This window comes from Aquarana catesbeiana, linkage group LG13, assembly GCF_042186555.1.
Source record: "Aquarana catesbeiana isolate 2022-GZ linkage group LG13, ASM4218655v1, whole genome shotgun sequence".
Lineage (NCBI taxonomy): Eukaryota > Metazoa > Chordata > Amphibia > Anura > Ranidae > Aquarana > Aquarana catesbeiana.
The window spans coordinates 236,595,187-236,739,365 of NC_133336.1; the positions used below are offsets into that span (position 1 = coordinate 236,595,187).

The 144,179-nt window shown below is 44.8% G+C and overlaps 1 protein-coding gene across 2 annotated transcripts; it reads right to left on the minus strand.

Moving 5' to 3' along the window:
- Positions 1–602: 602 nt before the first annotated feature.
- Positions 603–68,091, minus strand: TNFAIP8L2 (TNF alpha induced protein 8 like 2). Of its 2 annotated transcripts, XM_073609575.1 has the most exons (3): positions 67,492–68,091; positions 47,559–47,638; positions 603–8,471 (listed from the first exon to the last, which is right to left on the minus strand). In XM_073609575.1, exon 3 carries the CDS (start codon positions 8,463–8,465, stop codon positions 7,905–7,907), a length of 561 nt encoding a protein of 186 aa, XP_073465676.1. In that variant the 5' UTR covers positions 8,466–8,471; positions 47,559–47,638; positions 67,492–68,091; the 3' UTR covers positions 603–7,904. The 2 variants fall into 2 exon arrangements, with proteins under 2 accessions (XP_073465676.1, XP_073465675.1); XM_073609574.1 differs by lacking the exons at positions 47,559–47,638; positions 67,492–68,091 and adding an exon at positions 33,270–33,424.
- Between the last annotated feature and the right edge of the window lie 76,088 nt (positions 68,092–144,179).

The window sequence follows — 144,179 nt, forward strand, 5'->3', positions numbered from 1 at the left end:
GGTTTTGATGGAAGAATGATTGGGTGGGTGGATAAATGTGTGGATGGAATGAGTGAATGAATGGATGCATTGTTTGGATGAATGAATGATTGGAAAGATGGGCAGATGGATGGAAAGGATGAATTAAATGAATGGAAGTATGGGTGCATGGATGGATAAGTGAATGATTGGATGGATGTTTTTATCATGAATGAATGGATGAGTAAATGATTGGATGGATACAAGAATGGATGGATGTACTGTGCGGATTGTTTGGATAGATGAATGAAGGATTGGATGGATGAATGCAGGGATGGCTTGGATGAATGAGAGAAAATAATTTGTTTCCTCCCTCTAGGCTAACATTATGACTGGAGGAATCTCCACTGCCGGCTATTCATCCATCTATCTCTCCATCCACTGTAAGACCAATCATTTTCTACCCAGCTCAGTTGACTTTTAAATCTAATTAGTGGAGCCGGGTGGTGCTTGCAGGGCCGTCTACAGCTCAAATTTCAGCCAGTTCAGCGGGAATCAGCCAAAATCCAAGCCTTTCTGAGGCCAACGTTATAAAGAGAAATGCTTAAACAGATAAAAAAAATATATAATTAAAGAAATAAATATCACATCACATCCAGATATTTATTGTAAAACAGACAATACAACATATACAGTATCTGCGTCTCACATGAACGGACGCCCGCAGTCCTTTTGAAATTTGTACGTCATTATTTCTAACCATGGCCTTAGAGGTCAGTTACAGAAAATTGTAAAAACAGAAAGGACCCTGGACTGTTCTCCTGTAATCCTGTAGCCCTTTGTGGAAACACACTATCTTTTCTGGCTTTTACTGCAGTCAGTGTCCTCACTGGGGAGATTTGACTTCAGTTCCTATGTGGTCACCAGCACAGGATGTGAGACACAATCCACAATCCAAACCCGACAAAAATTAAAACACTCCTGTAATCCTGTAGCCCTTTGTGGAAACATACTATCTTTTCTGGCTTTTACTGCAGTCAGTGTCCCCACTGGGGAGATTTAACTTCAGTTCCTATGTGGTCACCAGCACAGGATGTGAGACACAATCCACAATCCAAACCCGACAAAAATTAAAACAGTCCTTTTGTCTAGACTGCCACCACTCTGCTACAAAAATGGCTGGAGTACCATTTGAGGTTCAGTCATATAGGATTTCACCCATTAAAAGATCTGTAGCTTTTTATTTTCTTGAACGCTGTGCTTTCTAAAAAGCAAATATATATATATTAAAAAAAAAAAAAAATGAAATAAAAATAAACCTCTGCATAATTTAAAACCAATATCCTCAACAGTCCAAGTCCACCCTTAATTTGTGCCAACCCTGCCCAAGTATGACCATATTAAGGTAAACCAATCCACTTACACTATCCTGCTCCTCGGGGGTGGGTCCAGCAAACTGATGTGGGACTGACTGGAAAGCTAGTTTAAGTCCACCCCTGAATTGCACCATCCCTGCCTCTGTATGACTATATTAAAGTAAACCAATCCACTTACACTATTCTGCTCATTGGAGGAGGATCCAGCAAACTGATTTGGGACTGGCTGGGAAGCCAGTTTAAGTTCACCCCTGATTTTCACCAACCCCATCCTGGTATAACCATATTTAGGTTAACCAATCCACTGATGCTATTCTGCTCCTTGGGGGTGTGTCCAGCAAATTTATTTGGGACTGGCCAGAGAGCCAGTTAAAATCCATCCCTGAGTTGCACCAACCCCATCTCATCGTGACCATATTAATGTAAACCCTTATACTATTAATCTCCTTGGGGGTGGGTCCAGCAAACTGATTTGGGACTAGCTGGGAAGCCGGTTTAACCCCCCCCCCCCCCTGATTTGCTCTAACCCTGTCCCGGTATGAGCGTTTTTAGGTAAAACAATCCACTTATGCTATCCTGCTCTTTGGGGGTAGGTCCAGCAAATTTATTTAGGACTGGCCAGAGAGCCAGTTAAAAATCCATCCCTGAGTTGCACCAACCCTGTCTCAGTATGACCATATTAGTGTAAACCAATCCACTTACACTATCCTGCTCATTGGAAATGGATCCAGCAAAATGATTTGGGACTGTCTGGGAAACTGGATAAGGTAAACCAATCCACTTACACCGTGCTGCTCATCTTAGGTGGGTCTAGCAAACTGATTTGGGATTGGATGGGAAGCCAGTTTAAGTCCACCCCCAATATGCACCAACCCACCCCCAGTATGACCATATTAGGGTAAACCCTATTTAACACTATCTTGCTCCTCAGAGGCGTGTCCAGCAAACTGATTTTGGACTGGCTGGAGTGATTGAAGGTTTGTAAATATATTTTTTTTATTGTAATTGACCTCAGCAACAGCATAAGATGCAAAGTAAAATCTTTCGGGCAGAACCCAGGATTTTTAATTTTTTTTTATTGTCAAACAAAGAGACAAAATATTTGTCATAAATATTTGGTATCTATTTACAATATTTCTGTCTAGGATAAAAAAAAGGCTAGATGGACAAAGGCCGATGTACAAGACAGATCTGATTTTCTGAAAAAAATTGCATTATTATCTTTTACAAAGTTAGACTTATTACATCACATTCCCTGTTCAATGATTTGTTCTGTGTTTGCAAAAGGGGACAACAAGGCAGAACTTAGTCACTTCAAGTCAACTGTCCGCCCTTACATGCTATCTCCTAATTGCTGAGTGTGCATAACACCATCAAATTACAGAGCCACAGAGCTAGGAAGACTGTAAACAAGAAGAGGCTCTGTGATTTGTTCTTGTCGTGCACACTCTGAGGTTGTGAGATAGCATTTTAGGCCAGGCAGTTGACTGCCCAGCAACTGTCAGACTTCAAGTGGTCACTGACCTCCAAACTAAAGTGTGGTTGAGCCAATAGGAGCGCGTACGAAAAAAAAAAAGCCTTCGGGTTCCAAAGGTTTTCACAAAAGCAAAAGGTGTCCAATGCATTTCGGCACACAAAAATCCCCCTTCGTCTGGGCTTGTACTGTGTAATGTATCAATGTGTCTAATGCAAGGGTATCAAACTGCAGCCCTCCAGTTGTTGCAGAACTACAAATCCCATCATGCTTCTGCCTTTGGGAGTCATACTAGCAAGATCACTCGCTGACATTCTCTTGCCAAAGATTTACATATTCTGCAAGATTGGCTTTGGTTCCATTAGACACACAGATACATTGTACAAGCCCTGACGAAACGCGTTGGTCACCTTTTGCTTTCTGGTTGTCACTTGTGATCATAATGATGGCCTTTGGACTCCTTAGATATTCTTTTGGCACTCTTGTTGGCTTCATTACATGTGGACTTCTCACTTTGGTGGATGACCCCTACCTTCTTGAGGGCCCCCCGTTTTCTGGAGATCTGCCAAACCCCAATCCCTTAAGTTCAATTAATGACTTTTTCTATTGGCTAAAATCTGTGGCAGCACCTCCTAACTTTCCTTGTAGTAGCTGGATACAAGTAAAAATGAGTTAAAAAGGTATTGATCACTTCAGGTGACCTCTGGCCCCGACGCTAAAAATGGGGTGACACGCACAGGCTAAATAAGGGGGTGCATATTTTTAAAGGAAATCTGCCTAATTGTAATAATCTATTGTAATAATCTATAGGAAGCCTGTACCTATATAGGTTATTATTCAGCTGCTTCCTAAAATGCTAGTTGCCTTGCTGTCTCTGAATAAGCATGTAGCCAGTGAAGTCAAAGCACAGTGAGAGCCCCTGATCTGACAGCAACTCATAACGTATCGAAGTTCTCACCTCAACAACCAGGCAAGCAGCATTTTCAAAAGAATATTAGGCATTTTTTTTAATGCAGGTTTCCTTTAAAGCTTTCAGATAAGCCCGATGGTGACTGGTCCTCTTTATAGAAATAGGGGAAATCTCAACATGGCTCAAGAAGCTGCCATTGAGCAATAAACTCAGACTCTGAAACTAAACAGTTTCTCCAGAATTAGAGCAGAATAGAAACTGGCAGACGCAACACTCGGCGTAAACATGAGTTTAACCCTTAAAATGGGTGCTAGCCGCAAGCGTGAAGACCAATGGCTCAACAAATTGGGGACACAGGACTCCTGACACCATGGGGGTCATGCTGTAACCGATAAGGCTCTGCGAAATTTGATTGTTTGGCTTAATTAGGAATCAGATTAAGGAAAAGCAGGAAAAGAGGCCCTCATCTCGTTTTGTAGCTGTAATTCAGCCATGTCTCTAAAATTAACGTAAATCTAAACCCAGCGACAAAAATGTGATATTTGGTAGCTTTTTCGGTTAGTGGTGGTTGCACTAGTTTTCCCTTTTTCTTTACACCTGGTGATTCTGCCAGTTACACCTACAGTGACAACACTCACTTCACTGTATCTGTCTTTGTGATGTAGGAGCGCCAAACCGTATGGAAATGCATTATAATGCAATGGGTGGTTTACAGTCGTAGAGGCTGCTCACCAGCAACTGTGGGGTCTTGCTGGACCCCCATAGGAGTTTACTCAATTTTTAAAAGGATAGGAACTCCACACCAGCTTGTATAGCCCTTTAAAAGATTATTTTGCAACAGCCAACGCTGGTGTGGCGCTCCCATCCTTTCAAAACTTTAGTCCACTGTATCTATGAAGGAGCAATGTTGTTAGTGTAGGCTGCCTCCCCCTCTCGTCTTCTCTAGGAGGCATTGCTTTTCAGTTCACAGAAGACAGATAGGAAGATTTATTATCTGATATCTCATTTCAATACACAGGAACTTACAAGGACTCCTTGGATTTCCTTCAAGAGCAACAGGTATTTTTCTGTATTTGCAGAAAAAGTACTCAAATTATTGAAACAAGAGAGTCAACCAGCCAACTGGAGAGGTCATCTATAGCGGCCACCATAGTTCCCTCATGAGGGGCTTCCATTAAAAAACAAAAACAAATGCAGCCATCATATCTACTACTAGCTACAGAGCCATACATTTTTGTTCTTGGGTTAGGAAATTTATAACCTCTGCCCTTTATGAAAGCGTAAGGCAGAAGCACCACCATTTATTAGCTTGGCCATGAATGGGCTTCCTGGTCAGGTAATCACTGTAATTGGCTGTCATGGTGTTTATGGGATTGTAAGCCCGTCCTATGGGCTTTGTTGATTGGGATCTTTCGGTTACAGTCCAGTCACGGTGTCGGGGAGGTGCCCAATCGAGCACCCATCACAAAGTAGGTACGCATGTATGTGGTAGCCAGGAATGAGGCCCACCTCAATGCTACCACATGTATAAGTACAGCCAGTGGGAACGGGTCAAAGAGTAATTGCACTTTAAAATGACCGTAACCCTATCAAGCAAACTAGGAAATACCCTTACATTTTCCCCCTTTCTCTTGCTGTCATTGGAGATCTAATGTGGCATTCAGGGTCCTGCCAGATCAGATTTTCTTTTATATACCACAAAAAAGACAGACAGAAGCAGCAAGAACTGAGCAAGAGAACCTAAGGATTTTAAATGGGCATTTGGGGCCTGCAAATTTTTTTAATGGAAGCCCCTCATGGGGAAACTATGGTGGCTGCCATAGATGACCTCTCCAATCGGCTGGTTGACTCTCTTGTTTTTATAATTTGAGTTAGCCTGGAACAAATGTGCATAAGGCCCTACAAGTTTGTTCTAACTGATTCCTATACTTGTACCTTGCCAGCCAGCAACTAGGATTTTTAGAAGGTCGACAGTAGCCTTCCCCCCCTCCTAGGTTGACTTTAAAGTGGACTAGTTGTCAAGATTATTGTAACCGTTATACATTTTTTAAGTATTTATTACACTATTGGAGATAACATGGCCTGTATACCAGTCCTGGTTTGGCTTTCGGTAACAGGCCTCAAAAATATCTTGCTTATTCACTATTTTTGTTACGTAAGGTGCCTCTATTTTCCATTGCACCCAACAGCGAGATTCAAGCCCTTTTGTATCTGTACCAAGTTGAACACCATCTAGTTTTTAAACATGCCACATACAGGCAACAAAATGTGTAAACAAAACCTCAAACTGGGTGGCATAGTTACAAAAGTAAGTATTCCCTAAGTTATTTGCAGTCACGTAGGGAGTAAATTGGTGATCATAAAAAAAAAATGTAGCTACACAGCAACCATAAAATCTACAAGTTCATGAGATTCTACGACCATTAATTAACTCTTTGTATTGAAGACTCAGAGCCTGAAACAACGCAATGTTCCTCAAGGTAGGAAGAGATGCTTCTATCTTGGTTTTCCAAAAGTGATTTCTCATTTTCGGTCTTGTAAAAAGACCTGTGCAGAAGAAACTCCAAAAGTCACTTGATACTGGTGATTTTGACTATAAAATCTACAAGTTTATGAGATTTTACAATCATGAAGGGACTGCTTGTATTGAAGATTCAGAGCCTGAAACACCATAGTGTTTCTGAAGGTAAAAAAAGGTGCAAACCCCCTCTTGGTTTTTTAAAGGTGACTTCTCATTTTTGGCCAAGATGGCTTTTCGTTTTTAGTCAAGGTGGCCTCTCATAAGAAAGCTTGTGCAGAAGAAACACAAAACTGTCAAGTGAAACTGGTGGTTTTCTTGACCATAAAATTTACAAGTTCATGAGATTTTCCGACCAATAATAAACTATTCGTGTTAAAGGTTAGGAGCCTAAAAAGAGCTGTGTTCATTAAGGCAGAAAAAATTGCATCTCCCTTTTTGGTTTTTCAAAGTTTTTGGTATTTTAAAAGGTTTTGACCATAAAATTTACAAGTTAAAGAGATTTTACAACCATAAAGGGACCCTTTGTATTGAAGATTCAGAGCCTGAAACACCATAGTGTTTCTGAAAGAAGGAAAAGATGCCAATCCACCTCCTGGTTTTCCACAGGTGGCTTCTCATTTTTGGTCTTTTAAGAAAGCCTGTGCAGAAGAAACACAAAAAACAGTCATGTGACACTGGTGTTCTTGACCACAAAATCTACAAGTTCATTAGATATCACAACCATTAAACAACTCTTCGATTTGAAGATTAGGAGCCTGAAACACCAGTGTTCCTCAAGCTAGAAAAAGATGGATTTCCCTTTTAGGTTTTTCAAAGGTGGCTTCTCGTTTTTGTTCTTTAAGAAGGTCAGTGCAGAAGAAACACAAAACTGTCACTGAATACAGGTGGTTTTGACCATAAAATGTACAAGTTCATAATATTTTACAACCAGGGACTCTTTGTATTGAAGAGTCAGAGCCTAAAACACCATGGTGTTCCTGAAGTTAAGAAAAGATGTAAACCCCTTCTTGGTTTTCCAAAGGTGGCTTCTCTTTTTGGTTAAGGTGGCTTCTCATTTTTGGTCTTTTAAGAAAGCCTGTGCAGAAGAATCTCAAAAATGTTGTGCGACACTGGTGGCCTTGTCCATGAAATCTCATTAGATATTACCATCATTAAAGAACTCTTCATATTGAAGATTAGGTGCCTGAAACACCACAGTGTTCCTTAAGGTGGGAAAAGATGGATCTCCCTTTTTGTTTTTTCAAAGCTCATTCTCATTTCTGGTCATTCAATGCAGAAGAAACACAAAACTGTCACATAACACTGGTGGTTTTGACCATAAAATCCAGTTCATGAGATTTTACGACCATTAAAGAATATTTCGTAATGAAGAACTGGAGACTCAAACACCAGTGTCTTGCTTGCTCAACCTCCAATAAGTAATGTCCTCAAGGTAGGAAGAGATGCATCTCCCTTTATTGTTTTCCAAAGGTGGCTTCTCGTTTTTGGTCTTTAAGAAGGCATGTGCAAAAAGAACACAAAATGTTCATGTGACACTGGTGGTTTCAATTAGGAGAACCTCCTGTCCCAAAAAAAGGGAACCTTTTTAGTTCAGCAGTAAAAACCGAGTCAAGAAACTTGACATTCCAGTCAATCTGGAATCGTGATATGTGACCATGCTTTCTATCATAATTTGCCCTCATCAATCAGTTTGTTAATTCCATGGCAAATCTTCTGCAAGTGGGGCCTCATAGACCCTTGGGGATCATATAGTTGGCCAAGCATCTCCTTGTTCGCAAAGTGGTTGAAGACATGTTGGATGCGGCCATGGGATTTGGGAGTCAAGTGTTTGTCAACGAGGCGGAGGAGCAAGTTTTTACAGTCCGTGAGGATCTCTGGTAACACATCCTTTTCGTACGTAAAGTCTACTTCGTAGAAACTAATGGCTGTCATTGCCCCTGTATGCAGCTTGTTCTTAAAGTCCGCAGCCAGCATCAGTTCCTCTGGGCTGAAGCGGTTGTGGCGGTACAAAACGCCGATCTTCACGGCGATCTTTATCAAGTTCTTGATGACCTTCTGGGACTCAGTTTTGTTTTTGGTGTACTCTTTCGAGACGCGGTACAGCTCATCCAGGACCTCGCTGCTGGTCTCGTCGATGAACATGTTCACGACGGACTTGCTGGCCATGCGACTCAGGATCTTCTTTTGCGCCTGTAGGGCGAGGTCTTTAGAACTGAACGTCTCCATGGCCTCCTGGGGAAAGACAGAGATACAGATATGAAATACAAGCTGGAGATAAAAATTGACAAAACACTTTTTTAGTAGACCAAGAACTAATATGGTTGAACCTTGTACCATACATCCATTATTAAAAACATAAAATATACTTTTTTGGTTTTTGATACACTTCTAAAGCCCAAACTTTTTCCCCTTTAAATCGAGACAGACACAGGTGTATTCTGATTGGTTCTCTGCAATTTGTACATATGTCTGACTCTGCAGTGGTCAGCAGCTGTGGCACTTCGGGAGTTAAGTAGACACTTCCTATGGCTAATCTATCATTCTCCTCTTATCTTTTTGGCTCAGGACCAGGGACCCTCCCCAGCACTGCAGACCCTCCAGGATGGCCATGATGGGGGGGGGGGGGAGGGGGGATTCTGGAATATAACCTCCAGGATGGTCAAACCAGTTTTTCTAAATCTGATATAAAAATACCCACAAAGAATTTTGCGCACCTGAGAGTACAATGGGAGGAATTTTTTTCTTTTGTCCTTTCTTCTTTCCCTTCTGTGCTGCGTTGTGTCAGACATAATAGGAGTTTGTTTGAACAGCGATTGAAACAGGAAGCCTTTCCTGCATCCTGCGTGTCAGGCGCAACGCGTCTTATCTGGGCAACGCTTTTCAATACACAACACAGGCATTTCAGAGGCGGCAAGACGGGACATGAAGTCTTTAAAGACGAAGCCTAATCTGCTTATATTTTGCCTTCCCTGGTTCCCCTCTTCCCCACCTCATCAACGTGCCATTTTCTATTTGCATTACATACCTGACTTTAGCCTCTGTGACATCATCACTGGGTTTCTCTGCTTCTCTAGGCAATGCAGGCAGATCATGACTGGCGGGAGGGGTGTCCATGTGGCACATGTAGCGGTAGGATGACCCACAACAAAAATGACAGGTACCGCTAAAGGCTCCACTAGGTCCTCTAGCATGACAAACCGCTAGGAGTGCCGACAGAGCTCGTCCCAGCTCAAAACATCATGTAGGGAAAGGAAGTCCTAAAAGTCGCATATCACAGTAAATCCCTGTAAGGAGGCCATGCCCCTCCCCCCCCCCCCATCGCATTTCGGCTATGATTAACCACTTCCCGACCACGCTATAACCGAATGACGGCTACAGTGCGGTTGGCCAGTTCTAGGAAGGGAGTCATATGACCTTCTTCTAGGACCAGGACCTTTGGACTTGTGTCCTTAGGACACAGCTGATCACAGATTGGGGTGAAGGGCCAATCACAGCGGCCCTTTACCATGTGATCAGCTGTGTCCAATGACAGCTGATCACGAAGTAAACTCAAGCTGGTTATTAGCATTCCTTTCCTCATGCTGACAGTGTGAGGAGAGGGGAGGAGAGCCGGTAACTGGCTTTTGTGTCCTGAATCAGTGTCCTGATTATCAGTGCAGTCCCAACAGTGCCCACCAGTGCTCTAAATCAGTGCCAACCAGTGCTCTAAATCAGTGCCAACCAGTGCTCTAAATCAGTGCCAATCAGTGCTGCCAATCAGTGCCTCCTCATCAGTGTCACATATCAGTGCCGCCTACCTGTGCCCATCAGTGCCGCCTATCAGTGCCCATCGGTGCTGCCTATGAGTGCCCATCGGTGCTGCCTATCAGTGCTGCCTATCAGTGCCCACTAGTGCTGCCAATCAGTGCCTCCTCATCAGTGTCACATATCAGTGCTGTCTATCAGTGCTGCCTATCAGTGCCCACTAGTGCTGCCAATCAGTGCCTCCTCATCAGTGTCACATATCAGTGCTGTCTATCAGTGCCACCTACCAGTACCCATCAGTGCTGCCTATCAGTGCCCATCGGTGCTGCCTATCAGTGCCCATCGGTGCTGCCTATCAGTGCCCATCGGTGCTGCCTATCAGTGCTGCCTATCAGTGCCCATTAGTGCTGCCAATCAGTGCCTCTTCATCAGTGTCACATATCAGTCCTGTCTATCAGTGCTGCCTATCAGTGCCCATCGGTGCTGCCTATCAGTGCTGCCTATCAGTGCCCACTAGTGCTGCCAATCAGTGCCTCCTCATCAGTGTCACATATCAGTGCTGTCTATCAGTGCTGCCTATCAGTGCTGCCTATCAGTGCCCACCAGTGCTGCCAATCAGTGCCTCCTCATCAGTGTCACATATCAGTGCTGTCTATCAGTGCCGCCTACCAGTGCCCATCGGTGCTGCCTATCAGTGCCCACCGGTGCTGCCACTCAGTGCCTCCTCATCAGTGTCACATATCAGTGCTGTCTATCAGTGCCGCCTATCAGTGCCCATCGGTGCTGCCTCATCAGCGCCCATCAGTGAAAGAGAAAAATGACCTGTTTGCAAAATGTTATAACAAACTATGAAAGACTTTTTTTAGTGGATGGAAGGGGGTAAAAGTACACAGTAGACAAGAAGGTCTTTTCTAGGGGTGGTGGCCTGGTTGCAGCACAGGCAGAAGGGAGGGGCCAGGAGTGCCGACGTGGGGACCCGAGAAGAGGAGGATCGGGGCTGCTTTGTGCAAAATCGCTGCACAGAGCAGGTAAGTAAAGAAAAAGGAGCCCCTGACCCATGCTGCAGCGCCATGCTGTTTGAAGCACACGCGTGTTTGAAGATATACGGAAGTTCCATTAACAATTAATGGCACTGTCTAGCACCCCCTTAATGTCAATGCATTTCCCGACAGGCATAGATATGAACATAGCCTGACTCTTTTCAAAGAACACTCTGCAGTGCACTGCTTGCGGCACCATGCGGTTTGGCACATACGAAAATGTACGTGTTAGCATATGTGTAAAAATTAAAAATAAATTAAAAATAAACAGTGAAAAAAATAATAATAATAAAAAAAAAAAAATCAAAGTGCCTCTATACCTCCATGCTCGCACGCGCCACCATGTGATTTGGCACATACGAAAATGTACGCGTTAGCATATGTGTAAAAATTTAAAATTAAAAATAAATTAAAAATAAAAAGTGAAAATAATAATAATAATAAAAAATTAAAGTGCCTCCATACCTCCGTGCTCGCGCGCGCCACCATGCGCTTTGGCACATACAAAAATGTATGTGTTAGCATATGTTGGCGGGAGACATTGACCATCAATGGCGCCACCCAGCGTCTGCTAAAGGGACAACACGCTTTGAATGCCTCTATGGCCTTGGAGGACCAGAGCGACTTCATGACGTCACTTCCTGTCTAGGCTGGAAGAAATTTTTTTTTTTTTTTTTTTAAGTGAAAGATCACTATTTATTTATTTATTTATTTATTTAAAAGTGAAAGATCACTATTTATTTATTTATTTATTTATTTATTTAAAGTGAAAGATCACTATTTATTTATTTATTTATTTATTTAAAAGTGAAAGATCACTATTTATTTATTTATTTATTTATTTAAAGTGAAAGATCACTATTTATTTATTTATTTATTTTTTTAAAGTGAAAGATCACTATTTTTTTTATTTTCTTGATCTTTTACTTTTTGGGGCCTTTTTGACCCCAGATCTCTCCTTAAAGAGGACCTGTCATCACTTATTTCTATACAAGGGATTTCTTGTAATAGGAATAAAAGTGATAAGAAAAAAAAAAAAATAGACAGTGTAAAGATTTAAAATAAAAAGTGAAAATAATAATAATAAATAATAAAAATTAAAGTGCCCCCATACCTCCGTGCTCACGCGCCACCATGCGGTTTGGCACATACGAAAATGTACGTGTTAGCATATGTTGGCGAGTGACATTGACCATCAATGGCGCCACCCAGCGTCTGCTAAAGGGACAACACGCTTTGATTGCCTCTATGGCCTTGGAGGACCAGAGCGATGTCATGACGTCACTTCCTGTCTAGGCTGGAAGAATTTTTTTTTTTTTTTTTTTTAAGTGAAATATCACAATTTTTTTCTTTTTTTGATCTTTTGCTTTTAAAAAGGTAAAGAGGAAATTTGGGGTCTTTTTGACCCCAGATCTCTCCCTAAAGAGGACCTGTCATCACTTATTTCTATTACAAGGGATTTCTTGTAATAGGAATAAAAGTGATAAGAAAAAAAAATAAACACAGTGTAAAAAGTAAAAATAAAAAGTGAAAAGAATAATAATAATAATAAAAAAAATAAATTAAAGTACCCCCATACCTCCATGTTTGTGAACGCATATGTAAGTTGCGCGCATATGTAAACGGTATTCGAACCACACAGGTATCACCATGAACATTAGAATGAGAGCAATAATTCTAGCACTAGACCCCCTCTGTAACTCTAAACAGGTAACCTGTAAAGGCATTTAAAGTGTCGCCTGTGGATATTTTTAAGTACCATAGTTTGTCGCCATTCCACAAGTGTTCGCAATTTTAAAGCGCGATATGTTAGGTATCTATTTACTCGGCGTAACATCATCTTTTCACATTATACAAAAAAATTGGGGTAACTATTGCGGGGTTTTTTTGTGTTTGCAAAACCGCTGCGCAAATACCGTGTGACATAAAAAATTGCCATTTGTATCCCTAGGGTCTCTGATAAAAAAAATAAATAAATAAATAAAAAAATAAAAAAAAATAAAGTAAAATAAAAAAAAAGTATAATGTCTAGCAAAAAATACTGATTTAAACTTGTAAACAAAAAGTGCCAGAATAAAGCCTGGTTAACACGCATAGATGTGCCTAACATAGGCATGAGATTTCAGATACTTTACCCCCCTTAGATGCTCCAAGATATTTATTGGTGCAGTTGCACGTATCATAACAGATAGAATCTAGAAAGTTGTATAAAAAGACGCCACTTAGATAGTGTTATGCAAGAATAAAAAAAAAAAAAAAAAAAAAAAAAAAAAAAAGCAGAAGTGGCCAGACTCCTCCGACTGATCCCCTCTGAGGGATGTCACAAGTTTACAAACCACACTGATTCCTAAGAAAACCGGATCGGTTCCGTAAAACGACCACTTCCTTAAAGGAACAGAAACTGCAAGACAGCGACCGACCTGCAAACTATGCTAAGAGAACTTTCTAAAGAACAAATAAAAAAAAAAATGCGCAATCACTGCAGATACAGTGCCTTGAAAAAGTATTCATACCCCTCGAAAATTTTCCCACATTTTGTTATGTTGCAACCAAAAACGTTTTATTATTGGGTTTTTATTATGATAGACCAACACAAAGTGGCACATAATTGTGAAGTGGAAAGAAAATGATAAATGGTTTTCAATTTTTTTTACAAATAAATATGTGAAATGTGTGGGGGGGCATTTTCTATTCTAGTCTTGTTTCCAAATTCAAATTCGATTTGAATTTCGGCCGAAATTCGTTTTGTTATTTTGGATTCATTTAAATTCTTTACTATTGTATTTCGGAAATTTGTGTTTTTTTCTATTCTATGCTTTTATTTTTTATGCTATTCTTTTCTATTCTATTCTTTATTTTTCTATTCTGTTTTACGCTATTCTAGTCTTCTCTATTCTATTCTTTATTTTTCTATTCTATTTTACGCTATTCTAGTCATTTCTATTCTATTCTATTCCATTCCTCCATTTTCTATTCTATTCTTGCTTCCAAATTCAAATTGAATTAGAATTTCAGTCGAATCTTGTTTTGTTATTTCGGATTTATTTAAAATTTGTTACTATTGTAATTTGGAAATTTGTGTTTTTTTCTATTCTATGCTTTTATTTTTTAACTATTCTTTTCTATTCTATTCTTTATTTTTCTATTCTGTTTTACGCTATTCTATTCTTTATTTTTCTATTCTATTCTGTTTTACACTATTCTAGTCTTTTCTATTCTATTCTATTCCTCCATTTTCTATTTTATTCTTGTTTCCAAATTCAAATTCGATTAGAATTTTGGGCGAAATTTGTTTTATTTGGGATTCATTTAAAATTTGTTATTATTGTAATTCGGAAATTCGTGTTTTCTTCCATTCTATGCTTTTATTTTTTATGCTATTCTTTTCTATTCTATTCTTTATTTTTCTATTCTGTTTTACATTATTCTAGTCTTCTCTATTCTATTCCTCGATTTTCTATTCTATTCTTTATTTTTCTATTCTGTTTTACGCTATTCTAGTCTTCTCTATTCTATTCTATTCCTCGATTTTCTATTCTATTCTTGTTTCCAAATTCAAATTAGATTTGAATTTCGGTCAAAATTAGTTTTGTTATTTCGGATTTATTTAAAATTCGTTACTACTGTAATTCGGAAATTCGTGCTTTTTTCTATTCTATGTTTTTATTTTTTATGCTATTTTTTATTTTTCTATTCTGTTTTATGCTATTCTAGTCTTCTCTATTCTATTCTATTCTATTCCTCCATTTTCTATGTTATTCTTGTTTCCAAATTCAAATTCGATTGGAATTTAGGTCAAAATTCGTTTTGTTATTTCAGATTCATTTAAAAATTAATTAATTACTGTTGTAATTTGGAAATTCATTCATTTTTTTTTCTATTCTATTTTTTTTATGCTATTCTTTTCTATTCTATGCTTTATTTTTCTATTCTGTTATTATGTTTTACGCTATTCTAGTCTTTTCTATTCTATTCTATTCCTCCATTTTCTATTCTATTCTTGTTTCCAAATTCGATTAGAACTTCGGTCGAAATTCATTTTGTTATTTCGGATTCATTTAAAATTCGTTGCTATTGTAATTCGGAAATTCGGATACATCTGAATTTACCGAACAAAAAAAAAAAAAAAGAAGTCCGAATTCAGATTAAAAACAAAACGAAGCACACACGTCTCTGTTGTGGCACATCATTTAAAATGAACGGCATTGCAGCACGTAGCGCATTTTGCGGTGATACCGTAACGCAAAGATAAAAATGAGCCATTTATTTGCCACTTCCACCGTTTTTCCCCGCAATCCCCGGTTGCTGAAAACACGCAGCCCGCGTTACATTGTTGCCACCGCATGAAGCATCAGAGCCCCGCCCTCTTTTTTTTTTTTTTTTGCTTCATCCGTGGCGGTGAGAACGGCGGCAGGCGAGATTCATGTCACACTTCCATACACTTTGTTGTTATAAGCCGGGTGGAGTCGGGAACTGTCAATAAAGCCACCGAGGTTGGCGGAGTTACCGAGTCACCTGACCTTCTCGCCTCCGACAGCCAAGAACAGAATCTGGATGGCGACCAATTCCCGATGGAAGAGGATAGATGGGAGGGGTGTTTTTTTTCTTTTTTTTATTGCGAAGGATAATCGTAAAAACAAACAGACAGATAATTCACAGAGAATATTAAATCTTCTTTAAGCCAAACATACAGTACGTGGTACAACCGGATTGCCCGGGTCTTCTGTAGGCTCCCCGCACATCTTACAATCTAACCGTACAATCTCTGTACAACCGACCTTGGATCTAACTAATCCATGCAAATCGATTTGTATCCAATCAGGCAGGACCTTGCACACTACATAGTTGAGAGTAGATCTAAAGGATCAGATTGTATAGTGTATGGTCAAATTTTAGTGGTCGATCGGGCGAAACTGAGCTCCTAAAAAACGGAAAATTATTTGCATAAAAATTCTGGATGACGGAGGGTTAAATAATAATTGGTGTCGCACCGCGCTCAGTCACAAATTGGCGGCGCACGCATTAAGCGTGGAGCCAACAACCCGTCGCCGCATACATAGAAAATTCCCACTTAAATCTCCATTAGCCATCCATTACTGTGATCGGGGATTAATTGACTTGTAAGGCGGTGAGGCGGTGAGGCATCGCCTGCCGAACACCTAAAAAAACACCGACACCCTGAACCCCTTTCGCTGTCGCCATACCGGTCAGCTCCACAGCTGGGCGACACTAATTAATATCTCTACATGCCTGTGTTGTTTTCTCTCCCAGTGTGGGTTTCCCGAGTCCGTGTAGACACCGCCCCCCCCCCCCCTCGTTGTATACATTCGCGCGCCCCTAGGCGAAAAAAGCGGCAGCCAACCGCCTCCCCTCCACGCTCTTTGTTTATTCCAAGAAAGGACGCGGCTTCTGGATCTGTGTAAACATGTCCTAAATTAGAAAGTGAAGTGTTGGTGGAGTGCCGGAACCCGAAGGCCGGTGCTCTCTATCATACGGGGGGGGGGCGTCCCTATTGGTCCCCCGGAGTCAGTGTAATGGATGAGAGCGTCACACGGGTGTCACCAGCACAGTATAGGTTAATCAGTCTTCAGAAAAGATCAGAAGGTAAAGCCAACGCATTTCGGGGAGCTCAACTCCCAGAGACAAGATAACACAACCAATACAAATAATATTATTTGTACTGAAAATGAATAGCACATAGAAGAACACATAATTATGTGTTATCTCATTTATATATACTATATTATTTCTGTTATTTTTATTTGATCTATTCTTTTTATGATTCATTATATGCATAACACATAACAAATCGCATCGCTTTTTACATGAATGAATAATAAAAATAAAGAATTTGTAAAAAATAATAAATATAATAATATTTATATAAATAATAAATAATAAAGTATAGTAATATGCTACAGTATTATTATTTATTTTTATTATGTGTTATGTTTATATGTGCACTATATATATATATATATATATATATATATATATATATATATATATATTTTTTTTTTTTTCTTACTACTACTGTGCTGTCACATATTATTAGTGTTTCTGAGCCCGGATGAAGGAGGTGTTGAGCCCCTGAAATGTGTTTTATAATATATATATATATATATATATATATATATATATATATATATATATATATATATATATATATATACATACACACACACACTAATTCTTATATTATATTAATAACACACACACACTAATTCTTATATTATATTAATATATATATATATATATATATATATATATATATATATATATATATATATATATATATATATATATTTTTTATTTTTTTTCTTTTGTCATACTGTTTGTACTGAAAAGAAATAGCACATACAGTGTAATCCTAATACATAATAATACATAATATTTGTCATAATGACATTTGTACTTACAATTTACAAAATGTACTTAAAGAGGAATTCCCCCCCCAGCAAAAAATTAAAAGTCAGCAGCCACACATACTGTAGCTGCTGATTCGGCTCTTGGGTGCTGCCGCTGCCATTCGTAGTAAGCAAGCTCGGCAGCGAAGCCTTTCAGCTTCACAGCCGGTATCCTACTGCGCATGCGCGAAGCGCACTGCGCTTTCTAAATGGCCCGGCAGCAGGGGAAGGAGGGGGGGGGGCGCTTCCTAATGATCACGCTGTGGCCCCCGAAAGGTGCCATATGTGGCAACGGATGGGGAGGGGACTGCTGGGTGGAGCTTCAACTTTTGGGTGGAACTCCGCTTTAAAAAGGAAAATGACTTAAAAAAAACAAAACAAACAAACAACACCCATCTAAAGTTGGTATAAAAAGTAACCTTTGTAATATGTATGAAATATAAAATAAAAAAGGAAGATACAAGAAGAATGTGCGTTTTTTTATTTTTAGGTTACATACTGTATATGGATTCCCCATCATGTAAATGAATGGGCCGGGTGACATCGGTGGTTGGTGAGGATGCAGCAGGCACAAGCAGCGGATACAAGCAGCAGGTACAAGCAGCGGATACAAGCAGCAGATACAAGCAGGAGGTACAAGCAGGAGGTACAAGCAGCAGGTACAAGCAGGAGATACAAGCAGCAGGTACAAGCAGCAGGTACAAGCAGCAGGTACAAGCAGCAGATACAAGCAGGAGGTACAAGCAGGAGGTACAAGCAGCAGGTACAAGCAGGAGATACAAGCAGCAGGTACAAGCAGCAGGTACAAGCAGCAGGTACAAGCAGCAGATACAAGCAGCGGGTACAAGCAGCAGATACAAGCAGTGGGTACAAGCAGCCACTCCTTCCTTAGTAACCATTGATAGCCGGAAGTTTTCACGTTCATCTACACTGAATGCCCTAAACATTCAGCATTCGGATGAACATCCAAACAGTCAGCACTCGATCGGAACTGATGACTGGGCTGAATGCTAAGGTCATCTCTACCATAGAGAGCTGAATGAGAGAAATCTATGACTGTATGCCAGGAAGGCTGTATGGCGAAACGCGTAAGAATTTTTGATCTTGACGTCATGTAGCAAATAAAGATTTTCAATGGGATTCTGGAGTTGCCGGCGTCATCTCCCTTGGAGCTGTATGGCCAGCATTACATTACTGAGGTTCTATGGGATTGTAGTGATTGGGGTTACATGTACTGTCATGTCAGGCCGGTTTGGTGAGTTTCCATCCCGTGTCCTGGCAGGACGCCGATCTCGCCACCTCTCTGCAGGTTTTGGCACACATCGATAACCGCTTTGCTTGCATGGCGCAACCACTTCCAAAAACTGCTAGCTGCAGGGCATTGGCTCCCGACTATCCGCAGAACCCGACTTTCCACCAGAATCAGAAGGACCTGCTAACCTCCCACCCTTCACAACCACCGCTGCCGAGTCCTCTACATCAGAGCAACTAGAATGTGTTTCCAATAAGTAACAAGAGTTTTACTATTTGCAACATTGTAGCTACAACTGTAACATGAACCTCCATGGGATCTCTGCTGTGACTTTCATACTTTTATTGCTGTTCCGTATTTTCATTACTGCATTTACCATACAAATCTGTAGATCCTCCTACTAGTGAATGTCTATCCCAGTGGTATCCAAACTGCAGCCCGAGGGGGGGGGGGGATGCGGATGCGACCCCTTGCTTGCTTCTACCCGGTCTCTGTGGCACTATTTCATTCACTGACACCCATGAAGGGGCACAATTCCTACCAATGACAACAACGATGGGGCATAATTTCTCCCAGTGACAAAAAGTTATGAGGCACAAGTCCCCCCCAGTGACACCAACAATAGGCCTAATTCCTCTCAATGACACAAACGATGGGGCACATTCCCTTCCAGTGACACAAACAATGGGCACAATTCCTACCAATGACACAATGATGAGGCTCAATGACACCACTGATGGGGCATAATTCCTCCCACTGACACCAACGATGGAGCACATTCCCTTCCAGTGACACAAACAATGGGGCACAATTCCTCCCAGTGACACCAGTGATGGGGCACAATTCCTCCCAGTGACACCAACAATGGGGCACAATTCCTCCCAGTGACCCCAATGATGGGGCACGATTCCTACCAATGACACAACGATGGGCCCAATGAGCCAATGATGGGGCACAACTCCTTACAAAGACATAAATGATGGGGCACAATTCCTACCAATGACACAATGATGGGGCCCAATGACACCACTGATGGGGCACAATTGCTACCAATGACTCAACAATGGAGCCCAATGACACCAATGATGGGGCACAACTCCTTAAAAAGACATAAATGATAGGGCACAATTCCTACCAATGACCCAATGATGGGGCCCAATGACACCAATGATGGAGCACAATTCCTACCAATGACGCAACAATGGGGCCGAATGACACCAATGATGGGGCACAAATCTTACCAATGACACAAATGATGGGGTACAATTCCTGCCAATGACTCAACCATGGGGCCCAATGATACCAATGATGGGGCACAATTCCTCCCAATGACACAACGATGGGGCCTGATGAAACCAATGATGGGGAATAACTCCTTTCAATGACACAATGATGGGGCATTGTTTATTCCAAATGATGCTGGGACATTTTTTTACTCCTGATGGCCATAGTCTAACCCATCTAAAATCTGAAGGACAGTAAACTGGCCCTTTGTTTAGAAAGTTTGGAGACCCCTGGTCTATCCAGACATATTTTCTTAATAAATAAGCCAGTTCTGCTCCCTGCTTTGCACTACAGCCCATTGGTTGTGCTTCCCTGCTCCTTCTCACAATGCACGTCTGTGGGACAGCCGGTTCACTGAAAACAATGCACTCCCTATGTGGCTGATATCTGATCTCAGCAGCTGTAAGCAGGGAGGTTGAGTCAAATGCAGAGCTCCCTCTGGTGGTCAATCTTCAAATCTCTCTCTCTTTATATAAATATATATACAATTTTCAATCGTTATGTCCTAGCTGATTTGGCAGACTGCAGTATGGAATGACGGGGGAAACGTTGCAGCTCATCGATGACATCGGGGGTTACAACTTTTATTTCATAACTCTTCTTTAGGTTGTCAGCACCTAGACCCCGCCTGTGCACATATCTGGGAAGGCGTTGGCGGAGCGGTGCGGAGTGATTGGGCCGTGACCGCACTGTAACTGAACTCTGTAAATAAAAAGTACGGTCAGAGATCAAACACGTGTAACCGATGACAGATGGAACCGAACCCAGAACTACACAGCTCCATTCAGTTGTCACAATTTCCTACATGTCCTATGGATTTTGGGCTGGACCCCCAAGTGTCAGTGTGTCATTGTTCTGGGACCCCCAAGTGTCAGTGTGTCATTGTTCTGGGACCCCCAAGTGTCAGTGTGTCATTGTTCTGGATCCCCAAGTGTCAGTGTGTCATTGTTCTGGACCCCCAAGTGTCAGTGTGTCATTGTTCTGGACCCCCAAGTGTCAGTGTGTCATTGTTCTGGGACCCCCAAGTGTCAGTGTGTCATTGTTCTGGATCCCCAAGTGTCAGTGTGTCATTGTTCTGGACCCCCAAGTGTCAGTGTGTCATTGTTCTGGATCCCCAAGTGTCAGTGTGTCATTGTTCTGGACCCCCAAGTGTCAGTGTGTCATTGTTCTGGACCCCCAAGTGTCAGTGTGTCATTGTTCTGTACCCCCAAGTGTCAGTGTGTCATTGTTCTGTACCCCCAAGTGTCAGTGTGTCATTGTTCTGGACCCCCCAAGTGTCAGAGTGTCATTGTTCTGGGACCCCCAAGTGTCAGTGTGTCATTGTTCTGGACCCCCAAGTGTCAGTGTGTCATTGTTCTGGACCCCCAAGTATCAGTGTGTCATTGTTATGGGACATCAGAGGTAATGGAGGGACGGTTATGGAGGGGAGAGGACTTGTTCTGTATAATTGGGACTCTTAGAAACTATTTATAAAAACAGTTGACAGTTGATCGTCTGTCACGGTGAAGCGGCAGGAAGGAGAAGTGGTATTCATCATCAGCCATCAGAGAAGTTGTTGCATCATCACCACCACTCGGCTTCCTGTTCTTCTTCTCCTGGTGATGAGTGATGGGGTCCTGTTACCCCCCCCCCCCCCCCCCCCCATCCCCCAACCAGAGCCCAGAGCTATGTATAATGCAGGATACCAATTAGCAGCCTCCCCTTCCAGTACATCATGCAGGAGCAGAGCTGGGAAGGCCGCCATGACATCTGGAAAGTTGGGAATTATTTCTATGTTCAGATTTACCTTGGAGGCACTGGTGACCCCACCATCCGCTGGGTGGGAGGGGCTACAGGGGTTATCAGTTTACTTGGCAGCCACTCCCACTGTAAGGCTGATTTCTGAAAACTCAGAAAAGACCAATCAGAGCAGATGACAGCAAGTGAACCGAAAAATGGATTTCCAGCTATTTAAAAAGGAACATCGGAAGCCCAATCGCTAATCTCATGTAACCTTTAACATGTCATTTTCAAAGGTCACTTTATATTTAACCCCTTCAATACCGGGCAACTTCACCCCCTTCCTGCCCAGGACAATTTTCAGCATTCAGCGCTGTAACATTTTGAAGAATTGCACGGTCATACAACACTGTACACAAATGACATTTTATAATCTTTTTTCACACAAATAGAGCTTTCTTTTGGTGATATTTAATCACCTCTGGGGGGTTTTATTTTTTGCTAAACAAACGAAAAAAAGACTAAAGATTTTGAATATAATACCCTTTTCTTAGTTTGTTATAAATTTTAGCAAACAGGTAATGTTTCTTCTTCACTGATGGGCACTGATAGGCTGCACCGGGCACTGAAGAAGCAGCACTGATGGGCACTGATGAGGAGTCTGCACTGATAGGTGGATGATGAGGCTGCACTGATAGACAACACTGATGGGCACTAATAGGCAAAAATGATAGGCGGCACTAATGGGCACTGATGAGGAGACTGCACTGATAGGCGGATGATGAGGCTGCACTGATAGGCGGCGCTGATGGGCACTGACAACCGGCACTGAAGGGCACTAATAGGTGGCAATGATTGGCTGCACCGATGGGCACTTATGAGGGGGCACTTATGAGGAGTCTGCACTGATAGGTGGATGATGAGGCTGCACTGATAGGTGGATGATGAGGCTGCACTGATAGGTGGCGCTGATGGGCACTGATAGACAGCACTCACTGATAGGCAGCAATGATAGGCTGCACTGATGGGTACTCAAGAGGCGGCACTGATGAGTCTGCACTGATAGGTGGCACTGATGAGCACTGATGGACACTAATAGGCAAAGATAGGCACTGATTGGCATCACTAATGGGCACTGATGAGGAATCACTTATGAGGCTGCACTGATGGGTACTTATGAGGAGTCTGCACTGATAGGTGGCACTGATGGGCATTGATAGGCAGCAATGATAGGCTGCACTGATGGGTACTTATGAGGGGGCAATGAGGAGGAGGTGGATGATAGGTGGATGATGAGGCTGCACTGATAGGTGGCGCTGATGGGCACTGATAGACAGCACTCACTGATAGGCAGCAATGATAGGCTGCACTGATGGGTACTCAAGAGGCGGCACTGATGAGTCTGCACTGATGGACACTAATAGGCAATGATAGGCACTGATTGGCATCACTAATGGGCACTGATGAGGAATCTCTCATGAGGCTGCACTGATGGGTATTTATGAGGAGTCTGCACTGATAGATGGATAATGAGGCTGCACTGATAGGTGGCGCTGATGGGCACTGATAGACAGCACTGATAGGCAGCAATGATAGGCTGCCCTGATGGGTACTCAAGAGGCGGCACTGGTGGGCACTGATGAGGAGCCTGCACTGATGGGCAGATGATGAGGCTGCACGGATAGGTGGCGCTGATGGGCACTAATAAGTGGCACTGATGGGCACTAATAGGCAGCAATGATAGGCGGCACTGAGTGGCATCACTAATGGGCACTGATAGGCAGCACTGGTGGGCACTGATGAGGAATGACTTATGAGGCTGCACTGATGGGCACTAATAGGCAGCAATGATAGGCAGCACTGATGGGGCTGCCGTGATCATCAGGACACAGATGTCCCCTTTCATACTAGCCGGTTACCGGCTCTGCCCCTCCTCACGCTGATAACTGGTAAGTGTGTTTACCTCGTGATCAGCTGTGATTGGCTCTTTACCCCGATCTGTGATCAGCTGTGCCCAATCATAGCTGATCACGAGGTAAACACACTTACCAGTTATTACCATGAGGAGAAGCGCAGGGGGCGGGGTTCAGGGAGGACATCAATAGATGCCCTCCCAGAACTGGACGATCGTGCTGTAGTCGTCATTCGGCTATTACGCGGTCGGGAAGCAGTTGATTCTGCAGCTTTCATTCAAATAATGATCCTGCCATGAAGGTTCTTGCTCAGGCTCTGTCCCTGTATCCCAGTTGTGCCCCTGTGTTGTCACCCTGTCCAATGGAGACACATATTGCACAGGAGTGGTCAACAGTTGTCACCATCCTGAAGCCTGCCCGGAGAAATGCCATGCAGCCATCACTGGAGTGCATGTAAACATGAAGTGGCAACAAAGGGGTTGCAGGAGATCTGCAGCACTGCGAGGCAACAAGGGATGAAAAAAGCTAAAATCAAGTATTGTTCTAAAAAAAAACAACAAAAAAAAATGGTGATTGTTTATGAAATTTAATTTGTGTTTACAACCACTTTGCATTAAACTTTTTACTGAAGGGTGCCCCAAGCAACCTTCCATAGGGATCTTAGAGCCGCTTGTGCCTCCCAAGCTACTGGATGACGGGCAGAGAGCTGCAACCCAACGCCAGGCTGCAAATCTGGTTGACAAACAAGCAGGAGATTTGTTAGAGCGCAGGAAGGAAGTGCTGAAGAGAAGGAGGATGTGGGCTGGTTGTAAAGTCTCTTCGCACCCAGCGAGGTGAACACTGCGAAGATCGATGGAGGAGACGGCCCCGAGAATGACAGACTGGGGTCCCCAGATCCATGGAAGACTGATGGAGACAGGAAATGATGGCAAATCCCTTCACTGGGGACACTGACAAAGCCTCAGTCATAGTATAATGGCAAAAGGCTAAATCAGTGATGGTCAACCTCCTTGATATGGGGGGGGGGGGGGGGGGGGAGGCTCAAGTGTGGCCCTGACATCACTAAAGGGCCACACTAAATTCAGTGAATATCTGTGATCAGAGACAGCAGACACAACAGGGTAGTCAAAGAGTTTTGGTAGGATATAAGAGATGGTCAGAGACTGCAGACATATCACAGGAAATGATCAGAGACTACAGACATGATACAGGAGATGGTCAGAGACTGCAGACATGATACAGGAGATGGTCAGAGACTGCAGACATGATACAGGAGATGGTCAGAGACTGCAGACATAATACAGGAGACGGTAAGAGACTGCAGACATGTTACAGGAGATGGTCAGAAACTGTGAACATAATACAAGAGATGGTCAGAGACTGCAGACATAATACAAGAGATGGTCAGAGACTGCAGACATGATACAGGAGATGATCAGAGACTGCAGACATAATACAAGAGATGGTCAGAGACTGCAGACATACTACAGGAGATGATCAGAGACTGCAGACATAATACAAGAGATGGTCAGAGACTGCAGACATGGTACAGGAGATGATCAGAGACTGCAGACATAATACAAGAGATGATCAGAGACTGCAGACTTACTACAGGAGATGGTCAGAGACTGCAGACATAATACAAGAGATGGTCAGAGACTGCAGACATAATACAAGAGATGGTCAGAGACTGCAGACATAGTACAGGAGATGATCAGAGACTGCAGACATACTGCAGGAGATGGTCAGAGACTGCAGACTTACTACAGGAGATGGTCAGAGACTGCAGACATAATACAAGAGATGATCAGAGACTGCAGACATAATACAGGAGATGGTCAGAGACTGCAGACTTACTACAGGAGATGGTCAGAGACTGCAGACATAATACAAGAGATGGTCAGAGACTGCAGACATAATACAGGAGATAATCAGAGACTGCAGACATGATACAGGAGATGGTCAGAGACTGCATACATACTACAGGAGATGGTCAGAGACTGCAGACATAGTACAGGAGATGGTATTAAAAAAACTGTTGTCAACGAAACAGGATAAGAGAGGAAATCTTCCAGTGGGGACATTGGTTTCAACTTTCAAAGAGGTGATATCCCCTTTGTAGAGATCTCATCTCAACTTCCTGTTGTGTCACCTGGACAGGAAGTGAAGAGAATGTCCCCAATGGGATGCAGACAGCTAAAAATACAATGACAGGGCTCTGATTTTTTCCTCACTGTATCCAAAAAAATGAAAATAAACCTTTTATGGAGAACGGGATCTCATGGTAGCAGCCAAGGCACTCAGATCCACGGACACAGAGATCTGACCAGCAGGGAGAGCGAGTAAAAGTCGGCTGTGACGTTTTTTGCTCTTTGCCCCGATCAGGTTGACTGAGTTCACTGGCGGTGGGGGAGGGGCAGCACGGGGCGGACTATAATCTTATCTTCAGGGAAATTCAAATCCGTTGGCGCCTTCAGGTGACTCTGATGTGTTTGGAACTCGGAGAATTCTGGGAGAGGCGACTTTTTCTTTTTTCTCTGCGGGAAAGCGAGATTCAAAGATTCCTGAGTGCGTGTCCGTACACGACCAAAGGAATGAAGGGAGAGCTTGCCTCGGGATGAAACAGAAAAATATTCAATCGCTTTGTCACTCAAAGTAAGGAGAAAAAAAAAATGTACTTGTACGCTCGGACGCGCGGCAAATCACCGTACATTCGTCTGACGCAAAACCTACGGCATCTGCTTAATAAAGCAAACGTTCATTCTAGACATGAGTAGACGATTGTTGGTAACAGCAGGAGCCAGGACATTACCAGTAACCCCAACGATCAGGTGCAGAAGGTTTCCAGCATGCTGGCAATTTTCTCAGCCCGAGCATTTGGAGTCAGAGAAGGTTCTCTTTTCATTTTTTATCATTTAATGGTATCAAATATAAAAAAAACGCAAAAGGTCAGGGGGGTCACGGTTGGGGGCTTTGTGATCAGTCACCTTTTTTTGCCGCAGGAATTACGGCAAGCTCGTGTACAAGGCCACAATGCAAACCGATCAGGACCAACCCTGCCATCATTGACCTCCTGTGCCGGACTACCTCCAGCTTCACCGCTTTCCCAGCCACTGACTTGAAGCAAAGCATGCAGCCAGTGAAGTCACAACTCCTGATCCGTGTGCCCTAAGTCAGTCAATGAAATACGGAAGCGGTGATCTGTGAAAGGAGAGGTACACTCCGGGAGTTTATGACCATTTCTGTTAAGGACAGTGTTTAACTCCAGTCCTCAAGGCGCCCCAACAGGTCATGTTTTCAGGATTTCCCTCAGATGAAACAGCTGTGGTAATTACTAAGGCAGCAAAACTGATAATATCACTGGTGCAAAATAATGGGAAGCCTAGTAACATGACCTGTTGGGGCGCCTTGAGGACTGGAGTTGAGAAACACTGGTTTAGAAGAATGAATACAACCGGCCTAATATCAACTCAATCTGACCCAACAAAATCCCACCTCCGAGGAACGTTACGGGCCGAGCGGATAATTCATCATGTATTGTAGGTTTCCTTCCCTCACAGCCGGAAAACTTTCCGGCATGCTGGAACTTTCTCTGTAAGATGAAGATTAAAAGAAAAAACGGGTGGCCTCTAGAGATAGTAGATATAGAAATTGAAAACAACAGTTTGTACCATCATCCAAAATTTGAAGAAATAGGGGTTTCGGAACCTTTACCCCTGGTGAACCTTGGTTGGGGACCAGGTTCCCAAACCCCTATTCCCTCTGTAAGATGAAGGTTGATGGCCGCTTGATGTTTTCTGAGTTTTTACCAAGTTGTGCTCCAGAGACCTTGTTTTTCCGGGATTGCCATGTGTCCCTTATGAATCTCTTACAGTGAGGGGAATAATTATTTGATCCCCTGCAGATTTTGCCCACTTACAAAGAAATGAAGTCTATCATTTTTATCATAGGTGTATTTTAAATGATAGAGACAGAATATCAACCAAAAATTGAGAAAAAAAAAAACACATAAAACAAATGTTATAAAAGGAGTTGCAGTTTAGTGAGTAAAATAAGTATTTGATCCCCAAGCAAAACATGACTTAGTAGTTGGTGGAGAAACCCTTGTTGGCAAGCACAGACGTCAGACGTTTCTTGTAGATGGTGACCACATCTCAGGAGGGATTTTGGTCCACTCTTCTTTACAGATCTTCTCTAAATCCTGAAGGTCTCTTGGCAACTCGAAGTTTCAGCTCCCTCCATCAATTTTCTATAGGATTAAGGTCTGGAGACTGGCTAGGCCACTCCATGACCTTAATGTGCTTCTTCTTCGGCCACTCCTTTGTTGCCTTGGCGGGATGTTTTGGGTCATTGTCATGCTAAAAGACCCGTCCACAACCCATTTTCAGTGTTCTGGCTGAGGGAAGAAGGTTGTCATCCAAGATTTTACAAAACATGGTCCCGTCCATTGACCCCTCAATGAAGAAAAATTGGCCTTTAGCAGAAAAACTGTTAATAAGGCTTACCTGTAGGTAAAATGAATATCTCCTAAACCTGTACAGTTTAGGAGATATTCACCTTGCATGCACGTCAGCGGTGCATGCGCTCTGAAGGTCCGGCTGATGCTGCCGGAAAATCAGAGCTCCTAGCCGGAAAGAATGACGTCATCGTGACTCCGGCCACTCGCAGCACCTGAGCCGAATACCCAGAAGAAACGCAGAGGGAACATGTCAGCTCCTTCAGCGGTGACCGGTAGGCGGTACGGGCGCTTCATTCTAAGGTAAGTATTTCATAATGAGCTAGTATGTGGTGCATACTAACTCAGTATGCCTTTGCCTTATAGGTTTTTTTTTTTCCCAGGGCATACAACCACTTTAATGTCTAACATTTGTATCATGTGTTTTTTCTGGATTTTTGGTTGATATTCTGTCTCTATCATATAAAATACACATATGATAAAAATTATAGACTCTTCATTTCTCTGTAAGTGGGCAAACTTACACAATCTACAGGGGAGCAAATAATTATTGTCCCCACTGTATGTATCTCTTATGAATCTCTTATATACAGTATGTCTTATGTGTCATCTAAGTTTCTCTTATGTAACTCCTATATGTATGCCCTATGATTCTCCTATGTTTCTCTAAAGTATCTCCTATGTATCTCTTACATATCTCCTAGGTTACCCTTATGCATCTCTGACATATTTCTTATGAGTCTCCTATATATCACGTAGAAAGGAATCTCCTGTGTGTCTCTTAGATACATATGTATTATGTATGTTTTATGTTTCTCTTTTGTATCTCTTGTAAATCTCCTCTGCAGTTCCTATGTGTTTCTTACATTCTGCATGTCTTATATGTCATCTATGTATCTCTTATGTATCTCCTAGATGTATCTCCTATGAATCTCATCTCCTACGTATATCTTATGACTCTTCTATGTAACACTTATGAATCTATTATGAATCTCCTAGGTATTTCTTATGAATCCCATATGTATCTCCTACGTTTCTGTTATGTAGTGTGTCTCCTATGTATCTCTTATGAATCTCCTATGTATCTCTTATGAATCTCCTATGTGTCTCATATATGTCTTATGTATGTTTTATGTTTCTCTTTTGTATCTCCTATGAATCTCTTACACACTGTAAGTCTTATGTGCCTCGCCCACTTATACTGTATATCTTCTTTGTATCTCTTATGAATGCTGCACAAGTCTCTTATGTATCTTTTATGTATTTATTATATACTGTATGTCTTATGCATCTCCTATATATGTTTTATGTATCTCTTAACAATCCCCTTAGTATCTCTTATGAAACTCTTATGTACCGCCTAGTTATCTCTCATGAGTTACCTATGAACCTCCTATGTGTCCCTTATACGAGGGGTCTTCAAAAAGTTTCTGCACTTTTTTAGAGTTTGGAAGTGCAGAAACTTTTTGAAGAACCCTCATATATTATGTCATCTCTTATGAATTTTAAAGCTATATCTTATCAATCTCTTATGGGTCTTCTAGGCATCTCTCATGAGTTACCTATGTATCTCCGATGAATCTCCTACGTGTCCCTTATATGAGGGGTCTGTAAAAAGTTTTTGCACTTTTTTATATTTAATAAAGTTAGGAAGTGCAGAAACTTTTTGAAGAACCCTCGTATATGTCTTATGTATCTCCTATGAATCTTATATCTAATTAATCTCTTATGTATCTCCTAGGTATCTCTCATGGGTTACCTATGCATCACCTATGAATCTCCTATGTGTCCCTTATACAAGGGGTCTTCAAAATGTTTCTGCACTTTTTTTATATTTAATAGAGTTCAAAGGTGAGGAATATTTTCGAAGAACCCTCATATATGTCTTGTGTGTCTCTTATGAATCTTATATCTATATCTTTAGCTAATGAATCTCTTATGTATCCCCTAGGTAGCTCTCATGAGTTACCTATGTATCTCCTATGAATCTCTGATGTGTCCCTTATATGTGGGGTCTTCAAAAAGTTTCCGCACTTTTTTATGTTTAATAGAGTTCGGAAGTGCAGAAACTTTTTGAAGAACCCTTGTATATGTCTTATATTTCTCTTATGAATCGTATATCTATAATGTATCTCCTAGGTATTTCTCATGAGTTACCTATGAATCTCCCAAGTGTCCCTTTACGAGGGGTCTTCAAAAAGTTTCTGCACTTTTTTATATTTAATAGAGTTCGGAAGTGCAAACTTTTTGAAGAACCCTCGTATATATGTCTTATGTATCTCTTATGAATCTTATATCTATATCTTATGAATCTCTTATGTATCTCCTAGGTATCTCTCATGAGTTACCTATGTATCTCCTATGAATCTCTGATGTGTCCCTTATACGAGGGGTCTTCAAAAAGCTTCTGCCCTTTTTTATATTTAATAGAGTTTAGAGATGCGGAAACTTTTTGAAGAACCCTTGTATATGTCTTATGTATCTCTTATGAATCTTATATCTATAATGCATCTCCTAGGTATCTCTCATGAGTTACCTATGAATCTCCGATGTGTCCCTTTATGAGGGGTCTTCAAAAAGTTTCCACACTTTTTTATATTTAATAGAGCTCGGAATGGCAGAAACTTTTTGAAGAACCCTTGTATATATGTCTTATTTATCTCTTATGAATCTTATATCTAATGAATCTCCTAGGTATCTCTCATGAGTTACCAATGTATCTCCTATGAACCCCCTATGTGTCCCTTATACGAGGGGTCTTCAAAAAGTTTCTGCACTTTTTTATATTTAATAGAGTTCAAAGGTGCGGAACCTTTTTGAAGAACCCTCATATATGTCTTATGCATCTCTTATGAATCTTATAGCTAATGAATCTCTTATGTATCTCCTAGGTATCTCTCATAAGTTACCTATGAATCTCCTATGTGTCCCTTATACGAGGGGTCTTCAAAAAGCTTCTGCACTTTTTTATATTCAATAGAGTTCGGAAGGGAAGAAACTTTTTGAAGAACCCTCGTATATGTCTTATATATCTCCTATGAATCTTATATCCAATGAATCTCTTATGTATCTCCTAGGTATCTCTCATGGGTTACCTATGAATCTCCTATGTCTCCCTTATACGAGGGGTCTTCAAAAAGCTTCTGCACTTTTTTATATTTAATAGAGTTTAGAGGTGCGGAAACTTTTTGAAGAACCCTCGTATATGTCTTATGTATCTCTTATGAATCTTATATCTATAATGTATCTCCTAGGTATCTCTCATGAGTTACCTATGAATCTCCGATGTGTCCCTTTACGAGGGGTCTTCAAAAAATTTCCACACTTTTTTATATTTAATAGAGTTCGGAAGGGCAGAAACTTTTTGAAGAACCCTCGTATATATGTCTTATTTATCTCCTATGAATCTTATAGCTAATTAATCTCCTAGGTATCGCTCATGAGTTAACAATGTATCTCCTATGAACCCCCTATGTGTCCCTTATACGAGGGGTCTTCAAAAAGTTTCTGCACTTTTTTATATTTAATAGAGTTCAAAGGTGCGGAACCTTTTTGAAGAACCCTCATGTATGTCTTATGCTTCTCTTATGAATCTTATAGTTAATGAATCTCTTATGTATCTCCTAGGTATCTCTCATAAGTTACCTATGAATCTCCTACGTGTCCCTTATATGAGGGGTCTTCAAAAAGCTTCTGCACTTTTTTTAATATTCAATAGAGTTTAGAAGTGCGGAAATTTTTTGAAGAACCCTCGTATATGTCTTATATATCTCCTATGAATCTTATAGCTAATGAATCTCTTATGCATCTCCTAGGTATCTCTCATGGGTTACCTATGAATCTCCTACGTGTCCCTTATACAAGGGGTCTTCAAAAAGTTTCCGCACCTTTTAATATTTAATAGAGTTCGAAAGGGAGGAAACCTTTTGAAGAACCCTCGTATATGTCTTATATATCTCTTATGAATCTTATATCTATAAGGTATCTTCTAGGTATCTCTCATGAGTTACCTATGAATCTCCTACGTGTCCCTTATACGAGGGGTCTTCAAAACGTTTCTGCACCTTTTATATATTTAATAGGGTTCGGAAGGTAAGAAACTTTTTGAAGAACCCTCGTATATGTCTTATATATCTCTTATGAATCTTATATCTATAAGGTATCTTCTAGGTATCTCTCATGAGTTACCTATGAATCTCCTACGTGTCCCTTATACGAGGGGTCTTCAAAAAGTTTCCGCACCTTTTTATATTTAATAGAGTTTGGAAGGTAAGAAACTTTTTGAAGAACCCTTGTATATGTCTTATATATCTCCTATAAATCTTATATCTATAAAAGTATCTTCTAGGTATCTCTCATGAGTTACCTATGAATCTCCTATGTGTCCCTTATACGAGGGGTCTTGAAAAAGCTTCTGCACTTTTTTTATATTCAATAGAGTTTAGAAGTGTGGAAACTTTTTGAAGAACCCTCGTATATGTCTTATGAATCTTATATCTATAAGGTATCTTCTAGGTATCTCTCATGAGTTACCTATGAATCTCCTACGTGTCCCTTATACAAGGGGTGTTCAAAAAGTTTCCGCACCTTTTTATATTTAATAGAGTTCGGAAGGTAAGAAACTTTTTGAAGAACCCTCGTATATGTCTTATATATCTCTTATGAATCTTATATATCGAATGAATCTCTTATGTATCTCATAAAATCTTGTCTTGAAAAAAACCCAAAACCCTGCTCCTCCACGCTTCTCAGACACGAGGTGAAGCTCTGCCTGTCCCATACTAACACATTGCACTGCTGAACCAGCCCAGGTATGTGTGACCCAGAATTCAAACAATCCCCCCCCCCCCGAAAATCGGAAGTCAGATTGCACCAATCTCACTGATATGTGGTCACAGCACACCAAAGAAAAAAAAAAGTCTCCCAGCCGTCAGACCGGCTCTCGTGTGAAATGTCAGCTCTACCTCTGAAGCAAAAAAATAAATTCAAAAAATGCAAAACATAAAATAAAAATATAATCCAAAAGACAAATGAAGCGATTGGCCGCCCCGGCCGTACGGTTTGGTGGAAAGAGAAGAGGCAGCTGCTTGCTTAAACTTGCCCGTGAAACAAAGAGAGAGGTGTTAGCTTAGCGCATCAAGCCTGAAACATCTGCCCCCCCCCGGTTTCCATTTTTCGTGTGTCACCCCCCCCCCCCACCTACCCCCAAACTTACTTGTGGCTCTCCTGTCCCGAGTCCGGTTCCTCGACACCCTTTCGTAGATGGACTCCCGCCTGTGACAGAAGCACAAACTTCTCTGATAAGTTTTCAAGTTTTCAGGCACTTCCTTGAGGAACTTGAGACCCGTCCCGCCCCCAACCGGCCGGGGAGGGGGGGGGGGGAGAGGGCTGTGCACAGTCTTATGAGACGTAGTCGGGTAGAACCTGAGCTCGTTTGTCACCAAAAGAAAGAAAAAAAAAAAAGATGGACCTACCTGGGCGGACGCGGGACGGGGGATGCTGTGGGGCGCAGAGGTCTCCACCGTACGGAAACCTGAACCCTCGGCTTAGTTCCTTGTGAACCGGCTCCCTATAAAGACCATGGCCACCAAGTTCATCCTTTTAAAAGTCAAAAGGGCCCCCACAATGCTCAGGGGCCCCCCATTAAAAAAAATGTCTTCTGCTCCCCCAAAAAGTAGCCGGATTGGTTTTCTACATCCAAATATTCTCATTCCATCCTTTATTATACCCGTGGCTACTATGGGGTGTAAGAAAAGTTGCCCGATTTGGTGAAATGTCAAACTCAATACCGTCATTGGGGGGAGGGGCAAAGCTTGTCAACCAGCATAGCAAATCACTGGCTGATGACTTCTCTACTCAGTACTGTATAGGTCAGTTATGTATGGACAACGGATGATTTTATCATTGGTATAGGAAGGGATTCTTTACTGTTAAGTTGTAAAAATGTCCTTCGTCATGTAATGTAAAACAGAATATCCTCAATGGGCAAATCTTCAACATGTCTGCTTCCCTCACTGATGACTCTTCTGCTACGCACTACGTAGGTCAGTTATGTATAGTGGAAGGATGATTTTATCGTTGGTATAGGAAGGGATTCTTTACTGTTAAGCTGTGGAATGCCTTGCGGCATGCAATGTCAAACTCAATACAGTCATTGGGGGGCCGGGGCAAAGCTCGTCAACCAGTGTAGCAAATCTTCAACATGTCGCTGATGACTCTCCTGCTAAGCACTGTACAGGTCAGTTATGTAGGGAGGAAGGACGGTTTTGTCATCTGTATAGGGAGGGATTCTTTACGGTTTAGCTGTGGAATTCCCGGCGTCATGCAATTCCAAACTCAATACCATCATTGGGGGGCCGGGGAAAAGCTTGTCAACCAGTGTAGCAAATCTTCAACATGTCTGTTTCCCTCACTGATGACTCTTCAGTTATATATTTGGAAGTATGATTTTATCATTGGTATAGGAAGGGATTCTTTACTGTTAAGCTGTGGAATGCCCTGCAGTATGCAATGTCAAATTCAATACCCTCATTGGGCAAATCTTTAACATGTCTGCTTCCCTCACTGATGACTCTTCTGCTACGCACAATACATAGGTCGTTATGTATGGTGGAAGGATGATTTTATCGTTGGTATAGGAAGGGATTCTTTACTGTTAAGCTGTGGAATGCCTTGCGGCATGCAATGTCAAACTCAATACCGTCTTTGGGGCCGGGGCAAAGCTTGTCAACCAGTGAAGCAAATCTTCAACATGTCTGTTTCCCTCACTGATGACTCTTCAGTTATACATGAAGGAAGTATGATTTTATCATTGGTATAGGAAGGGATTCTTTACTGTTAAGCTGTGGAATGCCCTGCGGCATGCAATGTCAAATTCAATACCCTCACTGGGCAAATCTTCAACATGTCTGTTTCCCTCACTGATGACTCTTCTGCTACGCACTACATAGGTCGTTATGTATGGTGGAAGGATGATTTTATCGTTGGTATAGGAAGGGATTCTTTACTGTTAAGCTGTGGAATGCCTTGCGGCATGCAATGTCAAACTCAATACCGTCATTGGAGGGCCGGGGCAAAGCTTGTCAACTAGTGTAGCAAATCTTCAACATGTCTGTTTCCCTCACTGATGACTCTTCAGTTATACATGAAGGAAGTATGATTTTATCATTGGTATAGGAAGGGATTCTTTACTGTTAAGCTGTGGAATGCCCTACGGCATGCAATGTCAAACTCAATACCCTCATTGGGCAAATCTTCAACATAACTGAAAAATCACCAGTGGGGGAAACAGATATGTATGAGGGACGGATGAATTTATCATTGATATAGGAAAGGATTCTTTACGGTTAAGCTGTGGAATGCCCTACGGCATGCAGTGTCAGCTTTGCCCCAGCCCAGCTTAAAGTCTGAAGTTGAATGTGGCAGGGCATGGCACAGCTTTACCATAAAGAATCCCTTCCTATGTCAAAGATAAATTCATCTTTCCTCCATATAACTGAAAAATCACCAGTGGGGGAAAAACAGACACGTTGAAGATTTGCCCAATGAGGGTATTGAGTTTGACATTGCATGCCATAGGGCAATCCACAGCTTAACAGTAAAGAATCCCTTCATATATCAACGGTAAATTCATCCTTCCTCCATACATAACTGAAAAATCACCAGTGGGGGGAAACAGACATGTTGAAGTTTTGCTACACTGGTTGACAAGCTTTGCTCCGGCCCCTAATGAGGGTATTGAGTTTGACGTTCAATGCCACAAGGCATTCCACAGCTTAGCAGTAAAGAATCCCTTCCTAAACTAACAATAAACGTATCCGTTGTCCATACATACCTGACCTATTTAGTGCTAAGCAGAAGAGTCATCAGCGCGTGAAACAGACACGTTGAAGATTTGCTACACTGGTTGACAAGCTTTGCCCCGGCCCCTAATGACGGTATTGAGTTTGACATTTCACGGCTTAACAGTAAAGAATCCCTTCCTATACCAACGATAAACTCATCCGTTGTCCATACATAACTGACCTATACAGTGCTTAGCAGAAGAGTCATCAGTGAGGGAAACAGACGTGGAAGATTTGCTACACTGGTTGAAAAGCTTTGTTCCGACCCCCAATGACAGTATTGAGTTGGACATTTCACAGCTTAACAGTAAAGAATCCCTTCCTATACCAATGATAAAATCATCCTGCCACTATACATGACTGACCTACGTAGAGCTTAGCAGAAGAGTCATCAGTGAGGGAAACAGACATGTTGAGTGAAGATCTGCCCAATGAGGGTATTCGGTTTCACATTGCATGCCGTAGGGCATTCCACAGCTTAACAGTAAAGAATCCCTTCCTATACCAATGATAAAATCATACTTCCTCCGTATATAACTGAAGAGTCATCAGAGAGGGAAACAGACATGTTGAAGATTTGCTACGCTGGTTGACATGCTTTTCCCTAGCCCCCAATGATGGTATTGAGTTTGGAATTGCATGCCGCAGGGAATTCCACAGCTAAACAGTAAAGAATACCTCCCTATACAGATGACAAAACCGTCCTACCTCTGTACATAACTGACCTGTACAGTGCTTGAGAAGAGTCATCAGCGAGTGAAACAGACATGTTGAAGATTTGCTACACTGGTTGACGAGCTTTGCCCCGGCCCCCCAATGACGGTATTGAGTTTGACATTGCATGCCGCAAGGCATTCCACAGCTTAACAGTAAAGAATCCCTTCCTATACCAACGATAAAATCATCCTTCTACTATACATGACTGACCTACGTAGTGCGTAGCAGAAGAGTCATCATTGAGGGAAGCAGACATCTTGAAGATTTGCCCATTGAGGGTATTCTGTTTTATATTACATGACAAAGGACATTTTTACAGCTTAACAGTAAAGAATCCCTTCCTATACCAATGATAAAATCATCCGTCGTCCATACATAACGGACCTACATAGTGCTAAGCAGAAGAGTCATCAGCGAGTGAAACTGACATGTGGAATATTTGCCACACTGGTTGACAAGCTTTGCACACCCAATGACGGTATTGAGTTTGACATTTCATGGCTTAAAAGTAAAGAATCCTTTCCTATACCAAAGATAAAATCATCCTTCCACTATACATAACTGACCTACGTAGTGCTAAGCAGAAAAGTCATCAGTGAGGGAAACAGACATGTTGAAGATTTGCTACACTGGTTGACAAGCTTTGCCCCGGCCCTCCAATGATGGTATTGAGTTTGACATTGCATGCCACAAGGCATTCCACAGCTTAACAGTAAAGAATCCCTTCCTATACAACAATAAAATCATCCTTCCACCATACATAACTGACCTACGTAGTGCTAAGCAGAAGAGTCATCAGTGAGGGAAACAGACATGTTGAAGATTTGCTACACTGGTTGACAAGCTTTGCCCCAACCCCCAATGATGGTATTGAGTTTGACATTTCACAGCTTAACAGTAAAGAATCCCTTCCTATACCAAAGATAAATCATCCTTCCTCAATACATAACTGACCTATACAGTGCTTAGCAGAAGAGTCATCAGTGAGGGAAACAGACATGTTGAAGATTTGTTACACTAGTTAACAAGCTTTGCCCCGGCCCTCCAATGACGGTATTGAGTTTGACGTTGCATGACACAGGGCATGTCACAGCTTAACAGTAAAGAATCCCTTCCTATACAACAATAAAATCATCCTTCCACCATACATAACTGACCTATGTAGTGCTTAGCAGAAGAGTCATCAGTGAGGGAAACAGACATGTTGAAGATTTGCCCAATGAGGGTATTCGATTTCACATTGCATGCCGAAGGGCATTTCACAGCTTAACAGTAAAGAATCCCTTCCTATACCAACAATAAACTCATCCATCATCCATACATAACTGACCTATGTAGTGCTAAGCAGAAGAGGCATCAGCGAGTGAAACAAACATATTGAAGATTTGCTACACTGGTTGACAAGCTTTGCCCCGACCCCCAATGACGGTATTGAGTTTGACGTTGCATGACACAGGGCATGTCACAGCTTAACAGTAAAGAATCCCTTCCTATACCAACGATAAAATCATCCTTCCACCATACATAACTGAGGAGTCATCAGTGGGGGGAAACAGACATGTTGAAGATTTGCTACACTGGTTGACAAGCTTTGCCCCAACCCCCAATGATGGTATTGAGTTTGACATTTCACAGCTTAACAGTAAAGAATCCCTTCCTATACCAAAGATAAAATCATCCTTCCTCAATACATAACTGACCTATACAGTGCTTAGCAGAAGAGTCATCAGTGAGGGAAACAGACATGTTGAAGATTTGTTACACTAGTTAACAAGCTTTGCCCCGGCCCTCCAATGACGGTATTGAGTTTGACGTTGCATGACACAGGGCATGTCACAGCTTAACAGTAAAGACTCCCTTCCTATACCAATGATAAAATCATCCTTCTACTATACATAACTGAGGAGTCATCAGTGAGGGAAGCGGACATGTGGAAGATCCTGACCCCCAGCAAAGGGATTGAGTTTGGCACTGCATGTGGTGGAGCATTTCACAGCTTAACAGTAAAGAATTCTTTCAAATACCCGGTAAAATCATCCTTCCTCCATACATAACTGATCTATAGTAGCCAGATCAGTTCCCTGGAAATAAATATTCACAAACAGTCCTTTAGTAGAGCCAGAGCTACCAGGATTTTTCTTTTTCAAATCATGCACAGCTTAACCATAAAGAATGCCTTCCTATACCAATGACAAAATTAGCCTTAAGCCAGATCAGTTCCTTAGATTTAAATATTCACATACCGTCCTTTCTTATACCTATGGCTACTATGAGCTTGAAGAAAAGTTTTCAGCCTTTTTAGAAAACTATGGCCAGGCATGGTACAGCTGAACTGTAAAGAATCCTGCCATAATCAATTACGTATACAATGCTTAGATGTAGAGGTGAGGGAAGCAGACATGTGGAAGATTTGCTATACTGATTGACAAGCCTCGAACAGACTTTGTCCTGGCCCCCAGTGAAGGTATTCAGTTTGGCATTTCACTGCTTAACAGTAAAGAATCCCTTCCTATACCAATATATATTCCTTCATACATAACTATACAGCTCTTAGCAGAAGAGTAATCAGTAAGGGAAGAAGACGTGGAAGAAATAGCGAGTTTAAACAGATGGCTGATAAAACGCAAGCCAAGCAAGATTTCGACCTGATAAACTCCAATCAGAAGGGAAGGTTCCTATTGTGGGCGGAGCCACATTTTCCTAGCTCGGGGCTCTGAGCACGGTCCGTTTCTCCGCTCTCCCCCCCCCCCCCCTCGCCGCCTTGTGAAATATCCTGAAACTCGATACAGACACAGGAAATGTCGCCATCGGCTTTGCGGTTGCCTTTAATTTTAGGCCGAGCACCAATCAGACGATGGCGAGGAATTTCAAGGCCAAGGAAGTCTGCGACTTCTGCAGAGAGAGCGCAGGATTGCGATACATCCGATTCCGACCGCTGCGTAGAAAACCCGCCATGTCAGCGAGTGTGCAATAAAATCACAGTAGGGCTTATTCACATGAACAGTTTGGGAGGGGGCGGTAACAGCGGCAAATCACCGATACCAACGCAGAATCCGCGACACGCAAAAATGTAAGGCGTGGACGGGTGCCACGGAGCGTGCGCTTGTCTCTACGCGTTTCCTGTGCGATTCCTGCATGGAAAAGCCCATTTATTTTAATGGGCTGTCCTAAGCGCAAGAACCGCACGGTGCCACAGCATGTGCGAAAATGCGCGTTAGCAGATGTGGAGGCGCCATTGCCAGTTAAAGGCACTGCCAAATGTCTGCTAAAGGACATCGCATGTCTGTGCGATTTTGGAAGTTCCTGAACCCTTTTGCAAAATTGCGCCACAGTGGTTTGGCGCACGTGAAAAAACACGTGTGTTAGCAGATTCATGGGGGGGGAGGGGGGGTGCCATTATCAATTAAAGGCACCACTGCAAATCTGCTAAAGGACAGCGTGCTTCAGTGCGTGCCAGGAAAGAGCGCGATTTTGCGCGCATTTTCCCATGCTTTCCTGCGCGTTGCGTGTAGGGCTGCTCATTCATTTCAATGGGGTGCTCTACGCGCAAGAAATCCGTATAAGAAGTTCCCCTTTGCAAAAAAAAAAAAAAAAAATCGCACCGCACTGGTTTGGCAAGCGTAAAAAACGCACGTGTTGGCAGATGCATGGTGGGGGGTGCCATCAACAATTAAAAGGCACCGCCGAACGTCTGTTAAGGGCAGCGAGATTCTGTGCACGTCAGTAACCCCAGGTTCACACTGCTGCGGGATTGAAATCGGGGCGAGTTCGGCTGAACCCGCCCGATTTCATTCCCCGCATGTCAGTCCGATGATTTGTGCGTTTTTCCTGCACAGATGTCTATTGGAGTTGCACCTGAAATCGCCAAAAGCAGTACAAAAATGACTTTCGAGAAGCACTGCGGGGCGCCACAAATTCGGATGGTTCCATTGCGGGCAATAGCCGCCGTTTTGGCATGTCAAATCGCACGCCAAATCGCACGCCATGTGAACCAGGGCTAAAGAGCTTGTTTTTGCACGCGTTCCCCAAACACATGTTTATATAGGTGCGAAGGAGCGTGCACACGCGCGTCTCTCTCTCTGCGTTTCCCAATGCATTTCTGTGCGTTGCGTGTGGGGCAGCCCATTAATTTCAATAGGCTGCCCTACGTACAAGATTTTTTGCAGGTTCCCTCTAGCGTTCTCTAGGATTAGTACGTTGTAGCTCTTGTTACAAAGACCTATTTCCTATGCTCCTCAGCTCCATCTAGTGGCCAGAATGCAGTATTTTAGGAATGCCCATAATAAAAAAAAGCAGCATTCGTTTTCTTTTTTAGGTTTTTTTTTTTTCTTTATTCCCACCTGGTGATCCTGCCAATAACAGACTTCTTGTCCTAGAGTGACAACGTTCGCTGTACTGTATCTAAGGAGGAGCAGCGTTGTCACATACATGACTACATAACTGCTTCCTCTTCTCCATAACATCAGGTGGAGGGGTCATGTGGTCCTAACTTCCATAGACCAACAGCCAACTGGAAATGATCCCATAGACCAACAGCCAACTGGAGATGATCCCATAGACTAACAGCCAACTGGAAATGATCCCATAGACCAACAGCCAACTGGAAATGATCCCATAGACCAACAGCCAACTGGAAATGATCCCATAGACCAACAGCCAACTGGAAATGATCCCATAGACCAACAGCCAACTGGAGATGATCCCATAGACCAACAGCCAACTGGAGATGATCCCATAGACCAACAGCCAACTGGAAATTATCCCATAGACCAACAGCCAACTGGAGATGATCCCATAGACCAACAGCCAACTGGAGATGATCCCATAGACCAACAGCCAACTGGAGATGATCCCATAGACCAACAGCCAACTGGAGATGATCCCATAGACCAACAGCCAACTGGAAATGATCTCATAGACCAACAGCCAACTGGAGATGATCCCATAGACCAACAGCCAACTGGAGATGATCCCATAGACCAGTGATGGCGAACCTTGGCACCCCAGATGTTTTGGAACTACATTTTCCATGATGCCCATGCATTCTGCAGTGTAGGTAAGCATCATGGGAAATGTAGTTCCAAAACATCTGGGGTGCCAAGGTTCGCCATCACTGCCATAGACCAACAGCCAACTGGAGATGATCCCATAGACCACCAGCCAACTGGAGATGATCCCATAGACCACCAGCCAACTGGAAATGATCCCATAGACCACCAGCCAACTGGAGATGATCCCATAGACCACCAGCCAACTGGAGATGATCCCATAGACCACCAGCCAACTGGAGATGATCCCATAGATGTCTATGTGGCCGTAACGCGCGGGACAGTGAAAACTTGTAAACAAGTATGTAAACAAAACTGCGGAATCCCGGCCACCAAATGGAGGCAAGTACGCCTCTGTGGAGAGGGAGGGTAGGTCGGGTCAGGAGACAAGAGGGATAAGTGCACTTTATTATAACACGTACTTACCCTTTAAGCGTTACAGGATTTTTGCAGTCGGCTAGTTCTGGAAATTACTTTCCAACCGCCTAATTAGGTGAAAATTCTGCAAGCCGCGATAATCCGATTCCCCAAACCAATTACTAGATATCAAATACACAAAATCAATTACTGAGCGTGTAAACGGTTTATTTTTTTTACATCGTTAGGAAGTGTTAACCCTCGGAGTGCTGCTGTATGCGCTCAATCCGGTGCACTCAGTTCCTTTGCACGGGACTAACGCAGAGTCATATGGTCCCTCATCAGTCTGACTCTCCGCTACGTCTGAATTTCATGGGTCACGAACCTTTCGAGCACTATGACTTGGAGGTATCGGGGGGGGGGGGGGGGGTCACTCCACCCATAACCAATAGTACAGAAATGCCCGAAACTTCCACTGCCTCTTGCGTGATGTTGCCACTCAATTTTCTGATTCTGCAGCCAATTTTATCTCCAGCCCCCCCCCCCAATGGGCATTGAATAGACACCTGCACCAAGGCTGCCATTGCTGATCTCCTTGATGCAGAATTGCCCCAAGATGTCCATGTGGACGGAAATAAATTTCACAAACTTCAAAGTGGACAGAAACGTCCCCCCTAAATAGGGAGAGCACCTGAATGTGGACAGGAGTGGAACTCCCCTATTCCAAAGTGGGCAGGAACATCCCAAGATGGGCAGAAACACCCCACATGGACAGAAATAGAAATCCCCTATTTCAAAGTGGGCAGGGGTACCCCACGATGGGGAGAAACATTCCACGTGGACAGGAACAAAACTAATTTGTCAAAGTGGAGAGGAATACCCTGCTTGTCATTGAGTTGTCACAACCATGCAGTAAATGAAGGTGGTGTAACACTTGCTTTAGATCAGTGGTCTTCAAACTGTGGCCTTGGGGCCAAATGCAACCCTTCACTTTTATCCGGCCCTTGGGGCACTATTTAATTAACTGATACTGACAATGGGGCATAATTTCCTTCACTGACACCAATGAAAGGGCAAAATTCCTCCTAATGACACCAACGATAGTGCACAATTCCAATCACTGACACCAATGGTGGGGCACAATTCCTCCCACTGACATCAGCGATGGGGCATTATTTTTTCCCACTGCCATTGGGACCTTTTGTACTCCCAGTGGCCACAGTATGGTCCCCCCCCCTATAGATTGAAGGACTGTAAACTAGTCCTTTATTTAGAAAACTTGGAGACCCCTGCTCTAGATTATTGACCTAGAAAATACTGAAGCCAATGGATTGGTTTGAGAGAAGGTGGGTATGTATTCTCTAAGATAGGCTGGAACATCCCATGTGGACAAAAATGGAACTCCCCAAACTCTAATATGGACAGGAACACCCCAGGATGGGCAGGAACACTCCTTGCAGACACAAACGGAACTCATCTACTCCAAAGTTGATAGAAACGCCCCAAGATAGGCAGAATCACTCCATGTGGAGAGAAATAAACTCTCCAAACTTCATAGTGGACAGGAACACCCCAAGATGAGGAGAACACCTCAATGTGGACAGGAGTGGAACTCCGCTTCTCCAAAGTGGACAGGAACACCCCAAGAAGGGGCAGGAATACTCTGCGTGGACAGGAATGGAACTCATGTCCACGCAAATGTTTAGATCTGTGGTCTCCAGACTGCAGGCCTTTGCAGTTATGCTGTTATACGGCCCTTGGGGCACTATTTCATCCACTGACACCAACGAAGGGGCACAATTTCTCCCAATGACATCAACAATGGGGAACAGTTCCTCCCAATGACATCAACGATGGGGAACAGTTCCTCCCAATGACATCAACGATGGGGAACAGTTCCTCCCAATGACACCAATGATGAGGTACAATTCCTCCTAATATCACCATTAATGGGGCACAATTCCTCTCACTAACACCAAATACGGGCCACTGTTTACTTCCTCTGTTCCAGGACATTTTCTACTCCTGATGACCATGGTCTGGCCCCCCTAAAGTCTGAAAGACAGTAAACTGGCCCTTTGTTTAGAAAGTTTGGAGACCCCTGGACTAGATCATTGACCCGGAAAGTACTAAAGGCATAGGACTGGCATTACTGCCAGGCAAATATCATTTTCAGAAGAACCTGTTGGCAGTGGCAGTCTACACATTTATTGTGGCACAGCTTTCCTCCAGTATAAAATGGGAAATGGGAAGGGATACTCTAAGATGGTACAAAATACCCAATCAGGACAGAAATGGAACTCCCCAAACTCCAAAATGGACAGGAACACCCCAGGATGGGCAAGAATACTCCTTGCAGACATGAACGGAACTCTTCTACTCTGAACTTGATAGAAACACCCCAAGATAGGCATAAACAGTCCATGTGGACAGAAATAAAGTCCACAGACTTCAGCGTGGACAGGAACAAGACAAGATGGGTGGGAACACCTCAGTGTGGACAGGAGTGGAACTCCCATACTCCAAAGTGGACAGGAACACCCCAAAATGGGCAGAAACACCTCATGTGGACAGGAATGGAACTCTCCTTCTTCAAAGTGGACAGGAACATCCCAGGATGAGTATGAACTCTCCATGTGGACAAGAATGAAACTCCTCTACTTCAAAGTTGATAGAAACACCCCAAGATGGGCAGATACACTCTATATGGACAGAAACAAACTTCAGAGTGGACAGCAACACCCCAAGATGGAGAGAAACACACCATATAGAGAGGAATGGAATACCCCTACTCCACGGTAGAACACCCCAAGATGGACAGGAACACTCCATTTGGACAAGAAATAAACTCATCTACGTCAAAGTAGACAGGAACATCCCATGATGTTCCATTATGGAAAGAAAACAATGTCCAAGATGGAGGGGGGCACTTTAATGTGGAAAAGAGTGGATCTCCCCAATTTCAAAGTGTATAGAAGCACCCTGAGATGGATGGGGACACCTAATGTAGACAGGAATGGATCTCCACAACTCAAAAGTGAACAGGAATAACCCAAAATGAGTGGGAACACCCCAAATGAGGATGGGAAAGGAAATCCCCAAACTTTGGTGTGGACAGAAACACCCAAAGATGGGGGTAACATCCAATTTGAAGAGAAGTAAACCTCCCCAACTCCAAAGTGGAGAGGAACACCCCAAGATGAATGGGAACACCCCAATGAAGACAGAAAATGAACTCCCCAAACTCCAATGTGGACAGAAACAACCAAAGATAGGGGTAACACCCAATGTGGAGAGAAGTGAAACTCCTCTACTCCAAAGTGGACAGGAACAACTCAAGATGAGAAGGTACACCCCAATGAGGACAGAAATGGATAGCCCAAAATTTAGGTTCAATAAGTTTTATTGTCTATTCAACACAAAATAAACAAAATAAACAAGGACGCGATCAGGTGCAAGTCAGAAGGCATTCTGGTTAGATAAGTTCAGATTGTACAGAAATTACAGTGCATTCTAGGTTTTATACATGGGTATTCTGACAATTCAATACCGTATGGTCCAAGACATTATACATATATCAGTTCAAGTGCGATTCCTGACTGCCCGGACACCCCATCGGGAACACACTGTATCCTTGGGCAGTTGGAACCTATATATCTAAGCTAATCATCAGGTATTTCCAGTACAATGCTGTCGGTGTACATTCAAATCAATTAGAGTGGCATTGGGTAGCACCTATGCTCAGGGTAAAGAGCTAGAATACGGGTGATCCCATATTACGATTATGTACAACCAAAATGGAGGTGTAGATAAGAGAGGGTAAAACAGGAAAGAGGAAGGCGAGTCATGAGAGGGGAGAGAAGAGTGTATAGGTAAGAGGGGGGTGAGGAGACAGCGAGCTCCGGTCAAGGGGGGTTTCAAACCTGGGGTGTGAGAGCGGGGTATTGTGGTTAGGCTCTCAGGAATTACTCATTGCCGAGAGTCTATGCTTCAATTTCTCGAGTGTGGAGTAATGCCTCCAGATATTTCAGGTAATGGAGAATTTCTCATATTTATCCAAGGCTTTGGCTTGCATCTCCTCCATAAGCATGATATAAATGATCTCCCTTACTAAAGCCCAAAATTTAAATGTGGACAGAAACGCCTCAAGATGGGGTTCCCATCCAAAGTGGAATAGAATTACTGTACTCCAAAGTAGAGGGGAACACCACAGGATGAGAGGGAACACCCCAATGAGAACAGAACAGAAACTCCTCAAACTTCCATGTAAACAGAAGCACCCAAAGATGGGGAGTAACAACCAGTATGGACAGGAGTAGAACTCCTCTACTATATAGTAGACAAGAACACCCCAAGATTAGGGGAAACACCCCAATGAGGACAGAAAAGGAACTCCCCAAGCTTCAATGTGGTCAGAAACACCTTAAGATGGGAGTAACTGTACTTTAAAGTGGAACACCCCAAGATGAGAGGGAACACCTCAATGAGGACAGAAGTGGAACTCTCCAAACTTCAATGTGGGCAGAGACACCCAAAAATGAAGAGCAACAACCAATATGGACAGGAGTAGAATTCCCCTACTTCATAGTGGACAAGAACACCGCAAGATGGGTGGAAAAACCCCAATAAGGATAGAAATAGAACCCCCCCCCCCAAACTTTAATGTGGACATAAACACCCCAGGGTGTGCAGCAACACCCCATGTGAACAGAAATGGGACTCCCCAGACTCCAAAGTAGACAGGAGCAACCCAAGATGGGGCGAGAACATTTCAGGATGGGTAAAAAGAAACCCCAAAACAGCCAGGAACTATAGTGGGCACATCTTATTATAAGGCTTTCCAAGAGATGTAACAAAGGAACAGATGGTGGAGCCAAGAAAACCCCACCTATACCTAAGATATCCCAGATGGATGGCATGGTCTATGGAACAAATACGTACCCCAGAAACACAAATTACAATTGATAGTTACTGATACATATCAGCTTAGAGGACACTTGTACTGAGGTGTAGGCCACCATCGTTGATGTCTCCTAAAAAATGCCAAGTGCCTGGCTACTGTGCCAATTCTACAGGAACTGTACCTTTTCCTGTCCAGAGAGGAAATTATGGGACATCCCTCCAACAAAGACAATAGCACATTTTTAGAAGAGCGGGGAAGGTCTCGAACTTTGGAGGCAATGAGGTCTGTTCCTTCCTGTCCCAGTGACAAGCGACCACTCATTTCTTATACAGGTGTCACACGGACAGGAAGTGAAAGAGATTCCCTCCAATGAGGTCACAGGTGGAATTAAAATCCTGATAGAAATTGTAACTCTGACTCTCCAGACTATCCAAAAAAAAAAAAAGGAAAATATGTAACAGCGCGGTGCCCTCAGAAGCGCAGTACTTTCGGTGAGCCTTACCTGTTCGCCTCGGCGCCCGGCACACAGCAGCTGCAGAACGTTGGAGCTGATCCTGCACCGAGGAGTCACCCGCACTTCCTCCAGACACACAGCGCTGGCAAGGCGTAAATAAGTCATGAGAGGGTCAGCTTACCTGATATCAATACCCGCGTCTCATTTCTTGCTGGGAACGCCTGGCTGTCCTCGATTTGCGCACGTCATCATGAGACTCAGCTGTGGGAGATATTCAGATAGAGGACAATCCTTAGATCTTTTAGTACATTGTAGAGAAATGACTAATTCATCTGTATGTACAATGTCTGCATTGCCTAATTCCATTATTAGTTTAAAAACACGCAACCACTGCTGAACAAAAAGGCACTTCACGCCCTGAAAGTGGACCTGTCATCTGATATATTCCTTCGTGGTAGGTGCAGCATATTGTTGAGTAATGTGTCAATGTAACACTTCCAGTGTTTATTACCTCTCACGGAGATCCAGGACTCCCTCTGACAAAGCCTTCATCTGCTTTTCTCTCCAGGAGGACGGCACCATTGGCATCATCCAAGGGTCACCATCTACTTCCTGGACTGAGATGCCAGCTCAAATGTCTGACACAGATCAGCCCCATGCTGCAGCCTCTCACATTGTGACTTTCTATAAAGTTACAATGTACAGTTTGAGTGATCACTGGAGAGAGGAGACTGAGAAAATGCTGATTCCAGCCTACAGCAGACTGATCATCTCAGCCTAGGCAACGTCACTGGCTAGAGATCAAGGGAGGCATTTCAACTCATATTTCAGTTTTTGGTTGAGTGCTAAACCCTCTGATTGTCTTAACTATCTCTCAAGGACACTATTGGTGAGATCCCTGTGCGGAGTTCCTGGGTCTGTACGCCTGCTGTGCCCATTATGAGGGGTTCCCACCATCCCTGTGCTGAGTTCCCGGGTCTGTACACCTGCTGAGCCCATCATGAGAGGTTACCACCATCCCTGTGCTGAGTTCCCCAGTCTGTAACCCTGCTGTGTCCATTATGAGTGGTTCCCACCATCCCTGTGCTGAGTTCCTAGGTCTGTACACCTGCTGTGCCCATTATGAGGGGTTCCCACCATCCCTGTGCTGAGTTCCCGGGTCTGTACACCTGCTGAGCCCATTATGAGAGGTTCCCACCATCCCTGTGCTGAATTCCTGGGTCTGCACACCTGCTGTGCCCATTATGAGGGGTTCCCACCATCCCTGGGCTGAGTTCCCGGGTCTGTACACCTGCTGAGCCCATTATGAGAGGTTCCCACCATCCCTGTGCTGAATTCCTGGGTCTGTACACCTGCTGAGCCCATTATGAGGGGTTCCCACCATCCCTGTGCTGAGTTCCTGGGTCTGTACACCTGCTGAGCCCATCATGAGAGGTTACCACCATCCCTGTACTGAGTTTCCGGGTCTGTACACCTGCTGAGCCCATCATGAGAGGTTACCACCATCCCTGTACTGAGTTTCCGGGTCTGTACACCTGCTGTACCCATTATGAGGGGTTCCCACCATCCCTGTGCTGAGTTCCCCAGTCTGTAACCCTGCTGTGTCCATTATGAGAGGTTCCCACCATCCCTGTGCTGAGTTCCCGGGTCTGTACACCTGCTGTACCCATTATGAGGGGTTCCCACCATCCCTGCTGGATTGTATGTATTCTATATTATGGAGACTGTAGAAGTAGATGCTGGGACACTGGATCAGCCTAATGAGTTTCATCCAGAACTCAAATATAACTGTCTTTTTTTTTTTTATCAAACCACGTTCATGCACTCAACCGTCATCTAATGTCTAGTTGGGAAGAGCATGCTGGGACTTGTAGTCCTGCTTGGTAAACCAAGCGCACTAGGTAAACACACAATGCAGGGACTGTTTGCAGGCTGCAGCCTGGGACTGACCTGACAAGGGGAGGTCAGATAACATTATCTACAGGCTGCCATACAGACCTATCCTACACACTGCCTGAGTACACAGGAGTGACTCCCACACACTGCCAGGAAGGAAGGAGACAAAGACACCAAGTACACACCAAATAGAACTCCATAAAGTGGACCTGTCATTAAAATAGACATCATATAAGTCAATAGGCCCCACCTACAACTGTCTATGAATGGTGGTGAGACTCTACAATGTTCTCGTCAGAAGAACAAAGAGCACATTGGGCGCCCCCTCTGGGTGTGTGTGTGTGTGGGGATTGGAGTGTAAGCTCCTTTGGTGCAGAGACTGATGTGACTGGCTCAGTGTTCTCTGTACAGCACTGCGGTATATGTCAGAGCTATATAAAGGTATAAAAATAATAATAGTGTGTGACTGGGGGGGGGGCATTAGAGTGTAAGCTTCTCTGACAACTGGAATAATGTTCTCTGTACAGCACTGCGGTATGCGTCAGAGCTATATAAATGTATAATAATAGTGTGTGACTGGGGGGTGGGGGGGTATTAGATCGTAAGCTTCTCTGGTACAGAAACTGATGTGACTGTCTCAGTGTTCTCTGTACAGCACTGCAGTATATGTCTGAGCTATATACAGTAAATGTATAACAATAATAGTGTGTGACTGTGGGAGGACATTAGAGTGTAAGCTCCTCTGGTGCAGAGACTGATGTGACTGGCTCAGTGTTCTCTGTACAGCGCTGCGGTATATGTCAGAGCTATATAAATGTATAATAATAATAGTGTGTGACTGTGGTGGGGACATTAGAGTGTAAGCTCTTCTGGTACAGAAACCGATGTGACTTCCTCAGTGTTCTCTGTAGAGCACTGCGGTATATGTCTGAGATATATACTATAAATGTATAATAATAATCATGTATGACTGTGGGGGGACATTAGAGTGTAAGCTTCTCTGACAAATTAATTAGTGCTCTCGGTACAGCACTGCGATATATGCCAGATCTATATAAATGTATAATAATAACAGTGTGTGACTGTGGGGGGGCATTAGAGTGTAAGCTCCTCTGACAAATCGATTAGTGTTCTCTGTATGACACAGTGGTATATGTCAGAGCTATATACAGTAAAATGTATAACAATAGTAGTGTGTGACTGGGGGGGGGGCATTACAGTGTTAGCTCCTCTTACAAATCGATTAGTGTTCTCTGTATGACACTGCGGTATATGTCTGAGCTATATACAGTAAATGTATAACAATAATAGTGTGTGACTGTGGGGGGGGGGGGGGCATTAGAGTGTAAGCTCCTCTGACAAATTGATTAGTGTTCTCTGTACGACACAGTGGTATATGTCTGAGCTATATACAGTAAATGTATAACAATAATAGTGTGTGACTGTGGGGGGACATTAGAGTGTAAGCTCCTCTGGTGCAGAGACTGATGTGACTGGCTCAGTGTTCTCTGTACAGCGCTGCGGTATATGTCAGAGCTATATAAATGTATAATAATAATAGTGTGTGACTGTGGTGGGGACATTAGAGTGTAAGCTCTTCTGGTACAGAAACCGATGTGACTTCCTCAGTGTTCTCTGTAGAGCACTGCGGTATATGTCTGAGATATATACTATAAATGTATAATAATAATCATGTATGACTGTGGGGGGACATTAGAGTGTAAGCTTCTCTGACAAATTAATTAGTGTTCTCGGTACAGCACTGCGATATATGCCAGATCTATATAAATGTATAATAATAACAGTGTGTGACTGGGGGGGGGGGGCATTAGAGTGTAAGCTCCTCTGACAAATCGATTAGTGTTCTCTGTACGACACTGCGGTATATGTCTGAGCTATATACAGTAAATGTATAACAATAATAGTGTGTGACTGTGGGGGGGGGGGGCATTAGAGTGTAAGCTCCTCTGACAAATAGATTAGTGTTCTCTGTACGGCACTGCGGTATATGTCAGAGCTATATACAGTAAATGTATAACAATAATAGTGTGTGACATTAGACTGTAAGCTCCTCTGGTGCAATGATCATGTAATGTGAGAATATCCCTGCGTTGTTGGTAGATCTAAAGGAAATTGTGCAATCAGACTGTAAGGTGTGTGGCCAGTTATAAATAATGACATGTTGCAGTACACATACAATACTGATACATTGTTACAATGACAATAGGCTGCTACAACATTGTTACATATTCTTCAATGGAATCTGATTGCAGACATAATTGTTCCTGTCTGTAGAGTAATGTAGGTTGCAACCCTCACCTGAATACATTAACCGTTTCTCTGCTGTCTGCACACACCCTTTACTTCCTGGAAGGGAATCCGGCAGTCTGTGGCTTTAACCCCTCCCTTCCTTACACCCAAACTGACAGCCTTAACCCTTTGCTCCCCTCCCTACTGAGATGACTGGGCCGCTGGCAAGCTGAGCGGTTAACCCTTTCTGACCCGAGACGGTGCATGATATCCTACACTCTGGAATGGACAGAACTCTCTCCTTCCTATTGGATCCCAAGTGCTGGTCATTAACCACTTCAGCCCCGGAAGGATTTACCCCCTTCCTGACCAGAGCACTTTTTGCGATTCGGCACTGCGTCACTTTAACTGACAATTGCGCAGCCGTGCAACGTTGTACCCAAACAAAATTGACGTCCTTTTTTCCCCACAAATAGAGCTTTCTTTTGGTGGTATTTGATCGCTTCTGCGGTTTTTATTTTTTTCGCTATAAACAAAAAAAGAGCGACAATTTTGAAAAAAAAAACGCATTATTTTTTAGTTTTTGCTATAATAAATATCCCCCAAAAAATATATAAAAAAACAATTTTTTCCCTCAGTTTAGGCCGATATGTATTCTTCTACATATTTTTGGTAAAAAAAAATTGCATTAAGCGTATATTTATTGGTTTGCGCAAAAGTTATAACATCTACAAAATAGGGGATAGTTTTATGGCATTTTTATTATTAATTTTTTTTTTTTTTAGTAATGGCAGAGATCTGCGATTTTTATCGGGACTGCGACATTATGGCGGACACGTCGGACATTTTTTACACTATTTTGGGACCATTGGCATTTATACAGCGATCAAGGCTATAAAAATGCATTGATTACTGTGTAAATGACACTGGCAGTGAAGGGGTTAACCACTAGGGGGTGATGAAGGGGTTAAGTGTGTCCTAGGGAGTGATTCTAACTGTGGGGGGGAGGGGCCACAACACACATGACAGAGATCACTGCTCCTGATGAGAGAGCTGTGATCTCTGTCCTGTCACTAGGCAGAATGGGGAAATGCTTTGTTTACATAGGCATCTCCCCGTTCTTCCTCTTCGTGACACGATCGCAGGCACCCGGCGGACATCACGTCCGCGCGGTCACAGTCACAGAGAATGCGGCGCGCGCGCCCGCCGCAATGCTTCTTAAAGGGGACGTACGTATATGCCCTTTTGCCCACCAGTGCCATCCTGCCAACGTATATCGGCGTGCACTGGTCGGGAAGCGGTTAATAATTCTCCCGCCGATCATGTCCATCTATTGGCTTGGATGCCATCCCCGACTTCATTCACAAGGGTAACATTGAGAAGGGCGATACGTCCGTGACCATACACATGCTTCATTTTTACCGCATGTACGCACGCTTCCCCGCTGACAGCTGAATGTAAAAACAAGAATTGCCAGCAATAAAAAAAAATCAGTAGAAAAACGGCGTGAGGTCCCCCCAAAATCCATACCAGACCCTTATCCGAGCGTGCAGGTCAGGAAAGGGAAGACGAGCAAGCGCCCCCCCCCCCCCATCCTGAACCAAACCAGGCCACATGCCCTCCACATAGGGGGGTGCTTTGGGGTGGGAGAGGCCCAAAGCACCTTGTCCCCATGTTGATGTTGAGCCTGGATCTGGGGGCCCCCTTATTAAAGGGGGCTTCCAGATTCTGATAAGCCCCCTGCTGCAGACCCCCAAAACCACCGGCCAGGGTTGCAGGGAAGAGGCCCTTGTCCACGTGTTGATGGGGACAAGGGCCTCTTCCCCGCAACCCTGGCCGGTGGTTTTGGGGGTCTGCAGCAGGGGGCTTATCGGAATCTGGAAGCCCCCTTTAATAGGGGGGCCCCCATAGCCCGGCTCCCCCCCCCCCCCCCATGTGAATGAGTATGGGGCGCATAGTACCCCTACTCATTCACCAAGAAAGTGTAAAAAGTGACAAAAACAAATTCATGATGCACTCGGCCCAAAACTGAAACCTAAAATTAATATTATTATTATTATACGTGATTTATATAGCGACAACAGTTTACGCAGCGCTTTACAATGTATAGGGGGGGAGAAAACACAATTACAGTACAGTTCAATACAAAAAGGTACAGGAGGGCCCTGCTCATAGAGCTTACATTCTAAAGGGAGGGGGTGGTGGTACAAAAGGTAATAGATGCGGGGAATGATTTGATGGGGGTGGACAGTTTAAAAAAAAAAAAAAAATTAAATTTAATTAATGTGGCTGGCGTTTTTTTTGGCATTGAAGTCAATGGAACGTAATTTAGCATTAAAGTCAATAGGAAGCGATTTTGCATTCAAGCCAATGGGACACAGTTTAGCATTCAAGTCAATGGGAAGCAATTTTGCATTCAAGTCAAAGGGACGTGATTTTGCATTAAAGTCAATAGGAAGTGATTTTGCATTCAAGTCAATGGGAAGCAATTTTGCATTCAAGTCAAAGGGACGTGATTTTGCATTAAAGTCAATAGGAAGTGATTTTGCATTCAAGCCAATGGGACGCAATTTAGCCTTAAAGTCAATGGGAAGCAATTTTGCATTCAAGTCAAAGGGACGTGATTTCACGTTGAAGTCAATGGGACGCAATTTAGCATTAAAGTCAATGGGAAGCGGTTTTTTTTTTTTTTTTTGCATTGAAGCCAATGGGACGTGATTTTGTGTTGAAGGCAATGGGACGTAATTTTACATTGAAGTCAATAGGGGGCATTTTTGCATTAAATTCAATGGGACGCAATCTTGTATTGAAGTCAACAGGACACAGCATGCCATTATCGGCACGTTTTTTTTTTTTTTTTTTCTACAGGCAAAATGCAGATAATCCTATTTTACCCGATAATTTTCAGCGGCCGAAATATTGGTGCATCCCTACTAGGGTAACTAACAACACATATTGTATCAATGGAGGAACAAACTTGCCACCATAAGGCTCTATTCACACCAATGCGTTTTTCATGCTTTTTTCGCTTTTTGTAGAAATGCAGGACATTTTTTTTTTTAACATGGGTTCCTATGGAACACGTTCACATAAATGCATTTTCGTGCCTCTGCGTTTTAGGAAAGGGTCAGGGACTTTTTTTAAATGCTTTTTTGGTTTAATAGACTTCAATAGAGAAGCTGCAGAAAAGCATGTAGTGCGTTTTTACTGCGTTTTTACCATGATATTGCTGCAATTTGCGTTTTTAAATCTGTCTTAAAAAAAAAAAAATGCATAGAAACTGCAAAACGCAAGTCATGGCAAAATCGCAGTAAAAAAACATGGAAAGCACAGCAAAAAAAAAAGGAATAACTCAAAAGCATTATGCATTGATGTGAATGGGGCCTAAAGCTTCATTCACACCATGGCGTTCTGTTTTTGCGGGCAAAATCGACGCTATTCTTGCCCGCGATTCCGTATTGCCGCAAATCTCAGGACGCCCTTGCGATCCCTGTTATTTTCAATGGCACCCAAATCGCAACTCGGTTTTTACGATTTTAGCGATTTTACCGCGGTTCATCGGGCGACAATCGCGGCAAAATCACGCAAACAGAATCGCCTGTCGCCCAAAAGAGATTTGAGTGCCATTGAAAATAACGGGATCGCAAGGGCTTTCCTGCGATTTGCAGCGATTCAGTATTGCAGCCGATTCTGCCCGCAACACGGAACGCCATGGTGTGAAGGGAGCCTTAGTCCCCGTTCACATTGAACATGGCTTTCATCTGAAGCCGCACGATTTCAAAGCAGCATGTCCATGCGACTTCAGGGGCGACTTGAAAGACATCTGTGTGGCTTCATGCACAGGTGTCTATTGAAGTCGCACCCGAAATCGGCAAAAGTAGCGCAGGAACTACTTTTGCAAAGGCGGCGTCGCACCGATTGGAAGGGTGCCATTGCCGGCAAAAAAAAAGGCATGGGACTTGTCATGCGATTTGTCCTGTCAAATCACATGACCAGTCGCTTCAACGTGAACGAGGGCTTTGACAGGAAGTGTAGTAGGACTACAGAACACCTCCCCTCTTTCCTAATTTTTATAACATAGGGCAGTGATGGCGAACCTTGGCACCCCAGATGTTTTGGAACTACATTTCCCATGATGCTCCACTACACTGCAGAGTGCCAGAGCATCATGGGAAATGTAGTTCCAAAACATCTGGGGTGCCAAGGTTCGACATCACTGCTCTATGTTATAAAAATGAGGAAAGGGGGGAGGTGTTCTGTAGTCCTACTACACTACCTGCCAAAGCCCTCGTCAGACCTGAGAACAAAGTCAACTGTTAACAGACAGAGAGCACAGAGAACTCTCAGCTCACAGGATTTCTGGCAGGATCAACAAATATGTATTGCACTTATCAAACAGATATAACAAACCACTTTCAGTTGTAAATTTACCGGACTAAATAGGAGAAGTTCAGTGTTCAGGTTCACATGTCAAAAGTGAAATATCACTATCATTTTGGGTGGACTGTCCCTTTAAACAAGGCCCACAAGCACATAGAAGTGCACCATTTTAGCCAATTATGGTGTAGTCGGTGGACTTTTCCTGGATTGTGATTGGCTGGAGTTCATTGTCAGGGTTTACATACACTTTAAGGACAGCGGAAGCATGAGAGGTTCTCTTTATTGCAGAAATCGCATTGAGATGGCCTGTGCTCCGGGGCCTCGGGCGTGGTCTATGCTGCAGTTTGGGGAGTGACAGGTTCTCTTTAATCAGAGCCATGGGTTATGTCATGAAATAAACGCGGGCGCTGCGGGCGAGGTCGCGCGGATAAGGTGGAGCGCTGAGCGAGGAGCTTGTTGTGGTTTCACACTTTTCTCTTTGTTTCCTGCAGAAGCGGTATGGCCAGATACGTAGGGTGTCACCTGTGTCACTTATATAGAGTGTCATGTTCTTCAGCGGCAAGGAGGAGGAGAGGTGTGCTCAGCTCTGGACTCCCTAACTCAGCAATGTCCTGACAGGTCCTCTTTAAATCTCACCTATCATCAGATTTAGTGTATATGGTAAGTGCTGCATGCTCAGTAATGATGCCCGAATAAAGATGGTGCCGTCTTTCTGGAGAGAAAAGCAGACCGTGCCGGGGGGGGAGTACCCAGACAATGTAACTTTTCTCTCACAGAGATCTCCCCTGACAACGTCTTCATCTGTCTTTCCTCCAGAAGGAGGGCCCAACTTTGTTCAGGAATAATCCAGGCTCGCCATCTACTTTCTGGACTGAGATGCCGGCTTGGAGATGATACAGTCAGGTAAATCCTGGTGTCTGTGCCGTTCTTAGCTGCGATCACAAGTGTTTGACACAGATCAGCCCCCTACTCTCATCGCTACAAAGTTTCAGTGTGTAGTCTGAGTGATCTCTGAGGGTGAGACTGTGAAATTTGTGGGTGTGGCCAAATTACATTACCAGTGGGAGGATCTTAAAGGGGCAATACATACCAGGGGTGCGTTATGTGCGGAGTTCAGGGATGCACTATGTACAGAGTGCAGAGTACAGGGGTGTGCTAAATACAGAATACAGAGTTCAGGGGTGCGCTATGCACAGAGTGCAGAGTTCAGGGGTGCGCTATGCACAGAGTGCAGAGTTCAGGGGCGCGCTATGTACATAGTGCAGAGTACAGGGGTGCGCTAAATACAGAATACAGTGTTCAGGGGTGCGCTATGCACAGGGTGCAGAGTTCAGGGGTGCGCTATGCACAGAGTGCAGAGTTCAGGGGTGCGCATTGTACAGAATGCAGAGTTCAGGGGTGCGATATGCACAGAGTGCAGAGTTCAGGGGTGCACTATGCACAGAGTGCAGAGTTCAGGGGTGCGTTATGTACAGAATGCAGAGTTCAGGGGTGCGCTATTTACAGAGTGCAGAGTTCAGGGGTGCGCTATGTACAGAATACAGAGTTCGGGGGTGCGCTATGCACAGAGTGCAGAATTCAGGGGTGCGCTATGCACAGAGTGCAGAGTTCAGGTGTGTGCTATATACAGAGTTGAGGGTGTGTGCTATGTGCAGAGTTGAGGGGTGCGCTATGTACAGTGTGCAGAGTTGAGGGGTGTGCTATGTACAGAGTGCAGAGTTCAGGGGTGTGCTATGCACAGAGTGCAGAGTTCAGGGGTGCGCTATGCACAGAGTGCAGAGTTGAGGGGTGCGCTATGTGCAGAGTTGAGGGGTGCGCTATGTACAGAGTTGAGGGGTGCGCTATGTACAGAGTTGAGGGGTGCGCTATGTACAGAGTTGAGGGGTGCACTATGTACAGAGTGCAGAGTTGAGGGGTGCGCTGTGTACAGAGTGCAGAGTTGAGGGGTGCGCTGTGTACAGAGTGCAGAGTTGAGGGGTGCGCTATGTACAGAGTGCAGAGTTGAGGGGTGCGCTATGTACAGAGTTGAGGGGTGCGCTATGTACAGAGTTGAGGGGAGCGCTATGTACAGAGTTGAGGGGTGCACTATGTACAGAGTTGAGGGGTGCGCTATATACAGAGTGCAGAGTTGAGAGATGCACTATGTACAGTGTGCAGAGTTTAGGGGTGCGCTATGTACAGAGTTGAGGGGTGCGCTATGTACAGAGTGCAGAGATCAGGGGTGCACTATGTACAGAGATCAGGGGTGCGCTATGTACAGAGTGCAGAGTTGAGGGGTGCGCTATGTACAGAGTTGAGGGGTGCGCTATGTACAGAGTGCAGAGTTGAGGGGTGAGCTATGTACAGAGTGCAGCGTTGAGGGGTGCACTATGTACACAGTTGAGGGGTGCACTATGTACAGAATGCAGAGTTCAGGGGTGCGCTATGTACAGAGTTCAGGGGTGCGCTATGTACAGAGTTCAGGGGTGCGCTATGCACAGAGTGAAGAGTTCAGGGGTGCGCTATGTACTGAGTTGAGGGGTGCGCTATGTACAGAGTGCAGAGTTCAGGGGTGCGCTATGTACAGAGTTGAGGAGTGCGCTATGTACAGAGTTGAGGGGTGCGCTACGTACAGAGTTGAGGGATGCGCTATGTACAGAGTGCAGAGTTCAGGGGTGCGCTATGTACAGAGTTGAGGGATGCGCTATGTACAGAGTGTAAAGTTCAGGGGTGCGCTATGTACAGAGTGCAGAGTTGAGGGGTGAGCTATGTACAGAGTGCAGCGTTGAGGGGTGCGCTATGTACAGAATTGAGGTGTGCGCTATGTCCAGAGTTCAGGGGTGCGCTATTTACAGAGTTTTAGGGGTGCTCTATGTACAGAGTTTTAGGGGTGCTCTATGTACAGAGTTGAGGGGTGCTCTATGTACAGAGTTCAGGGGTGAGCTATGTACAGAGTTGAGGGGTGCGCTATGTACTGAGTGAAGAGTTCAGGGGTGCGCTAGGTACAGAGTTCATGGGTGGGCTATGTACAGAGTGCAGAGTTCAGGGGTGCGCTATGTACAGAGTTGAGGGGTGCGCTATGTACAGAGTGCAGAGTTGAGGGGTGCGCTATGTACAGAGTGCAGAGTTCAGGGGTGCACTATGTACAGAGTTCAGGGGTGCGCTATGTACAGAGTGCAGAGTTCAGGGGTGCGCTATGTACAGAATTGAGGTGTGCGCTATGTACAGAGTTTTAGGGGTGCTCTATGTACAGAGTTGAGGGGTGCTCTATGTACAGAGTTCAGGGGTGCGGTATGTACAGAGTTGAGGGGTGCGCTATGTACTGAGTGAAGAGTTCAGGGGTGCGCTAGGTACAGAGTTCATGGGTGGGCTATGTACAGAGTGCAGAGTTCAGGGGTGCGCTATGTAGAGTTGAGGGGTGCGCTATGTACAGAGTGCAGAGTTGAGGGGTGCGCTATGTACAGAGTGCAGAGTTCAGGGGTGCACTATGTACAGAGTTCAGGGGTGCGCTATGTACAGAGTGCAGAGTTCAGGGGTGCGCTATGTACAGAGTGCAGAGTTCAGGGGTACGCTATGTACAGAGTGCAGAGTTCAGGGGTGCGCTATGTACAGAGTGCAGAGTTCAGGGGTGCACTATGTACAGAGTTCAGGGTTGCACTATGTACAGAGTGCAGAGTTCAGGGGTGCGCTATGTACAGAGTGCAGAGTTCAGGGGTGCACTATGTACAGAGTTCAGGGGTGCGCTATGTACAGAGTGCAGAGTTCAGGGGTGCGCTATGTACAGAGTGCAGAGTTCAGGGGTGCGCTATGTACAGAGTGCAGAGTTCAGGGGTGAGTTATGTACAGAGTGCAGAATTCAGGGGTGCACTATGTACAGAGTTCAGGGGTGTGCTATGCACAGAGTGCAGAGTTCAGGGGTGCGCTATGTACAGAGTGTAGTGTTCAGGGGTGCGCTATGTACAGAGTGCAGAGTTCAGGGGTGCGCTATGTACAGAGTGCAGAGTTCAGGGGTGAGCTATGTACAGAGTGCAGAGTTCAGGGGTGCCCTATGTACAGACTGCAGAGTTCAGGGGTGCCCTATGTACAGAGTGCAGAGTTCAGGGGTGCTCTATGTACAGAGTTGAGGGGTGCTCTATGTACAGAGTTCAGGGGTGCGCTATGTACAGAGTTGAGGGGTGCGCTATGTACTGAGTAAAGAGTTCAGGGGTGCGCTAGGTACAGAGTTCATGGGTGGGCTATGTACAGAGTGCAGAGTTGAGGGGTGCGCTATGTACAGAGTGCAGAGTTCAGGGGTGCACTATGTACAGAGTTCAGGGGTGCGCTATGTACAGAGTGCAGAGTTCAGGGGTGCGCTATGTACAGAGTGCAGAGTTCAGGGGTACGCTATGTACAGAGTGCAGAGTTCAGGGGTGCGCTATGTACAGAGTGCAGAGTTCAGGGGTGCACTATGTACAGAGTTCAGGGGTGCACTATGTACAGAATGCAGAGTTCAGGGGTGCGCTATGTACAGAGTGCAGAGTTCAGGGGTGCACTATGTACAGAGTTCAGGGGTGCGCTATGTACAGAGTGCAGAGTTCAGGGGTGCGCTTTGTACAGAGTTCAGGGGTGCACTATGTACAGAGTGCAGAGTTCAGGGGTGCGCTATGTACAGAGTGCAGAGTTCAGGGGTGAGCTATGTACAGAGTGCAGAATTCAGGGGTGCACTATGTACAGAGTTCAGGGGTGTGCTATGCACAGAGTGCAGAGTTCAGGGGTACGCTATGTACAGAGTGCAGAGTTCAGGGGTGCGCTATGTACAGAGTGCAGAGTTCAGGGGTGCACTATGTACAGAGTTCAGGGGTGCACTATGTACAAAATGCAGAGTTCAGGGGTGCGCTATGTACAGAGTGCAGAGTTCAGGGGTGCACTATGTACAGAGTTCAGGGGTGCGCTATGTACAGAGTGCAGAGTTCAGGGGTGCGCTATGTACAGAGTTCAGGGGTGCACTATGTACAGAGTGCAGAGTTCAGGGGTGCGCTATGTACAGAGTGCAGAGTTCAGGGGTGAGCTATATACAGAGTGCAGAATTCAGGGGTGCACTATGAACAGAGTTCAGGGGTGTGCTATGCACAGAGTGCAGAGTTCAGGGGTGCGCTATGTACAGAGTGTAGAGTTCAGGGGTGCGCTATGTACAGAGTGCAGAGTTCAGGGGTGCGCTATGTACAGAGTGCAGAGTTCAGGGGTGAGCTATGTACAGAGTGCAGAGTTCAGGGGTGCCCTATGTACAGACTGCAGAGTTCAGGGGTGCCCTATGTACAGAGTGCAGAGTTCAGGGGTGCGCTATGTACAGAGTGCAGAGTTCAGGGGTGCGCTATGTACAGAGTGCAGAGTTCAGGGGTGCGCTATGTACAGAGTGCAGAGTTCAGGGGTGCGCTATGTACAGAGTGCAGAGTTCAGGGGTGCGCTATGTACAGAGTGCAGAGTTCAGGGGTGCGCTATGTACAGAGTGTAGAGTTCAGGGGTGCGCTATGTACAGAGTGCAGAGTTCAGGCCTTGGGTGCGATGGCCACATGAAATGGCCTGGTGGGCCACATTCGGCCCGCAGGGCATTATATCTGACACATGTGCTCTAGAGGTCGCCAGTCCTGGCTTCCTCTTCTGATTTTTGCCTGGCTGCCTTCACTTTCTAAATCATTCACCTATGACAAGCACAAAGCCAGTTCAACCGCAGCAAAGTCAGGACTCGTGATTTGCATGCGGGCTCCGAGCACTGAAACCATCAGAGTGACAGCCAGCTAATGAGAGTTTCAGAATCAATCATCTATGTGTGTAGCTCTCAGGTGACCTTTAACAGAAACCTGATTAAAGCTGAACTCTGGGCACACAAGTTGAATTTAATTATATTCCTTTAAAGCCACAAGGGATATCCATCCACTTTGTACACCAAAAATGTTTGCAAACTCAGATATTACTTTGTAAAAGTAGCTGTGACATCATCACTGTGCTAAACATAGCCTGTGCAGAGAGCAGCAGGCTCCACCCACTACAGAAAACTACAGGAGGGGGGCGGATATAGGACCAGTCACCCTGCACAAGGAGAGAGAGAGCAGAGCTGTGGGAGGGGCCCATCAGGCTCCACCCACTACAGAAAACAACAGGAGGGGGGCGGAGACAAGACCAGTCACCCTGCACAAGGAGAGAGAGAGCAGAGCTGTGGGAGGGGCCCATCAGGCTCCACCCACTACAGAAAACTACAGGAGGGGGGCGGAGACAAGACCAGTCACCCTGCACAAGGAGAGAGAGCAGAGCTGTGGGAGGGGCCGTCAGGCTCCACCCACTACAGAAAACTACAGGAGGGGGCGGAGACAAGACCAGTCACCCTGCACAAGGAGAGAGAGAGAGCAGAGTTGTGGGAGGGGCCCATCAGGCTCCACCCACTACAGAAAACTACAGGAGGGGGCGGAGACAAGACCAGTCACCCTGCACAAGGAGAGAGAGAGCAGAGCTGTGGGAGGGGCCGTCAGGCTCCACCCACTACAGAAAACTACAGGAGGGGGGGCGGAGACAAGACCAGTCACCCTGCACAAGGAGAGAGAGAGAGCAGAGCTGTGGGAGGGGCCCATCAGGCTCCACCCACTACAGAAAACGACAGGAGGGGGCGGAGACAAGACCAGTCACCCTGCACAAGGAGAGAGAGCAGAGCTGTGGGAGGGGTTCATCAGACTCCACCCACTACAGGAGGGGGAGGAGACAAGACCAGTCACCCTGCACAAGGAGAGAGAGCGGAGCTGTGGGAGGGGTCCAGCAAGCTCCACCCACTACAGAAAAATACAGGAGGGGGGCGAGACAAGACCAGTCACCCTGCACAAGGAGAGAGAGCAGAGCCATGGGAGGGGCCCAGCAGGCTCCACCCACTACAGAAAAATACAGGAGGGGCGGAGACGAGACCAGTCACCCTGCACAAGGAGAGAGAGCAGAGTTGTGGGAGGGGCCCATCAGGCTCCACCTACTACAGAAAAGTACAGGAGGGGCGGAGACGAGACCAGTCACCCTGCACAAGGAGAGAGAGCAGAGTTGTGGGAGGGGCCCATCAGGCTCCACCTACTACAGAAAAGTACAGGAGGGGTTTAGATGAGACCAGTCACCCTGCACAAGGAGAGAGAGCAGCAGTGGGCGGTCTTTATTACAGGAAGTCTTACACTGGATTCCTGCACAGATCTAGAAGAAATACACAAAGCACACCGAGATTCCAGGAAGAATACACATGATGAATGGATTTATTATTTAGAGTTCAGTTTTAAGTAAATTATAGTAATATAAAGTTTATCTAAACTCGAAAAATATATTATATTGCAGTATACCAGTCCTCAGATGTGGTGACTGCATTCGATTTATTTTTTTCAGCCGTATTTCAATTCACCGTCACAAATAATCACTACATTATGTATAATATATTTATTTCCTGTGGTCATCAGCTCCATCTAGTGGCCATAATGTGGTATTTATCCGATGGAGACATTTCAGGTAAATACCACATTATGGCCACTAGATGGAGCTGATGATTACAGAAAACAAATATAGTATACATAATACAAAGATTATTTGTGGTGGTCGTGTGAATGTTAGGATGGATTGTCCCTGCAATTAAAAGCCCACAGATATATCCCATCGTAACCAACATTGGCATAGCCTGTAGATGTTTCCTGGATTCTGATTGGCTGCGGATTTGGCAATTTTTTTTTTTTTTTTCTTTTCCTAGAGACTGTCTGGTCAGAAGACGCAACACACAGACCAAAGATCCCTCTTTGTGTATTGTCCCCGCCACCTATTGTCTGTGACCATCGGAAGAACTGCGGTCCCCCCCCCCCCCCCCCCCACATCAGTCCGAAGCACAGCTTGTGAACAGCGCTGCGTTCACCATCACATCCTCCCCGAAGTGGAAGAGAAACAGGAAGAGGCCAGGAAACCAAACCACACAGCTCTGCTTCCTCCTGGGCCCGTCCTTCCCGCCGCCGAGGCCCTCCATGAATGGTGGGATGTGTGCGCCGCACGCGCCATTGTTACTGCCCCCCCCCAGACATTTATCCAAACAGTCACAGCTGCCTCATTGTTATTATTGCTCTTTATTAATAAGTTATATTTGGATCTTCGACGGCTTATTTAACACTTCCGTGAGGAAAGAAATAGAAGGCTTTGTTCTGTGTGCCCCCCCCCCCCCATCAACGAGGTGCCCTGCGGAAGTCTGATAGGAACTGCGGCTGGTGGGCAAGACTGATGGCAATATAAAGAAGGATTGGAGATTATTACATGGAACTTTGAGATTGTTTAGAAAGATTTTTTTTTTACTGTAATTCATTTATTGTTTAAGTTTTTTCTGCTGGTATTGTTCTAGGATAGAATATTATTATATTATAAAAAGGCAGCAAGAAGATTCTGAATAGAGAAAGATAGATAGATAGATAGATAGATAGATAGATAGATAGATAGATAGATAGATAGATAGATAGATAGATAGATAGATAGATAGATAGATAGAGGTAAACAGACTGATGATAGATGGATGGATAGATAAATAGTAGCTAGATAGATAATTGATAGATACACAATACACAATATTACCAAAAGTATTGGGACGCCTGCCTTTACACACAACATGAACCTTAATGACATTCCAGTCTTAGTCCGTAGGGTTCAATATTGAGTTGGCCCACCCTTTGCAGCTATAACAGCTTCAACTCTTCTGGGAAGGCTGTCCACAAGGTTTAGGAGTGTGTCTATGGGAATGTTTGACCATTCTTCCAGAAGAGCATTTGTGAGGTCAGACACTGATGTTGGATGAGAAGGCCTGGCTCGCAGTTTCCACTCTAATTCATCCCAAAAGGTGTTCTATCAGGTTGAGGTCAGGACTCAGGCCAGTCAAGTTCCTCCACCCCAAACTCGCTCATCCATGTCTTTATGGACCTTGCTTTGTACACTGGTGCGCAGTCATGTTGGAACAGGAAGGGGCCATCCCCAAACTGTTCTCAAAACGTTGGGATCATGAAATTGTCTAAAATGTCTTGGTATGCTGACGCCTTAAGAGTTCCCTTCACTGGAACTAAGGGGCCAAGCCCAACCCTTGAAAAACAACCCCACACCATAATCCCCCCTCCACCAAATGATTTGGACGAATGCACAAAGCAAGGTCCATAAAGACATGGATGAGCGAGTTTGAGGTGGAGGAACTTGACAGGCCTGCACAGAGTCCTGACCACAACCTGATAGAACACCTTTGGGATGAATTAGAGTGGACACTGTGAGCCAGGCCTTCTCATCCAACATCGGTGCCAGACCTCACAAATGCGCTTCTGGAAGAATGGTCAAACATTCCCATAGAAACACTCCTGAACCTTGTGGAAGCCTTCCCAGAAGAGTTGAAGCTGTTATAGCTGCAAAGGGTGGGCCAACTCAATATTGAACCCTACGGACTAAGACTGGGATGCCATTAAAGTCCATGTGAGTGTAAAGGCAGGCGTCCCAATACTTTTGGCAATATAGGATAGATAGATAGATAGATAGATAGATAGATAGATAGATAGATAGATAGATAGATAGATAGATAGATAGATAGATAGATAGATAGATAGATAGATAGATAGATAGATAATGGATAGACTAAAAGACAGATCAATAGATAAGATATAGATAGGAAAAAAGTATTTGATCCCCTGCTGATTTTGTACGTTTGCCCACTGACAAAGAAATGATCAGTCTATAATTTTATTGGTTGGTTTATTTTAACAGTAAGAGACAGAATAACAGCCAAAATATCCAGAAAAACGCATTTCAAAAAAAGTTATAAACTGATTTGCATTTTAATGAGTGAAATAAGTATTTGACCCCTTTGCAAAACATAACTTAGTACTTGGTGGCAAAACCCTTGTTGGCAATCACAGAGGTCAGACGTTTCTTGTAGTTGGCCACCAGGTTTGCAGACATCTCAGGAGGGATTTTGTCCCACTCCTCTTTGCAGATCCTCTCCAAGTCATTAAGGTTTTCAGGCTGACGTTTGGTAACTCGAACCTTCAGCTCCCTCCACATATTTTCTATGGGATTGAGGTCTGGAGACTGGTGAGGCCACTCCAGGACCAAATGTGCTTCTTCTTGAGCCACACCTCTGTTGCCTTGGCCGTGTGTTTTGGGTCATTGTCATGCTGGAATACCCATCCATGACCCATTTTCAATGCTCTGGCTGAGGGAAGGAGGTTCTCACCCAAGATTTGACAGGACATGGCCCCGTCCATCGTCCCTTTGATGCGGTGAAGTTGTCCTGTCCCCTTAGCAGAAAAACACCCCAAAGTATAATGTTTCCCCCTCCATGTTTGGTGGTGGGGATGGTGTTCTTGGGGTCATAGGCAGCATTTCTCCTCCTAAAAAAACACAGCGAGTTGAATTGATGCCAAAGATCTCCATTTTGGTCTCATCTGACCACAACACTTTCACCCAGTTCTCCTCTGAATCATTCAGATGTTCAATAGCAAACTTCAGACGGACCTGTACATGTGCTTTCTTGAGCAGGAGGACCTTGCGGGCGCTGCAGGATTTCAGTCCTTCACAGTGTAGTGTGTTACCAATTGTTTTCTTGGTGACTATGGTCCCAGCTGCCTGGAGATCATTTACAAGATTCCCCCGTGTAGTTCTGGGCTGATTCCTCACCATTCTCATGATCATTGAAACTCCACAAGGTGAGATCTTACATGGAGCCCCAGACCGAGGGAGATTGATCGTTATTTTGTGTTTCTTCCATTTGTGAATAATCCCACCAACTGTTGTCACCCTCTCACCAAGCTGCTTGGCGATGGTCTTGTAGCCCATTCCAGCCTTGTGTAGGTCTACAATCTTGTCCCTGACATCCTTGGACAGCTCTTTGGTCTTGCCCATGGTGGAGAGATTGGAATCTGATTGATTGCTTCTGTGGACAGGTGTCTTCTATACAGGTAACAAGCTGAGATTAGGAGCACTCCCTTTAAGGGAGTGCTCCTAATCTCAGCTTGTTACCTGTATAGAAGACACCTGGGAGCCAGAAATCTTGCTGATTGATAGGGGATCAAATACTTATTTCACTCATTAAAATGCAAATCCATGTATAACTTTTTTGAAATGCATTTTTCTGGATATTTGTGTTGTTATTCTGTCTCTCACTGTTAAAATAAACCGACCATTAAAATGACAAACTGATCATTTCTTTTTTCAGTGGGAAACGTACAAAATCAGCAGGGGAGCAAATACTTTTTCCCCTCACTGTAAATAGATGAATAAATAGATACAGGTTTTATAGACAGATCGATATTTTATAGATAGATAAGTAAACAGACAGATAGACAGATGGACAGATGGACAAACAGACCAATATGGGATAGATGGATGTTTGGCTAGAGAGATAGATAGATAGATAGATAGATAGATAGATAGATAGATAGATAGATAGATAGATAGATAGATAGATAGATAGATAGATAGATAGATAGATAGATAGATAGATAGATAATGGATAGAGTGAAAGACAGATCAATAGATAAAATATAGATTGCTCGAGTGACATGAGTTTCATTAAAAATATAAAGATGATGAGGATTCGGGAAGGTTCTCACCTCTTCCAGGGGATGAGTATTTTGGGGGCTGGTCCAGGATGAGGATTTTAGGGTCTAGTCCTGGATGTTGGTCAGTTCTGGTGACCAGGAAGTCCTCTTTGGTCCTCAATGTTATCTTGTGTTTGCAGTGAGTTGCTGGTCTCATTCATGAGGCTCTGGAGGTCTCTTCTTCTCTCTTCTATCTTTCCTTCTTCTTCTCTCTCCTTCAGTCTTCTTTCCTGTAATCTTGCACAGAATTCTGGCTGGATTTGCTGTCCCGGGACTCTGGGCCTTCCAGGCTGCAACAAGCTGGGAACTTCCCCTCCCCATTGACAGGAAGCCTCTCGGCTGACCCCGGGATCCTAAAACTTTCACAACAGCTCAGCAAACTTATCTCTGAGAAATGATTCACTCAGCGGCCATCGCTCTGGGCGGACATTCCGCCAGGCTACGCTCAGTCATCTCTTTCAGGGATTAGGCCTTTAAAAGTACAGTCCACCCAAAAGTCATATTCCAAAGGTTTCGGATAGAGGGGGGGAGGGTTTGAACCTTTGTCAGGTTTTTATTGTTATTTGTTTCTTAGCTGGGGAACTATCACTGCACTTGTCAAGAGAAGAAGGAAATCTCTCCAACAAGGACACAAAACTGCCGACATTGTTTTTATTTTGTTGTCTGTACCTGTCCAAGGGACATCCACTTCCTCCATGTCTTGTACGGTTGTCACAGGAACAGGAAGTGATGGAAAATCTACCCATCGGGGATATCAAAACTTGACATTTGTGGAGGAGTGAAAGGAATGGACGATTTGGGTCCTGAAGATGGAAAGTTGTTCAGAAGGATAGAGTGATTTGGGTCTAAAAGAGAGATAGTTGAACAGATAGGGATGGAGGGACTCATGTCTAGGAGAAGAACAGTTGTGGAAGACAGAGGGATGGAGGGATTTGGGTATAGAAGAGGGACAGTTGAGAAGAGGGATGGAGGGGTTTGGGTGTAGAAGAGAGACAGTTGAGGAGAGGGATTTGGGTCTAGAAGAGGGACAGTTGAAGAGAGAGGGATGGAGGAATCTGGATCTAGGAGAGGCACAGTTGGGGAGGAGAGAGGGATGGAGGGACTTGGGTCTAGCAGAGGGACAGTTGAGAAGAAAGGGATGGAGGGACTCAGGTCTAGGAGAGGAACAGTTGTGGAAGACAGAGGGATGGAGGGATTTGGGTATAGAAGAGGGACAGTTGAGAAGAGGGATGGAGGGGTTTGGGTGTAGAAGAGGGACAGTTGAGGAGAGGGATTTGGGTCTAGAAGAGGGACAGTTGAAGAGAGAGGGATGGAGGAATCTGGATCTAGGAGAGGCACAGTTGGGGAGGAGAGAGAAATGGAGATGACTTGGGCCTAGAAGAGGGACAGTTGAGGAAAGAGGTATGGAAGGATCTGGATCTAGGAGAGGGACATTTGTGGAGGAGAAAGGGGTAGAGGGGTTTGGGTCTAGAAGAGGGACAGCTGCAGAGGAGAGAGGGATGGAGGGACTTGGTTCTAGAAGAGGGACAGTTGAGGAGAAAGGGGTGGAGGGATTTGGGTATAGAAGAGGGTCAATTGAGGAGAGAGGGATGGAGGGGTTTTGGGCCTAGAAGAGGGACAATTGAGGAAAGAGGTATGGAGGGATCTGGATCTAGGAGAGGGACAGTTGTGGAGGAGAGAGGGATAGAGGGGTTTGGGTCTAGAAGAGGGACAGTTGAGGAAAGAGGGATGGAGGAATCTGGATCTAGGAGAGGGACAGTTGCGGAGGAGAGAGGGATGGAGGGACTTGGGTCTAGAAGAGGGTCAGTTTCAGAGGAGAGAGGGATGGAGGGACTTGGGTCTAGAAGAGGGACAGTTGAGGAGAAAGGGGCGGAGGGACTTGGATATAGAAGAGGGTCAATTGATGAGAGAGGGATGGAGGGGACTTGGGCCTAGAAGAGGGACAGTTGAGGAAAGAGGTATGGAGGTATCTGGATCTAGGAGAGTGACAGTTGTGGAGGAGAGAGGGATTGAGGGGTTTGGGTCTAGAAGAGGGACAGTTGAGGAGAGAGGGATGGAGGGATCTGGATCTAGGAGAGTGACAGTTGTGGAGGAGAGAGGGATTGAGGGGTTTGGGTCTAGAAGAGGGACAGTTGAGGAGAGAGGGATGGAGGTATCTGGGTCTAGAATAGGGACAGTTGTGGAGGAGAGAGGGATGGAGGTATTTGGGTCTAGAATAGGGACAGTTGTGGAGGACAGAGTGATGGAGGGATCTGAATGAAATTGTGATACTCTCATGCTGTCAAATGAGACCAGGTGCAATAAAAAACAACCAACTGCTGCACACACCGTTCAGCTAATCCATGGCAGATAAAATGAAAAAATAACAATGGTGGCGCTGCGCTATTGAATAATGGTGATATATAGTAAATGAAAATCTTCCACTTAAAGTGCAAGTGCATGAAACATCAATGAATCAAATCCATATATATATAAATAATTCCACAAAGAACTTGTGCAAACAAAGTAAAAAATATGATTCATGGTGGCAAACACGATAAATATGTGCAAGAAACAGAGACAAATACGTGAATGAATAAAGTGCAAAAAAACAAGGGTGAAGGTCCCATGTGCTGTTCAAGGCACAAATTAGCAATCAAACAAATAAAGGATTCATAAGTCAATCAAACGATGATACGTAAGTGATAAGTTCCTTCACCAGGGCAGTGAAAAAATGGCTGACGCCTGGCCACTCCAGTGTGATGACACCTCTATGTGCACTAGCCTCTCACCTTACTCCTGTAAGGTAACAGCATGAAAAATAAACGTCAAATGCTTCAGTCTCCTGGGGTCCTCTAGGGGTCCACCTCTGGTGGGCCTGGCTGATAGTTCCTTATGGTGAATGGTGCCTCCTCTCAGGTATCCTCGGTGTCAGTGGTTAATGTGGAAGAAAGGTTCCAGATAGTGTAGTAATGTTTGGTAAAAATGTATTGAAATAAAAATGTAGCTGGTACACTCACTTGTAAAAGTAATTGACAAACAAACAATTCACGAGCGGCAAGCTCGTACTCCTGCGTCACTTCCGGTTTTGCCAATCGCACAATCCCTAGGGATGGAGGTTTTTGGGTCTAGAAGAGGGACAGTTGTGGAGGAGAGAGGGATGGAGGGATCTGAATCTAGGATGGAGACAGTTGTGGACGAGAGAGGGATGGGGGGATTTGGGTCTAGAATAGGGACAGTTGAGGAGGAGAGAGGGATGAAGGGACTTGGGTCCAGAAGAGGCAAAGTTAAGGAGAGGGATGGAGGGATTTGGGTCTAGAAGTGGTACAGTTGAGGAGAGGGATTGAGATTTTTGGGTCTAGAAGGGGGACAGTTGTGGAGGAGAGAGGGATGGAGGGATTTTGGTCTAGAAGTGGGACAGTTGTAGAGAGAGGGATCAGGGATGAAGGGATCTGGATTTAGGAGAGGGACATTTGTGGAGGAGAGAGGGATGGAGGGACTTGGGCCTAGAAGAGGGACAGTTAAAGAGAGAGGGATGAAGGGATCTGGATCTAGGAGAGGGACAGTTGAGGAGAACAGAGGGGTGGAGGGAGAGAGGGAGGGAGGTATCTAGGTCTAGAAGAGGGGCATTTGTGGAGGAGAGAGGATGGAGGTTCTTGAGTCTAGAAGAGGGACAGTTGAGGAGGAGAAAGGGATAGAGGGATTTTGGTCGAGAAGATGGACAGTTGTAAAGGGGAGAGGGATGGGGGATTTGGGTTAAGAAGAGGGACAGTTCTCAAGAGGAGAGGGTTGGAGGGATTTAGGTCTAGAAGAGGGACAGTTCTGAAGAGGAGAGGGCTGGAGGGATTTGGGTCTAGAATAGGGACAGTTGAGGAGGGGAGAGGGTTGGATGGATTTGGGTCTAGAAGAGAGAAAGTTGTTAGGGATGACAGGACAAGGAGATTCAGATTTTAGTAAGGGACTAGTGAGATTTATACACCATTCCTCTGGGCTGTCACACAAAATGCTCCCCAAATGTCCATCACTGTTTTTATGACACCCCAAAATTATTCAGACCCAGTAAGAAAACAATTATATTGTTGGAGTTCAGTCCTCCCAAAAGGGATTCAGATGGGCCATCCAGAATACACAAGGAAGTGAGAAATACATAGATTTCTGTAAATAAAGCCTTGATTTATAGCTCAGATGACCTCATAGTTGCCTATTTTATTTCTACATTTGAAATACACTAGAATAAATGATCTCTTGCAAAGATTTACCCCTTAAAAGGCGAGTACATAATTTGGTTATAGGTGGAACTTGTTGGGCTGAGTCAGATTTTTATATGCCTGGGATACTCCAACAACAAGATCTCCCCCCCATCATTCTTGGCTCTGTTCCCAGGGAGTGTTTTCACACACCTTTATGTGTCCCAGCTCCTTCTATTACATTTTCCATGTTATAAAATAAATAAATTCTTGCAGGAATAGTGGGAACCCCTTATAACGGGCACAGCAGGTGTACAGACCCGGGAACTCAGCAAAGGGATGGTGGGAACCTCTCATAATGAGTCCATACCACAAGGGGGTTTATCTGTATGGTTAAGGAGGTATGGAGACGTCCTGAGCCCCCTAAAAAAGATTTTGGACGATCGGGGAATATGGACGGAGGGATGGTCTGTGCAGCTAAAATTAAAGGTTGTTGACAATGTCGTCCAGCATCTGCCATCCTCAGCTTTCCTAGGGAGGGACATGCTGACCATCTTTTATTAAAGCGCTGCAAAAAGATCTCTGTGGAGATAAAGGACATCTCGCATCCTCCTGTCCAGTGATGAAGTGCTCTCTGTGTCGGGTTATAGGACATTTGGCAAAGGACTGTAATATCATCAGGTGCAATCTGTGCAATGTGGTGAGACATCCTTACAGTCAGTGTCCTGAGGCAATGCACAACAAGCCTGAGCTCATGAGAGAGTTCTTCTGCCTGGACATGGAGGATGCTCAGAGCTCAGCAGCTGGAGTGCCTGTGATTCCCTCTGAGTTTGTGCCAATACCCAATGTGTCTGTGTCTCCCCAATCTGTGGTGCCCCAGTCTGTGCCAATACCCAATGTGTCTGTGTCTTCCCAGTCTGTGGTGCACCAGTCTGCGATAATACCCAATGTGTGTGTGTCTTCCCTGTCTGTGCATGTGCCTATGTCTTCCCAGTCTGTGCATTTACCTAGTGTGCCCGTGTCTTCCCAGTCTGTAGATAAGGTATCAGTTGCAGAGAATGTGTCCAATCCTTCTGTATCTATGTCTTCTAAAATTGCAGAGGCAGCAAAAGTTGCTGAGGCAGGTGCATCAAGTGCAGTGCCAGTTCCCCTCCCCCGACACTGCAGGGTTTCTATTGAGGATCATGGGGTGCAGGGGAGTGGGGAAAATGGTGAAGAGGCTGGCCTGGTGGTAGATACGGGAAGGGAGATGGGGGGAAGGGGGGTGAAGGGGAGGATAGGTGTGGGGAGGCTGTTGATTCTGGTTTGTCTACTGATGATATGGATTGGTTGGAGGATAGGAGGAGGGCAAAAGAAGGAAAAAAAGGGGTTCAGTTATCTTAAATCCTAAAGTTTTGCCTTTAGAAAATAAGTTTGGGGTCCTGTCAGATGATGACGATGAATGGGACTCATTCAGTTCTGCATCCTCTATGGATGATGAATGCCAGGGTGCAACAAAACGCGCTGGTTCTCCAGGGAGAGGGAGTAGTCAGGCTAAGAAACGGCTGCCTCAACTACCCTGATGGCAGTTCCCACTCTGTTAAAAGTGGCAACCATGAATGTTGCCAGCTTAAGATCAGTAAGTGCTCGTCATATGGCCTTATTTTTTCTCAGCGAGTTTGATGCTGACATTTTGTTTTTGCAAGAAACCCATCTGAGTAGTCTGACCGATATACATCTGGCAAAGAAGGAGTGGAGACGTGGTCTCTCATTTTGCTCTCTTGTGGCCGAGCATTACAGCGGGGTTGCGGTCCTTTTTTCTGGTATGGTAACGTGCCAGCGGGTAGCTAAGGTAAAGATAGGGAGATGCATGGTCTTAGACGTCTCTGTGAAGGGGCAGGACTTGCGCCTGATTAACATCTGTGGTCCCCAGACGAAGTGGGACAGGAAATGCCTCTTTACAAAGATAATGGGGTTTATTTACTAAAGGCAAATAGACTGTGCACTTTGCAAAGGGCAGTTGCCCTTTGCAAGTGCAGTTGCTCCAGAGCTTAGTAAATGAGGTAAGGCTTCACTTTGTAATGTGTACCCAATCACGTGCAAGGAAAATAAAAAAAAACAGCATTTTTGCTTGCACATGTATGGATGGTGGAAATCAGCAGAGCTTTTGCTTATTTACTAAGCTCTGGAGCAACTGCACTTTTCAAAGTGCACAGTCTATTTTCCATTTGTAAATCAACCCCTAAGCCTTTTATTTTAAGGGCCCAGCAGGTTATCTTTGGAGGTGATTTCAACATCATTACTAGGTTTAAAGACAGGAGAGGTTTTAGAGATAAGCTGGGCTATGACACCCTTTTTCTCAATACGATAGTCAGGGAAGCAGGTCTGGTAGATGCGCACATTAAGCGCTGCCCAGACAGCACGGGGTTCACTTTTCAGCGAGGTAATAGTCAGAGTAGGATAGGTTTTTTAAAGGGAGACTCTGCTTTTTCGGCACCTGTATGTCGGGCAGTGGAGTTTTTGGATCACTGTATTCTATCTGTGACTCTGAATGCCCCAGACATGCCGCCTAGGGGGAGGGGTATCTGGAGATTGAATTTGGCCCTTCTGGTAGACGAGAGAGTAAGACAATCCTTTGAGGATTTTTTTCAAGCACAGGTAACGATCCTAGACTTTTGCAGCAGCAAGTCAGAATGGTGGAAGCTTGTAAAACAGCGGACTGTTGGGCTTTTCAAGGCCATAGGAAGAAAGAAGCAGGAAGATAAGTATATCACCTAATAGCGTTTGCGGAGGAAACTTGATCTCTGAGGTGAAGCTCCTCCTTAGGAGCCATCATTTTGACCGGCACGCTTCTTTGGTTCAGGAGAGGGATTACGGGAAATACCATTCGTCTGACCCTTACCAGAACTGTAAATAGAGTGTAGCAGTTAAGACGGTCAATAGCCTGAGGGACAGTACGGGCTCTCTGACGAAGTCTAGGTCAGGGATCCTGGAGGTTGTCAGGTCCTACTATGCCAATCTCCTGGGAGGAAGGAACCTTGATCTGACAAGGATGTTGAGTTTTTTGGACTCTACACCAGGACTGGAAAGTAATGTTCCTTGAATTTGACAGATAAAATCACTGCAGATGAGGTAATCCAGGCTATTGTTAAAGTAGCCATCAAGAAAACTCCAGGGCCAGATGGTTTGACAGCCGAATTTTATAAATGTTTTTAAACGATCCTGGCTCCCTACCTTGCGGAGGTTTTTAATGGCTGTTTGAATGAGGGTTCTCTCCCTCCCTCCATGAGGCAATCTGCAGTGATCCTTCTGTCAAAGGGTAAAGATCCTTCCATGATTGGGAATTGGCGCCCCATTAGCCTTCTTAATGTCAATAGAAAGATACTGACAAAGATTTTTTCTAGCGATTATCACCAGTGGCAGGCAGTTTGTTATCCCACTACCAGCACTGTTCGGTCCAAGGTAGAAGCACTTTCTCAGCGGTGTTAGCTGTCCGGGAGGCCTTGGAGCATTGTAGGGCTGCTGGTTGGGATAACTTTTTGCTGACATTGGGTCAGGCTAAGGCCTTTGATCGGGTTAATCATGAGTACTTGTGGCTCCTTCTTGACAAATATGGCCTGGAGGGGGGTTTCATTGATTGGCTCAAGATTTTGTACAAAGGGGCTGAAAGCTTTCCTCTGGTTAATGGTTGGGTCGGGCAGCCCTTTGTGGTCCACTCGGGTGTGCGTCAGGGGTGTCCATTGAGTCCTCTGCTATATGTGTTTGCAATCGACCCCTTCATTAGAAGGCTAGAGAGTGGACCATTGTGTGGGGTACCTTTGGGCATCGCTGGTGAGCCTCCTTTGAAGGTTGTGGCCTATGCTATTGATGTTTCTGTTTTTGTCTCTGGGACTGGGGAGACACAGGAGGTGGTCTCATTGAAAAGGCAGTATGCAGAGGCATCAGGTTCAAAGGTCAACCAGGACAAGTGTGAAGCTTTCTGGATGGGTGTGGAAGGTGAGAACCCCAACAAAAAATTTGAGTTCTAGACATTGAATTTGGCCCAGGTGACTATGGCCATGCAAACTGGGTAAACAGGCTGGAGAATGCCGATGCCAAGATGGCAAGCTGGAAAGGTTGGCGGCTCTCCTTGAGGGAAAAGGTTGATCTGATTAAGACTTACCTGATTCCGATTTTTCTGTATGTCAGTTTTGTTTGCGTTTTGCCAGTTTCTCTCTATACCAGGGTCTATAGTTGTTTCTTCCAGCTGTTATGGGGGAACAGAATAAACCTCGTCAAAAGGAATGTGACTTACCTTCCTAGGCGGGAGGGTGGTCTAGGGATGATCAACCCTGTAGTCTTTTTCTCTCTGATGTTTGTGAAGTACAATCTTGGTAACATGTTGGCAGAGAGACCGCCTGGGTGGGTTGGTATTTTCCAGTCCTGGTTTAGGCCCTTTCTGCGAGACTGGGAAAATGGTGGGCCAGTGAAAAGCATGAGGGTCAAGCATGATAAGCTCCCGGCTTATGTTGCCCCGTGTTTGAAAATGCTTCGGCAGTGGCAAGTAACAGGAGAAGTCAGATCTCTTCCAAGGAAACTTCTTGAGAAGTGGATCATGTACTCTGTGTGCCACTGGCCTTGAGGGATTGCCCAAGCCTGGTTTTGGGGGTGGGTTTGCGATTGATTAATTTAGAGAGAATCCCGATGAAGTTTAGGGATCAGGCTTGGCTTGCCTTTCATGGAAAACTATATGTGAAGGGCAACTTGAAGTTTCTTTCCATGAGCGATCGGGGAGTGTGGAGGAGTGGTGGAGTCCATGGATCACTTTCTACTTCAGTGCCCTTTTAATATAGAGCTGTACAAGAGGGTGGGGAGGACTCTGAGTATACCCTTCCTCCCCCATATGAGTTATGCAGAGTGGGTGTATGGGGCATTCCAGACTCGTCGGGATTATGATTTGGAAACACTTTTTTAAGTTAGTCTAGTAGTCCGTTATTTCACGTGGAGTGCACGATGTCAGGTATCCTCCCTGTCGAAGTGGTGGTGTAGGACATTCTGGGTGAGGTTGGCAAGATTCAGGGTCTTGGGAAAGACAGGTGGCGGCAGGAGGTCTGGATAAGGGCATGGAGGAATATCAGGACTCTGTAGCTGCTGCCTGTTGATCTCGGGGTGTGCGGCTTTTCTTTGTATTCTTGATTCACTCCCCTAGATTTTCAGATCAAATATATTTTTGATAAAAGGCTACATGCATGGTGACGGTGATGTTCCTTAGTCTGGCTCTCTCATAGGGATTATGTTGTGCAATTTGGTTTGCACCGTTTATTTTGTTCTTGTTCTTTCTGTTTTGTATAGTCATATTCAATTATTTTGTAAATATGTTTTATTTATTTATTATGGTTTTATTGTATATAAGTTGTTGTTTGTAAGATTTTTTCAATAAACTAAATTAACCCCTCCAGAGCTTTTTTTCAGCGGGAACGCGGGGGAACGCAGTTCCGGCACCTCTTGGACGGACTGTATGTAATGGCAAGGGGTGCTGGGGTGTGCTGCAGGGTAATAACGCTCACTGCTGGGGATCTATTTTTGCAAGGGGGGTCTATTGTTGCTGCTGGTGGGGGACCTATTGTTGCTGGGGGGGGTGAGTTGTTGCTGGGGGGTCAGTTGTTGCTGAAAGAGATCTACTGTTGGGGGAGGGGTCTATTGTTGATGGCAGCCAGACAATTAATGCTGGCTGTGCGGAGATCTGTTGATGCTGCTGGGAGTCTACTGTTGCTGGCGGGGATATTTTGTTGTGGTTGGTCCATTGTTGTTAGGAGGATCTATTGTTGCTGGCTGCAGGGCATCTATTTTACTGCTTTTCTTGATATCATTACCAAATTCCATACAAATTACTTAGCACCTCAAAATGATACTTGGTTCTATATTGTCTAAAAGGGACGGTACTGGGAGGTGAGTAGGGGCGGAGAAAAAGGGTGACTCGGAAAGGGGGAGTTCCTGCACCTATTGTCTGAGAAAAAAAGCCCTGAACCCCTCATAATAGGCACAGCAGGTGTACAGACCCGGGAACTCAGCACAGGGATGGTGGGAACCCCTCATAATGGGCACAGCAGGTGTACAGACCTGGGAACTCAGCACAGGGATGGTGGGAACCCCTCATAATGGGCACAGCAGGTGTACAGACCCGGGAATTCAGCACAGGGATGGTGGGAACCCCTCATAATGGGCACAGTAGGTGTACAGACCAGGGAAATCAGCACAGGGATGGTGGGAACCCCTCATAATTAGCTCAGCAGGTGTACAGACCCAGGAACTCAGCACAGGGATGGTGGGAACCCTTCGTAATGGGCACAGCAGGTGTACAGACCTGGGAACTCAGCACAAGGATGATGGGAACCCTTCGTAATGGGCACAGCAGGTGTACAGACCTGGGAACTCAGCACAGGGATGGTGGGAACCCCTCGTAACGGGCACAGCAGGTTTACAGACCCGGGAACTCAACACAAGGATGGTAAGAGTCCCTCATATAGGATACAGAAGGTCAATAGACCTGGGATCTCAGCACAGGGATGGTGGGAACCCCTTATAATGGGCACAGCAGGTGTACAGACCCGGGAACTCAGCACAGGGATGGTGGGAACCCTTCGTAATGGGCACAGCAGGTGTACAGACCTGGGAACTCAGCACAAGGATGATGGGAACCCTTCGTAATGGGCACAGCAGGTGTACAGACCTGGGAACTCAGCACAGGGATGGTGGGAACCCCTCGTAATGGGCACAGCAGGTTTACAGACCCGGGAACTCAGCACAAGGATGGTAAGAGTCCCTCATATAGGATACAGAAGGTCAATAGACCTGGGATCTCAGCACAGGGATGGTGGGAGCCCCTCATAATGGGCACAGCAGGTGTACAGACCCGGGAACTCAGTACATGGATCTTACAATAGAGTCCCTAAGAAAAAGAAACCATGGGGGGGATTTATGCATGTGATCCGCATGCTGGGATCATGTAGCCGAGTATGAACACTTATCTCTTGTCATAATATTTGCCAAAGAAATAAACAAAAAAGACAGGTTTTGACAAACGTTGGGGCTTTAATAGATGTTTAGTTTGGAGAAGCTGAGAATTTGAGGAAGTTGAGGCTGAGAACATGCTGGGGAGGTGAATTCCGTACACGCCGGAGTCACGCAGGCCGGATGGGGTTAAGCGGTGAGGTGACAGAAGCTGGGAAAGGGTTACAGAATTCAGGGGGGGTGGGGGGGTGTCGCAGTAAATGCAATCTTGGAGACACGGCTTTGGCAGTGGACAGCGGCGGTGCGATATTAAGTTATAAATAAAGTAATCCCTTATACAAACTTCTATCTGGAGTGGACGCGGCCAAGATAAACATCCCGCTCTACAGCCTGCGGTCCCCTGATGTTGGGGTCCACGTCTCCGAGGTCACTTTATAAATATAGAGATTTTTAAGTGGCCTCTCAAAGGGTGACCACACGAATGCATTAAACTCCTCGCACTTGCATCCATTAGAGTCATTCAGCGATTTAGAAACAAAGGGCTGTTTAATATCAGAACCTTTTTCTGAAATCAGATCATTTAGGAACGTGATCATCAAGGAACGTGATCATCAAGGAACGTGATCATCAAGGAAGGTGATCATCAAGGAAGCCACCACAGAAGCCTACCCAGTTCTATAAGGAAGTTAGGCCAGGAACGTGTTCAACTCTTTGTAGTTATTTGCATCGTTGGGAAAGAGGCAACTCATGGATTTAGAGTCAAGGGCTTTGTATGATGGAACCCTTATCTGAAATCAGATCTTAAGGAAGGGAACTGCAGAGGAACCTATTCGGTACTATGAGTAGGTTACATAGTTACATAGTAGGTGAGGTCGAAAAAAAGACACAAGTCCATCAAGTCCAACCTATGTGTGTGATAAGGTTATGCCAGGAACATGTTAAACTCCTTGCAGTTACTTGCCTTGCTGGAAAAGAAGCCACTAAGGACTCAGGAATGTAGAATCAAGAGCTTTGTAATCTTTGAAACCTTATCTAAATAACAGATCATCATCTCAAGAAAAGTGTGCCTTCAGAAACCTATGAAGTTCTATGAGGAGTTATTACCTAGGAACACAGACTCCTCGCATTTACAGGCACTGGTGGAGGAAGGGCCAGTTAAGCGATTTAGAGGCAAGGGCTTTGTAATGTTGGAACCCTTATCTGAAATCAGATCTTAAAAAGGGGAACCCCAGAGGAACCTGTTTGGTTCTATGAGTAGGTTTTGCCAGGAACGTGTTAAATTCCTTGTGCTTACTTACCTTGCTGGGAAAGAAGCAACTCAGTGATTTAGAGGCAAGGCCTTTGTAATGTTGAAACCCTTATCTGAAATCAGATCTCAAGAACAAGTGCTTCCACAGAAACCTATGAAGTTCTATGAGGAGTTATTACCTAGGAACACATTAGACCTCCTCGCATTTACAGGCACTGGTGGAAGAAGGGTCAGTTAAGCAATTTACAGTTAAGGGCTTTGTAATGTTGGAACCCTTATCTGAAATCAGATCTAAAAAAAAGTGCTTCCACAGAAACCTATGAAGTTCTATGAGGAGTTATTACCTTTAAACACATTAGACCTCCTCACATTTACAGGCACTGGTAGAAGAAGGGCCAGTTAAGCGATTTAGAGGCAAGGCCTTTGTAATGTTGAAACCCTTATCTGAAATCAGATCTCAAGAACAAGTGCTTCCACAGAAACCTATGAAGTTCTATGAGGAGTTATTACCTAGGAACACATTAGACCTCCTCACATTTACAGGCACTGGTAGAAGAAGGGCCAGTTAAGCGATTTAGAGTTAAGGGCTTTGTAATGTTGGAACCCTTATCTGAAATCAGATTTTAAGGAAGGGAAACCCAGATAATCCTATTCTATGGGTAGGTTAAGCCAGGAACATGTTAAACTCTTTGTGCTTAATTGCATTGCTGGGAAAGCGGCCACTCAAAGGATTAAGGCCTTTGTAATGTAGGAACCCTTATCTGAAATCAGATCTTAAAAAAAAGTGCTCTCACAGAAACCTATGAAGTTCTATGAGGAGTTATTACCTAGGATCACATTCGGCTCCTCGTTATTACAGGCATCAGTGGAAGAGGGGTCGGTTAAGGGATTTAGAGGCAAGGGCTTTGTAATATTAAAACCCTTATCTGGAATCAGATCTTAAGAAAAGGAACCGCAGAGGAACCTGTTAGGTTCTATGAGTAGGTTTTGCCGGGAACATGTTAAACTCCTTGCGCTTACTTACCTTGCTGGGAAAGAAGCAACTCAGGGATTTAGATGCAAGGGCTTTGTAATGTTGAAACCCTTATCTGAAATTTTAAGAAAAGTGCTTTCAGAGAAAACCTATGAAGTTCTATGGGGAATTATTACCGAGGAACACATTCGACTCCTCGCATTTACCGGCACTGGTGGAAGAAGGGCCGGTTAAGCGATTTAGAGTTAGGGGTTTGTAATGTTGGAACCCTTATCTGAAATCAGATCTTAAGAAACTGAACCCCAGAGGAACCTATTTGGGTCTATGAGTACTAGGTTACGCCTGGAACATGGTAAACTCTTTGTGCTCTTTATGCTTACTTGCCTTTCTGGGAAAGCGGCCATTCAAGGATTTAGGGCTTTGTAATGTAGGGACCCTTATCTGAAATCAAACCTCAAGAAAAATGCTCCCACAGAAGCCTATGAAGTTCTATGAGGAGTTATCATCTAGGAACACATTAGAGTCTTCATGATCACAGGCATTGGTGGAAGAAGGGCCAGTTAAGCGATTTAGAGTTAAGGGCTTTTTAATGTTGGTCCCCTTATCTGAAATCAGATCTTAAAGAAGGTAAACCCAGATAATCCTATTCAGTTCTATGAGTAGGTTACGCCGAGAACATGTTAAAATCTTTGCGCTTAATTGCATTGCTGGGAAAGCGGCCACTCTGGGATTTAGAGGCAAGGGCTTTGTAACGTTGGAACCCTTATCTGGAATCAGATCTTACAGAAACCTATGAAGTTCTATGAGGAGTTCTTACATAGGAACCCATTAGACTCCTCGCTATTACAGGCACTGGTGGAAGAGGGGAAAGGTAAGCAATTAAGAGGCAAGGGCTTTGTAATGCTGAAACCTGCATCGGAAAGCAGATCTCAGGGAAGGAAACCCCCAATTATAGAGTTAAATCAGGCAGAGGGGAGGCCTCATCACCACCTGTCAAACACCTCTGTAAAGCGATCCGAGTGTGGATTGCTTTCCCAAGGAGCGGCAGTTCCTGCCACACATGCAAACGAGCCCTAATGGCAAAACTTTTTAAAACGTTTTCTTATAGACTGGAGAGGGATTGGAACCCCTGTCAGGTTTTTATTACAGTCTATGTCCCCATTTGGGAGATCCTCAGCCCTGGTGACTGTTATCACCGAGAGTGAAAATGAAATAAAATCCCACGTTTTTTTGGTTGTCACCAGAACAGGAATAGAGGGGAAATCTTCCAATGGGGACACTAATTTTGGTGACAACCAGGGATTCCATCACCTTGGAGGGATTTCCTCTCACTTCCTATTGTGGCTATGGGACAGGAAGTGAAGAGAAATATTCCAATTAGGACACTAGTTATGGTGACAACCAGGGATTTCCTCACATTGCAGGGATTTTCTCTCACTTCCTGTTGTGGCTATGAGACAGGAAGTGAGAAGAAATCTTCCAATGGGGACACTAGTTACAGTGACAACCAGGGATTTCCTCACTTCGGAGGGATTTCCTCTCACTTTCTGTTGTGGCTATGGGACAGGAAGTGAGAAGAAATCTTCCAATGGGGACACTAGTTCTGGTGACTATCAGGGATTCCCTCACTTCCTGTTATGGCTATGGTATGGGAAGTGAAAATAAATCTTCAACTGGGGACAATAGTTATGGTGACTACCAGGGATTCCTCTCACTTTAGAGGGATTTCTGCTTACTTCCTGTTGTGGCTATGGGGCAGGAAGTGAAGAGAAACCTTCCAATGGGGACACTAGTTATGGTAATGACCAGGGATCCCTCACTTTGGAGGGATTTCCACTCACTTCCTGTTGTGGCTGTGGGACAGGAAATGAAGAGAAATCTTCCAGTGAGGACACTAGTTATGGTGACTACCAGGGATTCCCTCACTTTGGAGGGATTTCTGCTCACCTCCTGTTGTGGCTATGGGACAGGAAGTGAGAAGAAATCTTCCAATGGGGACGCTAGTTACAGTGACAACCAGGGATTTCCTCACTTCGGAGGGATTTGCGCTCACTTCCTGTTGTGGCTATGAGACAGGAAGTGAGAAGAAATCTTCCAATAGGGACACTAGTTCTGATGACTATCAGGGACTCCCTCACTTCCTGTTATGGCTATGGTATGGGAAGTGAAAATAAATCTTCAAGTGGGGACACTAGTTATGGTGACTACCAGGGATTCCCTGACTTTGGAGGGATTTCCACTCACTTCCTGTTATGGCTATGGGACAGGAAGTAAGGAGAAACCTCCCTATGGGAACACTAGTTCTGGTGACTATCAGGGATTCCCTCACTTTGTAGGGATCTCCACTCACTTCCTGTTGTGGCTATGGGCCAGGAAGTGAAGAGAAATCTTCCAATAGGGACACTAGTTATGGCGACTACCAGGGATTACATCACTTTGCAGGGACTTCCTTTTACTTCCTGTTGTAGCTATGAGATAGGAAATAAGGAGAAATCTTCCAAAGGGGGACACTAGTTCTGGTGACAACTTGGGGTTCCCTCACTTTGTAAGGATTTCTTCTCCCTTCCTGTTGTAGCTATGAGACAGGAAGTGAAGAGAAATCTTCGAATGGGGACCCTAGTTACAGTGACAACCAGGGAGTTCCTCACTTTGGAGGGATTTCTGCTCACTTCCTGTTGTGGCTATGGGCCAGGAAGTGAAGAGAAATCTTCCAATAGGGACACTAGTTATGGTGACTACCAGGGATTACATCACTTTGCAGGGACTTCCTTTTACTTCCTGTTGTAGCTATGAGATAGGAAATAAGGAGAAATCTTCCAAAGGGGGACACTAGTTCTGGTGACAACTTGGGGTTCCCTCACTTTGTAAGGATTTCTTCTCCCTTCCTGTTGTAGCTATGAGACAGGAAGTGAAGAGAAATCTTCGAATGGGGACCCTAGTTACAGTGACAACCAGGGAGTTCCTCACTTTGGAGGGATTTCTGCTCACTTCCTGTTGTGGCTATGGGACAGGAAGTGAAGAGAAATCTTCCAATGGGGATGCTAGTTATGGCGACTACCAGGGATTACATAACTTTGCAGGGATTTCCTTTCACTTCCTGTTGTAGCTATGAGATAGGAAATAAGGAGAAATCTTCCAAAGGGGACACTAGCTCTGGTGACAACTTGGGATTCCCTCACTTTGTAAGTATTTCTTCTCCCTTCCTGTTGTAGCTATGAGACAGGAAGTGAGGAGAAATCTTCCAGTGGGGACCAGGGATTACCTCACTTTGGAAAGTTTTCCTCAAACTTCCTGTTGTAGCTATAGGACAGGAAGTTAGGGAAACATAAATGGCAAAAAAATATCTACTTCCCGAAGTTTCTTTGTATGTGTTCCCTTTGGGGAGATTCCCTTTTTACTTCCAATTCTGGTGACACAACAAGAAGTAAGAGAAAATCTTTTCAGAGGAAGGAGAAAACAATCTTGCAGACAGATTTTTTTTTTTTCCTGTCACCTCACTTCCTGTCTCGGTGACAGCGGTCACCCAGGATTGCTAGAGAGGGTGAATCTCCACAGCCAGCAATATAAACATGACAGAGGTTCTGACCCCTTCCATACTCCACCCAAAACAATCAATAAAAGTTTTGGCTACATAAAAATGACACAAAATCCACGTGTTTTACTTGTTCCCACCAGCAGATGGCAGTATAACACAGGGCACAATGTGGTGCAATTCAATACTGCAAGAAGGTCTCAAAAAAGACAAGTTCACAAAGGGCCCCAAAAACCAGAGAGGGGCAGTTGTGGCTGGATTTATCCGCCCTGGGCCCCGGCATGTTACCCCCCCCCCCCCCCCCGTGTTATAATAGTATCAGCTAAGGGGGACATAAATAACACAGCATGTAAGCATCTACTACATGGGGGGTGTTTATGGCCTCAAACATAGAGGCTGCTTCTATTTAAAGTCATTGGGTAACATGATGCGGGGTGTTTCTTCAGCCTCTGGTTCCTGTTAAAGTGACACATTTCTTGCAGAACACCAACTGTGACAATTGAAACTTTGTAGCAATGCAGCGGAGCTGTGAGACAAGGGCGCCCTCTGCAGTCAGCATTGGAGAAATGATGGCAACTGTCCTTCTGAAAGTGTCAGTTGCCTGGCTGTCATATTCAATTTGCAGCAACCTGTAGCTTTTGAAAAAAAAAAAAAAAGATCAAGGCAGCCTGTAAGAGAAGAAGTTGTATACTTACCCCGGTGAGAGGGGAGCAGGTAAAATCTTTATTTTCCTTAGGAGATGCTGATGACGGTACTCCCCTAAACTTCAAAGTGTAACCGGTTTCTCTGTTTCATTGGTTAGATTTTCCGTAGGAGGAGAAACGTCTCCAAAGTGACAGCAAATCCCCTTTTAAGCCGCAAACACGCGATCGGACTTTCCAACGGGAAATGTTCGATGACAGGCTGTTTGGCGGTAAATCCGACCGCGTGTACGCTCCATTGGACAATTGTTGTCGGATTTTCCGCAGACAAATGTTGGATGGCAGGCTTTAAAATTTTCCACGGACAGATGTCTGTTGTCGGATTTTTCCGAGCGTGTGTACACAAGTCCATCGGACAAAAGTCCAAAGTACAAACACGCATACTCGGAAGCAAGGACGAGCCGGAAGCGGTCGGTCTTGTAAACTAGCGTTCGTAATGCAGAATTAACATTCGTGACGCGGCAAATTATGAAATCTGGAAATGCAGCGCACAATTCTCTTCTTCTTTAATGGGATAATAATGAAGCTGCTTTGCTGGTGATAATGATGGAATTATTGCAAATGAATTTTCAAAGGCTTTTTTTTTTCTAGTGATATCAAGAATAATATTATTATGTTTTTTTTTTTTTTATTTGGGCAAGTTACCACAACACCATTATCCTGTAGTTTTTAAGATCAAAGATACAACTATGTTGGTGTCCCTTGTTAATTTTACATTGTATTTTTTTAAATGTAACTGTCGACTCCCAAACTGTCATTTGAAGTAAAACACATAGCCAAGTATTATTCTCCACAATTTTTTTATTGTGCGTTAAAAAAAGAAAACAAATAAAATTAGACATGCTATCTGCCAATAGAACTTAACCAAAAAGTGCATTCTATGCATCCAAAAATATAGAAAATATAACAAATCAAATCATTATTATTCAACCAAAAAATAAAATAAAAGCCTCATGCATGTGTCCTGCTTCTTAATTGAGGGGGTCACCAATGCCAAGAGTTGGTGAAAGCAGGGGCCCGTCATCCGGAGATAATTCTGAAAATCATCCGGATTATTCTCCTGGAGCTACCGCAGCAAAGGCATATGACATAATTGGCCACCATTAATAAAGCAAACAATTTTTGGTCCAAGAACTCCTCCTCCTCCTGTTCCTGGACTGGACTTGGGTCAAAGCAATAACTCCAAGGCCAATAATAAATAACACGTTATCTCCTCCAATTCCGCAACATGTCTGATTGACGAACGGCCGTTCAGAAACGAACTGCAAAGTGCGAAATGAAAAACGCAAAAACACGAAATTAGCAGAAGGAGCCCAAAGGGTGGCGCTAAAGAGCTGAAAACCCACGTAGTACGTCGTGACCGCCAGCCACTCGCATCGGCTCTGGGGGAGAGCAGCGGGCACGCGTGTGCCCCTAGTGGCCACAGGACGAAGCGACGTAACATAACGTCGTTTCGCCCAGCCGTGCCATTCTGCCGCAGTAAAACTGCGGCGGCTGGTCGGCAAGTGGTTAAAGCGGAGTTCCACCCAAAAATGGAACTTCCGTTTTTCAGATCCCCCCCCCCCCCGGTGTCACATTTGGCACCTTTCGGTGGGGTGGGGGGAGCAGATACCTGTCTAATCCAGGCATTTGCTCCAACTTCCGGCCATAGATCACCGCAGGCTCTGCGGTGATCTACGCCATGTCTAGCTCGTCCTCCCCCGCTGTCTTCTGGGAAACATACAGGTCCCAGAAGACAGCAGGGACCAGTGAGGACGCGTAGCACGACTTGCGCATGCGCAGTAGGGAACCAGGCTGTGAAGCCGCAAGGCTTCACTTCCTGATTCCCTTACCGAAGATGGCGGCGGCCGAGGGACGGGTCGGCTTCGGGTGAGGACATCGCGGGCGCCCTGGACAGGTAAGTGTCCTTATTTTAAAAGTTAGCAGCTGCAGTATTTGTAGCTGCTGACTTAAAAAAAACCTCTACTTTAACTTCATATGATTAGAAATGTTATTTATTAGCAAAATATATGTATAGTTTATACTATAAAAAGAAATTGCCGCGCGCCGCTAAAGTGGCGCCCCTACCTTAAGACTAATATGACTGAGGCAATTCCTTCCATTTGAGGAAGGATGGAAGGAAGGAACAAGGGGAAGGATGCTGGTAGGTTAATTGGCTCCTGTCTAAATTGTCCTGGGTACTGTATGTATGAATGTGCGCTTGGGACTTTAGATTGTAAGCTCCTTGAGGGCAATGACTGATAAATAAATATGAATGGAAGTGAAGGAAGGAGTAAGAAAAGGATAGAAAAACAAAGAAAAAAGAGGGTGGAATAGAGAAAGAACTATAAAGAGCAGTACTGAGGAGAGATAAGAGAAGACAGAGGTGTAAAACACTTTAGTATTGGGTAGATCAGGGAAGGGTTAGACCCTCTGCCAAACGTTTACTGCTGCTTGTGTCCCCAATGGGGAGATTTTCCTTCATTTCCTATGCAGGGTGTCACCTGGACAGAAAGTGAAGGTTTATTGGGGACACGGACATGTATAAAACACCCACCAGCACTGAAAGAGAAAGTTTTGCTGGAGTTATGGGTTGCTCCTCAGATGACCCGTGTAGAGGTGGTAGTCGGTCCCCAGAGTCTCACCACATCTATATAACTGAGTTCATTCCCAGAATAACACCTAAAAAAAAAGAAAGAAAATCTCTGCAAGTTCTAATTTACTTTCTGTGTTGTGAGAAGTAAACATATTCCCTCTGTCAGTTCTGGGGCTGCAGAATTAATTAGTTTTCTGGGAATTAATTGTTTTGCTCAACGGTTTTAAAAATCAAATCACGGGAACGAAATTGCCCCGAGCTGTGTCTGCTGTGTGAAATACATACAGGAGAAGGGAAGACTGCACGCCATATAATGTTATATACCCAACACCCCACACCGTGGATTAAAGGGTCACTCCACCCACAAATGATATGACAGTTTCCCTGACTACATCCCTGTGCTGAGTTCCTGGGTCTGTACACCTGCTGTGCCCATTATGAGGGGTTCCCACCATCCCTGAGCTGAGTTCCTGGGTCTGTACACCTGCTGTGCCCATTATAAGGAGTTCCCACCATCCCTGAGCTGAGTTCCTGGGTCTGTACACCTGCTGTGCCCATTATGAGGGGTTCCCACCATTCCTGAGCTGAGTTCCTGGGTCTGTACACCTGCTTTGCCCATTATGAGGGGTTCTCACCATCCCTGTACTGAGTTCCCAGGTCTGTACACCTACTGTGCCCATTATGAAGAGTTCCCACCATCCCTGTGCTGAGTTCCCGGGTCTGTACACCTGTTGTGCCCATTTTGAGGGGTTCTCACCATCCCTATACTGAGTTCCCGGGTCTGTACACCTGCTGTGCCCATTATAAGGAGTTCCCACCATCCCTGTGCTGAGTTTCTGGGTCTGTACACCTGCTTTGCCCATTATGAGGGGTTCTCACCATCCCTGTACTGAGTTCCCAGGTCTGTACACCTGCTGTGCCCATTGAGGGGTTTCCACCATCCCTGTGCTGAGCTTGAGGGTCTGTACACCTGTTGTGCCCATTATGAGGGGTTCTCACCATCCCTGTACTGAGTTCCCAGGTCTGTACACCTGTTGTGCCCATTATGAGGGCTTCTCGCCATCCCTGCCATATGCTAACCAAATCATCCATACATAGTTGCAGCAGTGAATTTTTGTGGGTGGTTTAAGTGGACCTTTCAAGTCCAGGAAGTGGATGATCACTCTGGATGATGCCTGAACAAAGATGGTGCCGTCCTTCTGGAGAGAAAAGCAGGTGATAGCATTTTCAGGGGAAGACGATGACATAATGACAGGTTCACTTTAAGATATAAGACAGCTATCCTTTAATAATCCTGTTGGTCTATATTTGTTCAGGTATGTGTCTTCGTACCCTGAGGATGCGTTTAGTTTTTAGCGCACTCCCCTCCCTCCCCTCCTCCTCGGAGTGGAAATATAAACACCTCTCCGTCTCGGCTCCTGGGAAGATGGACACAAACGTCGTTATTTTTTAATGTCCTGAGATTGAAAGGGAAGTTTCTCCGGGGGCACCGAGGCTTCTGCTTTTATAATATGTCAGTATTTCCATGGCCTCCCAGGGGAAATCTGCGATCTGCCTTCTGCACAGCGCCGGGTCACACTCCTGTATTATTCATAGCACAATAAAAGGCGGTTTGCGGGGCCTTGGGGCGACGCGCTGAATTTGGATTCCGGTCAGGAGACGCTGTCCACCTCCACGCTGTGGGTGACGGTAAACTGAGACGACGGGCCGGGGCAGCGGCCGGATGAAGACAATCAATATGACAGTAAATGACAAGTCCTGGAAAATTCAGAGCGATCATTTTTTGTTAGGCGATCGAGAAAAAAAAACCCTGAATTTTATATTAACCAAAGATGGAGTGGGCATGGTGCGATTCCAATGCCGCTTGTACTAAAAATGGAAAATTGTGTCAAATACTTACCGTAATTTTCCTTTCCTGCCACCAATCTGGTAGCATGCTGCCATGTTTGCGCCAGAAAAATGAAACGTTATATCAAATACTTACCACAATTTTCCTTTCTTGGAGCCAATCTATGATAACATACATGTGATAGTATTCTGCCATGTTGGCGTCAAGAAAACAGTAAATTGTATCAAATACTTACCTTAATTTTCCTTTCTTGGCACCAATCCGATGCAACATACATATATAGTAGTATGCTGCCATGTTGGCACTAGGAAAACAGGAGATTGTATCAAATCCTTACCAAAATTTTCCTTTTCTGGAGCCAATCTATGATAACATACATGTAGTAGTATGTTGCTGTGTTGGTGCCAGAAAAAAAATGAAAATTGTATCAAATGCTTACCGTAATTTTCCTTTCTTGAAGCCAATCTATGGTAACATACATGTGATAGTAGTAATACTTACCTTAATTTTCCTTTCTTGGCACCAATCCGATGCAACATACATATATATAGTATGCTGCCATGTTGGCACCAGGAAAACAGGAAATTGTATCAAATACTTAGCATAATTTTCCTTTTCTGGAGCCAAACCATGGCAGCATACATGAGATTTTATGCTGCTGTGTGGGCGCTGGAAAAACAATAAATTGTATTAAGTACTTACCTTAATTTTCCTTTCTTGGAGCCAGTCTATGATAACATACATGTGATAGTATCCCACCATGTTGGCGTCAAGAAAACAGTAAATTGTATTAAATACTTACCTTAATTTTCCTTTCTTGGCACCAATCCGATGTACCATACATATAGTAGTATGCTGCCATGTTGGCACCAGGAAAACAGGAAATTGTATCAAATACTTATCATAATTTTCCTTTTCTGGAGCCAATCCATGGCAGCATACATGAGATTTTATGCTGCTGTGTGGGCGCTGGAAAAACAATAAATTGTATTAGGTATTTACCTTCATTTTCCTTTCCCAGCAACAATCCATGGAAGCATATATATATTATGCTGCCGTGTTGGCATCATAAAAAACGGAAAATTGTATCAAATACTTACCATAATTTTCCTTTCCTGCCACCAATCTGGTAGCATGCTGCCATGTTTGCACGAGAAAAATGAAACGTTGTATAAAATCCTTACCATAATTTTCCTTTTCTGGAGCCAATCTATGATAACATACATGTAGTAGTATGTTGCCGTGTTGGTGCCAGAAAAAAAATGAAAATTGTATCAAATCCTTACCATAATTTTCCTTTCTTGGAGCCAATCTATGGTAAAATACATGTGATAGTATCCCAGCATGTTGGCATCAAGAAAACAGTAAATTGCATCAAATACTTACCTTAATTTTCCTTTCTTAGCACCAATCCAATGCAACAAACATATATAGTAGTATGCTGCCATGTTGGCACCAGGAAAACAGGAAATTGTATCAAATACTTACTATAATTTTTCTTTTCTGGAGCCAATCCATGGCAGCATACATGAGATTTTATGCTGCTGTGTAGGCGTCAGAAAAACAGTAAATTGTATTAAGTACTTACCTTAATTTTCCTTTCCCAGCAACAATCCATGGACATATATATATTATATATAGTAACATGCTGCCATGTTGGTGTCATAAAAACAGAAAATTGTATCAAATACTTACCATAATTTTCCTTTCCTGCCACCAATCTGGTAGCATGCTGCCATGTTTGCGCCAGAAAAATGAAAAGTTGTATCAAATACTCACATAATTTTCCTTTCTTGGAGCCAATCTATGATAACATACATGTAGTAGTATGTTGCCGTATTGGTGCCAGAAAAAAAACAGAAAATTGTATCAAATGTTTACTGGAATTTTCCTTTCTTGGCACCAATTCAATGCAACATACATGTGGTAGGGATGGGCCGAACACCCCCCTCCCTCCCATTCACCAGAACATGCGAACAGGCAAAAAATTTGTTCGAACACGCGAACACCGTTAAAGTCTATGGGACACGAACATGAAAAATCAAAAGTGCTAATTTTAAAGGCTTATATGCATGGTATTGTCTTAAAAAGTGTTTGGGGACCTGGGTCCTGCCCCAGGGGAGATGGATCAATGCAAAAAAAAAATGTTAAAAACAACCGTTTTTTTGGGAGCAGTGATTTTAATAATGCTTAAAATGAAACAATAGAAGTGTAATATTCCCTTAATTTTCGTACCTGGGGGTGTCTATAGTATGCCTGTAAAGCAGCACATGTTTCCCGTGTTTAGAACAGTCTGACAGCAAAATGACATTTCTAAAGGAAAAAAAGTCATTTAAAACTACTCGCGGCTGTAATGAATTGTCGGTCCAGCAATACACATAGAAGTTAATTGATAAAAACGGCATGGGATTCACCCACAGGGGAATCCCGAACCAGAATTTTAAGAAAAAATGCGTGGGGGTCCCCCCAAATTCCATACCAGGCCATTCAGGTCTGGTATGGGTTTTAAGGGGAACCCCGTGCCAAAATTTAAAAAAAAAAAATGGCGTGGGGGTCCCCCTAAAAATCCATACCCTTCAGGTCTGGTATGGATTTTAAGGAGAACCCCGTGAAAAAATAAATTAAAACATGGCGTGGGGTCCCCTCAAAAATCCATACCAGACCCTTATCCGAGCACGCAACCTGGCAGGCCGCAGGAAAAGACGGGGGGGGATGAGAGAGTGCCCCCCCCCCCCCCAAAGCACCTTTTCCCCATGTTGATAGGGAAAAGGGCCTCATCCCCACAACCCTTGCCCGGTGGTTGTGAGGGTCTGCGTAAATGGGTGACCCCGCCCCCCTCTGACAACACGGGGAAAGCCATAGGGAAGTCCCCATGCGTCAGAGGGGGCGGGGTCACCGGGTGGTCCTGCCCTTCTTTATATAAGAGCTGTTACCTGAACAGAAGCGTCACACAGCAGGAGACTCCCATTGAGGCGGATTGGAGGACGAAGCAGAGAAGAAGAAGCCGGAGCAAGATGCCGGACAAGAAGACCAGAAGAAGAAGCGGAGGAAGATAGAGGAAGAAGCGGGGGAAGAACAAGATGGAGGAAGAAGAAGAACACCGAAGGAAGACCAGAAGAAGATGGAAGAAGAAGCGGGGAAAGAAGAAGACATTAATAAAGGAATTGTCAAAAACCGTCTATTTTCTTTTTTTAACATTTTTGACACTTTTTTTGTGAAATGGTAGAGGTACATTTGTACCCCATTACCAATTCACACGGGGGGGCCGGGATCTGGGGGTCCCCTTGTTAATGGGGGTTTCTAGATTCTGATAAGCCCCCTGCCCTCAGACCCCCACAACCACCGGGCAAAGGTTGTGGAGATAAGGCCCTTCTCCCCATCAACATGGGGACAAGGTGCTTTGTGGGGGCTATCCCAAACCACCCTCCCAATGTTGAGGGCATGGTGCCTGGTACGGTTCGGGGGGGCGCTCTCTTGTCCCACGCTCTTTTCCTGTAGCCTGCCAGGTTGCGTGCTCAGATAAGGGTCTGAAATGGATTTTTGGGGGGACCCCACGCCATTTTTTTTATTTCGGCGCGGGGTTCCCCTTAAAATCCATACCAGACCTAAAGGGTCTGGTATGGATTTTGAGGGGGACCCCCGTGCCATTTAAAAAAAAAAAATTGGCGCGGGGTTCCCCTTAATATCCATACCAGACCTGAAGGGCCTGGTATGGAATTTGGGGGGACCCCCACGCATTTTTAAAAAAATTTTGGTTCAGGGTTCCCCTGTGGGGGAATCCCGTGCCGTTTTTATCAATTAACTTTTATGTGTATTACCGGACCGACAATTTATTATAGCCGCGAGTAGTTTTAAATAACTTTTTTTCCTTTTGCTGTCAGACTGTTCTAAACACGGGAAACACGCGCCATTTTACCCCCAAGGTACAAAATTTAAATGAATATTACACTTTTATTGTTTCACTTTAAGTATTATTAAAATCACTGCTCCTGAAAAAACGGCCGTTTTTTTAAACTTTTTTTTGCACTGATACATGTTCCCTGGGGGAGGACCCGGGTCCCCAAACACTTTTTATGACAATAACTTGCATATTAACCTTTAAAATGAGCACTTTTGATTTCTCCCATAGACTTTTAAAGGGTGTTCCGCGGCTTTCGAATTTGCAGCGTACACCCCAAATTGTTCGCTATTTGGCGAACGGGCGAACAGCCAATGTTCGAGTCAAACTCATGTTCGACCCGAACATAAAGCCCATCCCTAACATATAGTAATATGCTGCCATGTTGGCACCAGGAATACAGGAAATTGTATCAAATACTTACCATAATTTTCCTTTTCTGGAGCCAATCCATGGCGGCATACATGAGATTTTATGCTGCCGTGTTGGCGCTGGAAAAATTGTAAATTGTATTAAGTACTTACCTTAATTTTCCTTTCCCAGCAACAATCCATGGACATATATATATTATATATAGTAATATGCTGCCATGTTGGTGTCATAAAAACAGAAAATTGTATCAAATACTTACCATAATTTTCCTTTCCTGCCACCAATCTGGTAGCATGCTGCCATGTTTGCGCCAGAAAAATGAAAAGTTGTATCAAATACTCACATAATTTTCCTTTCTTGGAGCCAATCTATGATAACATACATATAGTGGTATGTTGCCGTATTGGTGCCAGAAAAAAAACAGAAAATTGTATCAAATGTTTACTGGAATTTTCCTTTCTTGGCACCAATTCAATGCAACATACATGTGGTAGTATGCTGCCATGTTTGCACCTGGAAAAAAGGAAATTGTATCAAATACCTACCATAATTTTCCTTTCTTGGGAGGGTTAATGTTGGGATTACAGGGAGGGCTAGTGTAAGGGTTACATGGACGATTAGTTTTAGGGTTACAGGGAGGATTAGAGTTAGGTTACAGGATTAGTGTTAGGGTTGCATGGAGGGTTAGGGTTGCAGGGACGATTAGTGTTAGGGTTGCAGGGAGGGTTAGTATTAGGGTTGCAGGGACAATTAGTGTTATGGTTACATGGAGGATTAGTGTTAGGGTTACAGGGAGGGTTAGTGTAATGCCCCGTACACACGGTCGGATTTTCCGATGGAAAATGTCCGATCGCGGCGTGTTGTCAGAAATTCCAACCGTGTGTGGGCTCCATCGGACATTTTCCATCGGATTTTTCGACACACAAAGTTGGAGAGCAGGAGATAAAATTTTCCTACAACAAAATCCGTTGTCGGAAATTCCGATCGTGTGTACACAAATCCGACGCACAAAGTGCCACGCACGCTCAGAATAAATAAAGAGATGAAAGCTATTGGCCACTGCCCCGTTTATAGTCCCGACTTACGTGTTTTACGTCACCGCGTTTAGAATGATCGGATTTTCCGACAACTTTGTGCGACCGTGTGTATGCAAGACAAGTTTGAGCCAACATCCGTCAGAAAAAATCCTAGGATTTTGTTGTCGGAATGTCCGATCAATGTCCGACCGTGTGTACGCCCTATTAGGGTTAAAGGGAGGGTTAGTGTTAAGGTTACAGGGAGGGTTAGTCTTAGGGTTACAGGGAGGGTTGGCATTAGGGTTACAGGAAGTGTTAGGGTCACAGGGAGGGTTAGTGTTGGGGTCACAGGGAGGGTTAGTGTTAGGGTTATAGGGAGGGTTAGTGTTGGGGTTATAGGGAGGGTTAGTGTTGGAGTCACAGGGAGGGTTAGTGTTAGGGTTATAGGGAGGGTTAGTGTTGGGGTTATAGGGAGGGTTAGTGTTGGAGTCACAGGGAGGGTTAGTGTTAGGGTTATAGGGAGGGTTAATTTTGGGTTTCAGATATTGAGTGATCTAGGGTTAGAGTTACAGGGATGATAGCGTCATGGATGCATTATGAAGTGGACTTCTAGTTTAAAGACATCGACCCTCCACCTGGCTTTGCCACTCCCAATATACTTACACACAGAAAAAGAGCGTCTTTACTATGTACACTCTCTGCAATGTATAACAATAAAAATCAAGATAGATTCCCAATTGAAAATGAAGATTTTTTTTCAAATGAAAGTAAATAAGAGGGAAAAACTATTTAAAAATGGCTTTTCTGGGTACTTTAAGCCGATGAGAGCGAGGTATTACACTCTGACACTGCGTTCTACTGGCGCCATGTTCCTGGATTCAGGGCGGGAGGAAAACAACGGAACACGCCGATCGGATTAGCTCACCATATAAATCAGCAATGACTAGACCGGTTAAAAAAAGAAAAAGCTAATTACCTTTAAAAGAGATGTACTGTCGCCTGCGGCCATTGTTTCTTCCCGTGAACGCTTTCAGTCTTTCCAATGATTATTAACGCAATGTCTTTGATAAGCCCCAGGGTGCGCCGCCATATTCAGCAATGGCGGCATCAATCAGCCTATCTTGTTAATTGTAAAATATTGACTTGCAGGGAGCTAATTGATATAACGGATGTCTCTGCGGTCATGAATTAAAATAAGCTGTAAAAGCAGAAAAAAGTCTACTTAAGGTGGAACTCCAGCCAAACTAAATACACAATTCTAATACATATGATGAGAAAATCTGTAAATCAGTTCAGTCAGTCTTGTGATTCAGGGGACAGGTCTATAGCTTCATGAGAAGTGTCAGCTTTTCCCTCCTACTCATTGGAATGTGATAGAACATCATCACCTTACTTGTATCATAATTGTATGCTTGACTAACCCTAACACTAATCCTCCCTGTAACCCCTAACATTAACCTTCCCTGTAACCCCAACACTAACCCTCCCTGTAACCCCAACACTAACCCTCCCTGTAACCCCAACACTAATCCTCCCTGTAACCCCTAACATTAGCCCTTCCTGTAACCCTAACACCAACCATCCCTGTAACCCCAAAAGTAACCTTTCATGTAACCCTAAAGCTAACCTTCCCTATAACCCTAACACTAACCCTTCCCTTAAACCAACACCAACCCCCCCTTAACCCAACACTAACCCTCCCTGTAACCCAACACTAACCCTCCCTGTAACCTCAACACTAACTTTCCCTGGAACCCCAACACTAATCCACACTGTAACCCATCACTAACCCTACCTGTAACCCCAAAACTAACCCTCCCTGTAACCCCATCACTAACCCTCCCTGTAACCCCAACACTAACCCTCCCTGTAACCCCATCACTAACCCTCCCTGTAACCCCATCACTAATCCTCCCTGTAACCCCTAACATTAACCTTCCGTGTAACCCCAACACTAACCCTCCCCGTAAGCCAACACTAACCCTCCCTGTAACCCCAACACTAACCCGCCCTGTAACCCAACACTAACTTCCCCTGGAACCCCAACACTAATCCTCCCTGTAACCTCAACACTAACCCTCCCTGTAACCTTAACCCTCCCTGTAAGCCCAACACTAACTTTCCCAACACTAATCCACATTGTAACCAATCACTAACCCTCCCTGTAACCCCAACACTAACCCTTCCTGTAACCTCAACACTAACCCTCCCTGTAACCCCAACACTAACTTTCCCAACACTAACCCTCCCTGTAACCCATCACTAACCCTCCCTGTAACCTCATCACTAACCCTCCCTGTAACCCCATCACTAACTTTCCCAACACTAACCCTCCCTGTAACCTCAACACTAACCCTCCCTGTAACCTTAACCCTCCCTGTTACCCTAACACTAACCCTCCCTGTAACCCCAACACTAACTTTCCCAACACTAATCCACGTTGTAACCAATCACTAACCCTCCCTGTAACCCCAACACTAACCCTCCCTGTAACCTCAACACTAACCCTCCCTGTAACCCCAACACTAACCCTCCCAGTAACCCTAACCCTCCATATGACATTAACAATCTGGCAGTCATGGCACTCTACCTCTACCACAGGGCCAAACATAAAACCCACATCCATATTTTTTTTTAAGTTCTGTAACTTTATACATTGATTGAATAATGCAGGAAAGGCGAAAAGAGAGGGACAAATGAAAGATTTAACGTCTCGTATTTTTGGCTGCGGAGACAGTCTGAGCGCACAATGTGTTTCATTACGATCGGCCTTGTGAACGGGGCACTCGGCGGCGGCGGCTCCTGGGAAAAGACATTTTTCCTAACACTTACCATAAAGTGCCTTTAATGAGCATTTAATTAACTTTTAACAACGCGTCTGTGGCAAGGTGATTCCATCCTGAAATATTCTTCCTTTCCCGCTCGACGCAGCTATTGATATTCCGCTAACCCGCGGCTGATGCATTCTCATCGAATGAACTCTGGTCACGGCCGCGACAGCGGGGCTCAACGAACCAATGAGAGCGCGACGCTCGGCTGTTAAAATTTAAGAGGGGTGTGAACTCAGTCAATGACCCGTGAATAGCAATTGGCAAAAATGCCCGCACAAAACGTTTCGTCATTTATTGTTATTAAAATGTATCTTTGTAGTTCACTTCAAGCTCTGGATTTGATTTTTTGTTGCCCAAAAAAAATGACATTTCTCTTATTATTATTCACTGCAGCCGAGTTCAGTCTGCTGGTGATTTCTCAGAATCTTCATCCCCGTACTATTATTACTTCCTACTGGAGGTCATATAACAGGCAGCCTGCTGTATGGAAAATGGCATCCCCAGGTATACTGCACTGGAAGTTTAATCATTACCGATCACTATATACTGACACTTCACATGATAGATCAGTATATACTGACACATCACATGATAGATCAGTATATACTGACATCTCACATGATAGATCAGTATATACTGACATCGCACATGATAGATCCGTATATACTGAAATCTCACATGATAGATCAGTATATACTGACATCTCACATGATAGATCAGTATAAACTGACATCGCACATGATAGATCAGTATATACTGAAATCTCACATGATAGATCAGTATATACTGACACATCCCATGATAGATCAGTATATACTGACACTTCACATGATAGATCGGTATATACTGACATCTCACATGATAGATCAGTATATACTGACATCACACATGATAGATCAGTATATACTGACATCACACATGATAGATCAGTATATACTGACACCTCACATGATAGATCAGTATATACTGACACATCACATGATAGATCAGTATATACTGACATCGCACATGATAGATCAGTATATACTGACATCTCACATGATAGATCAGTATATACTGACACATCACATGATAGATCAGTATATACTGACACTTCACATGATAGATCAGTATATACTGACATCGCACATGATAGATCAGTATATACTGACACATCACATGATAGATCAGTATATACTGACACATGATACATCAGTATATACTGGCACTTCACGTGATAGATCAGTATATACTGACACATCACATGATAGATCAGTATATACTGACACATAATAGATCAGTATATACTGACACTTCACATGATAGATCAGTATATACTGACATCGCACATGATAGATCAGTATATACTGACATCACACATGATAGATCAGTATATACTGACACCTCACATGATAGATCAGTATATACTGACACATCACATGATAGATCAGTATATACTGACATCGCACATGATAGATCAGTATATACTGACATTTCACATTATAGATTAGTATATACTGACACCTCACATGATAAATCAGTATATACTGACACATCACATGATAGATCAGTATATACTGACATCGCACATGATAGATCAGTATATACTGACATTTCACATTATAGATTAGTATATACTGACACCTCACATGATAGATCAGTATATACTGACACATCACATGATAGATCAGTATATACTGACACATCCCATGATAGATCAGTATATACTGACACATCCCATGATAGATCAGTATATACTGACACATCCCATGATAGATCAGTATATACTGACACTTCACATGATAGATCAGTATATACTGACATCGCACATGATAGATCAGTATATACTGACATCTCACATGATAGATCAGTATATACTGACATCACACATGATAGATTAGTATACACTGACACCTCACATGATAGATCAGTATATACTGAAATCTCACATGATAGATCAGTATATACTGACACATCACATGATAGATCAGTATATACTGACACATATACTGACACCTCACATGATAGATCAGTATATACTGACATCGCACATGATAGATCAGTATATACTGAAATCTCACATGATAGATCAGTATATACTGACATCGCACATGATAGATCAGTATATACTGAAATCTCACATGATAGATCAGTATATACTGACATCTCACACGATAGATCAGTATATAATGACACATCACATGATAGATCAGTATATACTGACAGATTACACGAGAGATCAGTATATACTGACACTTCACATGATAGATCCGTATATACTGACACTTCACATGATAGATCCGTATATACTGACACATCATCACATGATATAACAGAGCAGTCTATACTGACACTGATGGGGAAAGTGAGTTCTTTTGTGCTGTTCTAGGGTGACAACACCTCCTTGGATACCGTACAATGAGTGAGTGTTGTCACCACAGGACAGGAAGTGTGTTACTGGCAGGATCTTCAGGTGAAAAAAAAATGGAACCCCCCCTGCCCCCACATCTACAGACTGGAAATCTCCCTTATGTGACGTTTTTGTTCTTGGGTGTAGATATGTTTTAAATTCAGTTTTGACCTTTTGCATTTTGGCAGCTTCTCTAAAACATCACCATAAAAATCTAAAATGAATAACGGATTATTTTTTGTTTTCCCCAGATTGCTGCGCGCCGCCCATCGACTCGCCGTATAAGGCATTTTTTTCGTATTTGTACCTAAGTGATGCCATGCTTGCCCTGAGGTTCATCCATCACAAGCTCACCAGGCTGGTAGAAGAGGTCTATTTGTCAGGAGGATGGGATCAACAGCCAATCTGCGTCTCCTGACACAGGGGGTTATGGATGGGAGGACGCGGCTCTGTTCGGAGCTAAGCACTCCATCTAGAGGGATCAGATACAAATCTCCACCGAGAGCTGGGAGCAGGGTACCATCCATAGCATAGAGTGACAAGGGAACAACTCCCTCTCCATCACCACGAGGATGGCCAACCATCAATATCTTCTACACCGCCTCTGAAGGCGATAAGCATTTGATACATTTGACAACGCTTTTTTTTTCCTATTGGGAGGGCAGAAGACTAATGCGAGAACATTGGAGGCCCACAAGGTTTAAAAATTGTTAAAATGACTCTGATCTACAAACAACGTTGCAGTGGAAATCCTCAACAAAAAGCTAAGATTCACCTTCATTAAAAAAAAAAACAAAAACATACAATGTATAATTGCAAAGGCCAATATTTTATTTTTAGAGCTGATCTTCCGAGCACAAAAACTGAATTTTCCAACATATTTGAACAGGCAACCATTGGATCTTGATCCAGATAGTGCCTACTGGTAAAGGTGGTATATTTGACCTCACACCATTGACATGTGTATTAATTTTCATGATCTAAATTAGCCATTCCCAACAATGGTTCTGTGGAATACATGGGTCCCTCAAGAGGTTGCTGGGGGTTCATTGAGCTGTGGCACATTGACCTTCCATTTGATGGTGTCTGCATAGTACCGGGACCAACGCCATACGAAAAGGCAAGCAGCATGAACCCAATGATATTATTAGCTGTCTGTAGGGGTGGAATTCTGACCACCGCTGTAAGGAGGGGCATCCTTCCTACTGACCAACAATTTGAAGGGTTGTTCCAAACACCCTCGTAAGAGCAGCATTCTGACCACCACTTTCTACTGACTACTAAAGTAAGGTGGCATTCCAAATACCACTGTAAGGGTGACATTCTGACCACCAATGTAAAGGAGGCTTCCTTCCTACTGACCACCAATGTAAGAGGGCATTTCAACCATCACTATAAAGGAGGTATTCTCACCACCACTGTAAGGGCAGCATTCTTCCTTCTGATCACTAACATAAAGAGTGGGGGGCAATCAAACCACCACTGTAAGGGGGGTATTCTGACAACCAATGTAAGGGAAGCGGTCTTCCTACTAGCCACCAATGAACTGTTTTTAGCATAAGTTCTAAACTTGAACACGACACATAAAATTGACATGATGTATTTATTTTCATGATCTAAATCAGCCATTCTCAAACGAGGGTTCCATGGAACCCTAGGGTCCCTCCAGAGGTTGCTAGGGGTTCCTTGACCTGTGACTGATTGACCTCTCATCCCATGGTGCTGCGTGTTTCATGGCCAATGCTACTTGGCAATGAAATGAACCCAATCATCTTTTTGGCTTTCTGGCAGGTGTGGTGGGGTATTTTGATCACCACTGTAAGGGGAATATTGTTTCCAACAGCCACTAATGTAAAAGGCATTCTTTCCACTGACCACCACCGTAAGGGGCATTCTTGCCACTGGCCAGAAATGTAAGGGGCATTCTTCCTACTGACCACTAATGTAAGGAGCATTCTTCCCAATGGCCAGTAATGTAAGGAACATTCTTCCTACTGGCCACTAGGGATGAGCTTCGTGTTCGAGTCGAACCCATGTTCGACTCGAACATCGGCTGTTCGATCGTTCGCCGAATTGCGAACGTTATGGGCCGTTCGCGCTAAATTCGTGTGGCGCGTCACGGCCCATAATTCACTGCGGCATCGCAGTGCATTGCTGGCTGATGATTGGCCAAGCATGCACTATGACCCGCATGCTTGGCCAATCACAGCGCCGTCAGTAGAGAGAGCTGTAATTGGCCAAAGCCAGGGTGGCTTTGGCCAATTATGGCTCAGGGGATTTAGTACACACCCCACACTATATAAGGCCGCCTGCACGGCGGCCCTGTGTAGTGTGTGTTCCGGTGTGCTGAGAGATAGAGAGAGAGAGAGAGACAGTGTCATTTGATTTGAGTTAGATAGATTAGGCAGAACAGTCAGTCAGTTAGCTGCACTTACAGTGTATTGTGTATATATATGCATCCCAGGTGTTGCATATATATATATACACTGTATTCAGTTTAGCTAGATCCGTTCCTGTTATCTTCTATCTAGACTATTTACATTTAATGCAGTGCGTCCTGCTCACAGTGTTCAGCTAGATCCGTTCCTGCTATTTACATTTAGTGCAGTGCGTCCTGCTCACAGTGTTCAGCTAGATCCGTTCCTGTTATCTTCTAGACTATTTACATTTAGTGCAGTGCGTCCTGCTCACAGTGTTCAGCTAGATCCGTTCCTGCAATTTACATTTAGTGCAGTGCGTCCTGCTCACAGTGTTCAGCTAGATCCGTTCCTGCTATTTACATTTAGTGCAGTGCGTCCTGCTCACAGTGTTCAGCTAGATCCGTTCCTGCTATTTACATTTAGTGCAGTGCGTCCTGCTCACAGTGTTCAGCTAGATCCGTTCCTGCTATTTACATTTAGTGCAGTGTGTCCTGCTCACAGTGTTCAGCTAGATCCGTTCCTGTTATCTTCTAGACTATTTACATTTAGTGCAGTGCGTCCTGCTCACAGTGTTCAGCTAGATCCGTTCCTGCTATTTACATTTAGTGCAGTGCGTCCTGCTCACAGTGTTCAGCTAGAGCCGTTCCTGCTATTTACATTTAGTGCAGTGCGTCCTGCTCACAGTGTTCAGCTAGATCCGTTCCTGTTATCTTCTAGACTATTTACATTTAGTGCAGTGCGTCCTGCTCACAGTGTTCAGCTAGATCCGTTCCTGCTATTTACATTTAGTGCAGTGCATCCTGCTCACAGTGTTCAGCTAGATCCGTTCCTGTTATCTTCTAGACTATTTACATTTAGTGCAGTGCGTCCTGCTCACAGTGTTCAGCTAGATCCGTTCCTGTTATCTTCTAGACTATTTACATTTAGTGCAGTGCGTCCTGCTCACAGTGTTCAGCTAGATCCGTTCCTGTTATCTTCTAGACTATTTACATTTAGTGCAGTGCGTCCTGCTCACAGTGTTCAGCTAGATCCGTTCCTGTTATCTTCTAGACTATTTACATTTAGTGCAGTGCGTCCTGCTCACAGTGTTCAGCTAGATCCGTTCCTGTTAAATTCCTACTGACAGGCAGGCTTGTCTGGTTACAGTATATAAAGCTACCTGAAGAAAATTACAGGTGTTCTATTTGATCCTATTAGTACCACGGTCAGGCAGCTAGACTATTTACATTTAGTACAGTGCGTCCTGCTCACAGTGTTCAGCTAGATCCGTTCCTGTTATCTTCCTACTGACAGGCAGGCTTGTCTGGTTACAGTATATAAAGCTACCTGAAGAAAATTACAGGTGTTCTATTTGATCCTATTAGTACCACGGTCAGGCAGCTAGACTATTTACATTTAGTACAGTGCGTCCTGCTCACAGTGTTCAGCTAGATCCGTTCCTGTTATCTTCCTACTGACAGGCAGGCTTGTCTGGTTACAGTATATAAAGCTACTTGAAGAAAATTACAGGTGTTCTATCCCAGCTTAGTGCAGCTACAGGCCATTAGTATGTCTGGAAGGCCAAGAAGGAGAGGCAGACAGTCACAAGCCAATAAGAGAGGGCAAGCAGGCTCTGTGTCTAGTGCTGGTCGTGGAGACGGTGCATCCTCATCAGCACGTGGCCATGGGACACGCTTGGCCTTTTTTTCGGCAGCTGGCCGTGTTGAGCCGCAACATGCGGAAGACTTGGTCGAGTGGATGACCAAGCCGTCCTCATCCTCCTCATCCTCTCTCACCCATGCCCAGGGTGCTTTGTCTGGCAAAGCAGCGGCCTCTTCCCTCAGCTCAATGTCATCAGTGACTCCTTCCCTAGCTCCACCATGTCCTCATGAGGATTCCCTCGAACTGTTTGACCACAGTGTTGGGTACATGCTCCAGGAGGATGCCCAGCGTTTGGAAGGCTCTGATGACGATACTGAGCTCGATGAAGGCAGTAACATGAGCACGGACAGAGGGGGTGCCCAAGAAGGACAGCAATCTGGCAGTCATGCTCCCCCTGCTGCAGCATACTGCCAGGTTTGCTCCAGTGATGAGGAGGGAGGGGATGATGAGGTCACTGACTCAACGTGGGTGCCTGATAGGAGAGAGGAGGAGGAGGAGGAGGAGGAGGAGGCGGCGGCACATCACCAACGAGGCAGGATGCCCTCCAGGGGCCAGCCTAAGGGCAGCACATTGACTGCATCACACCCCAAAGCTCCACATGTGCAGGGCGCTGCAGTCTCTGCGCGTTATTCAAAAAGTTCTTTGGTGTGGGCCTTTTTTGAGACGAGTGCATCAGATCGCACCGCTGCTATTTGCAACATATGTCTCAAGCGTATCTCGCGTGGCCAAAACATCTCCCGCTTGGGTACCACATGCTTGACCAGACATATGTTGACCTGCCATGCAGTTCATTGGCAAGCGTATCTAAAAGACCCACACCAAAGAACAAAGAGGATCTCTCCTTGCTCCTCATCAGCTGAGATTTCCAACCCCACTAGACCTTCAGTCCTCTCTGAGACCTGCAGTGAGAGGAATGAAGGTGTAGAATTAGGTGTGTCACAGCCAAGTACTTGTGGGCAATCTGCTTTTGGTACACCGACGTCAGATTGTACCAGGCAAATTTCCCTGCCCCAGCTGCTGCACCGCCGAAAGAAGTTTGCTCCCAGCCATCCACATGCCCAGCGGTTGAATGCTAGCTTGGCAAAATTGCTAGCACTTCAACTGCTGCCTTTTCAGTTGGTAGACTCTGCCCCCTTCCGTGAGTTTGTGGAATGTGCGGTTCCTCAGTGGCAGGTACCCAAACGCCACTTTTTCTCACGGAAGGCGATTCCGGCTCTCTACTGGCATGTGGAAGGCAATGTCCATGCCTCGCTGGACAGGGCGGTCAGCGGTAAGGTGCATATTACCGCTGACTCATGGTCCAGCAGGCATGGACAGGGACGTTACCTAAGTTTCACGGCGCATTGGGTGACTCTGCTGGCAGCTGGGAAGGATGCAGGACAAGGTGCAGTAGTGTTGGAGGTTGTTCCGCCACCACGCCTCCAAAATGCTGATTGTGACACACCTCTCTCCTCCACCCCCTCCTCTTCTTCTTCCTCCATGGCCTCTTCCTCGGAACCAGCGGTGCTCCGTAGGCGTTCAAGGGGCTACGCAAGTACGCAGGCCAAAAGATGCCATGCGGTGCTTGAGCTGGTGTGCTTGGGGGACAGGAGCCACACTGGGGCAGAGGTTCTGTCAGCTCTGCAGGGGCAGGTTCAGAGGTGGTTGACGCCACGCCAACTTAAGGCAGGAATGGTGGTTTGCGACAATGGCACCAACCTCCTCTCTGCCCTCCGACAGGGACAAATGACCCATGTGCCCTGTTTGGCTCACGTCCTTAACTTGGTGGTGCAGCGGTTCTTGGGCAGGTACCCGGGCTTACAGGATGTCCTGAGGCAGGCCAGGAAAGTCTGTGTGCATTTCCGCCGGTCATATAATGCCAGTGCTCGGCTGACGGACCTCCAAAAGGAGTTTAACCTGCCCAAGAACCGCCTAATCTGTGACATGCCCACCAGGTGGAACTCAACGTTGGCCATGCTGCAGTGGCTGCACACGCAGCAGAGGGCCATCAATGAGTACCTGTGCGACTATGGCACCAGGACAGGGTCAGGGGAGCTTGGTTTTTTTTCCCCACGCCAGTGGGCCATGATCAGGGATGCATGCACTGTCCTGTCACCATTCGAGGAGGCCACGAGGATGGTGAGCAGTGACAGTGCATGCATCAGTGACACTGTCCCCCTTGTCCACCTGTTGGAGCACACGCTGCGTGGAATAATGGACAGGGCACTTGAGGCAGAACAGAGGCAGGAAGAGGAGGACTTCCTTAGCTCTCAAGGCCCCCTTTATCCAGACAGTGTTCCTGCGTGCCCGCCGATCACACAGGAAGAGGACGAGGAGGAAGAGGAGGAGGAGGAGGAAGATTGTGTCAGTATGGAGGTGGAGCCTGGCACTCAGCATCAGCAGCAGTCTTTAAGGGATCAGTCCCAAGAAACACATGGACTTGTACGTGGCTGGGAGGAGGTGGCTGCGGACCATGTCGTTCTTATTGACCCAGAGGACTCCGGACCGAATGCCTCAGCAAACCTACGCTGCATGGCCTCCCTGATCCTGCAAAGCCTGCGTAAGGATCCTCGTATTCGTGGTATCAAGGAGAAGGACCAATACTGGCTGGCAACCCTCCTTGATCCACGTTACAAGGGTAAGGTTGCGGACCTTATCTTGCCATCGCAGAGGGAGCAGAGGATGAAACATCTTCGGGAGGCCTTGCAGAAAGGTCTGTGCAACGCGTTCCCAGAGACTGGGAGGTTACAAACTCCTGTTTCTGGACAACGTGTTGCTGAGGCTTCGGTCAGTCAAAGAAGGAGTGGTGGAGAAGGTGGCCGTCTGACCGATGCGTTCAGACAATTTTTTGGTCCGCAGCCCCAAGGTATGATCGGTTCCAGCAACCATCGCCAGCGTCTGTTTTACATGGTGCAGGAATACCTAGGGGCAAGATCAGACTTGGACACCTTTCCCACCGAAAATCCTCTGGGTTACTGGGTCTTGAGGATGGATCACTGGCCAGAGCTTGCACAGTATGCAATTGAGCTACTGGCCTGTCCTGCATCCAGCGTTCTTTCGGAACGCACATTCAGTGCTGCTGGAGGCGTGGTAACCGATCACAGGGTGCGTCTGTCCACCGACTCGGTCGATCGGCTGACCTTCATAAAAATGAATGAGTCTTGGATCACCACCAGCTACCAAGCACCTGATGCTGATGTAACCGAATAATTTTTTTTGAAATCTCAGATCCCTTCAAAGACTGCCTATGCTGATGCTGAGTGACTATCCCTGAGTAATTATCCTCTTCCTCCTCAATCATCACGCTGATAGCTTGTAAGAACATTTTTGGTTCTGGGCGCCACCACCAGTGCCTAAGGCACAATTTTTCAGCCCCTGTTTAACAGGGGCGTGTAATTACAATTTTTGATGTAATACTTTGCAGCAGGGCTCGTTCCTGCATTCCAACTAGAGTGTCTGTGAGGGGTTGCAGTGTTGTGGCACCAGCACCAGTGCCTAAGGCCCAATTTTTCTGCCCCTGTCTAACAGGGGCGTGTAATTACAATTTTTGATGCAATACTTTGCAGCAGGGCTCGTTCCTGCGTTCCAACTAGAGTGTCTGTGAGGGGTTGCAGTGTTGTGGCACCAGCACCAGTGCCTAAGGCCCAATTTTTCTGCCCCTGTCTAACAGGGGCGTGTAATTACAATTTTTGATGCAATACTTTGCAGCAGGGCTCGTTCCTGCGTTCCAACTAGAGTGTCTGTGAGGGGTTGCAGTGTTGTGGCACCAGCACCAGTGCCTAAGGCCCAATTTTTCTGCCCCTGTCTAACAGGGGCGTGTAATTACAATTTTTGAAGCAATACTTTGCAGCAGGGCTCGTTCCTGCGTTCCAACTAGAGTGTCTGTGAGGGGTTGCAGTGTTGTGGCACCAGCACCAGTGCCTAAGGCCTAATTTTTCAGCTCCTGTTCAACAGGGGCATGTAATTACAATTCTTGATCTAATATTTCACAGCAGGGCCCTGTGAGGGCTTACAGTGTTGTGGCCACAGCAACACCTAAGGCCCAAATTTCTGCTGAGTATATAGGGCAGGACCCTACTTTCAAACATCTAACTTACAAACGACTCCTATTTGCAAACGGAAGGAGACAACAGGAAGTGAGATGAAATCTACCCCTAGGAAGGGAAATTCTCTCCTGTAAGAGTTAATATGGGAAAACAATTTCTCCTTTCCACTGATGCTTTCCAATCCTTGTTCCACAAAAAAACCCAAATTTTCAAAAAACATTTTTCATTGGGACAAAAAAGTGAGGTGAAATCTTCTGAAGAGGAGGAAAGACAGCAAAACAAATGTCACAGGGGTGATAACCCTTCCCTATGTTTTCCAAAAAGCTTAGAAAAGATTTTTTGGCTGGAGCTAAACACGTTAAAAATGTTCAAAATTACAAACAGATTCTACTTAACAACAAACCTACAGTCCCTGTCTTGTTTGCACCGCCTGTATACTGCTGTTCAGAGTATATAGGGCCTGGTGGCCCCACACCTTTCCTTATTTTAATTTGGGTGCGGGGTTCCCCTTAATATCCATACAAGACCCAAAGGGCCTGGTAATGGACTGGGGGGTACCCATGCCGTTTGTCTCACTGATTTTCATCCATATTGCCATGACCCGACATGACATTAAACCCGCAAGCAGTTTTAAATGAGATTTTTTCCTTTAAAAATGACATTTGGTGCAGGGACTGTTCTAAACATGGGAAACACGCGTCACTTTACAGGCATACTATAGACACCCCCCAGGTACGATATTTAAAGGAATATTTCACTTTTTTTTTTTACTTTAAGCATCATTAAAATCACTGCTCCCGAAAAAACGGCCGTTTTTAAAAGTTTTTTTTGCATTGATACATGTCCCCTGGGGTAGGACCCGGGTCCCCAAACCCTTTTTAGGACAATACCATGCAAATTAGCCTTTAAAATGAGCACTTTTGATTTCGAACGTTCGAGTCCCATAGACGTCAATGGGGTTCTAACGTTCGTGCGAACTTTCGGTCCGTTCGCGGGTTCTGGTGCGAACCGAACCGGGGGGTGTTCGGCTCATCCCTACTGGCCACTAATGTAAAAGACATTCTTCCCAATGGCCACCACCATAAGGTACATTCTTCCCACTGACCTTCACTTAAGGGACATTCTTCCCATTGACCACCAATGTAAGGGACATTCTTTCCACTGACCTCCACCGAAAAAAATAATCACACTCACATTTATGGGTGCACTAGCTCTGGTGCACACGCTCTGGTGCACACAGATGTCTCGCTTTGTACAGTTGGGATCATAAAACCCCTTGCTGGTCACTCAAACATTTGCAGTCCTCTGCTCCCTAGTGGGAATCTGCTTCCTGGTAGTATGCGATTACGTCACTGGCTCCGCCCGACATATTTTGTTACTGGTCATGTGACTTTTTCAAGAGGTAAGCCAATAAGGGGCATTCTTCCTACTAACCAACAATGTAAGGGACATTCTTTCCACTGACTTCCACCATAAGGGGTATTCTTCCAACTGGCCACCAATGTAAGGAGCATTCTTTTCTCTGGCCACCATCATCAGGGGCATTCTTCCCACCGGCCACCGATGTAAGGAGCATTCTTCTCACTGGCCACCAATGTAAGGGGCATTCTTTTCACTGGCCACCACCGTAAGGGGCATTCTTCTCGCTGGACACCAATGTAAGGAGCATTCTTCTCGCTGGACACCAATGTAAGGAGCATTCTTCCCACTGACTACCAATGTAAGGATCATTCTTCTCACTGGCCACCACTGTAAGGAGCATTCTTCTCAATGGCCATCATCTCTCTGTCATGTTACCTTTTCCTCCTATAAGCAAGCTTCTTGGCGGCACATGAACTGATTGACTCCTTGTGCTACTGGGTCGAATTGAGGAACTTACTGTACATTACAAATTATTGATATATTATTGATTACAGAGCTGCATTCATTTGTGTCTTTTATATCTACCTGGAGTTCATCTTTAAGTTTGTATATGTTTTCAGGTACCCACTATTTAAATGCAATATTTAAACCCCCCCAGAGACAGTTTCAGGCAGAACTGATCAAAATGCGTCATTCTGACGTTTATCCGCCCTTAGCCTTCGCCGTTTATCACAGGCCTTCTTTGTTTTTTTCTTTCGAGGAGCTCGGTCCTCGTCTCATGGAAGAGAATAACGCTCTGCGGGGGGCCAGCAAATCAACGCTGATTTTATTTAACAGCTTTTATCCCGAAAGCGGCAGGAGAGTTTCGAAGAAGTGTACTTAATTAAAGCGCGACTCGGCCAGGACATCGTCACCTTGCCTGTAGGAGAGGTGCTGCATCCGGCTGCAGAAAGGATGGAGAACAAAGGGCGGGGAGTGCGCAGAGAAGGCTGTAACCAATTAATTGGGACACGTTGCTTCCTTTCAAAGGCCCCAGAGTTGGTGCCATTGTCACTGGAGGCGGAGGGAGCTTACTCTTCACGCAGCTAATTCACTGCAAAACTAATAATGTAGGAAAGGAAGTTGAGGCAGCCAGTGGAGAATTAGTGATCATGCACGATCCTGTGTTGGTTCAGATTAGCGTGGAAGTGAAAGAACAGTCCCCAATTAAAAACAGAATATTATTTTATAAAGGAACGCTTAATATGCCCGTCTTTTCGCACAATGATGAAGAATGATAGAATACTAGAATGAAAGAGGACCCGTCAGAGTTTTAGTTGCAGCTAGCTGATGGTGTGTTGCCATACAGCTAAAGGGGGTCTGGTCTTCAAGGCAAGACATGAACTTGGTAGGTGAGGTCAAAGCTCCTCATGGGCGTACCCCCTACATCTTCTGCAGGAGTTTTGATTATGTAAATCAAATTGGGACAAGGTGACTTTTGCAAAATTGCAAGGAGGACCAGGCTCCGAGTCCGGCCTGAACCCTCCCCTCCGCCATCTTTCTGCTTCTCGCCGAGGCCCTGACACCTGCATAGGTCAAAAGACTTCACTCTCCTTCCTGGTTGCCCCCTAACTGGACTTCTATCCAATCAGGGAATGATCCTCTGTTCTACAAAAGTCCAAATTCAACCAATTTCTGATGGGTAGAGTTTGGTCTTTTTTAGAACATGCTACTTATTCTGTATCTCTCTGAGCTTCCCTCTCTCAGTGGGTCTAGAGTGTAAGCTTCTTGGGTACAGAGGCTGATGGGACTGGCTCAGTGTTCTGTGTACAGCACTGAGGTATATGTCAGAGCTATATAAATGTATAATAATATTAGTGTGTGACTGTGGGAGGACATTAGAGTGTAAATTTTTGTTTATTAAAAAATCATACAAACATACAGCTTATTAATAAAAACATATTTACATAAAAATAAACAACAACTAAACAAAAACAAGCGTGCTTACATCAGCAAGTAAAGAAAACCGTTTCCTGACAAGATAACATAGAAAGAAACATATTTTAATGACAACAAAAAAGAGACTACAAACCTCGAACCTCAACTTAAACACAATCCAGGCTAAGAAACATTTTGAGATTTAATCGCCATCAGGATGCGATTCCAAACCCCCCCCCCCATTAACCCCACCCCCCACATTATTCACCCCGACTTCTACATCATTCACCTTGCATTCTGCACCAGCCACCCTCATTCCCTTCCCACCTCCCCCTCCACCATCATCCAATCCATCCCTCATTCCACCCCTCTGTGTCTGCCGACCTCCAGACGCACTTCTGCCATGCCGAGGAGGAGGGGTTGGCACCACCATACACGCTGGTCCAGCACCCTTCACTGCCTTCACTACACTAAGAGAAACAATAGGTGCAGACACAGACTTGACAACCACACTTTCTGACACTGACTGGGGAACCACAGACTGGGGGGACACTGACACCACAGAGGGCCTCACAGACACAGATTCTGACGGGACAGAGACACTAGGATTCCCTGGTACAACCTCCGCCAACCCAGACTCCTCTCTCCGGACAGAAGATACCCCAGTTCCTGACACAAAGAGCACTTCTGTTCTGAACAGTTAGAGGAGAAATGTCCCTTGACTCCACATTTATGGCACACCTTAGATTGACCAGGGTAGAAGACAGTAATCATATCTCTATCAATAAAGGCAGATGAGGGCAAATGCTGGACCACATTTCCACACACTCTCAACCTCATTGACATGGACCGCCCACCGGTCCAGATTCCTCTATCATCCACAATCTTTTTTAGGGGACACAACGTTTCACCAAACCTCCTCAACCAGACCCACAAATCCCTGGGGGGGGTAATCCTCATTCCTTGTCAGGATAGTCACATTCTTAATCAAGGGCTGTCGTAGGAAAACTTTGGGGACAAGCCCCTTCCAGTCTGGCTGGCGTCTATATACATGCTCAAACCGCTTCCAAAACAAATCCAGCGATTCTGGACGCACAAATGATAAATCATATTCATAGGAACCAGCCGGACCAATAAGCGCATAAATATCCTCCGCCTTAAATCCCATGGCTAGGATCTTATCCACAACCACCCTCCTAATAGGTGGAATACCTCTTCCTTCCCACCTGAGCTGTACCACATTCCTGCGTTTAATAGAAGAAGGTGCGTTAGGTGAAAGTCACACAACTGGCTCCCTTCCACCACCAGCAGCATGACTTTGTCCTGACACAGCCTTAGCATAATCCCTAATTGGAACAGATGACACATTAACTGGTTGCATAGGAATATTAACTGGCTGCATAGGAACCTCCAAAATTTGGTTTGGTAAATTACCCACCACTTGATCCTCCCTCCTCCCCTCCAGCACAACAGTCCCGCTTACCATAGTCCCAGAAGTACCACAGATACCAGCAGTCATCAAGTAAAGTCTTCTGTTTAGAAAAAACACCAGCTGTTTCAGCGTTCATACGGCCCTCCTGCAATGTTCATGCGACATTCCTTCTCTGCACTGTTAGTATCCATGTGGGACTCCTTGCAGCCAGCTAATCCTGCATTCCCTGCTGGATCTGTTGGCAGGTGCAATCTCAGGAAAGTCCTCCACACACTGAGAGAGATTTTCAGCAAGCACTCCTTTACCAAGATCTTCATCTGATGAGTCGGTGCTGCTCAAGGAAGATTCCATTTCTGTAATGGCCTGCAGCAATCCGTCATTTTCCTCAACCTCTTCCTTAGATGACCCAGGCTGCTGGGGAGGGAGGGGGGCAGATCCTGAGACAGGGGTAGTACTGGGGTCACCATGTGAAGCCACTTCCTTACCCCCATCCATACTGTTGCCATTGCGGCATCCACCCTCTGGCTGGTACTGGCACAGGCACTTTCCTTAATCTGTTGGAATCTCTCATTCTCACACTTTTCTCTGAACACACCGCTTCTCTCCTTCAGAGAGGCGACCAACTTCTCCTGCTTTTTCAATGCCTCTTCCAGAGACTTCAGCTTGGAGACTCCCCTCTTACTGTTTCCAGACTTACTGTGCAGGGATTTCTTTTTCCTGAGACCTCCTTTTATGACAGCAAGTTTCTGTTCCTCCTTAGCAATGTGGCGAAGGCGACCAACTTCTCCAGCTTTTTCAATGCCTCTTCCAGAGACTTCAGCTTGGAGACTTCCCTCTTACTGTTTCCAGACTTACTGTGCAGGGATTTCTTTTTCCTGAGATCTCCTTTCATGACAGCAAGTTTCTGTTCCTCCTTAGCAATTCGGCAAAGTCTGTTCACCACTTTATCCTGGAAGACTGGTAAGGACTCCCCTTGCATAGGGACAGGCCCAGGATCCATTGCAGCTTGAGCACATGGAGTAGGCCTCAGTGCCTCTGGAGAGCCTCCACCTTCATCTCCCCCCACCCACTGCATGGTGGTTGGGGGAGAAGCCTGCAGGACAGGCCCAGGCTTGATGGTTCCTCCAACTGAGTGCAAAGCAGAGTGAGCCAACAGCACCAACTGGTGGAGAAGCTCCTCTGGTGCAGAGGCTGATGTGAATGGCTCAGTGTTCCCTGTACAGCACGGGAATGTATTTCGGAGCTATATACATGTATAATAATAATAATAGTGTGTGACTGTGGGGGGACATTAGCGTGTAAGCTCCTCTGGTATGGAGACTGATGTAACTGGGGTTGGGCTTGGCCCCTTAGTTCCAGTGAAGGGAACTCTTAAGGCATCAGCATACCAAGACATTTTGGACAATTTCATGCTCCCAACTTTGTGGGAACAGTTTGGGGATGGCCCCTTCCTGTTCCAACATGACTGCGCACCAGTGCACAAAGCAAGGTCCATTAAGACATGGATGAGTGAGTTTGGGGTGGAGGAACTTGACTGGCCTGCACAGAGTTCTGACCTCAACCGGATAGAACACTTTTGAGATGAATTAGAGCAGAGACTGCTAGCCAGGCCTTCTCATCCAACATCAGTGCCTGACCTCACAAATGCGCTTCTGGAAGAATGGTCAAACATTCCCATAGACGGGGGGCATGGCCGGATGTGAAAGCGGTAGGACGTGATTTCCAGGAGCTTCGGCTTGTATCCGTTCTACTATCCTGATTGTACCCGATCAACTACCCAATTCTTGCCGCCTGACGGCTCAAAATCAAGGGGAAAGGAAGGGGAACGCAGCGATGCCATCCTCGAGCCAGAAGAAGCAGGCTAAACAGCATTCGCAGCCGCCGTTAGATCAGAGGCAGCTGCGGTCCCGAGAAAGCATGGCGCCTGGCTCCTCCCACATCATCACACTCCCTGTGTCGGCTACACAGCGCGCCAAGACACAGGCAGGGAAGATGGCGCAGCGTGAGTCTCTCTCACAGCAGGCTCCGGAGTCATCTCCCCTTCTGCCTCAGGAGATCGAACTGGATACTGCTGCAATCACAGGTCCTATTCTGGAAGCCATCGCCGCATCTAAGTCTGAGCTGGTCAACCGCATAGACTGCCTGGCATCAGAGTGTAATTTAATCCGCCATGACCTTGACAAAATTCGAGGCAGATTAACAACGGCGGAGGACCGTATATCCGAAGTGGAGGATACTACCCATACACATGGCTCCCAGATACATGAATTGAAAACTATGGTCAGGGCGCTGCAACATAGAGCGGACGATGCTGAGGACCGCCAACGCAGAAATAATGTAAGAGTGGTGGGGCTCCCTGAGGGGGTGGAGGGGTCATCCCCATCGACATTTGCAGAACAATTCTTCAAGCAAATTTTATCACTGGAGGACCTACCACCAACGTATGTGGCAGAGAGGGCTCATAGAGTCCCTACGGGAACCAGGCCTTCTGGAGCCCCTCCCCGTCCGTTCCTGGTACGCGTTCTAAATTATAAAGACAGGGACATGATACTGGCTGAAGCACGGAAGCACCAGGATCTCAGGTATGAAAATGCCAGAATTATGCTGTTTCCAGATTTCTCGGCGGAAACGCAACGCAGGCGTAGATCTTTCACGGATGTGAAGAGAAGGCTTAGAGAAAAAGAATTGAAATACAGCATGCTATACCCAAGTCGTCTCCGAGTGCAATATAAAAGCTCTGTAAAGTTTTTTGATACCCCACAAGAGGCGTGTAATTGGTTAGATGCAAACCCATGATTATTCAAACACTGTCAGTTTTCTCGAATTTCATCATCGTCCAATTTAATGTTCCTGATTGAACTGAAGTGAGACTACATGGCAAACGTGGATAGCTGAGGGGGGGTGACCCCCTGATAATTGATACGTCCTTTTCGCATACCAAAGAGAGACATGCTCTGTCTACTTTTTCTGTTTTCCCAAACTGATCCTGTGACTTTCAAGATGAGAAGGGAATGGAACTTTCACTGCAGCTGTGATCCTGATTGATTTTTCCTGAAATATTTTTTTTCTTTTTTTTTTTTTTTTTTTTTGTTTTCTCTAGCGTCAATTTGTTTTACACGGGTGGTCGGGTGCAAGCTGTCCCTTATTGGAACTACTGCCGGAGTCCTTCTGGAAATGGACGGACATTTTTTCTTTACTCAACGGATGCCGAACCTTCGTTTTCCAAGGTGGAACTCTCCAAGGGTTATGTGTTTTTGGGATCAAGCTGCATACCGGACAATTGTTATTTTTCTTTTTCTTTTTTCTCATTTTCTTTTTCAGTTTCAGATTGAGACTGAAAGGTTGTTCTACCTGTTTTTTGGTTGGAACCTTTTTGTAGGTTCCTTGGTTTCTGGTATGATAGCAGGGGGGGTATTGTTAGACCATTGTCACGGCTGCTTTATTAACGCTGCATGTATGTATCTAAGGTTACACATGTCCTCATATAGGGCTTTTCAAACAACCGATGCTCAACTACATGTTATATTTCAAATCTTCTATTTCTTGACATCCTTAGATGGATAGTAAAGTAAGTATTCTCTCATGGAATGTCAGAGGCTTGAACAGCAAATTTAAAAGAGCAACCGTTTTCCAATACTTAAAACAGGTGAAGCCACATATCGTCCTCCTGCAGGAGACTCACCTAGAGGGCAGTAAAATTCTGTCCCTGCGAAAACCATGGATACAAAGGGCGATTCATGCTACCTATTCCACTTATGCAAGAGGAGTATCGATACTAATAAATAAAGCTATAGCTTGTACAATTCACCAGGTGGTTACAGATCCGGGGGGATGGTATGTGGCGGTTTCCTTAGAAATACATAGTCATAAATTCCTATTGGTAAATATATACATGCCTCCTCCATTCCAGGTGAGGTTTCTGTATGATTTTATGGTAACACTGGCTCCGTTTCTTCACTTGCCAGTTCTTATAATGGGTGACTATAATGCCATTCTGGACGGGGGACTGGATTCCTCCAATGCCGCCAGACCGGCCTCAGTGGATTTACGCTCCTGGGCAGATATGGCCGGGTTGGCGGAGGTTTGGAGGTGGAAAAACCCTGATGGTACGGCCTACTCGCATTTGTCCTCTGCGCACAGGTCCTCCGCAAGGATTGATTTAGCATTTGGGAATGCAACCTTGTTGAGGTACGTGTGTGCAGCGGAATACTTGTCAGGGGGAGTTTCTGACCATAATCCTCTTCTACTTACTATGAAGTTTCCTTCGGGATCTAAAAAAGGGTCTTGGAAGCTATCACCTGACTGGTTACTGGAGGAACAGGTGTGTGCCCATGTTCAAAAATCAGTAGAAATTTACTGGAAATGTAACGAAGGTTCAGTGAACCCTATTATTGAATGGGATGCCTTCAAAACAGTGATTAGGGGGGAATGTATCTCTGCTATCAGCTCAGCAAGAAAAGATCAAAAATCTGAGGGAGAGGCTCTGCTTGCCAAAGAAAGGGAGGCGGCACGGGTACAGGCGGACTCACCTTCAGAGCAGGGGTATCTATCGCTTCTAGAAGCAAGACGCTCGCTTGATTTACATTTTAAAGCTATGGCTAGTAAAGAAATTAAACAGAGGGCGGAGATCATTTTTGCTGAAGGTGATAAGAATGGTAAGCTTCTGGCCAATCTGGTTGCTGACCAAAAGGCACCGGTTAGTGATCCGGTAGTGAAAGGTGAGGGTGGGACTCTCATAACTGAACCAGAAGGCATTCTAGAGGAATTTGTACGTTTTTACACAAAATTGTATTCTCCTATACCAAAGTATGATGTTAAAGAGTTGGACGAATTATTACAGTCTCTCCATATGGCCAAATTATCAGAAGCTGATGCTGCATCCTTAGATGAACCTATCTCTGTACTGGAGGTTGAGTCCGCCATTCTGGCCGGAAAAGGATCCTCTGCAATGTTCCTCGTATCGCCCCATAGCACTTTTAAATACGGATCTAAAGATTCTTGCAAAAATTTTAGCTATGCGTGTAGCAAAGGTCCTCTCAACAATAGTTGATATTGATCAAACAGGTTTTATGCCTGGTATGTCAACAGACACAAACCTGAGAAGACTATTTACACATATTCAGTTGGAGGCACCTGAGTATCCAGCAAGGGTTGTTGTCTCTATAGACATTGAAAAGGCCTTTGACACAGTCGATTGGGGGTATATGCATAGAGTGCTAAAAACTCTGGGGTTTGGTCCCGTGTTCTGTCGGTGGTTAGCAATGTTATACAGTGAACCCAGAACGGCAATAAGGCTGGGAATGTCAACCTCACAATTCTTTAAAATTAACAGGGGCACTAGACAGGGGTGTCCACTCTCCCCATTCGTGTTCGCAATGATGATGGAACCTATAGCCAGGGCACTAAGGAGATCTGAAGCCGTAGGTGGAATTCAGGTGGGGACAATTCGGGAGTGTGTAGCACTTTACGCTGACGACTTGCTGTTGTTCCTCCGAGATCCGGGGCCTTCCTTAAAGGCTGCTCTTGAGATTCTTGATAGATTTGCAACTTTCTCTGGCTTGAGAGTGAATTGGGGCAAGTCGTCTATATTGCCACTGGGACATGGGGCACAGGGTGTAAGAGACATTACCCTCCCGCTACAATGGGTTCCCAATATCACCTATTTAGGGGTTAAGGTCACGGATAACATATACGACTACATGAAACTAAATCTTCTCCCCCTAGTGTCTAGACTTAGACACAAAGTTCAACTATGGCAGAGGCTACCATTGTCTCTTATGGGGAGGGTGAGTCTATTAAAGATGAAATTTTTATCTGTCATACTGTATTTTCTGCGCCATTCCCCCATTTGGATTCCGAAATCTTTTTACTCCACTCTCAACGGTATTATTGGGTCCTTCTTATGGCACCCACGGGCACCAAGGATAAGTTTAAAGTCCCTTCAACAACCTTGGGGACGGGGAGGTTTGGCACTTCCAGACTGGCAAAAATATTACTTGGCAGGGCAAATGGTTTTTGCCAGACGCTGGCTGATGGCGGAGGATGGGGACTCTGCTAATGTTCTGGAAGCAGCCTATATAGGGTCGTATGAAAGTTTAAGTCTAGCACTATACAGAGGGCCAGGGTCGGGGTTACCCATGACTATTTCTATGAGAGCCACTATTAAAGCATGGGAGGTGGCTACTGCCATGGTGTCCCCTAGTTATGTGGGAGTCACACCATCTGCACCACTATGGTTTAACCCAAATCTGCCGCATTTCTGCTCCATTCCAGATCCTGCTGTGTGGTCTGGTAGGGGTGTAAAGAAACTGGAGGATATTGTCAGAGAGGGAGAGCTGCTTCCTTTTGATCAGCTTAAGGCAAGACACGACCTTCCAAACTCTACCTTTTTTCGATTCCTCCAGCTGCGCCATGCTTTTGGAGCGCAGTTCGGGAATCGAAGGGTGGAATATCTCCCTTCCTCACTGGAGCTTATGTTAAAAGATGAAGACTTGGCCAAGCCACTATCAACTGTTTATAAATCTCTATTCAAGGAAACACCGAGTGGGGTAGTTAAATGTAGGGAAAAATGGGAAAGAGAGGTCCCGGAATTGCAAGGAGAGGATTGGGAGGATATGTGGGATCACCCATTTACAAACCTAGTATCAGCTCGTGATCGGCTAATCCAATTCAAATTTCTCCACCGCATCTATCTAACTCCAGCTCGGCTGTTGCGAATTTTTCCATCCACAGATGGAAAGTGCTGGAGATGTAGGTTTCCCCAGGCAGATGCGAAACACGTTTTTTGGGACTGTCCGGAAATACATACATTTTGGAGGGAGGTTACAGACTGTCTGACGGAGGTGCTTAGTACCCCAGTGCCCTTGACGCCCAGAGTGTGCCTCATTGGGTTGGTGGAGGAAGTGGTGCCATCCTTGGCACACCGCACCCTGTTGAATATAGGCCTATTTTATGGTAAAAAAGCTATCCTTCTGAAGTGGAAGAATGCAGCGGCGCCCACACTTTCCTTTTGGAAGGGTTTGGTCAACTCGGTCATACCCTTATATAAGGCCACATATAGAATCAGAGGTTGCCCAAAGAAATTCTCAAAAGTATGGCAACCATGGTTGGATTCAACAGTAACGGTAGGCTAAATAACAAATATGCTGTAAGTTTGCGAATTGGCATTGTGAAATAGGCCTGGTGGGGGAGAGATGAAGCCATAAGTCCTTGAGGTCCTAATTCTATAGAAGCTGTCAGTATCTCCTGTTATGTGTTTCATATATAATAGTGGGGACGGTTTTGTGTATCATAGAGGACAATATAAATGTATATGTTCAGGGTATAAATACTACATTTAACACTGCAGCCGTGACGGTTGGTCGGGTTAAGGGGGGGGAGGGAGTTCAAGGGAGTAGTAGTAGTAGAACTTGTTAGACAAATGTATAGCCCTGAGTGGCAGATTCGAGGATGGGTACGTTGCCCGTCTGGTTGTTGATGTTTGTTTTTTCTTTTTTGCAAAACAATAAAAAGAATTTAAAAAAAAAAAAAAACATTCCCATAGACACACTCCTAAACCTTGTGGACAGCCTTCCCAGAAGAGTTGAAGCTGTTATAGCTGCAAAGGGTGGGCCAACTCAATATTGAACCCTACGGACTAGGACTGGGATGCCATTAAAGTTCATGTGCGTGTAAAGGCAGGCGTCCCAATACTTTTTGGTGTAATTATAATGGTATTTTGGTTTGTCTCCTATTTAATATAGATCATTTGCAGCAGAGTTCTTCTTTAATAGACAGCCATTCCTACCCTCTCTCCAAACAGATATTCAATTGAATCTATTAATATTTTACTTTAATAGAGAGGGGCCCCGGAGAGCAGAGCCTTTTTCATTACACAGAGAAATGAGAAAGCACAGACAAAGGACGGGGATATATTATTAACATGAACAGGCGTGTTGGGGGGAGTTGGAGATTGCTGCTCGAGTCTTTCATGCCTGGAGATTGAAACACGGGTAGGATATAATGAATTGTCCTTCTTATGCCACCCTCCACCCAGGGGGCCCTCCTCTAGGGCGGAGCACCTTTATAAATCCACTCACCTAATAATAAAAACTACATTGCAAAAATTTAAAAATTAAAGTGACCCTTTTACACCGCTGGGCAGCTGGGAATAAAAAAAAATTTGAAGGAAGAGGAGACTTTTAGTGAAAACAGCGCGTCAAAATGATGAATTAGTCCAGAGTTATAAGCAGTTGAAATCATATGAAAATCTCCATTTTTCCTGCACAAGTCAAGCCTGACTCCACCCCCCAGATGGTCCTTTGTTGTGGTCAGCAGGCTCCCTGACCAATGGGGAGGATCGGGAGGATGGGCCAAGCTCAACTCATACCGGAAAAATGGAGGTTTGCCTGTAACTTTAGCTGGCTATATCTCTGGATTGGCTGATGGGATCGACGTGCGGTTTTCACCGAAGGAAACCTCTGCTGATCTACTTTTCATCTGCACGTTCGTTGTGAATCTTCTAGGTTTGTGACCGGGTCACTTTAAAGGGAAGCTCTGAAGTCTAGGACATAGTCTGGCTTCCCAGGAGATGCTTAGTGCATTTGGCCTTACTATGATTAACTGGCTACTGACAACCTGGTGTTCTTAGTGCAGGTAAACCCCAACAATGAACTACTTTTATTTTCTCCAGGGGTGGAGGTGTTCTGTAGTCCTGCCCTAGGTTGACAACCATAGGTGTGCACGGCCTATTGCATTTAGAGCGTGCACCCCAAAGCTCAAACACATATGCATGTGTGTGTGTGGGTGTATATGTAAAGATGGCATCAGTAGAGCACTGGACTGTGTCAGTAAGGGGAAAGGTTGGTGTCTGTAGTTGTTTATTTTTAATTATTTTATTTTGTATTATTTTTTAACATTCTATTGTTTTACAATTTGCCCCTCGAAGACCCGTCAGGGGGGCTTTGGTGAAATATCAGGGGTTAAAACAGGGGGAAGCTGCGCTGCACGGGATGATTAGGGTGTGCCCAGGCTTGGTTCAACGCTACTGCATGTATGTGTGCGCGCGCATGCGTTTCCGTGCTTTTTATGTGCGTTCCAGGGAATCGCGTGTAGAGCGGCCTAACACTTTGCAAAAGGAGGCCCTAAGGTTGCATTTACACCTAAGCATAGCGTTTTTCGGGCGTTTTTGTGCGTTTGTATGCAGCGTTTTGGTGTTTTTTTATTAGCCAAGAGAGAAAAGTGTTATCTGTTGCATCATTTGTTGCTAGGTATTTCAGCTTTTTTTAGCTTTTCCATTAGCTTTTTTTTCTTCTTTTATTATTATTCATTTATTATAATGTTTTTTCGTTAGGGTAAGGGGTTCGAGTTTAGTTTAGGTTAGGGTTAGGATTAGGAGTTGGGTTTAGGGTTATTATTATTTTATTTATGTTTTATTTTATTTATTATTATTATTATTATTATTATACGAATAATAATAATACATGAATGAATAAATGTAAAATAAATATACATATAAATAAAAATCATAAATAAAAAATAAATAAATTCAATAAATGAATACTAAGTAACAATAAATAAATAATTAAGCCTTAACTTTAACCCTTACACCTTAAAAAATAAAATAATAATAAATAACTAAACACCCTAACCCCCCAAAAAATTATTATTATTATAATTATTATTAATAATGTATTTTTTTGTTCGAGTTTGGGTGTTGTTATTTTATTATTATTATTATTAATAATAATAATATATTTAATATTTTTGAAGGTTAGAGGTTAATTATTATTTATTAACCACTTCAGCCCTGGAAGAATTTATCCCCTTCCTGACCAGGCCATTTTTTGCCATATGGCACTGCTTCGCTTTAGCTGACAATGGCGCGGTCGTGCGACGCTGTACCCAAACAAAATTTACGTCCTTTTTTTCCCCACAAAAGCTTTCTTTTGGTGGTATTTGAGCACCTCTGCAGTTTTTATTTTTTGTGCTATAAAAAAAAGAAGAGCGACAATTTTGAATATCTTTTACTTTTTGCTATAATAAATATCCCAATTTAAAAAAAAAAAAAACACATTTTTTCCTCAGTTTAGGCCGATATATGTTCTTCCACATATTTTTGGTAAAAAAAAAAAAAAAATCGCAAAAAGCGTATATTGATTGGTTTGCACAAAAGTTAGAGCGTCTACAAAATAGGGGATAGATTTATGGCCTTTTTATTATTTTTTTTTTTTTTACTAGTAATGGCGGCGATCAGCGATTTTTAGCAGGACTGCGATATTGCGGCAGACAAATCGGACACTTTTGACGCATTTTTGGGACCATTGAAATTTATACAGCGATCAGAGGTATAAAAATGCACTGATTACTGTATAAATGTCACTGGCAGGGAAGGGGTTAACACTAGGGGGCGATCAAGGGGTTAAATGTGTTCCCTAGGTGTGTTCTAACTGTGGGGGGGGATGGGACTGACTAGGGGAAGAGACCAATCGGTGTTCCTACTTAGTAGGAACACACAATCTACCTCCTCTTCCCTGACAGAACCGAGATTTGTGTGTCTACACACACAGATCCCGGTTCTCGCTCTGTCGCGAGCGATCGTAGGTGCCCACCGTAGGTGTCATCAGCGCCCGCCGGGCACTCGCATTGGTACGAGCCAATGTACAGCTACGACGGCTCGCCCAGGGGAGCTATCCTGCCGCAGTATAACTGCGGCGGCTGGTTGGGAACCGGTTAATGCATTATGACATATTATTCATTTATTTTACTTATTTATGATGATTTTTAGTTATTTGTGTTATTTATGTTACATTTTTTTATTCATATATTACTATTTTATTTTTTACCATTTATTTCTATTGGGAATACAAACGCGCCAAAAACTCCCAAATCTGCCCGATTCGAGCGACAAAAAAAGCTCCAGAACTTGTTTGGCTTCAGGCGACTCGGAGTGGAGATGTGAACCGTCTCCATAGAGAATAATAGATTTTTTTCTCTCTGTGCACTTTCAACAGTGCAGCATGTTTCTCAGCGTGTTGGGAAAACGCGTCAGTTTTGCGCACCTGCCCAACATTAACAGCTGCAAATGCATTTCTGCGTGCGATTCCACAAGTGTGTTTTCCGGTGCGTCACATGTAGGGCAGCCCATTCACTTCAATAATCTGTCCTATGCGCGAGAAACTCAGAAAAGTCGCTGATTCTTTTCCAAACATGCGCCGCAGCAAACTGCATGGTGCCACGGCCACCTTTGCGGTTTGACGCATGTGAAAACGCACGGGTTTGCAAATTCATGGGGGGTAACTAAACGGCACTGGCATGCCTCTGCTAACTAGCACTGCCTTTCTGTGTGTTTCCGGGAAAACGCGCCATTTCGCGCATGTCCCCGGCACGCGATAGTGTGAAGCAATAATAAACATCTGCCACCTTCGTCTATTTAACCACTTAAGGACTGGGACTATTTGTTCAAACTTGTTGTTTGCAAGTTAAAATTTTTTTTTTTTTGATAGAAAATTACTTAGAACCCCCAAAAATTATATACGGTATATTTTTTTTTCCAGACACCCTAGACAATAAAATGGCGGTCGTCGCAACACTTTATGTCACACCGTATTTGCGCAGCGGTCTTACAAGCGCAATTTTTTGGGGAAAAAAAATACACTTTTTTGAATTAAAAGATAAGACAACAGTAAAGTTAGCCCAATTTTTTATTACTTATTTATTTTTTTATTGTGAAAAATAATGTTACACCGAGTAAATTGATACCCAACATGCCAAGCTTCAAAATTGCGCCCCGCTCATGGAATGGCGACAAACTTAAAAATCTCCATAGGCGATGTTTAAAAATGTCTACAGGTTACCAGTTTTGAGTTACAGAGGAGGTCTGTTGCTAACGATCGCGGCGATACCTCACATGTGTGGTTTTGAACACTGTTTTCATTAGCGGGTGGGACTTACATATGCATTCGCAAGCTCGGCAGGACGAGACGCTTTATATTGATTCTTTTCCTATTTATTTTACTTTTTATTTTTTATTTTTACACGGTCCTGTTTACACCTCTCCCGCTGCCGACAAAAGTGATCTTGCGGCGAATCCGCTGCAGAGACCACTTTTATCTGAAAGAGGACCGCCCAACGCTGAAGAACATACGGGGGTTACGGCAGCTACCCCGGTATTCTACGTCAAAGTACCGACGAATAACGGCAGCGGCTGGTCCGTAAGTGGTTAAATGTAACATTTTCAGGAATCGGGAATCTACCTTGTGGGGGGGGGGGTAACATGTAACGAGCCGCGATTATGAACCGCGCTGACTGCGTATATATATTTCATGGCTCATTCTCGCCTGTCAGCTGCTCCCAGCGTCATGTTCTGGAGCCGTACAAATCAAACACTAATAACGCATTTATTTTATATATCCCGAGCTGTCAGCGCGCGGCGAGAAGCTTCTAGAATGAGATTAACGGTAATGTAGAGAAAGCGTTGCTTGCAATTACAGATATGAGCCCGCCAAGATGAGGACGGCACGCTATAGAAAATAAAAACAATATAATAAAATCTCATTAAAACTGAATGTGCGTTATTACTACGCCGTATATTTCTGTTTCCTTTTTTTTTATTTTTTTTTTTTTTATTCATGTAATCTTTATTTTTGTTTTTCAAGATCTGCCAACAGAACTGAGAGGGGTGAGAAGGGCCACATTCCGAGACGCAGACGCTTGGCGTTTGATTAATTCAGTTACCAACTTCCCATTAAATCTTTACTGCAAAAAGGAGCATTAATGAGGACCTGTCATGAGTATATTCTTCACAATATAAGGCAAGAAGAGTATCACTAAAGTCTAATTCCACGTTCAATGTCCCTTTAAATAGTCCATTTAGGCCAGCTTGGCCCGAATTACCTATTTAGAATGTAAAAATGTTGCGTTAGACTTAAAAAAAAAAAAAAAAAATCCTGTACAGGGTGACAATGGCTGTGCAATTTCACTTTAGAAGGCACAACGTTGTCACCCTGCTGTTTTCTAACCGCCTACAGCTTTATGCCTTCTCCCAAACCTGTAAATTATTGCCCAATGCCAGGAAAAGTTGAGTGTGTCCACACCATAAGGATTGACTGCTCCTTTCTGTTTAGGGCAGTGGTCTCCAAACTTTCTAAACAAAGGGCCAGTTTACTGTCTTTCAGAACTTAAGGAGGGCCACATTGTGGCCAGTGGGTGTAATAAATGCCCCATCATTGGTATCAGTGGAAAGAGTAGTACCCCACCATTGGTATCAGTGGGAGGAATAGTGTCCCATCATTGGTATCAGTGGAAAGAGTAGTGCCCCACCATTGGTATCAGTGGGAGGAATAGTGACCCATCATTGGTATCAGTGGGAGGAAGAGTGCCCCACTATTGGTATTAGTGGGAGGAATAGTGTCCCATCATTGGTATCAGTGGGAGGAATAGTGTCCCATCATTGGTATCAGTGGAGGAATAGTGTCCCATCATTGGTATCAGTGGGAGGAATAGTGCCCCATCATTGGTGTCAGTGGGAGGAATAGTGCCCCATCATTGGTATCAGTAGGAGGAATAGTGCCCCATCATTGGTGTCAGTGGGAGGAATAGTGCTTTCATCATTGGTGTCAGTGGGAGGACTAGTATCTCATCATTGGTATCAGTGGGAGGAATAGTGCCCCACAATTGATATCAGTGGGAGGAATAGTGCCCCATCATTGGTATCAGTGGGAGGAATAGTGCCCCACCATTGGTATCAGTGGGAGGAATAGTGTCCCATCATTGGTATCAGTGGGAGGAATAGTGTCCCATCATTGGTATCAGTGGGAGGAATAGTGCCCCATCATTGGTGTCAGTGGGAGGAATAGTGCCCCATCATTTGGTATCAGTAGGAGGAATAGTGTCTAATCATTGGTATCAGTGGGAGGACTAGTGCCCCACCATTGATATCAGTGGGAGGAATAGTGTCCCATCATTGGTGTCAGTGGGAGGAATAGTGCCCCACAATTGATATCAGTGGGAGGAATAGTGCCCCATCATTGGTATCAGTGGGAAGAATAGTGCCCCATCATTGGTATCAGTGGGAGGATTGTGCCCCTTTATTGGTGTCAGTGGGAGGAACAGTGTCCATCATTGGTATCAGTGGAAGGAATGGGGCCCCATAATTGGAGTTAGTGGGAGGAATAGTGCCCCAATCTTTTGTGTCAGTGGCAGAAATTGTACCCTGTCATTGGTGTCATTGGGAGAAAGTGTATCCCATCATTGGTGTCAGTGACAGAAATCATGCTCCATCTGAGGCAGACAGCCACTAAGGAGGTTCTTCAATCCAGTCCCCCTCCAAAAAAATAATGTAGCAAAATTTGAAGGGGGTGGGGGGTGGAGGATGAGCGGAACTTCCCTTTTTGGGTGAAGTTCTGCTTTACGTAACCCTATTGCTTTGCCTTGCATTGGTGTGACAGAAGTAACCTTAGGACAATATTAGGTGCTTATATGCTAATGTTAGGCTCTTTATATAAAACTGGTTCCTCTTGTTCCAGAAGATGTTATTAGAACAATGTCCTTGGAATGTGTCATTGTGCAGTCTGTAGAAAAAGACTTCCCATATAGGGAAGCATTTCAGAGTATGGGTTGTGCTAAAACCAATAAGGTGTTCCAAAACAACAGAAGTGAACGTCTCTTGTTATCTCTTGGAGAGGACGATTTGGTCTTGGTCCAAGTAACTAAGTCCAGCCTCTATGTGTTCATGTTAATCTCTCTACTGTCTAATCTTTTTTGTACCCCTTCTCTTCTAAGGGAAGGTTCCTTTACTGCAGCCAGAGGTTGAGGTCTTCTTGATCAGGTTGATATTTCGGGACACATCTTATCCTTATTACCGTATGATGGAATTATTGCAGAAGGATAATATTGCCAGTTAAGCCTCGTATGATGTTTATTGGGTTACAAAACAGAGCGATGAAGGATGCGAGCTCCTTGAAAGGAAATCATTCTTTCCCGCGTGCTCTTGATGCGTTTGCGGTTCTGCAGCTGATAATCAGTTAAGTATCAAACATCTAGATCTTTCACCCAAGATTGCAAATGTTCTTTAGTAACTGTGGCTGTTCTAAGTGATCATCGCAGAGCATGCGGATCATATGTTTCTGTATGACAAGATGACACCATGTCTGCCGGGATGGGACTGGAGAAGATAAAAAGATGTCTACAATCACGATGGCGAGTCTATTAGTCAGCGCTGAGCGATTAAAGTGCAACCTCACATGGGCTGCAGACTATTCATTGAATTCTTTTTATCATGACAGCACGGTTGCCGATAATTGAAAACCAGTAGGAAGAACACCTAGAAAGGAACGAGAGGAACAAAGCAAGGCATGTAGCACGCCGCTTGAATGCTGCTAGTGGGTGTGGCCAAAAGTGAATGTGGTTCATCAAATGGGCAACACTTCACGGTGTAGGGCTTGGAGTGTGGCACCTTTCCTCTTTTGCTTTACCATATTTTACATAAAGTTGGGTCTGGGGGTACACGGGAGAGAAAGTGGGAGTAAAATAAGACCCTTCGCTGGTATCAGTGGCACCCCTGTTTCTTTGGTGGTCATTGGTAGCAATAGTTAATCTCTCCCCACCTCCTTTTCATTGGTGGTCAATGGTAGTAATAATTAATACTCCGCCCCCACCACAATCTTCCTTTCATTGGTGGACAATGGATAGTACTAATCAATACTCCACCACCACCTCTCTTTCATTGGTGGGCAATGGTAGTAATAATTAATACTCCACCACCACCTCCCTTTAATTGGTGGTCAATGGCAGTAATAAATAATACTCCACCACCACCACCACCACAACCTCCCATTCATTGGTGGTCAATGGTAGTAATAATTAATACTCCATCACCACCACAACCTCCCTTTCATTGGTGGTCAATGGTAGTAATAATTAATACTCCATCACCACCACAACCTCCCTTTCATTGGTGGACAGTGGTAGTAATAATTAATACTTTACCACCACCACCACCACCACCACCTCCCTTTTATTGGTGGATAATGGTAGTAATAATTAATACTACACCACCACATCCCTTTTATTGGTGGTCAATGGTAGTAATAAATAATACTCCACCACCACCACCACCTCCCATTTATTGGTGGACAATGGTAGTAATAATTATTACTCAACCGCCACCTCCCTTTCATTGGTGGAGAGTGGCAGTAATAATCAACCTTCCCGTCCATTCCTGTCATTGGTGGTCAGGGGCAGTAATTATTACTTCCCCCTATTCCCCAATTCCATTGGTGGTCAGTGGAAGTGCAAATTAAAATTCTCCCTTTAAATGGTGGTCAGTGGCAGTAACAATCTCCCTTTCATTGGTGGTCAGTGGCAGTAACAATCCCCCATCTCCCTTTCATTGGTGGTCAGTGGTAGTAATAATTAAGCCCCCTCCCATTCCCTGTCTCTATTGGTGGTCAGTGGCAGTAATAATTAAGCCCCCTCCCATTCCCCACCTCTATTGGTAGTCGGTGGTAGTAATAGCTAAGCCCCCTCCCATTCCCCACCTCTATTGGTAGTCAGTGGTAGTAATAATTAAGCCCCCTCCCATTCCCCACCTCTATTGGTAGTCAGTGGTAGTAATAATTAAGCCCCCTCCCATTCCCCACCTCTATTGGTAGTCAGTGGTAGTAATAATTAAGCCCCCTCCCATTCCCCACCTCTATTGGTAGTCAGTGGTAGTAATAATTAAGCCCCCTCCCATTCCCCACCTCTATTGGTAGTCAGTGGTAGTAATAATTAAGCCCCCTCCCATTCCCCACCTCTATTGGTAGTCAGTGGTAGTAATAATTAAGCCCCCTCCCATTCCCCACCTCTATTGGTAGTCAGTGGTAGTAATAATTAAGCCCCCTCCCATTCCCCACCTCTATTGGTAGTCAGTGGTAGTAATAATTAAGCCCCCTCCCATTCCCCACCTCTATTGGTGGTCAGTGGCAGTAATAATTAAACCCCTCTCATTCTCTATCTCTATTGGTGGTCAGTGGAAGTAATAATTCAAATTCTCAGTTTTATTGGTGGTCAGTGGCAGTAATAATTAATTCCTTGGTGGTCAGTGGCAGTAACAAACAGTAAACCATTGGGCCTAGGGCTACCGTCCCTCCCGTCCACCCCTTAGCCTGACCCTGAATGAGACACCAAAGTATAGACGGACATTTGTAAATACAGGGGGCACCACAGAATTAGGTTTCATGTCCCCCCCACCCCACCCCACACACATCTCATCTTCCTTTTTTTTTGTTTGTTTGTTACGCTCCAGGGCTTTTCTCGTTAATACGCACAAGACATCTAAAGCTCTATTTCGCAGAGGAATCATCTAATCCGTTTATTTCACCTTCTTCCTCTCCGGCTCACCTAGAAGAAGCACTTCCATCAGACGAGTGACAGGAAGATAACTTGTAATCATTTATCCCAGAGTGCGAACCGCGGCGTTTTCTTATTTTTTTTTTTTTTTTTATGGATAAGCTCCTGCCAGTTAATGGCGGGATGTATGAGATCTGCGAGGGATATTTATATCACCGTGCCAATAAACAAGTTCTTGTTGTACGAGAGGTAAAATTATCTGCGTGCTTAATCCTGACAGCCAGTCTCTCTTCCACTCTCCTTCCTCCTCATTAGGAGATGAGCGGGGACACGGCGAGAGGCGCAGAACATCTGTTGCTGGGAAAGGGGAGCATGCTGGGGGTGACAGACAAGGATGCTGGAGGGGTGCGCTTAACCCTTTCCAGCTTAGGCCCACACAAAGCCAAATGATCAATTCTAACCACCAAGTGCGGCCTAAATTAAAAACATGCATTTTGTGGAAATTACGGGGGGGGAGGGGGGAGAATTCCTTGTGGCAGTTCACATCAGCGACCCCCATGCACGACCATCCATAAGAAGGTTCAATACGGGGCTGGGGTCAGCAATGCTTTCCATTGCAAGTGTCCATTTACGAGCGTTGGACAGCCATAAACCTGCACCTTCACGCCTCAGATCACCCCAATTCCTGCACCTTCACATCTTAGATCACCCCAATTCCTGCACCTTCACATCTTAGATCACCCCAATTCCTGCACCTTCACATCTTAGATCACCCCAATTCCTGCACCTTCATGCTTCAGATCACCCCAATTCCTGCACCTTCATATCTTAGATCACCCCCAATTCCTGCACCTTCATGCCTCAGATCACCCCAATTCCTGCACCTTTACATCTTAGATCACCCCAATGCCTGCACCTTTACATCTTAGATCATCCCCAATTCCTGCACCTTTACATCTTAGATCACCCCCAATTCCTGCACCTTCACATCTTAGATCACTCCAATTCCTGCACCTTTACATCTTAGATCACCCCAATGCCTGCACCTTTACATCTTAGATCATCCCCAATTCCTGCACCTTCACATCTTAGATCACCCCAATTCCTGCACCTTTACATCTTAGATCACCCCAATGCCTGCACCTTTACATCTTAGATCATCCCCAATTCCTGCACCTTCACATCTTAGATCACCCCAATTCCTGCACCTTCAAACCTCGGATCACCCCAATTCCTGCACCTTCACATCTTAGATCACCCCCAATTCCCGCACCTTTACATCTTAGATCACCCCCAATTCCTGCACCTTTACATCTTAGATCACCCCAATTCCTGCACCTTCACATCTTAGCTCACCCCCAATTCCTGCACCTTCACATCTTAGCTCACCCCCAATTCCTGCACCTTCACATCTTAGCTCACCCCCAATTCCTGCACCTTCACATCTTAGATCACCCCCAATTCCTGCACCTTCATGCCTCAGATCACCCAAATTCCTGCACCTTTACATCTTAGATCACCCCCAATTCCTGCACCTTTACATCTTAGATCACCCCTATTCCTGCACCTTCACATCTTAGCTCACCCCCAATTCCTGCACCTTTACATCTTAGATCACCCCCAATTCCTGCACCTTCACATCTTAGGTCACCCCAATTCATGCACCTTCACACCTCAGATCATCCCAATTCCTACACATTTACATCTTAGTTCACCCCCAATTCCTGCACCTTCACATCTTAGATCACCCAATTCCTGCACCTTCAAACCTCAGATCACCCCAATTCCTGCACCTTCACACCTCAGATCATCCCCAATTCCTGCACCTTCACATCTCAGCGCACCCCAATTCCTGCACCTTCACATCTCAGCGCACCCCAATTCCTGCACCTTCACACCTCAGATCATTCCAATTTCTGCACCTTCTCCCCTCAGATCACCCTGAATTTCTGCACCTCCGTACCAGACATCACCCCAATTCCTGAACCTTCATACCTCAGATCATCCCAATTCCTGCACCTTTGTACCTCAGATCTCCCCTATTCCTGCATCTTTGCATCTCAGATTACCCCAATTCCTGCATCTTCACACCACAGATCACCCCAATTTCTGTACCTTCACACCTCAGAGCATCCTGATTCCTGTACCTTCACACCTGGGATTACCCCAATTCCTGCACCTTCACCACTCAGATCGCCCCAATTCCTACACCTTCACCACTCAGATCACCCTAGTTCCTGCACCTTCATACCTGAGGTCACCCCAATTCCTGCATCTTCAAACATCAGATTACCCCAATTCCTGAACCTTCATACCTCTGATCACCCCAATTCCTGCATCTTCAAACCTCAGATCACCCCAATAGCTGCACCTTCAAACCTCCGATCACCTCAATTCTTGCACCTTCAAAGCTCAGGTTGCCCCAATTCCTGAACCTTCAAACCTCAGATCAACCCAATTCCTGAATTATCATAACTCAGGTCATCCCAATTCCTGCACCTTCACATCTCAGATCACCCCAATTCCTGAACTATCAAACCTCAGGTTACCTCAATTCCTGCACCTTCACATCTTAGATCACCCCAATTCCTGCACCTTCAAACCTTGGATCACCCCAATTCCTGCACCTTCAAACATCAGATCATCCCAATTCCTGCACCTTCAAACATCAGATCATCCCAATTCCTGCACCTTCAAACGTCAGATCACCCCAGTTCCTGCACCTTCACGCCTCAGTTTACCCAAATTCACTGTCATGGCTGACCACAGTTTAATTCACAGTTTCAGCACCAAAAAATGTAAACCTTCATATGGTGTAAACAGAGGTGGAAAACCAAGCAAGTTTGCAAATATAATGCTGCATACACATGAGCGGACTTTTCAGCATCAAAGGGCCAACGGTCTTTCCGACGGACTTTCGATGGAGTTACGACGGACTTTCGAACGGCCGGACTTGCCCACACACGAACTGACTAAAGTCGTTCGAAAGTCCGTTGTTTTGAACGTGATGACGTACGAAGGGACTAGAATAAGGAAGTTCATAGCCAGTAGCCAATAGCTGCTCTTGCGTCCTTTTTTATCTGTCGGACTAGCATACAGACGAACAGATTTTTCGACCGGACTCGAGTCTGTCGGAAAGATTTGAAACATGTTCCAAATCTAAAGTCCGTCTGATTTTCGACAGAAAAAGTCCGCTGAAGGTCCAATGAAGCCCACACACGGTCGGATTGTCCGAAGGATTCGTTCCGTCTGACCAGTCCGGTCGAAAAGTCCGGTCGTGTGTACACGGCATAACTCTTTCTTTCCTTTCTCCAGCTGTCCCCTGTGAGCTGTACTGAGATAAACAATATCTCCACCTATTCATATTTCCTTCTGCTTTTTAAGGAAGTCATCTACAGACACAGGGCCCCCCATCACCTGAGAAAATGCTCCCAGGAGATCAAGATGGAAGCTCGGTAGCCTCCATATGTGAAGGACCTGGCTATGTGGTCAAAAGCAGTACAAGGAAGCCAGCATGCTCTGGCCGTTAGGCCCAATCATAGCTATGACTAAGGCCTGATGGCCAAAAAATGTTGGTTCCTTGTACTGCTTTTGACCCCGTAGCCAATAAAATCCTTCTATTTGGATGTTACTGAGATGCCACCTTGATTTTATTTTTGAGTGTTATATAAGTGTTGAGTCACTAAAGCCTGGTCACCATTTTTTCATGGCAAAGGTTGAGCGGCTTTACTTTTTGAGGCACCCAGGAGATGTAGATGTCCTCAAGGCTAGCTTCCGATTGGCCTGGCCAGAGCCAGCTCGCCCTCAGGAATGCTAGAGCTCCTTCTAGTTTTTCCCCTGCTGTAGCAAATTGGATACTGCTTTTCTGGGATTTTCTCGCCTTCCTCTGAATCTACTGTGGGTATAGGATTGGGTATATGGGTTTGTATGATATTTTTTAATTGATTTATTTTTTATTTTTTTTATGGTTGAACTAGATGGGACTTGTGTCTTTTTTCAACCCCAGCTATGTACTCTCTCTCCTCGCCTTTGTCTTTGAACATGATTTTGGACACTTCGCCGACGGCAAGTACTGAAGAAACAAAAAAAAAGATGATTTTGGGGGGCGGGGGTGCTGCCGCAAGGAGCGATTCAACAGCTCGGTTTTATTTTTATCATATAAAAAAGCACCCTGATGGAAGAAGTGTGACACTGTTGTTTAGTATACAAAAATAACGCGCTAATTAAGGCGGAATTCAGCTTTCTAGTTCGTTTGCCGCTCCGTTTCCAGAAGTGCGCGGACAAAGGTTCCCGTGTACCGACATGACACGGTCAGGCCGCGGATCACAAATTCCTGTTAATTAGGAGACGGAGCACACTCCGCTTGTCATGCACGCGGTGTTATTGACGCATTCCTCCTGCTTCCCCAGCCCACGCAGCAGGTTCCTTATCTATAGGAGGAGAAGGCTACTTATAGGGATTTTTTTTGGTTTGTTTATTGAGTAGATGAGATCGGTGCAAAAGAAAAAAATGGTGGCGGGGAACTACACATTTTAGGATATTTGGGGGAACTACAAGTCTCAGAGGGATGGTCTACATTGGCCAATCAGAGGTGGCGGCAGTGTTTCCCTACGACACATAAGTATCGTAACACCTTGCTCCGGTGGAAAGATACAAAGTATCGGAAGGGTTGCGTTACTTTTTCTAGGAGAAAATGCTGCTGCAGTTTCCCCTCCAGTGCTTCCCATGGGTGGCAAGACAGATCTTTTCTGGGGGTGAAGGTTAGATGAACCTTCCCTTTCATCGGAGATGCTGTATACTTTTTCATGGAGAAAATGCTGCACCAGTCCCCCCCCCTCCCACCTCAGTGCTTCTCACGGGCAGGGCCATCTGAACAGCATCATGGGCACCTGGGCAAAGTAATGCTCTGGGACCCTTACAAGCCTGTCCCAATTTTCGCACCTACTCTCAAGAATTATAGTATAATTCCTCACTGTGCCAACATTGCGGCCTCACCGTGCCCCCATTGCAGCCTCATAGTGCCCCCATTGATTGCAGCCTCACTGTGCCCCTTTCAGCCTCACTGTGCCCCCATTGCAGCCTCATAGTGCCCCCCATTGCAGACTCACTGTGCCCCCATTGGAGGCTCACTGTGCCCCCATTGTAGCCTCACTGTGCCCCTTGCAGCCTCACCGTGCCAACATTGCAGCCTCACCGTGCCCTCATTGCAGCCTCACTGTGCCCTTTGCAGCCTCACCGTGCCCCCATTGCAGCCTCACCGTGCCCCCCATTGCAGCCTCATAGTGCCCCCATTGATTGCAGCCTCACTGTGCCCCTTTCAGCCTCACTGTGCCCCCATTGCAGCCTCATAGTGCCCCCATTGCAGACTCACTGTGCCCCCATTGGAGACTCACTGTGCCCCCATTGTAGCCTCACTGTGCCCCTTGCAGCCTCACCGTGCCAACATTGCAGCCTCACCGTGCCCCCATTGCAGCCTCAGCGTGCCCCCCATTGCAGCCTCCCTGTGGAAGGGGAAGGAAGAGGAGAGCCGGTGATCACAGAGCGGTATAGCACGCTGTTACAGCCTGTATGAAATTTCCTCCGCTCTGCTCACCTTCACACACAGCCTGCCTCCTCCTAACCCCCTGCCTGTGATAGACAGAACACATCCCAGCTTTGGACCCGTCTGTCTATCACAGGCGCGGGGTTAGGAGGAGGCGGGGCTGTGTGTGACAGCGAGCAGAGCGAAGGCAATTCCAATAGCTTCTCTCTAGATCTGACCTGCCCTGATGGGGCCCCATGTGCATCTGGGGCCCCCTGGGCTGTGCCCAGGTGTGCCCGCTCAGAAATACGACCCTGCTCACAGGTGATGATCAGGATGTACAGGTTTGCTGAATCTACCCTTCAGCAGCAGTGCTGTGATCACATGGCTGGGCTTTGAGTCATGTGAGCAGCACTGGAGGGAGCTCAGAGCAGTGTTTTCTCCAGGAAAGATTAGTATTTTAGCAGTTTTATCACCCTTTATGGGTCCAACCTTCTCCAGTCCAGTCTCTTCACAGGTGAGGATCAGGGTACAGTAGGGTTGTCACTTTTTCTTCAAGCCAAACCTGAACACTTTAGCGACGCACAGTCACTTTTTTTTTGTTTGTTTTAGTATAGACTATAGGATTGTAACAGACCTGGGACACCTTTGGGTGCTCCAAAGAAAATAGTAATGCGGCACACATAGCGCCCCCCTCACCCTCCACATTCCTGTCTGAATATTGTGTCCGGGTTTAAGGTTAACTGAAACCTGGAGGCATGATTCAAAACCCGGACTGTCCGGGTGAATCCCCGGACAGGTGGCAACCCTAGGGTACAGGTTAGCTGGCCCTTCCCTTCGACAGTAATGCTGTGGTCAAATGACGAGGGTTCTGACCACAGATTTTGACCTGGGGAAGAAAGTGGATTTAGGTGACTTTGAACGTGGCATGGTTGTTGGTGCCGGACGGGCTGGTCTGAGTATTTCAAAAACTGCTGATCTCCTGGGATTTTCACACACAACCATCTCTCAGGTTTACAGAGAATGGTCCGAAAAAGAGAAAATATCCAGTGAGCGGCAGTTGTGTGGATGAAAATGCCTTGCTGAGGTCAGAGGAGAATGGGCAGACTGGTTCCAGGTGATAGAAAGGCAACAGTAACCCAAATAACCACTTGTTACATCCAAGGTATTCAGAATACCATCTCTGAACACACAACACGTCGAACCTTGAAGCAGATGGGCTACAGCAGCAGAAGACCACACCGGGTGCCGCTCCTGTCAGCTAAGAACAGGAAACTGAGGCTACAATTCACACAGCAGAGATAAATGGTAGTTGTGGACAAGGAACTGTCTTCAGTGGTGGTTCACTCAGAACCCTATATTAAGGGGTGTGAGCTAAGACCCCTACAGCTGTGATAGGTCTGCACCATATGCCACCACAAAGTGAGATAACTATGCCGTATATGTGTAGGACATATATATACTCTACTGGTGCAAAATAATCCAAACCATAAATATAAATAAACTCTGCTTAAACAGTGCGAAATAAATATATATAAAAAGGTATGTTGCCAAAACATTACATATTAGAATCAAAGTTGGTGCAAAGAAACATATTATAATCAAAATTAGTGCAAAGAAAACCCAGTTAACAGTTTTTCGGTGATTATAGTCCTTAAAGTGAAATAACTTGTTCAGACCCAGTGTTCCAGGCAATTTCGTGACTTGAGTGCTCTCGGATAATTCCTGTGACTTTTGTGCTCCCCCTTACGGGTCCCCACTCACCAGATCCAACAGCCCCAGAAGGGGCAACCAGCATAGGATGTCTCAATCACGGTCTCCTCTCCACAACAGTCATGCGAGGCATTCGGGATGATTTCCGTGCTGTTGGTTTTCCCAATGAATTCCCGGATCCACCAGCCTCAGACGGGACAGATTGCATGGGGTATTGCGGTCACAATTTTCTCTCCCCCACCGTCCTACCGAGCATCCAGGTAGTTTCCTTATTATTGGGTTCAGTGTTCACAATGGCTCCCTCATAGAAAGAAAAAATAGGAGGCTCCCATGGTGTAGTAAGTATAAGACCTTTTATTCAAAAAACTCCATCAGCATACAACGGAGTAAAAATTAAAATAAAATTAAAAACAAGGATAGACTAAGTAAATAAAATAAAAGTTAGCAGTTTGCTAGCTCAGGGTACAGAGATGTGCCTAAGAACAGGCCCGTAACGATAAGATACGTGCCGCTGGTTGGAGCTGTTTGCGCTCCACCTGCGTTCCAGACAGGGTCCGTACCCGGAAGTGACGTAGCGTGCGTGGCGCCGTCATACGCGTTTCGTCATTGACGTCTTCAGCAACGACCGTTGCTGAAGACGTCAATGACGAAACGCGTACGAATTATCCGAGAGCACTCAAGTCACGAAATTGCCTGGAACACTGGGTCTGAACAAGTTATTTCACTTTAAGGACTATAATCACCGAAAAACTGTTAACTGGGTTTTCTTTGCACTAATTTTGATTATAATATGTTTCTTTGCACCAACTTTGATTCTAATATGTAATGTTTTGGCAACATACCTTTTTATATATATTTATTTCGCACTGTTTAAGCAGAGTTTATTTATATTTATGGTTTGGATTATTTTGCACCAGTAGAGTATATATATGTCCTACACATATACGGCATAGTTATCTCACTTTGTGGTGGCATATGGTGCAGACCTATCACAGCTGTAGGGGTCTTAGCTCACACCCCTTAATATAGGGTTCTGAGTGAACCACCACTGAAGACAGTTCCTTGTCCACAACTACCATTTATCTCTGCTGGTATATATGGGTGTACGTGTATATATATATATGTGTGTGCAGGTACAGACATATATATTTATGGTAACTAAGTTTCCCTGCGGGTACTAGGTACCTCTATTAGGATAAATTGGGGGAAACCACCTGAGAATACAACAAACCACCCCTCCCATATATTACCCCATAGGGAGCGCCATACCCCTTGTCAACACAATTTCAATCAGCAGAGAATCCCTAGGGAAGCTCTTTTAAGGGGGGCAGCATACCTAAATCATTGTTCTAAGCGCAGCTCTTTATATTTAATTTACAATTCACACAGGCTCACCAAAATTGGACAATAGAAGATTGGAAAAACATTGCCTGGTCTGATGAGTCTGGATTTCAGCTGCGACATTCAGATGGTGGGGTCAGAATTTGGTGCATGGATCCATCCTGCCTTGTATCACCGGTTCAGGCTGGTGGTGGGGGTGTAATGGTGTGGTGGGTATTTTCTTGGCACACTTTGGGCCCCATAGTACCAATTGAGCATTATTTAATCACCACGGCCTACCTGAGTATTGTTGCTGACCATGTCCATCCCTTTATGACTACAGTGTCCCCATCTTCTGATGGCTCCTTCCAGCAGGATAATGCACCATGTCACAAAGCTCCAATCATCTCACCACTGGACAATGAGGTCACTGTACTCCAATGGCCTCCACACTCCTCACCACATCTCATCCAATAGAGCATCCTTGGGATGTGGTGGAACGGGAGTTTGGCATTGTGGATGTGCAGTTGACGAATCTGCAGCAACTGTGTGATGTTATCATGGCACTATGGAGCAAAATCTCTGAGGAATGTTTCCAACACCTTGTTGAATCTATGCCATGAAGAATGAAGACAAAAGGGGGTCCAACCCGGGAATAACAAGGTGCACCTAATAAAGTGGTCGGTGTGTATATTGTGCGATACACATAACTGATTTTGTTTTGTGGCTTTAATTGCATGCCTATGGCTCTGATTCATCAATCTGTAATAGTGTGTAAGGCATGCTAAAGTGGCTCTCAATAATTGTTATTGCTTGCCATTTTGGCGTGCTTTAATTAACATGCCTTAAGTACTATAGTAGCTCAATAAATGTGACATTCTAGTTAGGCTTTAGTCCTTATAAGCATACAACGCCTGGGACCTTCATACAATGTCCATGGCTCTAATATATAAAGCTGCACTAGCACTTAAAGCATGCTAAAGCAGCCTCACTTTATTGCATGTCATTTTGGCATGCCTTCAGTGCTATACATATACACTATATTGTCACAAGTATTGGGACGCCTGCCTTTACACGCACATGAACTTTAATGACATCCCAGCCTTAGTCTGTAGGGTTCAATGTTGAGTTGGCCCACCCTTTGCAGCTATACTTTTGACATTATAGTGTGTATTCATATATAACATTCCCTAAAGAATAGATAATGAATAAAAGGATCAAATGGTCTGTGCACTATGGAGGAGCACCGAGGATCAGTATCACCTGACTTTCCTGGGGGCCCCTCTGAGCACTAGGGGCCCCATCACCAGCGTGGGACCAGTAGATCTCTACAGGTGGGATCAGGTAAAGTTCCTACTGGATTATTATTCATTCTATATAAGGGGAGGAGCTCCCTAGCCTCAAAGGAGAGTTAGGAGTGATAAGGGGAGGAGCTGCGGCACACATAGGTGGGTGGGGACACTCCAATCTCCCAGGTGAACAGGAGTTAGGAGTGATAAGGGGAGGAGCTGCGGCACACATAGGTGGGTGGGGACACTCCAATCTCCCAGGTGAACAGGAGTTAGGAGTGATAAGGGGAGGAGCTGCGGCACACATAGGTGGGTGGGGACACTCCAATCTCCCAGGTGAACAGGAGTTAGGAGTGATAAGGGGAGGAGCTGCGGCACACATAGGTGGGTGGGGACACTCCAATCTCCCAGGTGAACAGGAGTCAGGAGTGATAAGGGGAGGAGCTGCGGCACACATAGGTGGGTGGGGACACTCCAATCTCCCAGGTGAACAGGAGTTAGGAGTGATAAGGGGAGGAGCTGCGGCACACATAGGTGGGCGGGGACACCCCAATCTCCCAGGTGAACAGGAGTTAGGAGTGATAAGGGGAGGAGCTGCGGCACACATAGGTGGGCGGGGACACTCCAATCTCCCAGGTGAACAGGAGTTAGGAGTGATAAGGGGAGGAGCTGCGGCACACATAGGTGGGCGGGGACACTCCAATCTCCCAGGTGAACAGGAGCTAGGCCATAGGTGTGCGCAGCCTATTGTATTAGGGTGTGCACCTCAAAGCTCCAACACATATGCCTTTGTGACATATTAACCAGCCTCTTCCCCACTCGTCATCCTAAAACAATGGGGGGGAGCAGGTGAGCACACAGGGGGACCTGGGCAGCAGAAAGAAAAGGAACTGGGACAAGAGGGGTGGCATACATTGGTACCAATCCCCTGTATTTTCCTCCTGTGGCAGCTGAATATCAGCGAGAGGAAGAGGAGAAGCCTACTTTCAGCTGCTGCAGAAGAAAATACAGATCGGTCCATTCATTTCCACTCCAGCCACCTATCCTGTCCAGGTTCTGGGGGTCGGCAAGAAAGGATCGCGGCTTACCTGTCACCTGCCCACAATTGATGGGTTGCCAACTCCAGGATTAGGGTGTGCCCAGGCACACCTGGCACACCCCTTGCGCACGCCTATGAGCTAGGCGTTATAAGGGGAGGAGCTGCGGCACACATAGGTGGGCGGGGACACCCCAATCTCCCAGGTGAACAGGAGTCAGGAGTGATAAGGGGAGGAGCTGCGGCACACATAGGTGGGCGGGGACACCCCAATCTCCCAGGTGAACAGGAGTTGGGAGTGATGGATGGGACTCGGGATGATCTAACTGCTGGAGCATCCAAGACATAAAAGACTTTGGGGGGCTGACTCCGCCCCCACCAAGCACCACCGATACCTAAAATGCCAGTTTTGGGTGGAGTGGCCCTTTAAATCTAGAGTTTGCTATGAGTGAAGTGAACTGCAGAGAGCAGATGTACCCTAAATCACGGCAAAGAGGATCTAATGCCACCAAATGAGTTGTTTACCGCGATGGGCACGCAATTTACATTAGCTGCGAGTTTTCCTCTCCTTTATATCAAATGAAATTAATTATCATCTGTTGCCGGGCAGATGGCGGATCCCAGACGGTCCTTTGTCATTTTTTTTCCAGCCTCTAATTAAAACGATTTCTGCGTTACCTATGAGAGGCGGGGGCTGGGCGGAGCCATCTGTACCGAAGAGATGATGCAGAGAGAACTAATTCATTGCTGAAAGGGGGGGGGGGGGGCAGCACGACCTTCACAGACCGAGCGACCCTCACCGAATGAAAGGTCCAGGGGCTACGCAATGCCGTACATGCCTGACACCCCAACACACAGAGATGGGGCCAGGAGCAGAGCACTTGACACACCCAACTGCATCATGGGAATGGATTACAGGAGCCACACACAGGTCCTAATTCTACAAATTCTTCCACACGTGTCCAACTGTTAGAGGCTTACAGAACCCTGGTGAACATGGTGTATGTTCACAAAAAAGGGCTGATAGATAGATAGATAGATAGATAGATAGATAGATAGATAGATAGATAGATAGATAGATAGATAGATAGATAGATAGATAGATAGAATATACAGTGCCTTGAAGACCAACACAAAGTGGCACATAATTGTGAAGTAGAAGGAAAATGATAAATGGTTTTCACTTTTTTTTTTACAAATAAATATGTGAAAAGTGTGGCGTGTATTTGTATTCAGCCCCCTTTACTCTGATACCCCTCACTAAAATCTAGTGGAACCAATTGTCTTCAGAAGTCACCTAATTAGTAAATAGAGTCCACCTGTGTGTCATTTAATCTCAGTATAAATACAGCTGTTCTGTGAAGCCCTCAGAGGTTTGTTAGAGAACCTTAGTGAACAAACAGCATCATGAAGGCCAAGGAACACACCAGACAGGTCAGGGATAAAGTTATGGAGAAGTATAAAGCAGGGTTAGGTTATAAAAAAAATCTCCCAAGCTTTGAACATCTCACAGAGCTCTGTTCAATCCATCATCGGAAAATGGAAAGAGTATGGAACTGCAAACCTACCAAGACATGGCCGTCCACCTAAACTGACCGGCCGGGCAAGGAGAGCATTCATCAGAGAAGAGCCAAGAGGTCCATGGTAACTCTGGAGGAGCTGCAGAGATCCACAGCTCAGGTGGGAGAATCTGTCCACAGGACAACTATTAGTCGTGTTCTCCACAAATCTGGGCTTTATGGAAGAGTGACAAGAAGAAAGACATTGGTGAAAGAAAACCATAAGAAGTCCTGTTTGCAGTTTGTGAAAAGCCATGTGGAGGACACAGCAAACATGTGGAAGAAGGTGCTCTGGTCAGAGGAGACCAAAATTAAACTTTTTGACCTAAAAGTAAAACGCTATGTGTGGTGGAAAACTAACACTGCACATCACCCTGAACACACCATCCCCACTGTGAAACATGGTGGTGGCAGCATCATGTGGTGGGGATACTTTTCTTCAGCAGGGACAGGGAAGCTGGTCAGAGTTGATGGGAAGATGGATGGAGCCAAATACAGGGAAATCTTAGAAGAAAACCTGTTAGAGTCTACAAAAGACTTGAGACTGGGGCGGAGGTTCACCTTCCAGTAGGACAACGACCCTAAACATACAGCCAGAGCTACAATGGAATGGTTTACATCAAAACATATTCATGTGTTAGAATGGCCCAGTCACAGTCCAGACCTAAATCCAATCGAGAAGCTGTGGCAAGACATGAAAATTGCTGTTCACAAACGTTCTCCATCCAATCTGACAGAGCTTGAGATATTCTACAAAGAAGAATGGGCAAAAATGTCCCTCTCTAGATGTGCAAAGCTGGTAGAGACATCCCCAAAAAGACTTGCAGCTGTAATTGCAGAGAAAGGCGGTTCTACAAAGTATTGACTCCGGGGGGCGCCATACAAATGTACCCCACACTTTACACAGATTAATTTGTAAAAAATTTGGGAAAGCATTTATCGTTTTCCTTCCACTTCACAATTATGTGCCACTTTGTGTTGGTCTATCACATAAAATCCCAATAAAATACATTTACGTTTTTGGTTGTAACATGACAAAAGGTGGAAAATGTCAAGGGGAATGAATACTTTTTCAAGGCACTGTAGATAAATATTGAATAGATAGATAGATAGATAGATAGATAGATAGATAGATAGATAGATAGATAGATAGATAGATAGATAGATAGATAGATAGATAGATAGATAGATAGATAGATAATTCTTCTCCTTTAACCCTTGGTTGCCCTGGTTGCCCTGGTTGCCCCGTGTCCTCACAAGCTCTCTCCTCTTGAAGCTTTCAGTGATAGAGCAATTTTCTATAAAGGGTTTTTCTGTGAATAGATGAAGAGATAATTATTTCACTCAGAAATAAAAGGAAAGTGCAGAATATTTATTGATCAGAATTAATGTGTTCTTCTTGAGCACTTTGCTTCTCTGCATTTGTAATTGTGATCCGCCAGCCCTGTACAGCATTACAGAGACCCCTGGAAAATGATCGAATTCTCGCACATCACAGCTGTGATTAACGATTGGGGCCCCAGGGCTGAGGAAGGGCCCTAAAACTGCATTACATGTTACAATGTTATCTGTACCACGCCCCCAGGAGCCTGTGATGTCACTGCGGTAAACCGGGGCCGGCTGTGAGCCCCCCGT

Excerpts from the sequence above, each read along its gene's own strand:
- TNFAIP8L2 (XM_073609575.1), bottom strand. The coding sequence starts at position 8,465 with ATGGAGACGTTCAGTTCTAAAGACCTCGCCCTACAGGCGCAAAAGAAG.